We start from the raw sequence: 126,923 nt of genomic DNA, 5'->3' as shown, positions 1-126,923 counted from the left end.
CTGTGCTTCTGTGTTTATGTATTTATGCTTTTATGCCTGCATATGGGGATTAGCACGTACAGTTAATCCTTTTTCTGAGCCTGTTGAAATGTGGTGGGACCATTACTGCCATGAAAGGGAACTTTCATCTCCTTCATGCTATTCTCCACTAATGGGCTGTGCCTTGATAATTATAGCTCTAAAAGGAAAAAAATTGACCTCAGTTTGCCTATTGTAGAGCTACCATGGAGATAGGATACCAGCATTGCCCTGGAGATAAAAGCACAGGCAAGTTATATGGATTCTAGTAACTGTTGAAAAATATATGAGCTATTTAAAAAGCAAAATGCTAAAGGTGTCAGTTCTCCACTGCAGCAGGGAAAGTGCTAAGTTTGAATAGCAGAACTGCATAAAATGTTGTGACAATTCCACAGCTGTCAGAAAGCACAGGTTCAGATACAACAGACTCAGATTCTGCCACCATATTTTTCTCTTCCTTCTTACCTTGCTTTAATTTTACTATTCATGAGGTATCTGGTTCTTCAAGTGACAGAGAGAGCAATGTATCCTTATATATGGTTTTAGCTCCTTTTAATCTCCAGGAGAAAGACAGTGACCAACTCAATTTTAATTTTTTTTTCCTAGCAGAACATGGGCATCTAAAATATCTGACGTAAATATCAACCAGCACTGATTCTACAGCAGGTTCTCAGATTTACCTGTTTCAGGTTTGGCCTTAATTTCTGTGTAGAAATGAGATAATAGCACCCAAATGATTTGTAAGTGCTTGCAAGAGAGTGCTTAAAAACTGGAGGCTCTGTTCCTTTGCCAAATATTGCTTGTCAGGAATGTGTAGCAATCCACATAGAGAGTGAAGAAATGGGACTCAGTTCTCATTCTACTACTGAGAGAGCCAGCATCTAAATTTCTTTATTGATGAAATGCAGCTACTCACTCCACTTTTCAGTGTAATATTTTAATATAGTTTCATGATAATTTGAATGAGACATGCTAAGAAAGTTCTGTACATTATTATCCACTTGTACATTTTTTGACCTTTTTTAGCCTAGCAGTGTAGTCCCTAAACATGTGCTGTCCCTACAAATATTCAAAGAAACTGAACTTATTTGATTTCTGAAGTATCAGCCTGACAGATTTATGAAAGAAATGTTTGCTTTCTCCCAGGTGCTCAATGCTTACCTAGTATGAAATTTCATCTGAAAATAATCTCTTCTGTATGAAACTATTTTTCTTTCTTGCCCTGAAAGCTGCTCTGGAAATGCATGTACATGTGTATATGTTTCTGTGTTTTTATAAAGTCCAAATTTTGGTTGCAGAGAAAGATCTGAAAAATGCACACTTGTAATATGAGCTTTTAAAAATATTTCCAAAAAGCAAAAAAGTTAGACAAAAGGAGCAACTAAAGAAACAAAAACTTGAAAATGGCAAGAAAATATAATTATCTGAGATGGAAATAAGATGTGTACTAGACATTGTAAAAATGCAACAATCATGCTTGGACACAGGAAGCAGCATAAATAAGGAATGGAAGATCTGAATTGTGAAAATAAAGAGCAGTGTAAATTCTGACAAATGGCATCATATAACATGGGTTAAATGAGAATAAAAAAAAAACCAACAAAAATCAATCAAACTTGATGGAATCAGTAGATAAGCAAGTACTAAAGGAGAAGATAAGGTTACTGCAACAAAGCTATGCATCCCTTAGGTTGATGTGCTACAGAACAGGGATGTTCCTGGTAAAACATTCCTTACAGGAGTTGATCTGAAGAAATCTCACATTTTGGAAGAATGTCCCAGAGAAAATATCACTGCTGACAAGAAAGGGTTTTAGCACAAATCAGTGCAGTAAATATTAACAACTTACTAGGAGCAAATGATGCTCACCCAGGAGTTCAGAGGCAGCTTACAAATGAAACTGCTTGGCTGCTGAGTTAGCTCAGTAAGCTCTGCTTAAATCACCACAGGGTCAGAGCTACAGGAAAGTGCAATCAAACTTTTAAAAGCCTCCAGGATGAGCAATTGCATTTCCTCCATACTGTGTCTTTAGCCTAGTCTTGGTCTCTTTCCTGGACCTTGGATCTATGCTGTGTCCTTGTCTTTAGTCTTGTCTCTGCCTTTGGCTTCTGGATGCAATTCACATCAAACAGGCTGTGCTCCCCTTGGGAGCCCCCCTTAGAGAGTCACCCTTCTCAGGCAGTTCCCTTCTGGCCCATTTGTCTTGGTTCTCTTTCAAGGCAAATCAGGAAAGGGGTAATGACCTATGCTGTGTAGTTAAAGATGAGCTAGAACAGAGTAGGAGGATTATTTGGGTTCCACGGTAAAAGCTCCTGGGAGGACTCATCAATAAAACAAATCTTGAGATTTGAGAATCTTAGATAAAATGGTGCAGTTAAATGGCCCATTTTCCTAATGGGCCATCAAAGCACCTCAGAAGCACATTATGGTATTTGTATGTATAATCTGTGTCTGGAGGAGGTATGTACTGCAGCCACAAGCTGCAGAAGCTAAACCTAAGTTTTGAGGTGGTTCAGGCTAAAACTGATGCATCACTTCTCAGCACAGCTTACAGGACAGACTCTTCGTGCCTGTAAGCATTTTCTGCAGGAAGCAGTTAGTGATCCCTGCTGAGACAGGGATCAAAGGAGCAAACAGGCTGTGAGTGGTGATGGGGCATTCCTGGCTGTTTCTGGAAATGTGTCCCACTTGTGCAAATGGCAAACCACTAGAGAGCAGCATTAACTCAGGACTTCTGCTATGTGTCTGAACATAAAACCATGCTTTAGTGTGATGCTTGCAGTTGGACTCTGGTTTCAGACCAGATTTTACCAGAACCAGGGAAGCTATAGACCAGCCAATCCCATCAGTTAAGTCCTTGGGTACCTGATACTCAAACACTGAAAACAGCCTTTGTAGTCTCCAGGAACCCAACTTCCCCCTGCATCAAGTTCAAAAGCTATAGTAAATTCTCTTCAGCCTACAGCTACTGCAAATCAGAGAAAACCAACTGTCCTGGAAATGCTTCAGCTGATTCCTGTCTCTAGGCATCATCTGGGGCTGAGGCTCACTGACCCCTGGAGTTATCTCCAGTGCAAAGTCTTTGGACTTGTGCTTCTCCTTTCCAACATGATGGTATCATTCTGACACTGGAAAGGTAAAGGATAAGTGGTGGTAAAACAGCAGAGATCACACTGCTGCAGGAGGTCTGGGAGGAACAGAGTCTGCACATATGATGGTTTTAAACTGATTTCAACATAGTCCAGTATTGACACTGGTGATTTTTTTTCTTTTAAAGAATAAATATTTTTTTAAAATTGAAACATACCCAAAATGTGGAAATATGTCAATATATGCTGTAACATACACCTCAACTGATTGATTATAAAAAAAAACTAGCATTCAAAGGTTTTTTGTATCAAGTGTATGCTTTGCTCAAAACCTTTTCTATGGAAGGTTGGCTTTTGCTGCTGGGTAACTGGGACAAAGTAAGGACCAGGGACCAGATTTAAATCTTATTTTTGTGATTTTGACCTTTTCTGCAAAAGCCAAAACACTTTTGTACTTGATCAAGGTCAATGATTTAATTATTCTAAACTGATTAACTGACTGACAACTCAAAAGCAGGAAAGCTCATTTTCTTCTCTCAATCAGTTAATGAGGCATGAATTGCATGCTTTCACTAATCCTAGCATCCTGAAAGACAAAATATCTGCAAACATTTAACCCTTAAATATCATCCTTTTAAACACAAAGGAATTTTTGTGTATGTTTTTATTGTTTAACTCTTTTCAGCCTGTTATAGTGTAGTATAGTAGCTTCATTTAATGGCTACATTTTAAAATGCTCTTCCACAGAACCTGATTTCTCCCTAAGTGCAGAGTTGTTCAAAACAGCCTTGAAAAGAATTGTCATGTAGGAAGTGCAATGCCTTCTATAACTGTTACTTTAAAAATTGGGATTTTTAATGTAGTAAGGATAGTTGGCCTCTTTAAACATGTAGAGATATCTGTGATTCCTCCTCAAAGGCAATAAGCTTCTAAAGGAAAACCCACAGTTGAGTTATGCCAACTGTTTGTTCACTAGAAATTGCCTGCATAACCTTTGAGTGAATAGCTGAGGAACTGAGCTTTAATGTGATATTCCACTGGCTGCTTAGACAATTACATGGCCATTCACCCTCCTAAATTTTGCTTCCCTTCACAGGAAGGGAACCCTTCATAGGTTCATTCACTCTAATGCTTTAGCCAGGGAAAATGTCTCTGTACTTTCTCATTATGGAAAAAACATGGGACATACTATACTTAATGCTTGTGATGATACCTGTTACTGATACAGAACCAGGAAAAAACCTTCTACTTAAACACCTTCAGGTGTTTGTTTTTTCTGACTTTGTCATTTAATGTTTTGCCAAGAGTGGATTTGGATTACATGGTGAATGAAGTGCCCATTCCCTGTCATGGAATAAAGGTGAAACTGAATAAGCATCCCCAAAAATGTGATAAACATAATATTAAAATTTCTAACAAATAGCAGTGATAAAATATGTAGCAGATCAAGGACAGTGTGGCTAAGAATGAAAACTGTCAAATGCACTGTAAGAAAAGGCATATGGGAGAAGTAAAGCAAGTTAGAGCTGTGTAGTCAAATTATTTGGATAGATAATGAAACCAAGACCTGAAGAGTACTCTGGTAGAATATCAAAGCAGATAAGGTAGACAAGCAGCATCAGAAAGGAAATTTGCATCTATGAGACAACTCCCGATAATGTGTTATCAGGTGATACAAGACTTTGGTCTATAAATTAGCCTTGAAAAATACCCAGTTGTTTCTGGCAGTCAGGAAGACTAATTAAACCATGGGATAAATCTCCTTATTTGAGGGTTTGGGTTTTTTTCCCCATGGAATGAATATGCAAAACTGTATGGCAGAACTTCAAAGGGCCCTCCCATCCCTGCTTACTGCACACCTGGAGTGACCCAGCTGCAGGCTCTCCACAGTGATCTGGACTTGTTCTCTTGCTTTTATTGCCTAATAACTTCTGCTCTCTCCTCTGTCATTTTGTGATGTGTAGCAGCAGAAATATGCTCCTGTGACTCCTTCTGCCTCTCTTTTGAGCCTGATCTTGAATAGACACAGAGGTTGCTTGGAACTGTACTGGAGGACCTCTGGTTGATATAACAAACTAATGAGGACTTCTATACTTCATCCTCTGATCAGCCAAAGTAAAAAAGGGCCCTTTTTATCTGCATCTCATTCTTTTTCTACATGGAAATGATAAATGCAGATAAATTGTGGAAGTCACAGAAATGCGGACTGTTTTAGAAAGTTGAGGAGAAAACTACTAGAAGAGTAAAATTAAAATATATAGAAGCAAAGCTGTACATAATATCAGCTAAAATTTTCCTAGCAAAGTACTCTTTAAAAACAAAGGACCAGCCCATATATCTCTCTGGAAAGGCACTTGCCAGGCCATCTTTATTTGCTGTCAACCACATAGGTTCCTCAAAATACTGTCTTTGCAGAAAATGTCAAAGGTTTTCTTGCTTGTTTCTTAAAGATCTGATACAGTAAATCTTTATGATTTTCTACAGTTCCCCAGTATTTGTGCAGGGACTGAAGCTTGGAGAAGAAAACAGGATCTGCCTGCCCATAGTGATGTTCATGTGGCTTTAGCATGAATATTCTAATTCTTTGCCGCACTCTTACAGTGTGAGTTTTCTAGGATTGAGCCTGCTTTTCTAGTCTTGTTTCTATTCATGGACATCAAAGGAAGGAGGGCTTCCCAGAATCTGGGAAGCCAAAACTCTGTGACCTGGTGGTTTTATGCATTTGCAGACTCCAGAAAGACACACAATTTCTGTCAGCAATTATTACATTGCAAGATACCATGTTGAAAAAACAATTTCTGTCAACAATCAGATTAATCTCTGACTCCAACAGATTTTCAGTGCTCCTGGCCAGAAATACTGGGCTGGGAGCTGTGCACAGAGGGGACAGGCAGATAGATGGGCCCTGCAGAGCAGGGTGTCTCCTGGCAGCAAGCTAAGGAGTTACTATTACAGGTAGCCAGTGTGGATGGATCAAAGCGTTCCTTGAGATGGAGTTTGGCTGTACACAGACTGCTGCCGGATATCCTGTCCCTTGGTCAGCAGTGAGGGGACCTGCAGCAGCTCATGGATTCTTCTTAGAATTAAAGATGAGTCACTTAAAGGTTACTGAATTTTCTTTCCTATTGCTCCACTTCCTCTGTTTTCTAAAGATAAATAAGAAATGAGAGCCTGGAAATTCTCTTGAGAGGTCCTGCAGCTTGTTTGTTTTGTGAAAATACTTCTTGTTATCTAATTTTGTTACGCTTGTTAACAACAGCAGCAGCTTTCCCATAAAACTTGCCCCAAGTAAACTAACCACAATTTTGAGAACTGAGCTGCAGAGCAGAGAAGTTCATCTTGGAAATGTGAAGATGAAGTACTTTCTTCTGCCAACTCGTTTAGCATTTCTCTGTAGCTTTGCACTAAGTAGACCCGTCCAGGTGTGTCCCTGCTCTGAGATGTTGAGAATTTACATTGCTGCTGCTGAGTTGCTCTATCTTACAATTAATTAGAAACTCTAACTCTGTGAATCTACTTGACAGAAGTTTTCTGCTAAGGAGATGAGCATGTACTAAAATATATGTACTCTTTTTTTTTTTCCAGATAACTACTAGAAAGAATGACTTAGGTGAGTTTGATTGTAATTATTATATCAATAACTACAGGCTTTGGTGGACCTACATCTGTATACTTCAATGTCATGATTTGGTATATTTTTCTCTTTGAAAAGGTTTTCGGTATTTTTTCCACCATCACTGGAAGGCAATTCACAGAACTCAAATGTGTTTTAAAGTCACATTCATTGTGATTTTTTATGCTGTTGTGATAAAGAAATTATGAAGAATTATTGAACAATTGCTACATGAAATGTTCTTTTCCATATGTAGCTCTAGCAAATCAGACTATTTTTCACTTTGTTTTCTATCTTATCTGATATATGGTACTTTCCTGTCTGCTATATCCAAGACTTCTGTAATTTTTTTGCTTAATAACAGATAGCTTTTGTCTGTGAGAAATGTATTCCCAGTATTTTAGAGTCAGAACTGAGGAGCACATCACAATGTTTTATATCAAATACACAATTAACCTGGACATTAATAGCTTGCATACACTCAATATGCATGATAAAAATAGTAATTCATTTAATAGTAATGTATTATTAATCCTATTTTTACAGAGGTCAGTTATGATTTTTCTTTTCCACAAGCTCAAATGAAGAGGACAATGACTTACAACACTTAGCATTCCCCTCTGAAAGCTCCCAAAGCTTCTTAAGCTAAAGTTTATTTAGTCACAACTTTGATCACAGCTGCACTATGACACTTATATTAACACTAAACTTTTATATCCAGGAAGCAAGGCAGACCTAACCAGTCTTAGCATACTAATCCTTCCTCACATTATTAGGAAATAAACTTCAGTGAAAGAAATTTCCAAAGCTGCAAATCTTGGTTAGTATGTATCTCTTGTCTCCCTTTCTGCACATGTATTTGCTTTCTCAGTGCCTTGCATATTCTTTATTTTCTGCACCTGCTAGGTAGTGAAATAGCTGTGTATGAAGGAGACATCCTCTTGAGAAGAGGGCGACGCAGTGCAATTAACTGTGAGAGCTGTCTGTGGCCCAAGTCACAAGATGGACTGGTCAAGGTTCCAGTTAACATCTCTTCTGATTTCTGTGAGTGTATGCAAATGGATGCTCTAAAGTTAGCCTTGATTTTCCAGTCCCTAACTCCCTGTTACTTTATGTTTCTCTGATAAGCACCAGAAGCAACCTTTGCACAAGTGAGAATTTATTGGTATGTCTCTTTTTCTATCCTGTTAGCCCCATGGAAGTTTGGCTAAGACTCACACTAAAATATGTGGTTACTTGGGCCAATAGTAATTAATTGTAATTTTCAAATATTAGCTTGCTTCTGTTAGCTATGATGTACTTTGATATTTAACAAGTACATTTAGAAGAGGCATAATTTGTTTACATTATGAATGTATTTTTGTCAAAATTATCACTAGGAACATGTTTTTAAAAGCTATAATTTTATTTTAAATCTCTCATAGAAATATTCCCACACTAGAACCCCTGTAGAGGCAAAAATGGAGGAAAAATCCTTGGAGATATTTTTCTGTTGTTGATTCCCTCTAGTCAGTCAATAGCTCTGTCCTATGCAAAAAGCTGCCGGAGTGAATTCCATACAGACCCTTCTTCAAAGAGCTTCCCTTGAGAGAAAATGGCATGGAAATAAAATACAGCCTGAGCCTGATTCCTGTTCCTCAGGGAAAGGAACTGAGAAAAGCTCAATCTCTCTGTTATCTAGGCTGCTTCTCTGCCCATGTGCCTCCAGAACTGCAGTATATACTTTTGTGGTTAGGTGAGGGTTATTTCCACTGTCGGCCTCTCTCCAAAGTTTAAATGTTAGGAAATTGAGATACACATCAGTTGCAGATGATTCATAACTGAGGAAGCCAAATTAAGCCAAAATGTTCCAAAGTAGATAAACACTCTGATCTTTATTTGGTACCTGAGCCTTGGCTGTCTCAAGTGATTCCAAGGGGGCTGTGGCAGGCATTTGCTCTTTCTGATAAACAAATTGGGGTTTTGGTGCTTAGCTACAATCAACTGGCTTATTTGGGATACAAGATTCCAACTATTTGTATCTGAAACTGCCTCATTTCTTCTGTTCTTCCTAATGGAAGGAACAATGCCAATCTTTTGCTTTCCATCAGCTGTCTCCTAAATAATATGTATATGAGATAGCTGTAATTGTTATACTTCCTCATAAAAGTCCAATCAGTTTGAATATCTCTGAATGTTTGGTGCCCTTTTTTTACTATACTTGTATGATAAAGAGCTAATGAGTGCTGTGAAGTTTTTAAGGAATGCAGCCCATCAAAGCACCTTGCTTTTTGATTAACCAAGAAAGATTTCTCCTGGTCCCCTTCTCTTTCTAGCAATAACAGAGAGATCTTGGATTGCTGATGCTTTGCAAGAGATCTCCACGCTGACCTGTGTGCAATTTGTAAATCGCACTACAGAAACAGACTATGTTTATGTTGAACGAGGGCAGAGGTAAGCTCCCTGTCTCCTGAGAGTGGCAGCACTCAAAGGGTCTTTCTGATTTTTTCCTGATTTGTTTTGGATTTAAGTAGTAGTTTTATTTTTTTCTCACTAGCAATAAAGATTTAGAGAGAAGGTGCAATTTTTCAGTTTTCTTTAGATATACTGGTAGTTACATCAGCTAATAGGCTGCAGGAATAAATGTGTATGTGGATTTAAAGATAATGGGGTATAATTCAAAATAAAAAATTTTCCTTAATTGTAAAAATTTAAATAAGTATAATTGTTTCGGGTTTTGCTTAACACTTTATACTGCTTCACCTTAGTTTGATATAGCAAATTTACTGGTTTGAAATTTGCCATCCTCATCACAAAGGCTTTATTTCCCTCCCACCGTGTCATTTGGCAGCTTTCAGAAGTCTAGATACCTCATGCCAGTGACTATTTGCATGTCCCCTGCTGTGGCTGCATATCTTGGTGACAAAATCAATACATCTATATGTTTGTATTTGCTAAATATGATCCTTTTGGTTATTGATTGCTTCTTCTTAGCTGCTGGTCTTACTTTGGAAAGATTGGAGGACGCCAAGCAGTAGGCCTGATGAAAAATGGTTGCATGGATAAAGGAGCAATTCAGCATGAAATGAACCACGCACTGGGTTTCATCCATGAACAAGCACGGAGTGATCGGGACAGGTTTGTCAAGATTATGTGGGAACACATAGTGGCAGGTACGTCCACTAAATCTTAAGAGAAAATATATACTTACAGTTAAAGGAGAACGTTTCTCCTGTGAACAACAATGCAAATAAGAACTATGATTAATGCTGGCTGAATTGCAGCGGCAGCAGCACATTCAGTATATGATGGAATTCCTTGTCCAGTGTTTGTATTAAGGGAATTTCTGTGGCTACACCTATGGCACTGTGAAAGAGGCAGCCTGAAAGTAGCTCTATATTCTTATTTTGATTGCCATCTTGAGCCCAGACCCCAAAATAACAGGATCATCAGGATAACAAAATGGTGCAAAGACTTGGCCAGGAGGCAAGACTATGGGACCCTTAACTGAGGGGGGTGAAGTGTGACATTCAAGATTATGGTGGGGAATCACACAACAGTTCTATCCCAGAAAAGCTATGGAAATAGGGGAAGGCAGCCAGCAGGCATCTTGGCAGTGAGGGAAATGCACATATCCTAAAACATATATGAACCAGGGGCTCAATGTGGAGGCACTGGAAACGTATGCAACCATTAGAATTTCCAAAATTCTGGGACCTGGCTTGATGTGAGAGGAAAGACTGCAATTATTTCCTCCTCGTGGACAGGATCATAGACACATGAAAAGAAGGAGCCATGGGAAGCAATCAGGAGTGGTAATTCTGTAGAGGAAAAACAAGTGGATACTATTTATGGAAAAGAACGCAGAATGAATCATTTGGGCACGTGCCCATGATCTGTGTGCTGGGAACATGGGCTCATCATACACAAGAACTCCAGGCTCTGGGGAGGAAAGGGTAGGGAGAATGGCAAGAGATCCAAGGGAAAGTGAGAAAGTGGTACACAGAAGGAAAATACCAGAAGAAAGTATGCAGGGTGTCACTTGTCTGACAGCTGTTTAGAGAGCTGAGTAATCCATAACAATTGTAGAAATACAATAGTCTGTTTAGTTCATTATGGAAAATAATAGTAAATTAGGACAGACAATTGAATACCAAATTCTATTAAGTCTCTTCAAGAAATAAGATACTCAACTACACAATATCATGCACAGCTAAAAATATATCCATCTTTTTCTCCAGATGGAACTTGATTGTTTTTATTGCAAATTCCTAACACACTGCTCTTCAAACTTGCTTCAGCTATTCCCATGATATCCTAAGTAAATTCCATTTGTGTTGCTCTTTATTGAGGTTTCGGCTCCAGCGTTAAGGTGTAATTTTGCTGTGAGTTGTTTGCCATTGTACAACAAGGGTGTGCCATGTTTGAAATGTCAGCAAAGGATGTGCTAGGAAAGAGAAGTTGAAATCATGAAGTTATATACACTAAACACACATAGTCTTACAGTAGTTTTGCAAAGGGAACTCCACAGGTTCAGATGTCATAATTCCTGAAGGATACAGATGTAACTAAGCTGTGATTCAGGCACAGTATCATGAAATGATAAATGAGGGGGAAGAGGTAAAGAAGACAAGGCTATGCCAAAGGAGATGAGGTGTATCATCAGTGTTCACCATAGGTGAAGAATGAGATGATTGGTGTGGCAAGGGAGTTGGAATGCAGAGTGTGCACTGTAGGGAAAAAATGCAAAGATATGCAGGGAAAAGGAAATTAAGAAAGAGTTCTGTTCATGAGGATTGTAATGTTACAACTTGCTGCTATTAACACTGCTGATGGCAGAGCTGCTGCTGACCTTGGTGGTGTAGAACTAGACCTCAAGACCTTTTCCAGCGTCTCAGCTCTCTCACACAAGCTGTTTTTCTCCTGCCAGGACTTTCATATTGTGAATGTTTTCTGGGTTTTGTTTTTATCCAGCAATTTACCTTGGAAGCCATCCTACTTCTTTGTTTTGACAAAATGCAGCCTGATCAGTTGCTGTCCACTTAGCTACTTGAAACTCAGCTTGTTTTTCTTACATTTTTGGGAAAAAAAAATATTCAGAGTCTTAAGCCATAGTTTCCTTTTCAGTTCTTCTGAGTCATGGCACTTAACATTCTGGCAGAGGTAGATTTTTTGTTTTTTGTTTTTTGAGAGTGGAAAAGATGGGGTAAGTCCCCAGATATGTGCAGGTCTAGACAGCCAGATCTCTTTGGCATGTGATGAGGTAGGTAGTAGTTTGCTGGCAGCACCTCAGTCCAGATAGGATGCTGTCACTTTTTCTTTATTTAGCAAAGTAATTCAGCAAAGCAATTCTGTGCCAAACAGTAGCCAAATGCTTCAGTGTTTCACCACGTTTGAACTGTGTTCTCTGTTCATCACCTCAAAAAAAGCTGCATACTTGCTGATAATGCTTTCTGAAGTTAGTATAGCAGATAAGAAGGACTCAGATTAAAACAGAGTCAGGAAGGCCAATGCTGTTGAGAAACAGTTTAAGCCTTAACTGAGGTTTAGAGCTATGAAAAGCTCTAAATTCCTGTTTATCCCCAAATTTTCTATTAGTTGGGATTTCAAATCTTTTTGCATCTCTTAGCCCTCAGCCCAGGACCAATGCTGAAGGACATTACTGGCTGAGATTTGCTCTGCTTGAAAGCCTGCCAGCTGAGTTGTGTAGATCTCAAGGATATCCAGCTCTGAACTCTTGTCCAGATGGTCTGTGGTTTACAAACCACACATGTAGTTACAATAATGAAGGTACAGAACTGGAAAGAAGTGCTCAGTGGCAAGGGCTTTAGTCTTAATGCCAGGCTGGCTGCATTCAGCTCCCTGCTCTGACAGTGCTTGTTTGCCTGTCTCACCATGGAGAAGAGACCCAGCACATAATTCATTCTCATGATCTTCAGTCAGTGAGAAAAATAAGTACCTTCTTCACATGAAACACCCTCCAACTGTGTCTCATGTTCTTTCCCTCTCTTCTGACTATCCTGGAAGCCTTGAGGAATAGCTTTAGTGCCTAACTTGAAGAAATAAAGCTAGGTGACATGAAATCCAGTCTCTGTCCCTGGGCCCCAGCCCTGTATCAGTGTAACACCTTATCTCATATTGGCTTTTTAAGGCTGATGAGAAGTGATGAGATGCTCAGCAACTGTTCTGACAGAATTTGTTTTTCTGCTTCATGTGAGTCATATCACTTCACTCTAGTCACTGCTGATGGGTTTGACCAGAGACAAAGGCAGAACATGTCTGGTAGCATAGGCTCTGGGCCAAGTGACAGGGAAAATATTTTCCTTTCTTTTGTGGCATTAGGACTCAGCATGACATCACCCATGCATAGCTCCTAATTTTTCATCTAGGTGGTCAGCCAGACTTCCCCCTCAAGGTATGGATGCAGCTTTGGGAACATAGGTTGGATGCTTATACTATTCAAGATAATGCACTGAAATATATTTGGAGACACCCAAATGAAGATGGACAGAGGAATACCTTTGCTTAAAGAGTAGAATTATTCATTCATTATATCAAAACTTATTTGATTAACTTTATATTCTGAAACCTACTAGACTGTAAAAATGGGTTCCCATGGATTTCAAAAATCTCTGGTGGTTTTGATAGGTCCAAGATCTCATTAGAACACATATTAGTATCCTGTGTTACTCTCTGGATTATGACAGCAGGCAGTGTACTGCTGTATTAGAGCAGTAATAATTGTTCTGACTGAAATGCTGCTTTCTTACCTTACAGGAGAACAAGGGAACTTTGGAAAAATGAATTCCAAAAATCTGGGCCTTCCCTATGACTACTCTTCAGTGATGCACTATGGCGCGTAAGTTGGTGGTGGAAATATCCTTTCAAAGGAGCAAACAGCTTTCAGATATTCTGCTCACATATAGGAAGAAGAAGTTGCTCTGTGCAGGGAGTGACTTCTGCTGTTCATTTGAGCGCATGGACATAATTAAGGGTGAGCATACTTCCTTTGTCAGCAGGATTCCTGGAAAACAAGAGTTGATATGGATAGCAACAAAACATAGGACAACATTTTTCTTCCAATGTACTCTTGCCTCTTGCTAAAGGTCTTTAACAGAGCTCTGGTCCAAAGCCTAATTCTACTGAACCACTGATCTAAACCAGTCCTGAAGTTTAAATTATTTTATAAACGTAGTAACAGCTGATCATAGACAACAGCATTCAAGTGTAGAGGCAAGAAAGATGGAAATTTTTTATATTATTGAGATGTTGTATGCTGCCTTCTGTTAATCTGGGAACACTGTCTAAGGCTGCATTATAGTCCATAATGTTCAAGCTTGTATCATGTACCTTCTTTATTTCCACAAGCAAATAATAATTTCTGAACAAAACCATGAAACAAAAATGGACTAGCAGAAGGCAGGAAATTGCAGATAGCAAACAGGCAATTAGAAACTGAGACAGAACTATTTCTGCTCCTCTGCCTCAGGAACCAAGAAAGTGGGATTCAGTTCATTTTGCTGGGCATTACTGAAAGGCCTTTTCACTCAGGACAGAGCAGCTTTTTCTGCTTCCTTGCTTTCACCTGCTGAACATCAAGTATCTGCCATGCTAGTCCTCCTAAGGGAAGGCTACCAGGTCTCTGAGAAACTTCTTGTCCATTTCCATTAAAATTCTGTTTACATGGTGCATGAAAAATGATAATGCAGTTAGAGAACTTTCCTATCAATGAAAATCAATCTAGAAATGTGATTTCCTTGTTTCTACAGGTATGACTTCTCCAGCACTCCAGGAAAACCAACTATTGTACCAGTTCCTGATCCCTCTGTACCTATTGGGCAGAGAGATGGGCTGAGTAACTTGGATGTAGCTAAAATCAATAAGCTCTACAAGTGCAGTAAGTGCTGTAGATAAAAGGCATATGAATGCAGCTGATGTCTGTAGGTACTGACAGATATCCCCCAAAGGAATGTGGACCACAGTCCCTTCACTACATCTCTCTCACCCTACACCAGGAAACAGAACTGCCCCTGTGCCAAACTGCTGCCTTCTTGGAAAGGACACTTTACTTTCGATAATTCACTCTCATTTTGAGTTATCCTCACCTAATCCCTGCTCTTTGAGATAAGCAAAATCCATCAGAGAACTCATGGTTGCTACCTCAGTCAAATTCTCATTTCAGGAAAGCTGTGAAGGTTGCAAAGCATGTAAGCTCTCCTCAGCCATGAGTATAGCTTAGAGTCATGTGCGTCAGTAGTGCCAGCAGATTTGTGATTTCTCTTAATTACAAAATGTCTGCAGGGCTGTAAGCATGGGTGCCATTCAGCCTGATCAGAACCCCCTGGAGGAGAAAACCATAGGCATTTTGTACAGATATCTACTTTCCTGCCACATCTATTTCTTAACTCATCCCTGTGGTTTCTTAAGGTCTAGAAATACCTAACATTTCTCTGTAAACAGGAACTTTCAGCCAAGATGCACAAAACAGGTATAACATCATGTTCCTCCACTGCATGGGTATTGCTTTAACTCCCAGGACAAAGGCTAATTGATTTATATGGTATTTGACTTTTCTGAGATGTTATTCAATTAGTTTCCACCAAAACAGCAAGAAGCATTAGCAAGACCTAAATATTAGTGTACTAAATTCTACTGTTGTGTTAGAACATAGGTAAATAATTAGAATTTAGAAGGAATTAACATTCCTTCAGTTGGATTAGGTAGAGAAATCATTGCTGAGAGTGGTTCCTCCAAATTCACAACAGCAGATGAGACAACTTTACAATTTATATGCCTCAAAGATAGTGATAACAAGTATTTTGTGATATTTATTCTTGACAGTGGGGCTGGGAATTAATCACATTTCAGTACCCTTACTATGCAATTTCATAATTAGATCTGTATGTTTTGGAAGAAAAGCACTAAATGTAAAAAAGAGAGAAAAACTTGGGGACTGAAAAAAAACCCATAAAAAGTCTGGTTGTCTCAGGGAAAGTAGGAAAAAAGAGAAAAATGTCAAAAATTCCTATGAGCAGATGTCATATATTCATATTTTGTAATTTGGGGAGTTACATTAAAAGCAGAAAATGAAGATGTGGAAAAACAAAAGACAGATGAGATCAGACTTTGTATACCAGTCACTAGGTCTGTAGGTTGACTTCGGTGCTCTCTGTTACCATTTTCCCTCAGTGACTACCTCTCTTTGCTTTGACAAAATCTTGTTTTCAAACTTGATTTTTGCACACACTTATGAATACACACAGTTGCTAACAGAAATTTATGTAGTGCTGTCATTGAAAGTACTTCTGTGACTGAAGTTAAGGAAGTTCATGAAAGATCCAAGCCTTTTTTCAGTAAACTAATATATGTGAACAAAGCCCTATTTTCTTTAAAAAAAAACATTAGTAGCTGAAACAGGCAAGTACTTCAACTGCCTTTATTTCATTTCCAGGTTTTCAATAATTTTTACACCAGGAACAGCAATACAGTTGTAAGCAGTATAATTAATTTATACAAGCTTGACAGCTGCAAATGGTTGGAGAGACTTGTCAGGCATTATGGGAATATTTTTGTGCAGTTTTCATTCTCTTCAGCGCTGTTTGGTTCTTCCCTTCAGATTGCTGTAGCTCTGTGTTGCCTAAACCCAAAGGCTCGTTCTCTTCTGTCAATTACCCATCCCCATACCCGAACAACAGCAACTGTCTGTGGCTGATCCGCATCCGTCGAAGTAAGGTAATTTTTATTAGGAAGAAAAAGGTTTAAAGCACAGTAGCCAGGCTACACAGCATTATTTCATTACCATGAGTCAGTTCATGCATCAAGACATTTATTTTGTTATGCAGTAAATGAAAGTCTCGACAATTTTCATAAGAACTAAGATTATTAGAGAGATTATTTCAATCAATTTTTATCCAGTTCAGATAGGATGGCTTTTCAAAGACAAGCAGTAGTGAAACATCAGTCTCTGGGATCTCAGTAATAGGACAGCTAGATGAAATTCTGTGCTCTTTTTACATAGAAAGTAAGGTTTCAGTAATACATGGATAGTAAAATGAATATGAAGGTTTGAGACTTTCCCTGTGTATAACATTATACCCAACTTTTGCTTTTTTGTTTCTCCAGATCTTCCTGCAGTTTGAAGCTTTTGATCTCCAACGCTCCTCAGACTGTTCTTCTGACTATATAAAAATTTACAATGGCAACAGCAAGAGCTCCCCTGTCTTGCTGGACAAGTACTGTGGGAAGGGTCCACTGCCCTCCTTAGTGGCATCTGGACCCACAATGCTGGTGGAGTTTGCAAGCGATGAGAGCATTACAGCCACAGGATTCAGAGCCTCCTACAACAGGGGTATGAACACTCCTTTACAAAGCTTGGAGAACAGCATTAGCAGTATTTGTACAGAAGAACTAAAAACTTTTACTATACACTACAGAGTAGATCTTTTCACTGTCATTCTTCATGCTTTCACAGCAATTGGAAATGTAGAAGGCCAGGCAATAATGTGTCTAAAGGTTCACAGGAAACAGAAAATGGGATGTCACATGGGTCTCATGTTAGTTATCCTGAGATCTCACTCACATTCTTCTGAGAGCCTCTGTTAGGCTTCTTCATATCTCCAGAACAACGTCTTTAAATAAAAACAATGCAAAGACTGAGATTAATAGGAGCAGTGCAGCCAAAGAGCACAGAGACTGTAGAATCAACAAGAGACCTCAACCAATGAGATACAAAGCCAGTATCTGGGCAAGACATTATTCAAGGTTTTGTGGGATTTTATGCAGCAGCAGAGGTACTGACCTTGAGTACCTTACACTTTCTGAATTGAAAACTTTATTAAAAGTTATATACACAAAACACTGTGCTTCCTGTAATCATGTGAGGGGTGTCTTTTTTGCAAACACACAAATTCTGTTGTGCTGTGTCCTGCTTTCAGCAAGAAGGCAGTAACCCAAAGTTGCCTTATTTCCACTGAAAATCTAAGTTTCTTTGGAGCATAAATTGAAAAAGTCTTAGAAAAGTGTTATTTTTACTCTTTTTGCTTTATTCACTGGAGTAATTTCTAGAAAGCACTAGATCTAGCTTGATAATGCAATCTTGAATACATAAGCTGATTCTTTTCTGAAGGGCAGTCAGTGCCATCAGAATGCTCTGCTAATATGGTAACAGTTGATTGGAAGGTCAGATAGAGCTTTAGATGCAGCTTTTCCCTGTCCTCCAAAGATTATTTATCAGACATGTTTCTAGTTCCTTCAGTACAGCTGCTGATACAAATACTAAGTGAAGAAATAAAGTACTTCAGCAGCGGGCTTTCATGGTAGCACATTTTTTTCTTGGTTTGAAGGAATAATACAACAGGCTATACGCAAGCTCATTTCTACTGACAAAACGCTCTTGTTAATATATCTGCTTTTCTCCCTTTTCTCCTCAGTGAATTGTGGAGCCACTTTCAGAGATTCAAAGGGCGTCATCACCTCTCCAAACTACCCCAATAAATACCCCAAAAACCGAGCATGTTTCTGGGTCATCGCTTCTCCAGTAGGATACAAGGTAAGGCTCAGATGAATTCATTTGTGGGTTTCATCACTGTTCTCTGATGAAACCTCTGTTTCCCTTGAAGAATAAGAGCTGTTATGTCACCTTTTCAGCAGATATCCTCTGAGTAAAAATCTGAAAGCAAAAATCCATTTTAAGAATTTATGCTGAATCTTGGTATCTGAGGTGCTCTGCAAGAGAAAAACCTTTACACATGCAAGTGAACTCATGAATCTAGCCAGTACCACAAGGCTTTGTTCAAAATAATCCCTAGGCAAGAGCTCCCACTAGAAAACTGAAACATCATGCAGGTGCTGTTTTTATATTTCTCTAGAGGAAAGAATGTGAAGCGTAGAAGATCAATCTTGTCCCTTGCTAATCCTTCCAATCCAAATACTGATGAACTAAGCAAATAATTTGCTACTAATTTGCATTGCCATATGGGATCAGGATGTGGTGCACACACAGAATAAAAAAATGGTGTCTGCACACAAGGAGTTTAGAGTATTTTTTTTTGTTAAAAAATGGGTAAGAGAAAAGGCTGCAATCTGGAAACAAAGTGCTTTGGTTGTATTTTCTCCAGATATCTCTCAAAATGTTATCCTTTGAGCTGGAATATAGTGACAGATGCATTTATGACTACTTGCTCATACATGATGGAAGCCGCCCTATGTCTCCTGCAGTTGGCCCTTATTGTGGGACAGAGAAGGTTGCAGACTTTACTTCCACTGGGAACTTTGTGCTGGTTGAATTCCACAGTGATTTAGTGTGGGAGTTGCCTGGATTTGTGATAAGTTATACATTTGCTAGGTAAGTATAATACAGATGGGGTTTGAAAACCAGAATGAGAATAAGAGTACAGCTAGCCACAAGTAAAAGTGAAGATGCCACCAATTTCAGATTAAAAAAAAAAAATACATAGCCTGATACCTTTAACAAGCATGAAGTTTGACCTCTTAGTCTTACATCTATAGTGGTGTCATTTCCATGGTGAATCAAGGGTAGAAATGTTCCTGCCCATGGGACGCTTCTGTCTGAGACTGTGTGCTTTTTGCTATAGTATTCTCATTGCTGGTGTTGCATGACCAAACACAATAGAAGAGCTGAAAGCATGTAAGCAGATTTTCAAGAACTTTTAGTGGTTAAAACTGTGCCAAAAAAAAAATTCAGAACATGGCTGTGTAGCAACTTTAACCTGTATTCTGGCAAATGCTGTTACCCAACCTATATGTGCATTCCAGCATACATACAGAAAAATCTTCACACACATTTATTTACATTTTGAAGCTAAGATCACCATTCATATAGGCATATAGGTACCAGAGCTTAGCCTGGAAATCACCACGTGACACCAAACAAGTGGTGTCATAGTACAGTACGACATACAGTACCTCAACTCAAAGATTTGCACTACTCCTCTGTGAGATGGACCAGGTCAGGGAACAGATTTAACTAAAGTAATTAAAGTTAAGAGTAGCAGGAACAAGCACTGAGGGAGAGGGAATGGAATGAAGCACCTGCTGTTGTCACTTAACTGTGGCCTGAGTTAGGTATTGAAATTGTCCATAAGACGTTACCAAAATACTTTTTTAAAATGAGGCTTCAAAACCTAATGCAAAGACCATTGAATGTTCTCTTTGGAGAGCACTTTAGGTGTGAAGTACCTTGTCTGTAGAGAGAAATCCTCCTCCTCTAAAGAGATGGCTGGAGTGGAGAAAGAAATCACCACTGTAAACACCTAACAGTTTGCCTTGACTTGATGTATTCAGAATTAAATGCTAGTGCCAAACTGGGAGATGCCAAAACATAATGAATAATAAAAGAGCTTGCTGAAATTATGTCTTTGTGAAGAAGAGCATGTAGAAATTGCCAATCTGAGTTCCTGGGGCAACCAAAACAATTTGGAATTATGATGACTTTGTAGGAGCGTGGGGGAGGGGTTTAAGGTCTGTAATGCTTTACTTTTTAAGCACTGGTTAATTTTCACCCACAGAAGAATGATAACTGATAAGTTGTGAACATCAAGGTTTAGAGCTTTCTTGCATCATGGTGGGAAAATGCATGCACAGCAGGCAACAAATATTTGTATTTCTTACAAGCTCCAATCTTCTGGTTATAAAAAGCATTCCTTCATTTAATTTGACTCACTATTTAGATTGGCATATTTTTGGAGAATGTAACCATTTCATCAGCATGTCAGAAAATTAAACTCTATTTCTATTTTTAAGCTCAGCTTCAGACTATAAAAATGCTAATTCTTCTCCTTGAGTCTGAGGACTTTGATGGAGGTGCAAAAGTAACAACCCCATGACAACTCTGATTATATAATGAAGTTGAACAGGTCCCTGTTTTAAACAGACAGTGCTGAACAGCTTTGTAACTTGATTATTACTATGGATTTCCTTCCCTTGGTCTGATGTGGAGCTCTACAGATGTGCAATGTTTTAGATGTTTACCCATACTTGGTAAAAGAGCAACAGCATATTCCTAAAGCAATATACCACATACAAGAATACTGATCTTGCAATTTGCCCCTAGAAATATGGTTTTAAGTAGGACATTGCCCATGTATAAATACACTCACATTCTGAACTATATGAAGAGTAACCAGCTAGTAGACACAAGGGACAGTGCAGTCAAAAGTTTAGGATTGAAATACCACAATAGGAGGATTTTCAGAAGTTCTAGCTGAAGTTCAGCACTCACTTAACACACTTTTGAAATCCAAAATGTAAAGATTTAACCTTAAAACACAGAGGTATCTAGCAGTGAGGAATATATGCATTCCCATAGATGTACATAACTCATGACACAAACAGGTATTACCTTAACTGTGTACAAAACCAGCTGTTTTTAAAGAGACCCACTTCCAGAAGCCTGTGTGTGTGGAAGAAAGAAGAGTGTTTGTGCCCACGTATTCCTTTTTTACCTGCTTTGAGACTGTCCTGGTTCCTGCCTGGGAGGCAAATCAGAGCCTTTGAGTGCTATGCTTTTGTAGTCTGTAAGAACCAGAACAGAGATCTGTCAATTACTGCTGCAGGAGAAAAACTGCCTGGAATAAAGCATTACAGAAGCACATTAAAATGTACTACTCATAGGTCTATTTCTGTGTTTAATTTAACATACATTTTCCTTACATAAACAAATAACTGTGGTTGAGATGACACTTGCATGACTACAACCCCGGTTATTGAATCATAGAATAGTTTGGGTTGAAAGGGACACGTAGAGGTCACCTAGTCCAAAACCCTGCAATAAGCAGTCATCTTCAACTAGACCAAGTTGCTCAGAGCCCCATCCAACCTGACTTTGAATGTTTCCAGAGGTGGGGCATCCACCATCTCTGTGGGCAACCTGTTACAGTGTCTCACCACCCGCACACAAAAACTTTTTTCCTTATATTAGTGTAAAACCATTGTCCCTTGTCCTATCACAACAGGCCCTGCTAAAATTCTTGTTCCCATCTCATATAAGCCCCCTATAAGTATGAAAGGTTGCAATAAGGTCTCCCCAGAGCCTTCTCATCTCTTGACTCAACTCGACCCAACTCCCTCAGCATGTCCTCATAGGAAAGGTGCTCCAGCTCCCTAATCGTCTTTGTGGCCCTCTTCTGGATGTGCTCCAACAGTTCCTTGTCTTTTCTGTGCTGAGGACTCCAGACCAGGATGCAGCACTCCAGGTGGGAGCTGCCCAGAGCAGACTGGCTATAACTTTATAGGACACAGAATGTACAACTTACTGAGCAACAACTGAGTTTGGCAAGAAGACACACAAACCAAAGCCCATTTAATCTCTCCTGCATTTCAAATAGAAATTGAAAACCTTATAGGCTAAGTCGTCACATTATAAAATCGAGTTCGCTTTACCATGGGAAACAGCAGCGGGCAAAAAAGAGAAAGGAAAGCTGCGGCTGCTCGGCTGCCAAATGGCTCAGGAGCGGGAGAGCCGCGGGGGCCGGGCCCCCTCTGGCGGACACCTGCAGGGAACGGGAACGGGAGCGTGGGTGGGAAGGATTCCTTGGGCTGCCGCTTGTATTTTCTCTCCGGGAGCTGCACTCCACATTCCCCCTGTCAGTCGGTAGGTTGCACTGTAACATCAAGATTGAAGTCTCCTGTTCCTGTTTTCCCACTGAGCAGCTCCCCAGCAAAGACAATGACGCCTTTTATTTGGGTTTGTCCCGATTCCCTGCTTTATGCCTACAATACCTTGAATGTCCGAATGGTCTCTAACACAATTGCTGGACAAGTATGAAGTTTAGCTTCCAGTTGTCTTTCTAATGGTTTTTACCATTAAGAAACCTAACCAAACAAAAACCCCAGCAAGCAAGCAAATGCCAAAAAATGAAAGATTGAGAGAGAACGCCCCCCCCCCCCAATTTTCCCCCCTTAAGTTTAGCTTTATTCAGATATTAATAAGTTTTACTTCCTTGAATAAATCAGTGAGTTTCCTGATTTAATTGTGTGAGTCTTTACAATTTGGGGTTATATATTAAACTGGAAAGAATGCACAAGGCACCTGCAAACCCACGCAGTTACCAGGATGACTCATGTGCACTCCGTGACTCTTTTCTCTTTTTGCAAACACTGCAGGACACTTACTCCTGAGGGCAGGCGGATCAACACTGCCAGAAGGATGGGCTGTGGATAACTGGAGTTTTGCAATTCAGCTGATTCTTGCTATTCTGAGCCAGGATCTCACCACAGGTTTAGGACAAAAAAACCCCACCCAGAGTAGCTTGAGTGCAACGCTGTCAGCCTTAGAGAATTCGCTTTCTTGTCTTATTAACACCCAAGAACAGCTAATGCCCTCTGGGCCAGGGCGCCTCCGGCGGGGGCGAGCAGGGGCACCGGACTGCATGTACCACAATGCACCGCGCGGCTATGGTAGCCGAGAGGGCCGGCCACTGGGACCGTGGGGAGTACTGGGCAGTGTAGTTTACTTGCGGAGAGACGCTCGGCGTCTGAAGGCGGAGAGGGAAGCGCAACGGACTACAACTCCCATAGGGCCGTGCGTCGCCACCTCTGTGTTGAGGGGACGGGAGGGTGGTGTCCGCGGCACCCGGCTTGTGACAGCCCCGCTCGCCGCCGATCCTTGGGCCTGAGGCAGCCGCAGCACCGGGCAGACCATGGAGCTTGGGATAGCGGGGGTGCAGCGCCGTGCCTGAGGGCGGGCTGGGGCGGTAGCGCCATGGATGGCCGGTGCTATGGGTGCGCTTCCAAGTTCTCCGTCTTCAAGAAAGAGGCAAGTCCGGCTGCGGGGGTCAGGAACGGGCCGGTCCCGCGGGTGCCTCCCCCGCCGTGCGAGGCTCTGAGAAGGGAACCGGGAGCTGCTTCTCCCGGCGCCGAGACACGCTGCCCGGCCAGCATCCTGGCGTTGTTGTCCTTGCTTACTGAGCTCTCGTGGTGCCTAATTCCGATATGTCTTCAGATATGAGAAATTACTGACCAAAACTCTAAAAAGTCATTGAATGCCATCCCTCTAATCCAGGATTCTGTCATGGTCTCAGACAGTTCACACACACACTTCGCTATACTACGGGCTGAAGTGGTGACTCTGCTCCCAGCAGGAGTTATCCGCTGGTGCTCCAAGGTTCTTGAGTCTCCCTATCTTCAGCAGCAGGTGGTGAAACAGTTCTGTCACCAAAAAATCAGCATAACCCCAGTATTATTTCGTGTGTGCCTCGGCACGGGCACTGTGCCCGCAAGCGGCACCAGTGTGGTGGCCATGTGGTGAAGCCCTGTCCCGCCCCTCTCTCCTGTCTCTGCAGTGTGGCTGCAAGAGCTGCGGACGGTCCTTCTGCTCGGGCTGCCGGAGCTTCAGCGCTGTTGTTCCCCGCTGTGGCAACACTCAGCAGAAGGTGTGCAAGCAGTGCCATGAAAAATTAACTGGGTAAGACGGGAGTGTTTCTTCACCCAAAGACAGTTTGCTGCTTTTTTCCTTCAGTTTACATTCCATGTGGTGTTGCAGATTTCTGCAGGAGAGCTCTGCCTTCCATGCTGCCTGTACCCCAGAATTTCAAGACGGGACATCTCTGAACTTGCTGTTATATGAGCTGTGCAGTCCTAAAATAGGAATCAGGATTTGTTCCTGTTCTCTCTGGTTGACAAAGTAGTTTAAAAGCATCAGGTTTAAATCTTCATGGATGGACACTGAATTCCTGTGGACAGCTTAACTAGATGGGCTGAGGTTAAGCCACGCTGTGTTTTTGCCCAGAAATCTATACCACTTTTAACAGTTCTGGCAGTCTTCTCAGATGTGAATAGTTGAGTAGCCTGACAATAAGATGTTCAAAGTGTTATTAATTCTGTGGGCAAACAGTGACATAAATCCCCCTTGTTGAGTGATCTCTGCCATGTGTGGCCTGAAGACATAAAGTTTTGTAGCCTAAAATCTATAAAATTTTTGCTTTTAAAAGAAAACTTCAAAAATTATTTGCAAACATAGCCAGTAGACTTCCTGTTGAAAACAAAACATATAATTCAGTAGCAGCAGGATTATACACTTGAACAAGCAACACAAGAACACAGGTGTACACCAGAATTTCTCTGTAAACCAATTCTTCTGTGTTCTCCTTTTTCTCTTGCATTTCTCTTGTTCCTTTTCCTAACTTTTGCCCTATAGCATGGAATTTTCACCAGCAAGGGGAGGATTTTCTGGCTCTGCAGGTGTCTAAAGGAGAAGAGCCTCATTAGTGAAGGTCTTCATCTTCACAGGCTGCTGAAAACAGTGAAGGACAGTATTTAGTCTTTTCAGTTTTGAAATTATCTGATTTCCCTTCACAACTTCAAAGCCATTGAGAAAACAGGGCCACCTGTCTTGACGTTTCCTCTGGCTGTTTTTTTTTTCTCATAATTTTAGTATCACTAGAGAGCTACAGCAGAAAAACAATCTTCCCTGGCTGGATAGCAGGTAGATTATAGAATCATAGAATGGTATGGGTTGGAAGGGACCTTAAAAATCATCTATTTCCAGCCCCTGTGCTGTGAGCAGGGACACCTTCCTCTAGACCAGGTTGCTAAGAGCTCCATCCCGCCTGAGCTTGAACATTTCCAGGGATGGGGCATCCACAGCTTCTCTGGGCAACCTGTTCCAGTGTTTCACCACTCTCCAAGTGAAGAATTTTTTTCTAGTATCTAATCTAAACCTGTGCTCTTTCAGTTTAAAACTATTCCTCCTTGTCCCGCCACTACATCCTCTTCTAAAAAAGTCCTTCTCCATCTTTCCTGGAAGTTTCTGGGAAGACCCCAGAGCTGAATGCAGCGCTGCTGGTGTGGTCCCACGAGAGAGGAAGAGATGGATAGAATCCCCTTCCTTGCCCTGCTGGCCATGCTGCTTTGGATACAGCCCAGGACACAGCTGGCTTTCTGGGCTGTGAGCACACATTGCTGAGCCATGTCCAGCCTCCTATTCACCAGCACTCCCAGCTCCTTCTCAGCAGGGCTGCTCTTGATCTATTCATCCCCCAACTTGGGTTGTTAGTGGGGGCTGCCCTGACCCAAGTGCAGCATCTTGCACTTTGTCTTGTTTCACCTCATGAGATTCCCAAGGGCCCACTTCTTGAGCTTGTCCAGGTCCCTCTGGATGGCATCCTGTCCTGCAGGTAACACACATAGGCTGCAGTTCTGTAAGCTGCATATGTTGTTGTTCTTCATGCAAATAGCTTTCAGAATTGAAGCCTTAGAACTTTGGAAAGTGTTCCAACATGTTGCATTCAGTCATTACTATATGGGCCTTAGCTGTGATTTCTAAGAACAAATAAAATATGCTGACTAACTTACATAAGTGTCTACTTCAGTCCCTCAGCCTGAACACAGCAAAGTAGATGAGTTAGATGTGTTTTGGTGTGTAGTGTTCAAGTGTTTTGTAAGATGTTATATAATAACTTTTGTAACGCTTTGTTTTACTTGTATGTTATATAATTCTGTGTTTGTTGTATGCCCAGCTCCTTCCAGAGAGTCCTGCTGCATGGAAGCTAATTACACTGGGAGTCTTACCTAAGTGCTCCCTACCTGCCCTCTGAACTAGGAGGTGCAGGCTGTGGGAGGCAAGGGTATTTCAGCCCCACCTCCTTGGATCACTGGTGACCGTATTAAGTCACATTCTGTCCAGATGTAAAACAACTGGACCGAAGGACAGAGATAAAGACTCCCTCTGTCCTGGGCAGCTATATTGTCTTAATCTCTTGCATAAGCTGATTCCTCTCAGTATTAGTGAGGTTAAGAAAGGGGCTGTACCAAGAGGTCAAGAAACACCTACTGATTCCTCTTGAGATAAGAGACTAGATGATTGTCAGTATTGTCAAGTATTGTCAGTATCTTCAGTTCAGAGAAATAATTTTTGTCTTTCAGAGAAGGATCTCAAAGCAGTTCAGCAAAATGGTCACCACCAGAAAACTACAAAAAGTGAGTTGCACTTGCCAAACAGTTCTTTCTACTGCAGATGAGTCTTTTAGGGCCTCCTCTTCCCCTATGGATACCAGCAAAAGTGGGGCTTGTGGTGTGGGTGTTTGCTTGTTCAGAGTTAGATTAAGGATGGACTTTTTGTTTTGCTGTTTAGGCTGTTAGTTTGTTTGTAGGGGTGGGAGACATGCTCTTTTGAATAGACTCCTGAACAGCCACCTGCCTGCAATTATCTGTGGCTGATCAGAGTTGGCTTGGAAACAGGAACCTGGTGGTGAAATGTTCCGTGTGTCTTGGGAAGTGCTGCCAGATGTGTTCTTCTTGTGAGCCAAGGTTTTCCTTACTCTTAGGAGTATTTTATTGTGCTGATATTGGAGTGTTTTCATTTCTGTTCTGCACTGGCATATTTCAGATAGCCTATTGGGTTCACAGAGGTTTTCTTATCTCCAGGTTAAAATCCCTGATCTCATTGACATGTGTTTTTTTCCATCCATGTCACAGGCGTGTAGCAGCTTTTGAGGCTAAACAAAACCAGCTGAAAGATCAACAGAAGACAGCTGCAAAACCCCCAGGTCGAGCAGGCTGCAGATACCAGGGGCTCTCAAAAGAAGATAGAGCTATTGCAGAGAGACTGGAGAGGCTCAGGGAGGAAAGGAAACCAAGTGAGTTTTAGAGAACACCATAAACACCTTGGGTGGGAACACCACTATTTGGGAAACAAGGAACCTGGAGGGGGAGGAAAGCTGAGCTTTAAGTGGCTGTGATATTCAGGGGATGGAGGCTTAAAATAGAGCATTCAAGGTCTGTTGCCACTATGGCCAACTTCTACAATGATTTTAGATCAATGTCCCAGTTTCATTTTGCTTCTTGGGGTTTCTCTTGAAACTACTCAGTTTTGGAACAGTGTCTTACCTGTAAAATCACTTCCTCATTTTCCATTTTTTGGGGAAAAACCTGTGTCAGACCCACTTGGAGTAGAATGAAATTAAAGTCTTTGGCTAAACTATTTTGAAGAAGGTTTCCAGTGAGTCACTATCTTGGGCAACAGCAGTTCCAGTTTCTGTGTTGTCTCACAGAGAAGGAAAAGGATTTTCATCCCAGTCCACAGCTGTCAGGTTCTGGGACTGCTTTGAGGTGCTTGCATGAAAATAAACTATTTTAAATGTTGTGCATGGTCTCTAAAAGGAAAAGAACACTCTCCAGAGTGGTTACCTGGTTATCATAGAATCATCGAGTCCAACCATTAACCCAGCACTGCTAAGTCCACCACTAAACCATATCCCAAAGTGCCAGATCTACACATCTTTTGAGTACCTCCAAGGATGGTAACTCAGCCACTTCCCTGGGCAGCCTTTTCCAGGGCTTGACAACCCTTTCTGTGAAGCAGTTTTTTCCTAATATTCAATCTAAACTTCCCCCGAAATAACTTACAGCCATTGCCTCTCATCCGTTATGTGGCAGGGGAGAGTTTCAGTCTGATAAGGCTGGGATTGCATTAGGAGATGTGGGACCAATGGACTGAACTGGCTAAATTATACTCATTTCTCTGCCTGTCCCTAGAATCTCAAGTCAGCTGATTTTCAGATGACATCACCCTAATGCTTGTGTTATGGCTAGGAGGTAAACTGTGAAGGCAAGGACTTGGAAGAAAGGGGTAGCAGTTGGCATCAGGGTAGTCTCTGAGTCACTGCAGTATGACCCTTCATTCACGTCAGGGCTGGGCGAGGTTTTTGCTCAGGTGTTCAGAGTCTGATTGAGAAAGAAATGCAATTTTAAGGAAAAACACATGTAGCTTTTCATTTTCAATAACAGAATAATCTCCTCCCTTGGGTGATTGTGAATTGCAGAGTCCATCCCTACTCAGGCTGAGATCGAAGCTAGGCTGGCAGCCCTGAAGGAGGATGGCCGAGGACCTGTTCCATCCACACAGGAAATGGAGGACCGGTTGGCTGTCCTGCAGGGTAGAGATCCTCCTTCCCAAGCTCCCAGACCTGTAAGCTCCCTCAGCTCTTTGGTCAGCAATTTATTCTGAGCTGACACACTAACTGGTGTCACAGCATGCTAACCATTCTTCCTCCTTGAGCTTTTTTGTGTCCAGGTAGCTTTCTTCAGAAATCCTGATTGTGTCATTGCTCCAGAAGCAAATCACCAGCCTTTACTCGTTCAAAGCTTCAGTTTGAATGCAGCATGCTCCTTTATGCCAGATGTAGTTTGTGTGTATATTTTTAACAATAGATGCTACTGCTCCCATCTAGGGTGATCTTGCTTGCCAAAATTCTCTTTTGATTGAGTATGCGACTTTCCTCTCATTTGCCTTTTCCCACACTCATCTGGTTTCTTAGGTGCACCAAGCCCCGGATACCCGAAGTCTGGTCCAGCAGACAGATGACCTATTAACTCAACTGTCCGAGGAGGTTGCCATTGATGAGCATTACAGACCAAGAGTTCAGCCTCAAGGTATCTGTTTTGGCTTCTAAAGACAAATCTGTGTATGTCTAATAGTATATGTGCTATACTGAGAAGGAAGTTTGTGCCTCTCTGTGTAACTTAACAGCTGAGCTGAGTGTCCAGTTTGTCCATATCTTCCTCTTATAATCCCTTGCACTGACCAAGAGCAGCCATCTGGCTCCATGCTGGGTCTTGGTGTCTTTGCTTGGAGATAGTTCCTTCTTGTCAGGGATGTATTATTCAGATTCTCAGATTCTCAGGGTTGTATTATTACTGTTTCTCTAAAGTGACTCCTCCCTGAGCTGTTGCTACTCCTAATGCACCTGTGCACTGTTACGAAACATCAGAATCCAGCATACCATTATCTTCCTGGCTGCATTGCCTTCTCTGTAATCTCACTGTAAACCACAGATTAGCTCATTTTCTTCTCTTCATGTATGGTAAAGATCCTACTGGCATGCCTTTTCCTTTTGTTATCCTGTTTTATGGAGAGCAGCAAGCTGCTCTCATAGCACTATTTGTCATGTTTTCTGTGCCCAAGGAACATGGCTGCTGAGTCACCAGTGTGTTCTGTGTGTCTGTCTGCAGCTGCTAGTAGCCAGAGTTTGAATGATCTCAATCGGGCAAGTGAAGATTGTGTTTGCCCTGCAAATCTGGACCCAAAACAGCTAGAGGAAGAGAAGAATAAACTGCTGGCAGAAGCTGCTGCTGAGCTGCAGGAAGAGAACACTAGGCAGGAAAAGATCCTAGAGGTCGCCAAGAGACTGGCAGCACTCAAAGGCGAGGACCCAGAGAAAGGTGGGTAGCAGATGAGAATACAGTGCCAGGAGAGGAATCAAGTTGCTGTGACAGAGTAAATTCTTTATTAGTGTTTATCCATTTCATTCTTCTGTTCTGCAAGAACCAGAGTGAGATTTGGTTCAGTCTGCAAAGTTGTACAGGTTGGTTTGTCATGAAATCATTATGAAAGATCTAAGTTGAGGGTAGAAACTGGGACTGTCAGATCAGACTGCTTTGTTTTGCACCCTTCCTTGGGATAATTCTAGCATGCTCTGGTGAGGTTAACAAAACTTCTAAAAGCAAAACTGCTTTTGGTGGGGATCTTTTCCAACTCTCTTCCAAGTACTAAAAATAAACAGTAACGTCCTTTATGAGGAACCTGCAACTTAAAAGGTCAGAGCCAGAATGCCACAGCCAGCTCACACCACAAAGAATTGTCTCTGGTACATTAGTGCGCACAAGGCTTGAGGCAGGTGTGAGTTACAGTCTCACATTTCTTACTCCTACAGTTACACTGGAAACCTATAAGCTCCCTGACAGTGATGAGGAAGTGGCTGAGGAGGAGGCCATTCGCCGAGTGCTGAAACAGGTCAGAAGTGGCAGCTGTGGCCTTGTTTTTCTTCCTCTTGATTATGCCTTGTGTGCGTGTTACCTGGTGAGCGTACAAAGGTTGTGTTTCTGTTCCTGAGAAGAGTTTCCTTCCTTACTTTCCTAGTGCTTTTCCAACACTAGCTCCCACGGGCCATTCAACTATTTGACAGGCAATTGAAAACAATACTTCTAGTCTGTCACACTGTCTTTCTCATTCGTGCTTAGTGTCTCCTGTGGTCTGCATGTGTCTCTTGTATAACCACACTTTGCTGGTACTTCCTCTCTTCTTGTTCTGTTTTCCTCCAGCCAGTTAGAACATGGATGATGAGATATGTGCTATGTAGCTCAGCTTGTGCCTACATTTCTCCTCAAAATGTCTCTGAATTGTCTTGCAGGCCGACCTGAGCTTGTCTGATATGTCACATGTGTGTGATTAGCATGATGCTGAGGGCCTGCTAGCTGCTCTGCAAAGCAGTGTGTGTGAGCTTCAGGCCCCTGCTGCTGCAGACTGTCCACAATGGACACAGTGTTGTGAGTGCAGAGCGAGCTTACATCTGTCTGGGTAACACCAGCTGCATTCAGACTTGTCATCTCCTGTTACTGCACGAGAGCCACGAGCACAGGAGGTTTAGGGCCTAGAATGAGGCTCGCAGCTGTGTTTGAAACAAGAGGCTTCTTGCTTTGTGTTGTTACCAGCTCACAGAGGAAGCAGCCCTGGATGAAGCAAGTGGATTCAACATTCCCCCAGATCAGACCACCCAACCAGGACCCTCACAGCAGAATCTGTATAAGCAAGCAAAGCAAAAGGTCAGTGAGCGGGTCAGGATCTCTTGAACTGATGTCGGGAATGTTCCAGGGTGTCAGGAGAGTACAGTTCTGCAGCAGAAGTTTTTTGTATCCTAGGCTTGATGCAGGGAAAAAAATATTAAATAACCAGTTTCTCCAGAGCTAACAAGCCAAGCAGCTTCTGCAAGGCTGACCAGCTCTGATCTCAGCTGTGAATCATCCTTGTACTTAAAAGAGGACTTGTTCCCTGGAATACAATTCCTTTCAGGCTGGCTTTGTTAAATATTACAGAGTTGTGTAAACCAAGAGAAGGTGGGAAACACCTCACAATATGGATATTAGAGAATTATATATATATAAGATGAACAAGGCCATGGTCTAGTACTATACAATCTGAACAAGAGTAAATGGGAGGTTTACCAGTGCTTTTAGCATGTGCAGAATAGAACCTCTAGATAGTATCCTACTCTTCATGTTTTCATGTAATGTCAGAGGAGGGAATTAGTAGCAGGATACCCTATGCTCAGAGCGGATTCTGGCCTACTGTGGAAATATATACATAATCTCTAATGTATATTACAAGAATTAAATGCCCCTGTGACTCACAAGCACCTGTCAGGCCTGCTCCCAGTAGAAGAAATTATATAATTGTAAACATTATCAAAAACATCCATCTCAAGTATGACACCTTGCATTTCTGGGATTACTGATGCAAAAGATAGTGTTAGGAAAAGATTGTGTCAGGAAGCTGTCTTTGCCAGTGTTCAGGCACAATGCCTCAGTGTGTTTTCAGCTCCACAAGAGCTCTCTAAGGGAGAAGGAGGCCACAATTGGCTGTATGGATATATTTAGATTATGATTTCAGAAGATCTTCTTGTCCCAGCCTCAGGTATGAATGAATAGTAGGGGCCTTTTGGCAAAGCACTTCCTTTGTTCCACAGTTTCTTCCTACAACAGGGAGAAAACAATGCCCCCACCTCCACATTCCTTTCCCTTCCCATATAGCCCCTTTCAGCAAAACTGTTTGATCTCTTGCTTTTGCAGCAGGAATTGTCACATGGTATTGTTGTGGTGCCTGCCAGAATATCTGAGCTTTATGCCCTTAGCACGCACACACAATGTGGGTGTAGATCACTGTAGACAATAAACAAGGCTGAATACCTGTTTACATTCCAAGCAACATAGATTTAAACCCAAATTCTAGAAAGTACTCTTGGGTTTTTATTTGACAAGTAGATGCATGTGGAGCCTGTCCCTGCACTCTGGGCAAGTTCATCTCACAGACTGAGGATCAACAGAGAGGAAACTGTGGACTATGGGACAGGTCACTGTGGCCATCATGTGTTACAGTTAAGGTCCTTTATTGCAAGTGCTGGGCTTTGAACTCTCTGTCTCTTGTTTTCTATGTGAATTAGAGCCACACTCCAGCCACCACAGCTCTTGCAAGGGCAGAGGATAGTGATGAGGATGAGTTACCCTGGTGCTGCATCTGCAACGAAGATGCCACTTTGCGCTGCCATGGCTGTGACGGGGACCTCTACTGTCAGCGCTGTTTTTGGTGAGTCTTGCAATTCCTCTGGGTCTGAGAGGTGGTCAGAGGTAAGCTTGTCTCCCTTTGTGTGTTTTTGTCATTAGGCAGAAAAACAGGCAGTAGGAGGCAAGATTTGAGGAATCCAGATTTGAGCTGAATGCTCGTTGTTAGAAAAATACATTGTGAGATCAGTAGTTGTCTCAGGCTTCCGGGACTAAACTGGTCCTAGGCAGAAATGCTTCAGTGCATGTTTGGGCACATTGTCTGAGTGTTCTCTGGAGCAGCTGATAATGCTGCATTACGTGGGATGGGATAAATGAGACCATTGTTCAGTGACTCCTATGGCTTGTTAATGCCATTGATGGATGACCTAGGCTGGATTCCCTTAAAGGGGGAGATCAGATAGTATGAATTCCTGAGGGTTTTCTTAGGTTGAGACTTTGCAATCCTAAACCATATTAAAAAATTCTCTGTTGAAATATGTATGTGTGAGCCTTTTTTCACCAGTCAGGCTGGTGAAAGACTTGCAGCAGCTGTAATCTTTGTTCTTAAACACGCATAGCTTGCTTTTTGACAAAATTTTCATGTCTCAGATTTGGAGGGTTAATTCATTTGAATACCAAGTTTTCCTGACAGGTTGTATGACTTCTTTTTTTTCATGCCTCAGAAGTATTGGGTAGTTGGCTGGGTTCTCAGATTAGTGCTGGATGACATTAAGACAGCAGGTTGCTAAAAATGCGGTTGGGATAATAAGAGATGCTTTTTGTGCATATTTTCTCATTTCCTGCAAATGTATTTGTAGGGAAATGCAAATGCAGTGGGGAAATCCATACGAAAATGTTCAGAAAACATATGACTGGCAGTGTTAGATTGTTAAAAACAAAGCATATGAACAAAAGTATCTGACAACAAACATCAGTAAAAGCAGATTTAACAGTCTGGCAGGTGAGTATATCATCCACACACTGCAGATGCAGGCTTGTATCTTACTCAACATTGCCTGCTCCTGAGCATGCTTAAGACAGCTGCCAATACACTGCATTATTTTCAGTTATTTTCCAGGGTTTTCTGGAGGAGACTTTCATTTTGTCTGTTGTCACAGTTGCTAATGTCCCTGGAATCACAGACACAGTGCTGAAAATGAGCCATAAGTTACATGAATCTCTTCAAGAGGAAAAGAAACAGAAGGACCTGTTGTCATTTTCAAATCCAGCTGACAAGGATGAGCAGACCTTCCCATAAAGCACCTCAGAAATTTCTGTTGCAAGCAAATATGTTAAGTAGTTAGTCCACATGGCTGCCAGTCAGGTCCTCACAGCCAGCCCTTGGGATAAGTTTCTGGTTAAAGGGTGCTGGGAGATATCTTGTGCAGTGGCTAAGGGTGAGTTCCTGGCCTGGATATTTACTTCTGACTGCACTTTGTATTTGCTTCTTAGGGAAGGCCATGAGGAGTTTGACCTGAAGGACCACCACACCTCACGCTATCATCTTCCTTGCAAACAGAAGTGACCACACTTATGGGCAGAAGAGGAGCTGGAGAATGGGAAAACAGAGGAGCCAGCCAGATGGGAAGAATCTAAGTGGATTTGCAGCCAAAACGGGTGATGTTTTGGACAGTTAAAGGATGTGCTGTAACTTGAGAGAGGCTTGGAGGGAATTTGACTTGGTCTTCACAAATACACCTGAGAAGTGCAGGGTTTGCTGTGCATGCTTGGGGATAAATGAGGACTTGATATGAGGAGGTGGATACAAGTCCATAAATACAGATAGTAAAACAATGTGGGTAGCAGGAAAGATGCGTATTTAAAGCAGTACTGACCGGCTGATAAATAACTTCCTGCTTTTACTAACAGCTTATACACTGGTTCAACAGGCAGCAAAACACTTTGCACTGAGAAAAATGTTTGCATTGTGATCACGTGTGTGATGGGAACTTGCAAAGCATAATAAAAATTATTTACAGAGGCCTGTGGTTAAAGTCTCTCCTGAAAGTGCCTGATAGCCCTTAACAAAGTGTTGGTTTCTCATAATGGTATGTTAGTCCTAGTGTCAAGCAGCTTAGGGAAAGAAATGAAGAATAGTGAAGTCATCAAAAATGTTTTTGTGGCATGTCTGGAAAAGATGCAGGGCAGTGTTGCTCACTGACATGAAAGGAAGGATCCTTTGAAAAGGTAATCTGCTACTGATAGTGTTGTGGCCTGCAGTGGCTGTGCCAAGGTCATATCATCTGTAAGAGCATCATGTTAGTCTGAAAGAGTTGTGTATAAGCCTGAAAGCTTTGTTTATTATTTGGTCCCCTTGTAGGATAAAAATGTTACCTGTATGATGCTCTTCATCTGGTTGGGAGAGAAGCTCAGTTGCATATGTCCATATTTCTCCTGGGAGACAATCCAGATGCAAGTGCACTTGCCAGTGCCCAGAACACCCAGAACTGCTTTAAATATCCAAGTAAATTGGCTGTAAACATGCTCTGTTATTCCATCAGGATGAGCTCTTTCCAAATAATGTGACTTGTGAGAGAGCTCTCTAAGGCTGACAAATTCCGATTGCAACAAAATAAAGGATTTGCCTTTGACAGGGAATTTCCAATGAATCTTGCCTGTCTGGTTTGACACTGCCACTCCCAGCTGTCTGCCTTGACCTGGAGGAGGTCAGTGCCCCCGAGGTGAAGTGATGAAACAGTGTTTACCTGCACCTCTGGTCAGAGGAGAGCAAATGAATTTAACCACTGTTGAAGGTGGGTTTCTGCTAATGTGTTGCTCTGGATCAGACTCTTCAACAAAAACCTGATTCAAACAATGTAGACTAGAAATACTTTAGGTTAACACTAAAAATGGCAAGCATATCCAGCAGTGCCATCAAAACCTTTTCTTAGGAAGGGGTGGCAAAACCTGACTTCTGTGGAGGATCTTTCTCCTGGCAGCCCTTGCTTCACCAGTGCCTGTCTCCTTGGGACAGGTAGATGGGAAAACTACTTGAGTTATTCTGATGCAAGAGCTCACAATTAACCCTGTGACACACAAAATTTAAGTAAGTTATTTAAGTAAGCCCTGAGGAACTTGCAGTCTTAAAAATCAAAACAAAATGCTGTCTTTTATTTATGTTATCATAGGAGTGACACTTCTTCATTGCTATTTGACATGGATAATTAGTCAGATAGTAAGACAGCCCTGTTCTATCTGAGGTTAAAGCCTTCATGTTTTACATACAGAGGGGAAGGTGCAACTTTCTGTTCTTATTTCCCTCCTCAATTGATCCACTGCTTTGGGCTTCAGCCTGTGTCTTCCCCAATAAGTTAATAGTAATTTTGTTTCTTGATTTACAGCTGCTGGTTTTTTCAATATCTTAATATGAGCTGGTAGGACACTTGCAACATTTTGAATGCTTCATCAGCCACAACAAAACTTTGAGCTCCCTTGCACTTAGGCAGCCTCTGTCTTGTAAGCCCTGCCCTGCTCATGTCCATAGTAATGGAGCAGGTTGCAGCCGGAAGCAGTTTATTTAGATTCCCAAATTGGTTTCTGTGGGGCCATCCCAAGAAATGCACCCAACCCATTAACTGAAATAGAACTTAGTCACACATGGAAGACTCTCTTCAAGTCGTACAGACACAAGCTGCTGCTTTCCCTGCACCACTAATGGACGTTTTTGTGGCTGCTGCACTTTCTGCATGTAATGGGGCATTTTAGTAGTAGCCCAATCACTTTCCCCTGAAAAGCCATTCACACTCCATGTAGGAGGGGCAGAGGGATATCCAGAAGGGCTGTCTGCAGGAAGCACACCTAGCTGAATCTGTGTTGTGAAAGAGGAATGCTGCATATCCTTTAAGTGGGCAGTGCACTGTTAGCTGTGTTATTCTCTATCCTTGTCTTTGAAAAGGTGGTGGTAAACAAAGATACTGGTAATCAGTCAATTCCTGACAGGCCAGATCAACTTCAGTCAGCTATTCAAGGACAGAAGACAGCTTGGCATCTTCCAGAAAGAGATTCAACTTGTTTGCTCTTGTCTTTGTTGCAAGTCATGAGGGATTTTCTTTTCCCCTCAAAATGTTTTATATGCGAATTATCAAATGTAGGCTCCACTCTAACAAGAATTCAAATTAGAAAAGCTCATGAACTTTCATACATTGGGTTATCTTGGTATAATCAAGAGGGCAAAGTTCATTTCAAGCAACATTCTTAGATAGTACCTACATACTTAAGCTAGTGGTGGTGCTGAGAAACAGCAAAGCTAACTGGAAGATGTTTGTAACAAAAATTTTTCAAACATTGATTTTAATCTATCCTTGTGGTCTGGTGTGAGAACAGCCAAAATGTAAATCAAACCAAGTGTGATTTACTACTGTTTAAGAATGAAACAAAAAAGAAGTTACTCTGATTGAATTACATTGCTTTTTCTTTTGCACCAGTGAGCTGAGAACCATCTACCACTGGCCACATGTTGCCTTGCTCCCCTGATCTCAGAGTGCTCAGTTGAAGTGCTCTCAAGTACCATTATGTATCAGAACCAACTGCACATGATAGGGTCTGCAGCTTACTCTTTTCCTGCTATTTGCAGTATAAGCATCAAATCAACTTCGGTCAAGCAGAGTTTTCAGAACCTGCTTTGTCTTTGATTCTAACAATGTCTAACGTAAAGCACAGACAAAAATTCTTTTTGCATCATTCCATATTGAAGAAATACAGAACAGTTCCTAGGGGGAAGAAACTATTTCTCTTGGGCCAGAGGAGCGGCATGTCATGTCTTTGTGCTGTTGCAGCTCAGCAGAATTAAACAAAGCCTGTTAGTGGGGTATGTAAGTAATCTGAACTCCTATACTGCTGTCCTGTAGCTAGTTGCATCTCTAGTTTAGGACACTCTCCTCATGTCCCATCCACCTAGCTCTTCTACCTGATCTTCTGTTTGAATATACTCTTTTTTTACCAGTGCTCCGAGCTTTTTGTCAATATGCTGCTCTCCTTTCTCTAGGGGTATGTTATATAAGTCTTAGTAGACTCATCTAAGTGTCATCTATAAGCCAGATCTGCAAGTCTGGATTTAAGTTTTTGTTGTTATTTTACTGATTAAGTTGAGATTTCATGAGTAGGCGTGTCCCACTAGCCACTTATTAAGGCAAAATTGGCGTGTTCCCAGGGCTACCAAAAACATATACTGGACCTGATAAAGAAAGACCATTTCTCCAGCCTAGTGGGTGAGGCTTAGAACATCTTGGAACAAGACATGAGGTCCATGGCTTGCCAACTTGCAGTCAGATACAAGAAAAGCATGTGAAAGGAAGCAGGCCCTTACATCACAGTTGTTACTGCAGCTCAGATTTTGTATTCTTGGAGGACACAACCTACAGTTTGTTCACTGACAGCTGGAAAATAGGAGGGAAGAACAAGATAATAGTCATAACTCTGCTACTGATAAAGATGGAAAGACTAATGCATTTAAGATATTACTGGTCCAGCCCAAGAATCCTTTGTTTGTCTTTGTTAGCTAACCTGCATGCCGCTCTGGTTCCACAGTTGGTCCCTTCTGCCTGGCTCTCCAAACAGACAAAAGATTACTCAAAAGCAGGCCTTGAATGTTCTGCTCTGTTCTGCATCCAGGAGCTCCTCTGGATGTGACTCAGACTCATTTCTTGTGTTTGCGTGGCAGGAATCAACGTAGGGACAGAGCATAATGTGAGAGCTCTCTGCCTAAGCAATCAGCCTCCATTTGCTGTCTTATTTCCTAGTCACATGTGTCAAGTTACTGACTTGCTGAGAGGCTGGATGTAGTTTCCTCTGTGTTTTTCCAGGCAAATACTAGTTGTAGCCAGAAGAGTTTGTGCAGCGAGGTACTGTGTCCTACTTCAGTGCTCATTTGTGAGACCTACCTGTATGCAAAAACTCACTCCAAGATGCTCCCTGAAGGGAGCAGGTATTTTTTACTTCAGTTTTTCTTTAGAATCTAAAGAGAGAGCAAAATCAAGCAGTGCATGGCTGGTTTTCTCTGTTTTAATATAAAATAAGTCTTTTTCCAACATCTTTTTGAACTAGGAGAAAAATCATTCCCAGACCTTGTTCCTTTAGAAAAGGCTTGTACGTTTTAAGTCTTAAATTCCACAAAATGGGAAAAAAAATAGCCATTAGCTGTAGCAGCTGTTTCACAAACTACCCCTGTGGGGTGCACCCAAACTACCATATATTTTCTGTCCAACCTTCATAAATAGCAGAGGCTTAGTAAGAGCTACAAAGTATGTGCAATGCTGTAGAGTCAGATACAGCAGTAACAGGCAGGAGATCACAGTTGGGTTTAAGCCAGACTGAAATGAGGTGCAGATTAGCAGTGGCTGATTTTCCATGTTGATGAATGAGTGATAACCAATGCCTTGTTTTCCTTGCAGTGGACGAAAAAAAGAAGTCTTGATGAGCTCCTGAGAATTGTATTCAGTGCTCCTTGGCCAGCATGGAAATTCCTAGAAGAATCTAAAGGAGGGACATCTTGTCCTGTTCCTCAGGTTAACACACTCTTTAAGAATCAGGAAAATGTACAATCTAACTCCCTGCTGTGTGTGTAGATCTGGAAGGAGTGGAGACTTCAAACCACGGGTACAAAGTTCATAAACTTGGTGAAGTTTCTCAATAATAATAAGTCCTAAACATACTCAGAAGTTCTGTTGCTGATCCTGGTTTTTGTCAGGAAGATACATGTTTCCTTGTAACCAAAGCTGGGTTTTCCATGTGAGCAAGGTCATTTCTTCTGAGGATTGGTGACTCTTCGGAGACCTCTCAATCGACTAAGCAATTCCGTGATGAAGTCCTACAAGAAGAGTTGGTTGAAGAAGGATATTGTATTCATTCCAGTGCTCACCAGCCCAAAGCGTACTGTGGCATTTCCATCATTCCCACATTCACCCTCGCATTGAGCAGAAACCAGAATTTTGACATATATTGAGCAAACCTATCTTTTAGCTTAGGAAAGGAGACCTTGTGATGGATGAGAAGGGTCTAAAAGCTCCTCCTCTTTCCCTGTCTCCCTTTGGAACAGCCATGTTTACTTTCTCCTCAGGAGCTAGCCTGACCCTCTTTATCCCAGATACCTGCTTTTCCCACCGTGAGATGACCTCAGGATGCTGTTGTTCTCTTTTAGGTTCCACTGTTTCCTGTTGCCACCATAACCTCCTGCCCACTTCTGCTGCCCTCCCAATCTAGGACAAAGCAAGCTGTTCCTCTTGTTGAACCAGTAGAGCTCCATGTTGTGAATTGCAAACCATCCTGGAGCTGCGCCAGTTCTACAAGGAAGTGGCTGGCAGAGAAGAGGTGGAGCAAAACATGTAGGACTAATGATAATGTTGAGCAGGGGTTGAGGACAGGCAGAGCAGATAGATGGGCAGTTAATGGAGACAAACTCTGACTACTTTGCTGACACAGCCAAGGACTATGAACTAAACTGGCCTATCTGGTTATTCCAAGCAGAGGGTGATGTGACTAGTGCAAACTTTACCCTCTGTATGGCAAGTAACATCACCATAAAGAGGTGTGCAGCCTTTCTTACCCAAAGACATCGCTACATGTTCTTGTGGTTAGGCAGGGTCACCGGAAGTATTGCAGCTTGTTACCATTTGTGCTGTGTGAAAGCCCAGTGTCCTCACTTGGGTGATCAGAGGTTGCTTCAGCATGCTCTGGAAGTAAATGCCTAGGATCATACCTTTCTTTTCAGTCAGTCCTTTCAGTTTCTTGTCTGCTCTCTGCAGTTAAACTGCTGTGATCTTTCAAGGGGACTGGATTCAAGATCCCCAGGGTGAAAGTATGTGTTTTTGCCATGGGGCAGCAGTATCTGTAGTCAGCAGGCACTGTGCTGCCCACAAGACACTTTCATGGCTTCTGACTTAGCAGAGCAAACTCTCTTCAGTGACTGCTCTGGGAATGTGAGATTCTTGCCTCAGATCTGACATTCAGACACTGTGGAAACTATTTCATATTGCCGTCTTTGCTGAAACCCCTGCTAGGAGAGTATCTGTGATGATTGCTAACGCCCAGTTTAATTTCAGTGATACTAATATTGATTCAGTGATTGATTTTCAGTCATGCATTCATCTCATTTCCTGTACGTTCAGCACTGCACAGCCACATTGGCTCAACAACACGTGGAGTCTGATGGATAGTGTGCAAGCAGAATTTTCACATGCAGTGCATGTGGCTGAAGCAGTTATGGGGACCACATTTTGCACAGGTGTGCAGTGCAGCAAAGGCAATTCCTGCGTGGTGCATGCACACAGTATTGCCTCCAATTGTCTGGACATTGTGGGATTCAACTGTCTAATTCAAAGTAAAAACTTGCAAAGTTACATGGGGAAAAAAAATCCTTGTGTAAAACTAATCTGCATGGCCACTGCTCAGCAGTTATCTGCCCACTCCAGCTTAAGGGCCATTCTACATCCTTGTCAATCATAACCCTAGAGTATTTTAAGCTAAGAATGCATTCAGTAACAGTGTAAAAAAGGTTATGTGAGCTATGTCACTGTCTATGGCTTTTCTACACTGAGGATCAAATAGCAGCTCAGACTGATCTGCTTAGGGTGTCTGAAACATGGAAAGAACTTCCTCTGATTGTAAAACATAAGTTCTTATTTGCTATAGTGCTCTGCCTTCAGCTCATTCATGTGCATTTATATGTAATTTTACAATCACAGAATAAAGTGGCAAATACCTCCCATTATGATTAAACAAATCTGCAGCGTGGTAGTATCTACTCAGCCAAGCAGCAGCAAAGACACTGTAACAGAATAGTATAACATGTATATGTAAATTTATATGGTGCTTCACTCACCTCTGTGGGGCTGGAGCACTCATGGAGGATTTCCTATAAAAACAAGCAATTGTCATTTTAGTATTTTATGAGTTGATCTAGTTCTCCCCTCCCTACAAAAAGGAAAGCACAAGAAAGCATCATGCAACACTACAAACACCTATTCTCTACCCCACATGCCACTAGTCTTTATGAAGAGAACTTCACTAACTTAAAATCAACAAGTCCCTCTATCTGACCTGTAGTTTTATTTTCTGTTCTTCATTAGGGACCTCCAGGAGATCTTCAAGATCAATTTGTGGTTCAGGAGCTGCTGCCTCTGTTTCCTCCCTTAGCTAAAAGGCAAAAAAACCACCAGAGTTAATTAACCTTCAAACTTCTAAGAACACTAGAGGCCATCTTTATAGAACTAAGCAGATGAGTTACAATAAAACTATGCTGCAAAGTTGACGTCAAGATATAAATCATCTCAAAAAAGGGAGGTTCTTGTAATGAGGGCATGGATTCCAGCCCCTTTGTAGTGTCTGCTACAGCCACACATCCTGATGTACACATTCTTCATCTTTTCCAACCACTACACTGCTCTGGGATCATCACCCATCATTGGAAGACCATTTCAAGGATATCAAACTGCAGTGCCATATATACCAGCCTGTGACACCCTTCCCCTATGAAGAATTCACCAAACAGGACTACAACAGGCCTAATCTTAGAGAGGCATAAATAATAGAAGGAGATTTTAGGGTTTTAATACTAATTACACTCACCTACTTTGTATTTATACTAAGGCTTTTGGCAGTAATGGAGAGAAAATTATGCTGTTGAAAGACCTAACAATATTTTGCCAGCTTTCTCTAATAGATATGAGAGGGATATAAGTCTCCTTTAATGTAAGAGGGACTCCAAGTTTTGGTGACTGGAGTGATAATCTTGTACTGCATGGGAGTGTAAGTTGGAAATATTTGTTCACTTGATCACAGACACATTTTAGCTTCACAAATCTCTGCATGGAAAGCAGCCTGTGTTTTTCCAGTGTATTTGCAAAATTAATCTTTCACAACACAACACTAGTGATATTTTGGCATAGTAATCAGTAGAATAAGGATACTGGGTGAACAGCACAGTTCCTGATTGCCAGGTTGTTGTGGCATTTATGGATGTGTATGTAAAACATTAAACATTAAAGGCAATACTTACAGGAAAAAAAGAAACTTTTCCTTAGCAGTCACTGATACTAAGCCAGAGAGAAAGTAGAAAGCCCTTGTTTCACTTTGATACACAGCTGACTTAAGAATAAATAATAAACCAGAGTTAAATATATTGCACTGTGACCCACACAGTATTTCTTCTTAAAAGCAACAGTTTTCATGTGACTTTTTAGAAGACAGGTGTTGATCCAGTCTAACTTTGCCTCTGGTTAAGAAGCTAAGTAGGCTGGGAAGGTGAGATAGGGTAGGAAATCCCTGTGGTTTTTAGTCCTAGTGTGGATGCTCTTCTGGGTTCCATATGTAAGGAATCATCTTAAAAATCAGTCTTAGTTTTGTTGCTAAAAAGCCTTGTGACAGTAAACATCATAGCATTCCCTGCATCAGGAGGTGATGTTTGAGCTAACCTGTCAATTGAATTGCTGTCATTTGAATCTGGAAGACACCCAGGAACTGTGCACTGCCAAGGGCAGGTGGAGCAAAGAAGTAACAAAGAGGCAATTGTAATGGAAGTTGATGGATACAAGGAAGCCCAAAGAAGCAGGGCAACTAAACAGTCTTGTCACAATGCATGGAGGAGAGCAGTATGACCTGCTGGGCATCTTTGTGATTACAAGTAATTTACTGTGGCACATGTATGTATTTGAAGAGATCCTGTTAACAGTCTCTGACCTGGCACAGCATTATATTATGTAGTTCCTTGTAGCAAATCTCTTATGCTGGCCTGAATACATCAGGAAGCAGGGAAATCTATTGTGCTGAAGAAATACTAGCAAGGGCAATCCACTGGCAACCTGTTCCTGTAAGGGCATGGCCGGGTTTCTCACTTGTGCCTGCTGGGATTTTGCAGTAGGGAAAAGAATCTCCTTTGGGCATCTGCTCTGATGACAGTAAACAGCTATAATTCTCTGGAAAACAGAACTGAACATAAACTGACTTTGAAGTGTAAAGGTCTACCTCTGTACACTTCAGCAAGTAAGAGTAGCACACGGACGACCCCATCTTGGGTCATGTTGCTGGTCATACCAAGTGCTTCTTGTCTGTCTCAGAAAAAAAAGTGACAAAAATGTAACTCCTTAAAACTGCAGTAATTCTCCAAAGGGCAAGATGTTCTATTACTCAAAGCAGCAGCCATTCTCCTTGCTTATCTCAACAGTCAGGAAAAGGGCTGTCCCTTGGAACTACCTACTCCAGGGGATGGTCCCTTAAATGCCAGTGCAGGCATGGTTGGAAAGCAATATTGTCACTGACACTCTTCTAAACAGCCTTCACTCACTAGAACTACCATTCTAGCACTTTGCAGACACACTGAATTTTGCCTGACTGGGTCTGCTGATAATTCTGCTCCCATGTGCACTGTATAATGCTTTAAAATGCATTATCAAGAGGCCTAAGATACAGCTGAGAACTTCTTACTATCATTTTAATAAGCTATTGAAAACAATTGGAAATTCACAACTAACTTGAAGAGGTTAGTCATTTTTACTGAGCAAGCTATGTTTGGGAAATCTAAAACAGTTAGTTAACAGAACAGAAGCAGTAATGTACTCATTTTCAGAGGAGCCATGCAGTTGCAGCAGAAGACAGGACCTTTTTCTCCATATTTGTTTTCTGCCTGTTCTTTGCATAAGGCATAAATTAAAACAGAAATGAACTATTCTTATCTCCCAACATGGCATGAGAATCTAGCACATTCCCACACAAATATCAAATACACAGTCACACAGAAAGTCTCACAGGGAATTGTTATAATAATGATTATAATAATAAAAACAACAGCAACAAGAATAATGCCAGACTTAGGAGCAGTTCCTGAAGTCTGGGTCCTCAGCTGTGAAGGTGAGACATCATTCTGTAGCACTCAGGCCCAGAAAATCAGCCTGAGCAGGGAAAAAAATTCTCTGTACCATCATAGCAAGTAGCACGAAACCCACCATTCGTGGCCTGTTCTAACATGTCCACTTCATTGTTGATTGCAATTTGAAACTGCTGATGCTCAGAGCAGAAGACTCTAAAAAATCATCAGCTCTTATTTCCGTGCATCTCAAAACTGTGCTTAACACTGCACTGGGGTGCAAATACAGAATACAGGGCAGCAAGGGCCTGGCAGTTCATTTAGTCCATCCCCATCCAGAACATAAATAAGTGGTTTTACAGAATTTGTTAAACCCATCTGTGTCATCTGTTGAAGATGGAGATTCTCTGTGAGTCAAGAAATATGTGTTCTCTTACTGTGTCAGCCCCTGCCCTAGAGAGAAAAGCAAAATCCTTAATCAAGCTATTTAAATGTGTTTAAGATCATGATGTACAATGGGGGAAAGCCTTTCATCTTTTACTGTACCACACTCCAAAGGATTATCTCAAACACAGAGGAACACTATTGCTTCTGAAAGCACCCAGCATAACTTTCATGCATGTAAGGACAGTATATGAATAGAAGCAATAGTACAGGGTTAAAATTTCAATATACCCAGGTAGTGCTGGAACTTGAATGTCACTAACCCAGCCAAAAAATGCAACAGCTGAAGTAAAGACCTGTACTATTCAGGTGCTGTAGGCATTCCTGGATCTTTCCTACTGGGACAGCTGTCAGGCAGGCAGGAAGAATTTGGAAGGGACTGTTCCTGGTGCAAAGGGAAGCTCAGGCAAGGCAGACAGCTCTGGGGATTGGTGAAGATGGAGGTATAAGATCTCTACATTTGAGCAAAGAGGTTTTTTCCCAATCTTTCCTGTTGGCAGTAGTGTGTCCCAATTCTGCAGTTACAGATACAGCACATTCCGAAATGTCTCATTCAAACAGCAGGTAGAACCTCACTGTTGCATGAAAAGGGAACAGGGATACACTGACCACTCTAACCCAGCTAGCCTGGATACTGCTCACCACAAAGCCACTCATCACATGGAGTTCAGCAACAGGAATCATCCCGGGTTTATACATCTCTCTAGGCTGTGCTACTCATGCTGAGCAATAGCTACACCCCCTCAGTGGGTGCAACTCCAGGCAGTTCAAAGCCAGTTGGATTGCACCAGCACAAGCTTCCCTGCCTGCCAACACACCAGTCAGAATGCTGCAAAGGGGGCATGAAGATACCTGCTGGAAGTTGAAGACAAGGAACTATTTCCAGTGAAGTGGAGCAAGCAAACCTCTGTGCCAGCACACAAGGCCTCTAGATCCATTCACCTGACAAGCAAGTGGTTCATGTACCCCAGCTACTCACCCGGCATTGGTACAGCTCCTGCAGCTGGGCGTTGATCCATTCCTCCAGGTCTAGCCAGCGCTGTAGGTCTTTGCGGTTGTACTTTATGGTCAGCTTGCCCAGTTTCCTGTGTGATGATTCCTCCCCAGGTTTCTCTGGCGTCTGGAAAGTCACTCGGGGCAGTGCACTGGAGTTGCTGGCCATCCTCACTGCCTCCTCCTCTGACAGCAGGAACTCACCTTCCTCCTGGCTCCCTCACACCTTTTCTCTGTCTCCTTTAACCGAAGCCTCTCTGCAACCAGTGCTTCCCTTCCCAGCACAAGCTAGTTACAGGCACCAAGGGTGGGAGGCATTGGTGATCCTAGGGAGAGGGTTAGGGGTGGCCACAGGGCTGGGGCAGCAGCCAGGCTCTGCAGGCTGAGTTACAGTTACAGACTCTTGGGTTTCACCATCAGATGTGCTGACAGGAGCAGGGAGGTAGGCAGAGTTGTTGTAATAACATCTGTTGTTAAAAGAAGCCAAGTGAACCAGGGAACTGAGGAACCATGTTTGTTAATATTTAACACAAGTGAGGTCCAAGAGGTGGGGAAGAAGGAGGTTTAAAATTACTGTTTTCCTACAGGCATAACTTACATGCATGTGCAATTCCAGAGGGCTGATCCATTGAATAATGCATTGAATCCTGCTGCAGTTCATACTCAGTAAACTGCCTGCAGCTACAGGGTTTAGCTCCCTTTGAGATGGTATATTTGGGATTTTCCAGCTAAAATACTGGACCCAGCACAGATAAGAAGTGGTCTAGAATCAGGCAGCTCATTCATTATTTTACAGCAATAGGTCAGGAATGACACTGCAACCCAAAGATGGGCTCAGCAGTTTCATTTTTTGTTCTATATTCTCTTAAATTAACTCCAGCTCTCTCAGAAATTTCTGTAGAAATCCCAGTGACATGAATTTGAAATTATTTGAGCAAGGAAATTCTGGGATAAAAGAACATATCTGTGCTCAAAAAAGTACAGTATTTGATGTGATGGTACTGCAGAGGAAGACATCACTTGGGACATAGCACCATCTCCTTCCCACGGAAGAGTATTCAAGGTAAACAGGTTCACCTGCTGAGGCATCATAAGTGGCTATCACTCTCTATATTATCAATGCTTGGTTTACAATTCCTCCCCACCTGGGTAAAGGTCTGCAGCATTATTGCCCTATAACATTTAGAAGAATCTGTGTGAGAAGTGCACACTGCTGTTCTGTTCAGAGGAACAGAAATCAGGCTGGCTGTGATTACAGGGTGCCAGAACATCTCTTTATCCAGCTGTTCCCAGAGCCCTCCAGCAGCCTGCCTAGGGAGCTGCCCCACCACATGGACAAACCAACTGAGACCCTCCATCCTGAAGCAGATCAAGCACCTCCAGTCTCATGATTCATGTGGAAAAAGCAAGTAAGCCTCTGCTGTCAGGAGCCAAGGTATTTCCAGTTTGGAGGCCAAGAGCTAGATAAGCCAAAGGAAAAGCAACCAACCTTTCTTCCACTGCAAGGTGCTGCCAGGCAGCATGAGGCAGTCTGCAGAGGGGCTGGTCTCTCAAAAGCTTGCCCAGTATCCCTGGCACAGTTCTGTCCCCAGAGGGATGGTGGTACAGCCAGCAAGCAAAATCTTGCACACAGGGTAGTAGAAAAAAGAGCAGGCCCATTACAGCCCTTTTCATCCTTAATGTGAGTGAAATTTTTTTTTTTTTTTTAATCCTTTTCAGTCGAGAAATTCTGCAATTTGCTTTCACATGCATGAAGAATAAAGTGTTGAAGTATGCCTGAAAGTGATATTATCTCCTATGTTTCTCTGACAGCTTAAAACTTCTATTCAGAAGACAACTGTTAGCTTTAATTTTAGAGCTTTACCCATTTTTCCTCACTGCTTGGCTGTATCCCTGCTCTAATTCTGCTCCTAAAACTTCCTTATTTGGATCAAAGTTACACAGAAAAATCTGTGTTGAGAGGCTTGTAGCATATTTAGTGAGTGCAAATTCTTCAGAGATTCTTAACTAGTGGAAACCTTGTAAAACCCATTGAACAACTTATAATGCCTTTACAACTATTGACTTTTCAAAGGTTAATATGGCCTAAAGTGGGCAGATATTCACAAGGTAAGTCTGGACCAAAGGACACACATTCAGGTGATAAATTCCTGTTTCCAAATAGAAGTGCTCTATTTTGGTATCCAAGGATTGACATATTTGAAGGGGGAAAAGAGGGGGGAAGCTCCTCTTCTTTGGTCCCAAGAATCTCCAGAGAGGCTGGCATTAAGAGCAGAGAAAGAGGACCAGACTTAAAGGAGAAGCTACTTGTTATCTCTGAGTCACTCCAAATGTCTGTAGCAGCTGAAGGGCTGGCAGGGAAGCCCCTTTCTTCCATCCCCTGTGCTAACTCCGGTGCTCTTGAGCAGTTTAGGTAATCTCTACATGAAGGGTAGGGTTTGCCCTGTTACTAATCTGCCAGTATGGTTGAATTTATGAAGCAGAGGATCCAGAAGTCACAGGAGAGCTGTGAAAATGAGGGAAAAGGGAACATAACCTCCTCTAGTGGCGCTTCAAATAGCTTGAATTTCTGTTAAGTTGTAACCTCACTTAAGCTGAGACGCCACATCTGAAAAGGTCCACAGGCCTGTTCTCTGAGTAACAGACTCACCCACAGCCTGTACTCCATCAGCAAAGTAACAAAGAAGGGGCACAAGCCCTCCTGCTGGTCCATCAGTGCCACCCTACAGCTAAACAAGACATTCAGAGGATGATGTCAGAGGCCCTCTCAGGAAAGCTGCAAGCCAAAATGAGCCAGATTACAGGATGTTCATCATACTCCTTTGGCTTATTTCAGCTTAGTCATGAATTTGTTGTAATAAGAAGGTGGCAATATAGAAACAAATCTTTACTGATAAAGTAGACTTCCTCCAGTAACAAAATGTTTTAATCTATGATTAAAGCAAGAAGAAGAAAAACCAGTGCAAGATCAGTGGGTGTGGCAGAAGTTCCTGCAGGAACAGGACTGGGTGCCTCATTCAAGGTAGGGGATATTGTCCCCTTGAATGAGGCAGCATCTCCTACGGGTGCACCAGCCACCTGCCAGTGCTGGTAAATGCCAGCTGCCACCAAAACAAACGCAGCTCCAGGACTTCCTTCACAGCGCCGCACCCCATCCTGTCCTTGCTTGCATCACAGCAGATTCACATGGCCAAAGGGACAAAAAGACATTCACCATTTTGTTTGGATAGAATCTCAGAGATCTCAGGCATGGCTAGGAGATGGAATCTTATTTTCAGCCTAGTTATCTCTCCCTATAGCCTCAGACATACAACCTGGAGCCAAATTTCTGGAGTGAACACACATACTTGGGCAACTAAGTAATCTAATCAGACAATCTGTTTTTTCACAAGAGCTGTGCACACATAAGCTCCAATGGACCTCCTGCTGCAGCTGCTTGTGATCATCTTCTCTGCAAATCTACATATCATTTATGTTGGTGAATAAAGGGAGTTTAAACATGGCCAACATATTTGAACTGTTAGACTGAAAGAAGCACTATGCCTCAGTTTCCATGTGTGTGACCTGGGGTTGCTGATCCTCCAGGCCTACCCTAAAAGTGAGGTGCCTCTGAAAGGAGGGGAGGATTCAGTATTGTGGAGTTTGACTTTTATGGCTGTCTGTGGTGCCAGAGAGGGCCACCAAACCAAGCTGAGCATAGGCATCATAGTACCAAACAGCTGTGATATTGATCCAGGCAGCAGAGCATCCAAGGGCATGAGTCAGATCCAGTTACACTCCTCTGTTCTTGAAGCTAGTAATCTCCATCCCACACCTGTGACCTAAGCTGGTGCTTCTCTTTCTTCCTGAGCTGATGACTCTGGTGTGTGCTTAATAATTCAGCAGGGCCCCAGCTCATCTTTCCACAGAACCAGGTTGGCCTCTTTCCCTTGAGTCCCAGCCTAGTGAGGAACGTTTCCCTTCAAGACAGCAGAAGCCACTCTCCACCTGCTTTAGAAAATAATCACTTTCCCTGTGGTTACAAGTGTGATAGTTAACACAAATTAAACCAGAGAAGACAGCAGAGGTGACTGTATCAATACTACAGTGACACCACAAGGTAAAGAGGTTCTGTTCCTTCCTGGGAACAGGAATTGGCACAGTAAAAATGTTGTGCAATAAGACAGTGTAACCAGGACTGGATATTTAAAAAATCCAGAGTCCTAGGTGAGTAACCCCAGCACACCCAGCACCTTGATGTCCATCATCCACTTTATTTTTCAGTATCTCCACGGGAGCATGGAAACCAAAAAGCTTGCATCATTGCCCCAGAGTTCTAGTGAGTAGGGGGAGAATGCACCATCTCTCACCCTCAACTTCTGGAGATGCAGGGAAGCAGAAAGGCATATCCAGCTCATATAGTCCCCAACTTCACCTGAGAAGTACTACCACCTTCCCATCAGCACAGGCTGAGAAGACCCCACATTCTTCAGCCAGGTGTCAGAAATCAGACTTATTCCTTTCTCCTGACAGGCTCACCTTTCATAAGGCACTGAAAGAGCACTGGGAAGGAATAATGACAAGTGCCAGAGGAAAACATTCCCCAATTTGACTGATTGACCCAAATTGCACATTTGACACTGTGTCAGAGAACAGAGAGGTCTCAGCAATAAAGAGGTCAGGTGAGCCGGCCTGCCCACCGGTCCTTCCTCTGGCCTCAGTTACTGGCAGCCAAGTGAAGCATAAAGGCTGATGTCTCATCAGCAGCTCAGAAGGGTAAATGAGAAATAGCTGTACCTACTCCTTTGGCACACCAATTTTCCTTGTCTGTGTCCATCAACAGACTGGCTGGAGGCAGCAGGCTGAGTAAGCATCTCCACTGAGGAAGAAGACCCCCTTCCCCTTGAGTATTTAGGTGAAACATGAATTAGATGTCAAAATAATTGTTTGGAGATCTTTGAAAACCTGCCCATGTTGTTTTTTTCTTCTTTCCCTCTTGTTTGTTCCTCTTCCTCATTACACTGCTGTTTCCCTAGAGGAAGAGGTCTGAGACACTCATAGCATGATCAACGTTTTCATGTAACACAGAAGTTTCAGCAAGTCTTGAAGACAAAAAAGTACTATTCAAACTGAATAGTTGAAGGGGATCTTCCTTTTTTTCCAGCCTGCTTTCAACATTTTAGGCTTGCAGAGGTTGTAGAGCTCTTGCACCAATAAGTTTATTATGACCCAGTCCCCTTGAAAGGGTACCATTGCATTTGCAGGGACTGTACTGTTCACACCTGCAGGGAAATTGCCATCTACAAGCAGAGGGGAGAGCAGACTTTCCCAGGAGGCACTGGCAACTAGCCTGAAGGAGTTGGAAGAAGATTTCTGGGTAAGCAGTTGCTGTAGGTAGTAGTGGAAAAGAGTCTATAGGGAACCCTATGGCAAATCCTGTTCCACCCACAGGTGCAATGAAGAAAAGATCAAGTTGTTGTGAGAACTTCAGTGGGAAATGTAAGCTTCTTCTAGTTCCTGCAAATTGAAGGTTCTTTGCTTCATTTCCATACCTATCTCCCTGTAAAAGCCTAGCACAGACAAGGCAAAAATGCAAATACTTTCTTTGTGTAACCAGTCTAGATACTGTTTCCATGTCTTCTTTTCCCATTGCTCCTGCCTTTAAGGATTTACCTTGACCAGCAACATTAAAATAAAAACCAGTGCCATGAAACCTAGACAAGAACATCCCAAAAGAAACAATATACTCTCATTGTAACTCCTTTCCCCAAAGCTACCTCGATGAAATGGGAATGGCTCTCAGAAGGACTCAGCAGGCTGTCATCCTTTCTCCTGCTTTGTTCCACAGGACCAGTGGTTAGTCATAGCCTGCTGAGATCCCTTCCTGTCTCCTTCCTTTGCCACATCTTTGTGCCATCCCTTGCATCCGGGTCTCACCCCTAAACCACACCAGGAGGTTTAACCTGAGGCAAATACAACAAAACAAGCAAGCAAACCTGTCTCCCAAGTGTTAATTACACATGGAGCGGTTCCCAGGTAAAACACAGCAGAATGGATTCATCTGCAGCAGCCGGTGGGACAAGCTGCTGTGAGGAAGTCATTGCAGATGATGATGCCGTGGAGCTGGGCTGCACAGCGGGGCAAAGGGGAACCTGAATCAAGCCTTCCTTATTTTTCTGCCTCTTGGAGTCACTTCCTCCTGGAAGGTGAGCATCCAGCTGCCAAAGGTGCTGTGGTCTCAAGAACAATCACACAGAATCCTGCACTGCATTTGTTACAAGGCATGCATGTCTAAGACCTCTTTTAATCTTAGTCAAATATTAAACTATATGTGATTTACCCCCCTGAGTCATCGTCGGAATAGCTCTTTCCAGACTGAGCAGACACTTCAGAGACAGACAAAAGTTAACAATGACTCACTGCATCAGGACCCCTTAAAAACACTCCCAAGTTATAAAATCCCACACCCTACTTTCCCTTCACACTAACATGAATAATACGTGTCTCAGCTGAAGCTGTGGGAATTTATTAATTTTGCAGAAGATGAGGTCTGTAATGGGATTTTGAGGTTAGGACAGCAAAATTTGAGTTACTGAGTTGGAAGAAGAGCTGCTGCTGCAGAGAGGGGCTCCTAGTAGAAGTCCTTGATCTTGGGCCCCATCTCAATTAAAATTTTAATTACTGATTTCCTCCAGAATAAACTGGGCATATTTAGAAACTGTGCTACTGTTACTGAATATACTGAATAAAGCTAACTATGAAGTGACTATAAAGACAGGGTGAACAGCAGAAAACCTTGCAGCAGAACTTAGCACAGCCCTCTGCTAAGAGTAAAAGCCAATAAAAACCCCTATTCTAAAGACTAAGCTTCACCCTCTTATGAAGGGGCTCATCCTTTCATAAATATTTTTTAAAAGTGGGGGGAGACACTAAAGATGCTAATCAATGAATCCTCACAGTTCTGTGTTTGTAGGAATTACATTACTCCTATATTGTTTGGCACAAGCAGAAGAGACATCATGTCCTTCTAACACGTAACACAACACTACTGCTGAGGAAGATTAAATTACTGCCAGTGAGACAAAAATACCAAACTGCAGTGTTTAGGCACTATTCTACCAGTGGGGATATCCAAACACAGTCATTGGTTTGCCATGGGGCCAACTGCTGCCTGCTCCTGTGTCAGAGAACTGCACTGAGCCTTACCTGGTTGCACTCTGAAGGCTTTGAATATTTATCCAGGAAAAATCTATTCCAGGTTAAACACAAGAGAGAGTTCCCAATAGAGCATCTCAGGCAGTGCAGAACAGAAGAAGGGGACAACCTTGTTGCCATTTTTATTTTTCCTGCATATATTTAGATGTCCAAATACAACAAAACAAGCAAGGTCAGCTCCCCCTTTACTGCTTGCATGGTCTGCGGGCAAGTCCAAAAGATCTGGTTTCTAAATGGGGTGTGAGACACCCATGCTTCTTCTGACAAAGACTCAAAGCCAATGAGGAAAGCAAACATCTCTTTGCTCTGCAGATATTCATGTTTTCTCCAACAATTTTCAAAGCTTATTCTATACTATACCACTGCTAGATTGAAGCAATTCCTTTTTCCTAACAGATGTCAGTACTATAGAAATGTCAACATCAGGCCATAGAAAGTCATTAGAGGTAAGGAAAAATTATATTCCCACAATACTATTCTCCTGTCATGGTTGTTACAGCCAGAAGCAGAAAACATGTCTCTAAGGACTCTCAAGAAACCCTGTGAGGATTCCTGAAATCCTGGATCAGTGTTACAGAAAGAAACAGCAAGAATTGAAATCCTGGACCCCAGAGTGGTCTCCCAAACCACACAACCAACTGCTGTTTGATACATAGCTGCTGCTCACCACCTCTTTCCAAAGACATACCATGGAATGCCATCTCAGATTTGCTGTTGTTATTTTAACTGATGAAATATTTCATTATAAATAATGTCCAAGCAAATTACCAACCCTCCCAACCTTCCTAAGGACAATGACAGAGGGATAAGAGCAGTTTGCCCAGGGGTTTTAGGACTGTTTACAGACAGAGGGAGTGGATGACACAGGTGTATGTGTTGAACAGAGGAATTTGATCATGGATCTGCAAGTAAAAGCACAAAGGGGGAAAATATATGGACAGGCAGCCTTTGCATTCCCATGGCCCCAAACAGCACTGTCCTCCAAGGCAAGGGCACTACAGATGGACCACAGCTAACCTATGAGAGACTGGGGAGAACAGTGAAGTACTGCTCATGAGCTGGGGGTGATTACTTCAAATTATCACTGCTGGGGTAGCAGGGGTCTGGCCACTCAGGCACCCTCCAGGTATGATCACAAGGGCTTTAGCTGTTAAAAAAAACCAAAACCAAAACCAAACAAAAACAAAAACAAACAAGCAAACAAACAAAAAAACTGTGTCCCAAGAGCAGTGAATTCATGATTTCGGGATGCCTGCACTGAGCACAAAACCTCTTGCAGCAGCAACGGCGGTGAGCGCTGCAGATGGGGCTGCAAGGCTGACTCATTTGGGTTAGCGAGACACAGGCTAATGGTGCCAGTGACCACACCGGAGCACAAGGGCGACTGCCACAGGACACAGATCGCCTGCTTCTCGGCTTTCGGTTCCTCTGGAGCATCCTTAGCACGGGGATGCAGCTAGCACCCAGCAGGTGGGATGCTCCTCTGGAGTGCCTGCCCTCGCACCTGCGGGAGCGAGAGAATCCGTCTCGGCTCTGCTCCAAGGGGAGTAGAAGATCGTATCAGCTTGCCTCTCCTCCCCTTCCTCTTACGCAATTCAGCATGCAAGGGAGTGACTGGATTTTTTTTTTCCACTCTCTCAGGGAGTTGGTTTTCACTTCCTGTGCTCGCCGAGCCTTTGTCTCCGCTGGACGCAGCTGAAGGCGCACCTGAGGGGTGAAGGCACAACGGGGCGGCGGGGACACCCCGCTCCCACAGCAGCTTCAGCGGAGAGCGCCCAGGTGGGGGCTGAGAGCGCCCAGGTGGGGGCTGAGAGCGCCCAGGTGGGGGCTGAGAGCGCCCAGGTGGGGGCTGAGAGCACATGCCTGGGGCTGAGGTGCAGGGTTAGGGGACACGCCGGCTACCTCGGGGCGAGCCGGAATCCAGAGCGCAGCCTCGGCCATGCTCCGGCTCCCTCTGGCCCCGGGTTGTCATGCACCTCAACACTGTCCCTCTTAGCTTCATATGTCTTCTCCCTTCCTTTAGGAAAGGACTGAAGTGTTAAGACAGTGAGAATCGGGGCGCCAAGATGGCCAGAAGGAGTCCGGGTCCGTGGTTTGTACCCTGGGTCTGCTTGGTGCTGGTGCTGGACTTGGGCGAAGGGCAGAAGGAAAAACCCTTCGGTGAAATGTGCCTGGAGGACTTTACGGCAGGGCTGCCGGATTGGGTGCTGGACACAGACGCCTCCGTCCAGAATGGAGCCACCTTCTTGTCGTCCCCAATGGTGCATCGGAGCAGGGACTGCATGAGAGCCTGCTGTAAGGACCCCGCTTGTAACCTGGCTCTCGTGGAGCAGGGCCCGCACTCGGAGGACGACCGCATCCAGGGCTGCTTTCTCCTCAATTGCCTCTATGAGAAGGCTTTCGTTTGCAGGTTTGCCAGGAAGATCGGCTTTCTCAACTTCTTGAAGAAGGACGTGTACGATTCCTACCTGGCAATGCAGAATCACAGACCTAGTGGTAAGGTGCCCCTAATGGATCCCTGCAAGCAGGCTCTGGAAGAGCATTAATGGTTACTTGGTGCCAGCTCCTCCGGCCATCCTATGAGCAGCAGTGCTGCCAAACACTCGGGGTAGGGTGATGCTAGGAAACACAGAGGCTCTGTGTTTTCTTCTGCCACAAAGGTTTTTCCCAAACCCCAGTGCTCATTTTTAAGATCTGTGCCTCAGTTTACTTGTTAGTGAATGAATAGGGAATCTCTCTTTAACCTGTTTGAAGCAGGTGGAGTGTGTGATTAACCAAAGTCGGAGCTTTTGCTACTTGACAATGTAGAGAAAAAGGTGTTATTTTTCTTCTCCCTTTCCCTGGGCCTTTGAGGTTGGAAAGTGAAATCCTCTAAAAATCTATACATCACCATGTTTTAAAGGGCTGCATTAATCTCTTAATTGCTCAGGGGCTGGAGGCAGGATGCAATCCACTTACCTTTATTTAACAGCAGCCTTGATGGTGAGGTGTGTCTGTACTTCTCTGCTTGTTGGGGCTGTTTCTGCTTGTTGCTGCTGGGAGAGGAGCAGCTGGGGGAGGCTGGTCATAAAACTTCCCCTTTGGAGGTGGGTTTCTCTTCCGCAATCCCTGTTTCCCTGCTCTGAAAGATTGCACGTGGACACAGAGAGCCAGGTGAACTAATGAACTAATCTGAAGCTGGCCACCTGCCATCTCCAAAGAATTGCAGTGTGCTCAGAAACACTAAAAACACAGCAGCTTCTCCTTTTGCCCCCTCCTTCTGTGTTTTGATTGAAGCCTAAGAAGGCTGGCATGTTTCTAGCCTGACTGGGTCTTTGGCAACCATAACCAGTTTATCATTTGTTGGTCCCTGGGCAGGGCTGTCAGGGATATCTCAATGGGTAATCCTCCTCACACCCCCTCCCAGCCCACCTGTGGAAAGGAAAGGATCTGTGAGGATGGCAAGGGGAGCATCCAGGTGGGTGCATGGGCTTGATGATGTGAGCTGAATAGATCTTTGATCTTCTGCTGGGATGTGCCAGTCTGAGGCCTTGTGGGTGCTGGGGGTGGGAAATGGCCCCAAATTCCACAATGACCACTTCTCCATCCTGAGCAGCAGTGTGACAGATTTGGATCAGGGCACGACTTCTCTGAAGCGGCCCTTGGGTGTTGCTGGTTTGAACAGCAGTGTGGCAGAAGTGGTCCTCCTGGTCCTCTGTCCCTACTTGTGGCTTCCTACTAGATTTTAGGGCCTTTTGGTAAAGATGTCTAACTGTTTCAGCAGTTCTCCCGCATCTCCATTCCAGGCTCAAAATCCTTTTCACAGGAGCTGCAGTTAGGGAGGAGCTGAAAGCACATCACCAAGACTGGAGGTGGCATGCTGGCAGCTGTCTAAACTCTTATATGCTTTGCTGTAGGAGGAAAAGGGAATGCATCATCTCTAGTACATCCGATTTCACAAGATTAGATTAAAATACAATGTACTGTTGAGCAATTCAGCCTCTTTGCCTCTGTGGAGCAGTACCTCATACAAGAAGATTGCAAGCCCCTTGTCCCTTGGCTGGTCCCAGGATCTGGCATGCCATGTGTGCAGATCTTTAGAAAGTGTCCCAGGGTCACTGGCCTCTCTGTGTAGCCAGCAGTGACATGTTTGCTAAAATATGGCACCGAGCTGCAGCACCCCAGACACCCATACAAAGTTGCTGTCTTCAATCCACCCCTAGGGCTCCTTACCCCGACCCTGGCATGGCTGCGGTGGAGCAGGAAGACCCAGGAGGGCTTATCAGTGAGAGGTGAAAAGCACTCCAGAAATGCAGTTTGGGTGCCTCTCCTTACTCACATGGGCCTTGTGCCTCGGGCTGCTGTGGGTGTAGGAAGGGCTTGGTCACTTCTACAGCTCTCTTTGGCTTTGAGGGTGTTGGGTGCCAGGCAGGTCTCCAGCTGTAGTGACAGACACTGGGCAGCTCACTGCTGTTATTTGGGTCAGACTGCGATGTTCGTGCTGTGCTCTTATTGGAAATGTGTTTCCCTCCTCTCTGAATTTTTTGGGCATTGTCTTTGATACCAAAAGCTTTCTGAATAACCTTGAATGACACTGAAGGGCTAGCAGGGGAAAGAGATGAAGGGAGTTATCCTACTGGAGAAATAACTGAGTCCTCCTCCCTACAGCAGAGACGCTTAAAAATGTGGATGTCTATTTTGATTCAGATATAAACCAAAAAAATCCAGACCAAAACCCCAAGCCCTTCCAGCCATGATGCTGGAATTAGGTCCACACAGGACCTGTCTGGACAGGAAGGTGGATGCCTGGCTGCCAGTGAGGGGGAAAAGGGGAAGGGCACAATGGGGCAGGTGCAGGAGGCCAGGTGAAGGAGCCTCTGGGCACTGAGCCTGTCCGCCTGGCAGCATAAGGAAGCTCTACAGCATTTTTGCTTCTGGACCTTTTAGGGATGCCTGAAGAGGCTGGGTGAAACAAGTGTTAAAGGAAGCTGGTTTTGGCATGTCAGGTGTTCCTCCCAAAATCTTGGCCCAGGTTTTGGACTGGAGACAAAACTGTGTAGTTTTCCTGCCGTTGTGCTGTATCACTGCTATACCTGAAGTTTTGTGACTACTCTGGATCCCAGATTACTGTCAGCCTCCTGATTCTGGCCCTAGGGGTCTGCAGGAAGCTTATCTGCTGCTTTATCATGCATTCCTTTCTTGTATTCACTGCTGTCAGGTGTCCTATGAGCCTTTACCTGTATCACTCTTCTAACACTTTCTGCAATGATAAGAATTAAATGCATGTTTTTTCTAGTGAATAATGAAATACCCAGTTAGTGATTCCAGTGGGTGACATTAAACAAAAAAGTCACAGGTTATAAGACCTACACTACTACTACTACTACAGGGAGCAGACCTGTTGAATTAAGAAGTGTATATATGTTTAGGAGGAGACTAGGTAATACTTGAAAGAGAGCACACAGCTGGGGGCTGCTGAATTGACAAATTTAATCTTGGAGTGTTTCTGGAGCCTGATGGAAGTAGCGGAAAGCTGGAAAAGCATATCCTTGCAGTGCTCCTGCCCTTGTTCAAGCATCCACAGTGATAGATGGCAAGTGAACACAGGGACAGGGGTACCTGCTCTAACCCACTGTGGCCACTCCTACATTGTTATGACTTCAGAAAAACCTGTGGGTACAGTCAACAACGAATACAGCTGAAATCTGGGTTCTGCACATTTTCTGAATATATTTTCAGTGTTCTGCAGAACAAGAGCTTCTGAGTTCTTTGTAAACTGGTGACGACAGCTTGGCACTGTCTCTTGCCTGCTTCAGCTAACGTACAGCCTGAAGTCTCTAATGTTATTGTTAAAAGGCACAATCTTCTTAAATGATTCCTGAGCCTGAACTTTGGTGCGAGTTTTCTGCCTGGCTCATCCGGGAGGGGCAGGCTCACCATGCACTTTATTGGTTATAATGGAGCCCAGTGTTTAAGTAACTAGCCCAGCTTATTCTGGTCTAGGCAAACCAGTTTTGGGTGTGAAACTGGAAAATAACCTTCCTGAACCTTTGTCCATTTCTTGAACTGAACCTTTTGTGGTTGTTTTGAAATTCTCAGTGACACTCTCCTACTCCTGTTGATTCCAGAGCTCTTGAGTGGGATACAGGAAGTGCTTGGGAACCACAGGGTTCTGGTCAGATCTGTCTGCTCCTGCCTCATCATGGAGGGAGATTTGCAGCCTAAAACTTTGGTAATGCTTTCCAAAAGAAGAGCTCCCCAAGAATAAAGCTCATCCCTCCTCAAATGTTTGGTCCAGTGCTGGTTTCCATTCTGTAGACATGAGCAGCAGTGGTATTACAGCTGGGGCTGGGACAGGTCCCCTTTGGGTGATGCTGTTGAGCCCTGAAACAGCTGCTCATCCTTAAGCTCAGGCCAGGAGATGGGAAGTTGCACAGTCAGTACCCACAGCACAGATTCAGAAGCGAATGTGTACTGGAAGGGTCCTGGAAGACCAGCTGGAAGGTCCAGCTCCCTTCTCGAAGTGGGTGATGAGGGCCTTCCACTCTGCTTGTTGTGAAGTGAGTATTTGTTGTGCAGCATCATGTCCATTTGTGGCTCCATCATGTCCTGTCTCCAGAGCTCCAGTCTCCTTAAAGAGTCTTCACTAAAATAGCATAAATACCTGTGGGAGAGTCTTTCCCTCTGCCTGCCAAAGCAAATAGAACTGGTTTCCCACACTCTGAGGAAGGATGAAGGGAACCTAGGGACAGTAGCATCTTATGTTATTCAGAAAATATAATTCATTCAGTCATACTGTATTGTTTTAGAGAGGTTAAGTTGACCTGCTGTGTGCACCACTTACAAACCACTACAAAAACCTCTAGAAACTAATGCTGAGAGCTGCTTGGCTGTGCATGGATAGTTAGAAAACCTTATGGCTTTATCATGACTGTATTTGCTGCCCAGCCAGGATGAAGCCCTAAAGAAAGAGCCCCTATTTCTCTTTCTCCAGGCACTGCATTGCATTGCCCTGTTCCCTTTTCTCTCTTTCCACCTCAGGCAAATTAATACTGTGGCAGCAGTGTCATTACCTCTGCCCATGGAAATGGAGAGTTTTCTAGTGTGGATGGGTGAGGAAGCTGTTCACTTTTGAATGACTTCCCTGGAAGCAATGCAGGAGCATAAGTTAAGCATTTGTGGGAAGAGCCACACTGCTGCCCACATGCTTTTGCAGCAGACAGGTTCTCCTGGCTTCTGACGCTTGAAATCTCCAAGGTCCTTTGTCTCGTGGATGCTGGAATTTGGGTGGCCTCATTTTTGCTCCAGTCTCTGTTCCTGGCCTGGTCAGTGGCTTTTGTCCCCTCTGAGGTCTTTCCCTTGCCTGGTCCCCAGTGCAAACCACACTTGTCTCATTTGCAAGTTGCTCCTGCAAAGGCAGTCAGCAGAGGGCTGTAAGGGCCCCTCAGTCACCATGAGAAAGCTTTCCAGCTCTTTCCAGTGACAACCTCAAATCATTCTGAGTATTTTTAAGCATTGCTTTGTAGTCTCAGCTACTCAGGGTGTATCTGCATGAGCTCTGGAATGGAGGAAATCTGGTTTTCTATAGATCTCAATGGAAAAAGCTAATATCTGAATTCCAGAAGAGAAATACCTCCAAACTGGGAGCTTTGCAACTACATTCTGCCATGGGATTTCAATGGTGCCAGAATAGCAAGGTCCCTAGTGGGGTCTCTCCCCCACTTAGATGCTTATATTTTAAGCCCTTGTAGAAATGAATATCTTTTAAATTCCAGTTCCCCCATCAGTTTTGGTTAAAGTTAACTCATTAGAGGTGAAGCCAGACAAGCCACTGACTGCATGAGCTTTTAAACAAGAAGAAATTTTTTAAAAAGCAAAAATCAGTGTCTCAGGCGTGAATACAGCATGAGTAATAAAACTTTTTTAAGCAATTTGGATTCCCTCTATCATCCTTTCCTCTGGAATCAAAAAGAAAAGCTACGTCCCCTACTGATGTGTTATGTAAGTGGGAGAGGAAATCGTTGCTTATGATGTGACTCCAGGAGTATGTTTCACAGTAAAAAGCATGCCACAGACAGCATCATAAAGCTTTAACCTCCCTGTTAATTACAGAGTTTTACAGCAGAAACTTTCCATGGTCGAAAGAGCATTATAGCAAAGGTTACTTTCATTTTTCCTACAGACTTTCAGAGCAAAACAGAGTGGAGTTTCCATTGTATGAGCAGTTTGCTGATACTCACTGGGTCAGTCAGCACTTGGTTCTGAAGCTCAGGTGGAAAACAGCCACGTTGCCAGGGAAGGCTTCCTACAGTCAGTGTGGCAGAAATACTCCAAAGTCACTGAACTTTCAGGCATCCTAAGGAGAAAAGGGATAGACTTGAAAAACAGGTCCTTAAATTCTACTGAGCATTACTCCTTGGCACTCACCACAAATAAAGAAATACACTTGACTCTTCTTCTGGATGTGAAAAGAGTCAGTAAATTTGGCTAATCAGTGATGGGAACTGGAGAAGTTGCTGACCCATTGAATAGAACTGAACTTTTACTTGATCATTCAACCCACAACCCAAAGTAGCTGGATGTTTGGCCTGCAATTTTTTGTTTAAAGTGTACATACTTATGTATATCAAGGAAAAACATGATTTGGAGTCACAAGTTAAGGATCAGCCTCAGTGTTGTTGAAAAACTGGTCTTTTCCTTGTGCAATTGCACCCACCTACTGGGCTCACCCTGGCAGGACGGGTGGCAGGGAGTAGGCTGCCTTCCTCCCTGCTGGGCTCCTGGTGTTTGCCTAGCAGGAATGGCAGGAATGTGTCCCCTTTCCAGAGCTTGCAGTGGTGTGTACAAGGTGACAAAAGAACTAAGTGGCCTGTTTAAATGTCAGGTCTGTTTGTACATGTGCCTTGTATTAAATGTCCCTTCAGTAGACTGCAGCAAGAGTCAGCAGCTGGGATCTGAATCCAGATACACAGGATTCGTACAGGAAATTAGGAGCAAGTCTGCAACAGTGAAAATAATCAGCTAATGGAGTAATTTTCTAAGGGGTTTGGACACTAATCCTCTCCTTCAGTCACAGGTGATAGAGCAGTGTAATGGCAGAGTGATTTCTATCTAGCTTATAAATGATGGTTGGTGTCTTTACAAACGACTCAGGCTGAGCTGGAACACTGAGTCTTGGACTTGGTACAGGTGCTACCAGGTGGAGTTTTATGGGCTGAGCTATGCACAAAGCCTGCAATCAGAGACGTTCAGGCCAGAAGGAATTATGAGTCAGGCTCAGTGGTGTCATTGTATAGGCTGTTCGCTGGCATGGGCAGGGATCAGTTTGCACCTCTTGTACTTACAGTCTGGAAAAACATTTAATAGATTGTGGAAGTTGCTGGTAAGCTAATGCAAGGAACAGTACAAAAATAACAATCTCATGAATGGTTCTTGGTGCTGTTTTAAAGGCATATATGTCAGAGAGTGGTGTGGAAGATGAGCTGGAAGAGAAACATTTCCCATCCAAGTCCCACATTGTGTAGCTCTGGCTAAATACACTAATGTAGTGCTTAGAGACTGTGGAACTGGCTCTCATCATTCCTCCCACTTTCTTCAACACCCACATCAGGCCATCTCACCAAGTGAAGGGCAGACATTGCTCTGTGCTCTTCTACAAGGATGTGGCCCCACTCAGAGGCAATGGCTGTAGCCACAGGACCACCCTCTCTTGGTGGTTCCTGTGGACAGAAGTGCCCAGGGAGCCAGCTGGCTCAAAGAGACTGCCATAGTGGGCTGTGGACTTATTAAATTAGTGAGGGTGGTAATAACAGTACTGAACGCCTGTTGCTTGCTCAGGCTGCAAGGAGCACAGCTGTATAAAAGTGTTTTCCTTTCAGCAGTTGAAGTCTGGATTGATTTAGCCTGGAAGAATCCCTTTTCCTTGTCTTCCTACAGTGGAGACAAGAACTGGACCCTTCAGCCTTTTACCCAAGCCTTGTTCTACATTTCTTCTGCAGATGACCACCCTCCAATAGCCCGTGCTGTCAAGGACATGAGGGTACAGCCAGGGGAGCCAGTGATGCTGAGAGGCACAGAGAGCACGGATGACCATGGGATAGTCAGCTATGACTGGAAGCAGATCCTTGGCGACCCCTCTGCAGAGATGAAGGTAGGGAGCTGCAGGGAATAAGCAGCTTGCTCAGTGGCACCTGTGTTCTGCACTAGGTTGGTCAGTCAGAGCCCTGATCCTGTCCTTCCCTCTTCAAGCCAGTCTGCGCAGGAGCCTATTCCCAAAAACTATGCAGCGGTCCTTGCGGATGCCCTCCCTGTCTCACACACTATTTAGAAGTGTCATTTTTGGCCTCATTAGGTCTCAGTCTCCCTGCACAGGATATTGTCACAAACCTTCCTGAGCAACACCTGACCTGCCTGGGTGGGAGCAGCTGAGAGGGCAGAGCTTCCATGCAAGAGCTGCCTCTGGTCCCAAGATCCTATAGTTCAGTGAAGGGCCTTCTCTGAGTTTTACTCTGTCCACTTCAGTGCATTTCCTCTTCTGTCTCTGAACAATCCAGTGTCAGGTTCTGCTTCTGTTCTCCTGGGGCTTTTCCTGGACTTTGTCTCTTTTAAAGCATTTCTTCCTCTTGTTTTATCTGAGCTGGAGCAGAGATCCAAGATCTCTGGGGTGTGAACACTGCCTATTTGCTAGATATTAGAAGTGAATTGCGGCTTTAGAAGGGCAAATTATTTCTTTTAAACTTCTGCAAAATGCTTTGGAAAGCCATGGAGTTGATATGCAGTTCTTGAGGCACCTTTTGGAAGAATTAGCAAATGAGTACATCAGGCCCACAACTGATTTTGAACATCAGCAGTGACAAACTCTAAAATGCCAAGGGGTCTGTGTAATTCAGCAAGTGCTCCTTTCCTTTTCCCTTTACACTAGCCCAACCAAAGCAACTTCTGTGGAGGGGGGGAAGATCTGCTAATATTACGCTGTATTAACTACATAAAAATGATATATGGCAAGGCTGTGTTCTTTCGAAACCTAATCAAAACCAGAGATAGCATGGAAATGAATGTCCAATTCTATTGTAAATATGGAAGAAAAATTTGTGTCAATACTATTGTAGCTTTCTCTTCTGACAGAATAATTAAGTACAGCTACCTTATTCCCTATGTACTAAGTAAATGATTCATAATAGGTTTCAAGTTTTAAAAAGGTAAATAAAAATTACAGGTATTTCTGTTCTCTCCAAAGAATTTTATTTTTCCTTGTGCTTTCACAATACTCCAAACCATGAAATATCTAATTATGCTTGTGGTACTTGTTCTCTATCTATTCCAGTTTAAGTACCAGTCTATAGGTTTGGGGGGATTGTCTAGTACTGAGACATTTTTCATGCCAGACATCTGCTTGACGGTTTCCATCCAAGTTCCCTTCTCCCTAATACAGGAACACAGACCTTGCATAGCTTCAGTGACTTCTTCCTTAGAAGTACTTTTCTCCTACATAAGCCTTTCTTTTGCATTCTCAGAAGCACGAAGAAGATCAGGTAGAAATCTCCAACCTCCAGGTGGGGACTTACGTCTTCCAGCTCACTGTCACAGACACTGCACAGCAGCAAGACTTCACCAACATCACCATCGTGGTGTTGAGCTCTGAGCAGACAGAAGGTGAGCCTGAGCCCACGCCTATCTACCTGCAGTCCTCCAGCCTGGGTGCTGCTCTGGCATTATTGGTGCTCTTCTCAGAGGGGTGGATAGGAGAAGAGCACAGCCAAGAGCCTGGACTTGCATGTCATCTTTTCCCAGTAATAGTCTGCACCAGTAGTGCAAGGTCTCTGGATTCTTAGTGATCTATTTTGGAGTTTTCATGGACCCTTGCAGGAGATGGGCCTGCAATAACCCCATCTGCTCTGCATGTCATTGCTCTCTGCTGGGTGACACCAGAGTGGATGAAGCTTGGAGTGCAACTGAGGTTGCCAAACAGGAGAATGTGAAAGGTCTTGTTGACTCTGTGGTTTTGCTATGAAGGCCCTTAGCTTGCAGGGTAGGTGGAGTCATCTGCAGGAAATTCAATGTATCCTTGGATTTATTTTTTTTTTAATAGCTTTATTTAATGATGAAAATGTTTACATTACAAGTGTATTAGGAGTAAGGAGCTCTTGGACAAATGGTTGACTAGTAGTGAAGCAGGGGATGTCTCCTACCTCAGGTACCGTAAAAATATAAGTGCAGCCATGTCAACTGACGCTAAAGTCCAATACAACAATGTGCAGAGGTTGGTACTTTGGAAAAAGTGCAATAACATGACATGCTATCAGTAAATCTCTACTGGGCTTGAAAAACCCCCAAGGATTTTGCAGCTGGGAGATGATTTTAAGCAGAAGATGGTGTCTTTGTGTTTAATAACCATGTACGAATCCATTTTTTGCCTCACGTAATCTTTGAAAAGCAGCAGCTTCCTGAAGCAAGGAGTTTCACAGCTTAACTATGAGCTGTGTGGAGATGCAGTTCCTTTTGTTTTAAGCATGTGGCACCTTCTAATTCAGTTTTGTGACCCTCCCTTTCATATAAAAAAATTAATTCCATGATTCCCTACTCTCCTTCTCCATGTTGGTCAAGATTTTATAAACCTTTCAGACATGTCCTTTGGAAGATTTTGTTTGCCTTGACATATACAAAACAAAAAGTCTTCCAAAGGACTTATCTAACCCAGACCCTTTTGTGTTAACTTTCTTGATAGAGCATTGTTTGACTCCAAAGAAGGTGGGTTGGTGTCGGGGATCTTTTCCACGCTGGTTTTACAACCCAAGCCTTCAGCAGTGTGAGGAGTTCATTTTTGGTGGCTGCAAGCCCAACAAGAATAACTACTTACGGGAAGAGGAGTGTGAACTCGCCTGCAAGAATGTCAGAGGTGAGTCCTTCAAAAATCCAGCCCCCTCTTTCTCATAGGATTGGGACTACCCTATGGACAAACACTGCAGCCTCTAGGCTGACACCTAGTTTTAGAGCCCCGTAAGCTGAGGAGACTGGGCTAATTATGGATGGGCAGTCATTGTCTTAAGCTACCAACGTATCTGACCCAGCTCCTAAAGCACTGGACAGTGTTCCTGGTATTCCTCTGGCTGCAGAAGCCCTCATCAAATCTTTGTGTTGCATCTGAAGCCTAAATTCAGAGAGCAGCATCATGCAGTTGGGGGCCACAAGTGCTTCACTCCCAAAATGAAATTAATCTCCCTCATTGCCACCCTCAAGCTACTGAGAACAATTTAGTGCTGCTCAGATAAATGGGTTGAGCCTCTGCCAGGCCCATTGCAGTGCACAGATTAAGAAGGAGGTTAAAGCCTTGGAAAAGAAAGGCAATTTGGAAATTATCTACCTTGTGGTAGGAAGTTCCCCTGTACTCCTCCAGGCGTGCTTCACGTAGGTACAGCTCATGTGGATCTCTGAGAGCTGGGCATCCATATTTCACCTCTGTAATCCAGGGCCTCCTTACAGAAAATATGCTCTTCTCTTGTGATACATGAAGGCAATATAAAGCTGATCTTAAGCTAACAAAATGCTGTGGTGGTAAAATTATTTTATTTTATTTCTCCCCTTGTCTCTTCAGGTTCTATTGGTGGGCGACAACAGCCAGGTGAGTCTCCCATAGGACAGTGTAATCCTACTGCAAGCTTGGGCTGAGTGTCTCATGTCCATTCCTGTGGCTTTTGATTTGGACTCAATGTGGAAAGTGAGGCACTGGAGAGTAATTTCTTTAGTAAGCCTTTCACTTTCATGTCATAGGATAATTTAGGTTGGGGATTACCTCTAGAGGTCATCTGATCCAACCCACTATTGAAAGCAGGCCCAGCTTTGAGTCACACTAGGTTGCTCAGTTCTTTATCCAGTTCAGTTCTGGGTATCTCTGAAAAAGGAGATTGTACACTTTGTCAGGTCAAACCATGCCAGTGTTTGATAACCCTCATCATAATGTTTTCCCCTAATATTGAATTGCTTTCCCTTGTTGCAGCTCCTGTCTGCTGCTGCGCATCCTACTACTGTGCTCCAAAATGAATGTCTTTTCTATAATTTGTCTTCTCCTTATGCAAGGTCTTGTGCTCCAGGCTCTTGCTGAGACTTACTCTAGTATGCCAATGTTTTTTGTTACTGGGGAGCTGAGAACTGGGCACAGTACTCAGCACTTGGGACCACCTCTAGAGCAAAGAGCCTTGAAGCTTTTGAAGCCCAGAGTGCAGGTCTCAGTTTGGCTTTCCTAATTTAATCCCCCATCATTAGGCAAGGTCTCTGTATTCTTCCTGAGTAGCTCATTTTTGCTTCCACCTGCTATGTACTTCTTTCTGAGAGGAAACATGGCTGTTTCCAGAGTAATGTTTCCTTTATAAACAGGATTTTTTTTTTTTTATTTTATTTTTGGGTTTAGGATGTCATTGAGGAGAGACCTTTAGCAGTCTGCCAGTCCTATCATAGCAGCTTTTAAGTCCTTTGTAAAGCATCTGGCAGGGAGAAACAATGAATTTTAATGAGCTATCTGAACTGTTTCTGATGCAGTATGCAATGGGAACTGTCAGGCCCCCTTCTTCAGATGCAAGGATGGTTGCTGTATTGATGCCTATCTGGAGTGTGATGAAACTCCCGACTGTGCTGATGAATCGGATGAGATGTACTGTGAACAATGTAAGTACTTTAAATTCTGGCTCAGACAACTTTAGTCTGCCCAGGAATGGGTCCAATGTAAGTTACAGGTGCTGAGTCAGTACTGTTTGGTGTCTTCTGTTCTTGACTCCTGACCCTGCACTATCTCTTTCCAGAGTATTACTGCTTGCAGGTTCTGCCATGTCCTGTATTTCTGCTGACTGCAAGAGATGACTTTCCTTGTGTGACGTTTCCTGCCTCTTAAACGGGCTTTGACTTTCTTCTCTGCACCTATCTGTAAGACTTCAGGCCTGTCTTTCTGTTCCCTTTCAATATTTTTCTCACTGAATGACCTTACCTGCTCTCTTAGAGTGGGAAAATGGGGAAGGAAACCACTATTTCTCCAAGTCTGTCCAGTGGCACAGTCCCCTTAATATGCTAATGTAAATGCACAGTGGTGAGATGCCCAAATCCACCCTATCGCCTCTCTTCTTCCATCCCTCCTTACCTCTTCTGAATTCCCATAATCTCTTTCCTCTGTGTGGGTGTTTTGTTGCCTTTTTAGATTTGCTAGCCGATGATTCATCTCTCTTGCCCTCTCATATATTCTGCACTAGTGCTCTTTTATATTTTTTTAAAACCTGGACTGACTTTTCCCATGCTTCTTGATGGAAAACAAAAATACGAAAGCAGCCTTTATTTTTCTTAGTTTTGTCTCTGTGTCTGTGGATTGGAAACTGGGTAGAGTTTGTGTTACTACATTTTATTTTTCCCATGTGCCTCTCATAGCTTTGAGATATGTAAGAACATCAAAGGATATCTCCCTTCCCCTGGCTCGTGATAGCAAAGAAAGGTGCAGGAAAGCCCTATCTGCCCATGTTTGCATGGACAGAGGCATTTCTTTTCAACTAGTGAGAGAAGTAACATGAAATGTTTCCCTTGCAGATGCTCGTGAGTTCAATAGACTGCAGAAAATCAATGTCACACATAAGCAAGGTACGTACCATCCAGAGCACCTACGCTGACCTCTGCCAGCTTTTGGTTTTTTCTTCATTTTGTTGTTCCATGGTAAAACTGCTTCCCTCTATAAATCCAAAACCAGGTGTAGCATCTGGATAGTCCCTGTACTGAAAGTGAGCAAGGGCCTGTTCTCTCACCTTGAGGGCAGCTGTTGACAGCAGGCATTCACTCTCCTGCCTAAACTTTTTACATCCAGGTAGGTCTCATGCATGTTGCTTGCTGGGCACAGTACCTGGCCTGTACACAACCCTGCAGCACGTTTTTTTTTTTTTTTTAAATAGTGCAAACCCAAGCAATGTAGGGGACACAGCAATGTCTGTGTTCAATCCCGTATCTTTGCCTTGTTTGTTAAACTGTAGACAGTAGACCTATCACAGGGCTAAAAGAATATATTCCAAGTCACTTAAATGCAACTTGGTTGTAGAGGAGACCTGAGCTGATCTGTGGTTTCTGTGTGTCCAGGCTCTTCATGTTCCCTTCTGCCTCCCAGGGAGGACAGGTCATTTCCACAGGGGACTGAATCCAGGGTTTACCATGATTCCACACTCTGAAGTTCCTTTTTCTGCTTGCTGGTTGGATTTATGGCAGGTGCCAGCTCAGCTGGGCACTGCCAATTTGACCAGCTGGCAACTGAGCAGTGGGGACCTGAGAGCCACTGCTCTGGCTATGGATTTCCTCTGCCATGGTGCTTGTGCTCTTTTGTAGTGAGCAGAAAATTTTGCTGCTCAGGGAAGACACTGCTTGGACTAAAGCACCTCTGCCTTGCTTTGCCAGGCCACTGTGTGGACTTGCCTGATACTGGACACTGCACCGAGAGCATCTCCCGCTGGTACTACAACCCGTTCCTGGAGAAATGTGACCCCTTCACCTACGGGGGCTGTGGTGGCAACAGCAACAACTTTGAACAAGAGGAAGAGTGCATGAAATCATGTTCAGGCATCACAAGTAAGCATACATAGTGAGGGCTGGAGTTTTACTGATCAAACTGGGAAACCCACTTCAGATTAAGTTCTGTGGTCCCAAAGAGGCAGTGTCTTGGGAGCTTTCAGTCAAAGCTGTTCTGCTGTCAGACCCTGGCCATGACCCACAGCATGGGGGATCTACAGCATCTTTCTGCAATGCAGCCTGTCATTTCACAGAGCTGGAAAGCATTTTGGGTGCTGATGTTGAAGAGGAGACAAAAGAGGATAACAAAACTAACCAGAGATATATCTGCTTTGAAGAGAATCTAGCCTCCTATCTTGGCTCCAGGTTTCCCCAAGTGAGAGGGGAGAAATTGAGAAAATCCTCAATGATGCATACTAGTCTGAAGCTTTAAACAAAATAGGGAAAGGGTTACACTGTACACTTGGTACATATTGCTTTGGAGGCCAAGGGAGGAATAGTGCCAAACTGTATCTGTTAAGGGGCAAACTACCTCCCTCAGCTACACAGGGCCTCACAGCCTACCCTGAGAGCTCAGTACCATGGCTGTCGAGGAGAGATGCTGTGTGCCTCCAGTCACTTCAGAGCACTGGAAATATGCTCCTCAGAAACCCGTCTAATCCCTTGTTCCCAACCTTTGTAAAACTTTTTTTCTCCCCTCTGTGTTCCCCATTCAGAAGCAGATGTCATTGGCCGAAGATGGGAATCATTTGAGTCCCAAACTGCTATGTTAAGTGAGTAAAAATTTTCCCAACCAATCTTTCTTACTGCTTTTCCTTGTCCTGAAAAATACTTAGTCTTTCCTTGCAAAGAGTAGCCTTCTCTCCCCCACCCCTTTTGAAGCTGGGGGAGCAGTGTGGGATTCGTGGGATGCTGGCAGTGGCAAGAGTAGCTTCTGTGCACTGTGGTCCATTTTTTCCTGTGTCTGTGACTCAGTAGCTCTTACAGAGACTCCTGTTTTTCTTTCCATCAACTTGCATGAATGTTCCACAGTTCAACATCAAAAGATGGGAAGTAAAACTTCCTAAGGATCAGTTTCACATAAGGACCTACTAACTTCTACAAGAAAAAAGCTCAAGTGGATATGTGACTATCAAGTGCTAGACTGTGGGGAAATGTGATGACCCTATACAACCTCTCTACAGCACTAAAAAAGGCCAATCCTACTGAAATACAAATTCTTTTAAAAATGTCACATGAAGGTTATTGTTCTTAAATCCTAGAGATTGATTTAATCTTTAAATTCACACTGTCCCTCAAAAGCATTATGTATGACTGTCTCCACTGATGAGACAGTGGTTTGCTTGGTTGGAGAAGAAGTGCTCACACCACTGCCAAGCATACTTTCCCACAAACTCAGCCTATCCTCCATAGCTCACTCCCTCAGTGTTGTCCCAGCCAGGAGGTGCCTTCTGTGACCACCCTTTGATGGCCTCCCTGTTGAGGTATGACACAAGGCTGCTGTTGCAGAACGGTTTGATATTCCTAGGGTTGTTAAATGGCCAACCCTGCCAAAGTCACAGAACAGCCTTTAGAGGGCGTGGTGCATCTGGGAAACGATGGGAAACATCATTAGGGAGCGGCAGGCTGGCTGTGCCATGCAGTTGCCATCTTTCTTCTTTGCCGGTTGTGCAGTGACCACCGTGCTGCCATGTCAGCTGTTGCCTCTTTGCCAGCACAATTTCTGCAGTGGCTTTTGTGCTTGCTTCATCCTGGCCATTCCTGCTGCATCAGAGTTTGTGGAGCATCCCTTCTAACATGTTCATGTATTCCTGCAGGTGCCTTTGAGGTAGTGATTGCTGTGCTCCTCGGAATCTGCATCATGGTGGTCCTGGTGTTCATTGGCTACTTCTTCCTGAAGAAAAGGAAGAAGAGCAGCCACCGCCGTCAGCCTCCCACTGCTACCAACTCAACCCTCTCCACCACAGAGGACACTGAGCATCTGTTCTACAGCAGTGGCATCAAACCAGTCTGACCTACAGCCTCTCCAGCTCAGCACTGGGGCACTTCCCAAAACTTTTGGAGTTCTGTTTTTAGACACAGGTCTGTGCCTGAAGGACTCGTTCTCTGTGAAGACATTTGGAGCATCAGGCCAAGATCTAACTGTGATTTGGCAGTACTAGTATTTGTGATTGTCTAGGCTAAATGGCTGCTCTGGAAAGTGAGGAACTGGGAGCATTCTGTTGCTCTCTGACATCCATCAGTTCCTGACCTCAAACAATCCAGTGAAACTCTGAATTACATCTTTCTTCCTGCTCAAACCTGGGGCACAACTTTGCTCAACTTCCTGAAGGAGTCTGGAACTGGATCTATGTAGCATTCATGTTGGTGAATGGTGCAAGCTCACCAGAGCCAGCAATTTGTTTTCAGTGTCACTTTCTGCCACTCAGCCTTGTATTTTCCTCCCCTTCTGCAAGGTGCCCTGCCTTTCAGCAGTGTACCTGGTCGTGGTGCATCCCTTGAGGTCTATGGGATTCACATAATCATTCAGACCTGAACCAAGAGCCCTCTGACACTCTCTGGCGGTTCCTGTTTTCAACATGGACAGAAACAGAAATACCTGCTTAAGTCACTAGGCTTTCTTTTTTAACAGAAAAGCATACCTAGTCTTTTTGCTGGCTGGCTGTGTTTCAGTCTCCTGTGTACAGTATGTGTTCACCATTTTTCTCCCTGTGAGTTGCCCTGGTTGCTTTCCCGGTGTTCAGTCTGAACCCAAACACATTGAGAAAATATCTATTTATTCTCACATGAAGTAAACATCCATACTTTTCCCGCTGATTGTGCAGGAAAGCTGCAGCTCTGATTTTACTGCATGTTCCTCTGAGCACAGTGCCTGACCTGAGTCCCTGGCATCTCTCAGAGCACAGGAGTGGGCTGGATACCACCAGCTAATATCTACAGGCTTCCTTGCTCCTGCTGGCTTGTCCCTTCTGATGCAAGATGAGCCCAGCCCAGCTCTGGGAGGTCCAAATCTCATCTCTTGCCCCAAGGCAGCATGTGAAATCCCCACTTTGCCAATGTCCTGTTCCCAGTCCTGGTCCTACATGTTCCCCTGTAGTGCCTGTGCAATGAGATGCTTCTGAGCTCTGTCCTGCATCTGCTGGTCCAGGCTTGTAGCTCAGTGAGCTGAGGATTTCTGCTGAGGCAGAAGAAGCTATTTGTGAAGGGCCTGATGTGCTGTCAGCTGTGGGGCTGGCATCAATCCCTAAACTTCCAGTGCCTGCTGCTTTTGGAAAACTGCTGTGAAGAGAGAGGAAACCAGTGTGTGTGTGTGTGTGTGTGTAAGAAGCATAAATCTATGTACGGACTTCAGTTTAAATTCTTGAGATGCTTTCAGGGCCAAGGGCAGAATGGTTCTGGAACGCTCTGGTGTAGCCATTCCCAGCTCAGGACATGGCTCATGTCCTGTCCTCTCAAGTGCAGTGACAGGAGAGCTGCCTACTTGGGCTGATGGCTAGGCTGAAAGGAAAGAAACTGCTGCCCAGAGTTTGCTGGCATTCTGACTGCATGCCTCCCCATCATAGGCAACTGCCTCAGTGTTCCTGGGTCAGATTCCTCCTTTTTGAGACCTGTCTCATATAAGTTCTTCCATCTCTTTGTTTTTCCCACAGCCTATCATGGCCTATGCAATAAACCTAATGTCTTGATTTATTTTTTTGTGTGCTTACTCTGATAATAAAGAGATGTTTGTCTTACCTGGCGTGGGAGTGGTGTCTGAGGATCAATGACCCGCAGAGGGTGCAGGTACCGTTCTCATGCCTGCTATCTCACACCCTTTCATCTGCCCCAGCTGTGGTATCTCGGGAGAGCTGCTGCAGCAGCGTCCCATGGCGTGGGGAGGGCTGGAAGCGGGGGTGCACCATATGTGGATACCTGAAGAGGAAACTACTGCATGGGGTGTTCTGGGAGAAAGATTATTACCCACTAAGTCAGCCAGAGAGCAAGGCAGGGTGTAACCTGAAACTGAGTTCCAGCTGGTCAGACTGGTTTGGGCTTTGGGTCTGAAACCAAAAGCAGACACTATTCTTTAAACAGCAGTTGCTCTAACTGTGTCTTCAGGCTGGTGATCACTCAAGAACTGCGATGTAAAGTCAGCTAAATGTAACTGGCTAATTGGCAGTGGGTTTGTACAGCAACCAGGTGGCCCTGCCCTGCGCCACTGACCTGGCCACCCTGGCTGGGCTCCGAGTGCTGCTTGAAGCAGGAACGCTTTCTCCCCGCACTGCTCTGGGCTGTGGCCTTTGCTCTGTCATGACCAGGCACTCTACACCAGCCCTCCCATCGCGCCATCTCCAGCCGCTTACCGGTGTGAGTGCAGACATTATCCCTCCTGTGGCCTGAAGCGCTCCTCCGGGAGCAGCTCTGCTGAGCCCGGCTCAGCTCGGCCGATGGGGTCACTGCTCCCCTCCCGGCGGTGACCCCTGGCCTGGGGCGCCCCCTGAAACCACCACTGCTTCTCGTGACAGCCTCCAGAGGGAGGTGGGTACGTGCTTTGCAGTCTCTTTCGCTTACACCACACCTCTGTGTCCCCGGGTGTTGGACACAGCCCTGACTGAGGCCGCAGGTCCGGCCTGGGCCCTCCCCCGTGAGGGCTCCGGGCCCGCCCTCCCCAAATCCCACCGGCTTTCAGCCCCTGCGCCCCCACCTGACACAAGGGCTCCTGCTTCCCAGGAAATCTCAGCTCTTGGATTTCAGACGGGAACAAGAGCCCAGAGTCTGAAACTGCAAAATGGGAATCCCACTCCTCAGGGGCCAGCAGTGAGGGGAGGCTGCCTCGCTGCCTCACTGCTCAAGCAAGAGCAGTGTGCAGTGGCAGCCGAGCTGCCCCATTGCACTGGCTGTGTCGGACAGGGAGCACATCCTCCATGTTCCCCCGCTGCCAGGAACATGCAGCTGTGTGAGGCTGCTGGCTGGTTCGGGGCAGGAGGCTCTGAGGTCTGGCTGTGCCCCTTGTCCTTGCAGTGTATGCAGACAATGCCCTGGTCAGTGTTTTCTAAAGGGTTGTTTGCAAGCCTTGAGGAGCCAGGCGCCAGGCAGGCCCCAGGAGCTGCTGCCTCACTGACGGGAAACTACTGCTCCTTCACATTGTCCAGTCGGCCTGTTGGAGGTGTCCCCCTCTGCAGAAGGAAAACTGTGGAACTCCTCGGCCCTTCCTGACCAGCAGAGCTGTTTAGCTGTTTTTGCTTCGACTGTAAGGTAGGAGCCTTTGGCTGAGATTATCCCAGCAGGCTGGAAGGGAGCTCACAGGGTTTGTGTGGCTTACTGGCCCGGATACAGGAAGCATTAGTTTGCAGCTAAACATTGTGTGTGTGTGTCTGGCTTCTCCAGGGCACCATGGCTCTGCAAACCAATGCAGCAGCTGCCCTGGTACAACAAGGGATGGCTCCACAGTGGCAGGCCAGAATACTGTTCCACGCACAAAAGCTGCAGTGGGGTGAAACTTTCTGATAAGTTGCTTTAGCCCTCAGGCCTAATTTATTGACTAAGGAAGAAATTATTTTGGTTTTGAGAGCAAACTGTTCATTCTGGTTAAAAGGAAGAGCTCTAAAGCTGGGGCAAAGAAGGAACAGTTAGGTATAAGCACTGCATAATGTAAAGACAGATCTTGAATCTCATTTTTGCCCACCTTACTTCAAGTATTAGGAATGACCAGACTTGCTCCTACTGCAGGGTGCTTTGAGCTCCTAAATGGTGCACATGCAGAGTTGAAGTCTGGTTCACTATGTGGTAAGCAAACCTTGCTCACTAAAATAGTGCCTGCATGAGAAACAGCCTGTGAAAACTTCCCAGTCTTTTTTTTTTTCTTTTCCTCCTTGGAATCATGGAGAGAGAAATTGTAAATACTTGGTTATCCCTTGGTTATCAAGCATAGAACTGCATGTTATTACTATAGCTTGTAGTCACAGAGAACTACAGTCGCCTCTAGAAATTCTAGCAGCTCTGATCTCTTCTGCAGCACCTAACAGGGCATGGAGGAACCTTTCTGCAAGGAAACCTGGCTGACCAGTCAGTGTTTCCTGGGCAAGGTGCCACATGAGGTGTGACAGAGTTTGTGTGGCCCTTATTCAATAGTTGCCTCTCCAAGATGTCCTCATCTCCAGCTGTGTCAGGAGTTTTGAAACTAACCATCAGTTCCTGTAACAGCTTTAGAAGATTTTGCAGAGGCCACCCAATGTTTAATTACCATCTTCTCCAGGTTGCCCAGAGCCAGCCTACATGAGAGAATACACAAAATGACAGCGAGCAGCTGATGAGAGATGCAGAGGAAGAGGAGCCCTGCTGGAGCCAGCCAGGCGCTCCAATAGGAAGGGAATTTTTCCACAAGTCTCAGTGCATACAAAGAGCCTGTGTCTTTGTTCTCTGCCCTGACACACCTGACCCACATGACGGCTGCTTCAGGATTGTTAAAAAATATTTGTGAGCAGGTGAAGCAAAACATTGGTCCAGAAATTTGAGCTGCTGGGACTCCCCCAGCCAGAAACTCTTCTTTAAATGAAACTATAATGTCCCTCTCATGTAGGCATTGTGGGAGCCCTTCCCTTCCTCAGCTGCATCCCCAGGGGCCCCAAGACTTCTGCCTCTGCCATGGACTGCAGGCTGCACTGCTGCATTTTTTATTCAGTATGGAGTGTTGTTCAGCCAGAGCAGCTGCCCAGGGTGTTTTGCCAGCTCCTTTTGAGACGTCCACAAGAGGGGGCAGCAATATCTTAATATCCCTCGTGGTGTTGCCTTGGACACTACTGTCAAAGCAGCAGGGAGGTGGTGCACTCCTGGTGGGAGATGTGGGCCTCTGTGAGCTCCATGAGATGTGAGGTGCTGTTCCCTTTATCCCCATCTATATCATGGTCTAATGTTATGGTCCGTGTTTTACTCCCCCAGGTCTCAAAGCATCCTACACACCTGCAAGATAGGGAGAGGTGGTAAAACCTTCAGAAGAGCAGAGGATTGACTTAGGGTCTCCCACACCTCTTGTGGGTGTTCTGTGCCCAGGTTTACTTCCCTTTGGTTTTGTATGGGTTACCTAGACGAAGCCCCAGATACTGGGGTCATCAGTTTAACCCTAAAAACTTATCAGTGTGACTTAAAAAAATAAAAAAAACAAACCCACGTTGGTGCTTCTCTTTCTCTTTCTATTTGGATCAGTTTCCGAGATTTCTTTTGCTGACTTTGACTGCTGTCCCCCTGTATGCACTACATTTTGAAAGAAATAAGAGACTTTTTCCCAGTAATCAGAGGACTTCAGGCAGTAGAACCTTCATTAAAACAAAAACAAGCCAAAACAGTTCTTTTAATAGACTGTCATCAAATTTAGAAGCTGCTAGCTCTGTCTCCCAAGCTTTGCCATACAACCCTTCCCTGCAAATCTCCATTAGAGGATGATGGGGCATTTGTGACACACTTGAGGTGGCTCAGCAGCTCTAGGGAGCTGTGGGGTCATTGCATGGACCATGCAGCTCTGCAGGTGAGCAGACAGGAGCTGCCGGCAAGGATGCAACGCTCTTATTCTAATGTCCTCGCTAGAGGTTTTTGGTGCATGGAGTTTCTGTTAAACCAGTTTGAACTGGTTCTCTCTCATATTTAGAAACTATCCCTGCTTATGCTGTAGAATTACACCCTGTCAACAAATTTTTATTTCCCTCTCCTCTTAGTATTTTGGGATGGGGGAGCTCTTCTCCCTTTTACCCCAAAGCCTGGGCTAATATGACTTCAATGGAAAATTAATTTCCCCAGGAATCACCTCTTGCTTGCCATGTCTTCGGCTAGCTGATCCATCCACCACTCCTCTGCTGCTCAGCCATGCAATTTCCATCCTACTTCCATTTATCCTCCCATTCAGCAAGTAAGGGACTGGCTAGAGACAGAATCTGTGCAAAGCAGGGAAGGGAAGAGCTTTCCTCAGGGAAGGGAAGAGCTGGCACAGTGTGTAGGTGCCCAATGCCATTCTTCCCATCCCCTTGTATATGCACATTCTCAGCCAGGGAGGCTTTATCTTCTCTCTTATCTTCTCTCTTTTCTCTTGCATTCCCAGCACATTATCTTAAATATTCAAGGCTGTAAAACCCATGCAAATACCTGGCCATCACAAAATGAGTAAGCATCTGGAGGGCTCTGCTTGGAAATAGTCAATGTACCAGACACTGCAATTTAAATATTAAAGCATTGTGTACTGGGGGAACTTCCACTGTTGGCAAACCCTGGGGCAAGTGGGTGAGGTACAGAAGGAAGTCCAAGTACCAAGAAAATAGCTATTTGTTTTCCTCTGTATTTTTTCACCACTAGGCCCCTCTTTTTCCACAAGGCCCTGGATTCAAAGAACTGATCTAAGATCTGACATGCTGTACCTCACAACTGGTGTTTCACAATCCACTGCAGCTTCTTCCAGAGCATGTTTGTCTCTGTGCACTGGAGGTGAGCTGTGCTCCTTCAGATGGGCAATGGTCTTCATATTGCCATGTGCCAGGCAGGTCCATTTGGTGGGACAGGCTGGAGGGACATTCTGTTTCTCTGCTGGGTGAGCTTTCTGCTGGGCTGTCCTGGCCCTCTGTGTGGTGGGAGCCTCCAGCCAAGGGTGCAGGTCAGGGTAGGACCCCTGCGTGAGCAGCGGCCTGCGGAGCTGATGGTGAAAATTGAGCCCAAAGGAGCAGCTCAGCATTACAACTCAGTCTGTCCTAGGCCAGCCCCTGCTGAAGGAGTAGCTCTACACTCATTTAGCTTTCCTCACATTAGTGCTGCTGGCCCTGGAACATCCTGGAAAAAAGCAATTCACTTTTCAGGGACCTGTTTTCTGCTAGTGCAGTTCCTTGAACCAACACCCCAGGGCACCAGCTGAGCACCAGTGCTGGCAGAAGAGAACCTACAGGAGCATGGCCTGGAGAGCATCTCTGAGGGAAGCTACCCATAAACATCAAACTGTACCAGTCAGTCCTGACATATCCCCTAGCCCCATATGCTCTGGCTGGGCTGGACTGAGGCTCTAGGAAATTGCATCCAGGTTCTGTCTGTTGTCCTGCAAGTCATTTTGCTCTTGGCCCTCCCCATGGTTCAGAGAGCTTTCCCCTACACCATTTGTAGCAAGGCTGGTGTTTGGGCAGGCTGTTTCCCTGCTGTCCTGCTTTGGCCCACAGTGCTGAAGCTGAGGGAGCCCAAGTGCTGCCCTAAACTGCCCTCATCTGCCCTTTCACACAAGGGCCCGCAACAGCCTCATGAAAGGCTCCAGCTTCCCCCATGCCTCCGGGCTCTCTGCAAATTGCCTCATCCAGCTGCTGAGAAAAGGGGGCTTTCCCAGCTTTCTTTTATCCCCCACTACATTCAGGTTTATGTTAATTGTGAGTGATTAGTTTGCTGTGGACTGGAAACTCTTCTGACTGTCTTTTCCAAGGAAAACATGAGGAAAGAGCCAGGAAACAGTGGTGGTGAACCCACATATGAAACTGCAAAAGCTTCTCCCTTGAGCCTGGATTTCTGCAGCAGGAGGAGCAGGCTACAAATGCCCAGGAGTGCAGTGTCAAGTAGAACCTGTCTTTGGGAGAAAAGTGACCAGTTATTTTGCATAAGTCACCTGAGACAGCAGGCCAAATATTTCCTGGCAGGGTTTTGTGTGTGACCATCAGCAGGTCAGGAGAAAAGCCTTTTTGGTTTTTTTTCAGTAGTGCTGAAGAGTTGGGTAGGTTTCTAGGCTGGAGGGAACCAAGCCCTTTGTCCCTGATCCCCTTCCTGTACTCAAGAAAGTTCCTCCTGAGGTTTTTGTGGCTGAGTTGATCCCAGGTCTCAGAAAACCTGCAAACTGGGCACTTGAGCCTCCCTTTACTCGCTGTGTTGAGCAGAAGCAAAGCAGAAATACATAGTGGTTGTCTCCAAACCTTGAGAGGAAACTGAGGAAATGAGCATGGCAGAGAGCACAGCTTGTCCTTCCCTGGGAGATAACTGTCTTTCCTGACTCTGTCCTCCTAATGTTCTTTCCACTTCATAGCTCCTAATGAGCTTTACTTCTGAGATGGGCTAATTGGTATGTAATGAATGAAATCCAGGACAGTTAATCTCATTTTTTAATTGACTTTGGAGTATGCTGTTTCTGTTTCAAAATGGAGAAGAGCTTGTGTGCCCATCCGTTTGCTTTGAGTGCTGCCTCTTATCAAGCTCAGAGCTTGGTCAGACCATACAAAGATCGTACTTTGTAGGACAGGAGAAAGGCAGATGTTCTGGAGAGGGAGGGTCATTCCTCTTCTGTAGAGAGAGGATCATGTTAAACTGCAATGACTTGTGAATCTACTTGGTCCTGTAGCCAGGGCCTTCTCTGCCATCCCTTCCAGCAAGCAGATGCACCTTGAGGTGTGCTGCAGAGATCACTGAAACCTCCTCTGTCACCATCCGCTTGCTTCCCAAGTCCTGCAGTGGAGATGCCACATGTGGATCAGTGTTTCCTCTCCAGAGCCATTTCTGTTTCCTGCACATGAACCTGTGGCAAGGGCTGCCATCTGACTGGCACACTCATTGCAGGGTGTTTTGGCAGCCTCTCCTCCACAGGAACACGACCAGCAAACAAGCCCCATGTTCAGTGCTGCTCAGCACTCCAGCTCCCACTGCAGTCACTGGGCAGACTGGGCTGTGGTCAGGCAGCAGACAGGTAGAACCAGTACCTGGGGCATGACTGGGCTTGTTCAAAGCCTTAACTTCCTATTGCTCCTTTGCCCCTCTCCCATTCACTTTCCCATAAACTCTACCTTTGTTTTACTCTCAGCACACCCTCCTTTCCTGGCTTTCTGTTTTTTTCCCCAGAGATTCTGATATGCATTGCAAGATGTCTGGAACTGCCAGATTGTGTGGCACAATCTAAATATCACAGCATCAGGTAGAGATAACATCTTTCTGCAGTTGCAGAAGCCCCATGTCTCTCTGTATGTTCCTGGACACGGTAAACTTTCTGCATCAGACGTAAGAGTGTCAAAAAAGGAAGTGGGAATAATTTTTCGCAGTTTGAACCAGTAAGGGGATTTTTGGCACTGTGCAAAGCCCTGCAATAGCTGTCTGGGTGGGACACTCGCAAACTTTGCAGAAAGCTCCATGGGATCCCTAATGATTGAAAATACACCTGTCCATAAAAAAAAAATAATAGAGTGCCTCTGATTTGAAGAAAGCCAACTTCAGTTGAGTAAACAGCGAAATTCAAGATAAGGAAACGTTCACCCCAGTATATCCACGTTGGACCCACACTCCAGCTCCTATCTGTGGGCAACGTCCAGCAATCGTGTGAAGATAAAAACAACCTGGCTGTTCTCTCATCCAGCTTAATGGTGTTTTTCAGCAAATATGAACCAAACTGTCCTCTCCAGAGTGCCTTTCATCTTCTTAGAGCAGAAGACAAAACAACTCCTCTTAAAATGTTCAGTGCTTGACTAGCCACTTCCTTGTGACCAGACTCCTGCTTACGTGACACGGGTTTGGGGCTGTCTGCTGAAATGTGCTCCTGGTGTCTTGGGTAGATTTTTGTGAGTCCAAACCTGTGGGGGGGCAGATCCTTGTCCCAGCTGAAGCAGTAATGAAATCAGCTCTCTGCCCAGTTTTCCCTGGAAAAAAAGTGGGGATCAGGAGCCCAGGCTCCTTACTAAGGACACTGTTACAAGAGAAAAGATGATGCATGGTGCATCTTTAAAGTGGCCGCTGAAAGCACCGAGACAAAACATGCTTGGTTCCTAACCAAGTCAATGCTTGCTCATGCTGCTTTTAGAGTGGAATAATACATGTTGCCTATGGTACAGTCCAAATTTCTCATAGACATGAGTGTTGTGGAGCTGGGCAAAGCTCAGGAGCCAGCCCCAGCCTGATTGTAATTGTGAGGCACGGCAGTCCTTTGAAACTGCTTTTGAGTGCAGGGCTGGAAAGGGCCTCCTGACTCATGTCTACTTACCTTCTATTTTAGACAACTTTGTCATCTAGTAGTTTTCACAAACAAGACATGTTTGATATCCAGGGGAAGGGGTTGTCCTTACAGTATTCCATCTGCTAAACTCTCCAGAACCTCCAGGCTCTGTGATGAAAAAAATCTGCTGTCTAACCTATCTTGAATTTTGTCCAGCTCACACCTTCTTAATTTTTGTCCAAAATTGCTATTTTGTTTAAAAAGCTTCTTTTCTATTCCTAGCATGAGCAGGCTGAGAATCTCATGACTAGGCTATCCAGTGTCTATGTCTGAACTTCTCCTTGCAGTTTGTCCCAAACTGCAGCATGTAATTGTTAGAGCATTGGACCTCCTGGTTCCATAGGATTAGCAATGAATCTCACAAAATAAGAGAGATTTCAGAAATTCTTGGGGTGTCTAAACAATCTACGACTGCTGATCACCTCTAGGACAGATTAGAGAGACTACCCTGCTGTCCCAGCACCGCTGTTCCTCTCAGGCAAGGATTAGTATCCAAGAGGATTCTGCCATGGCCAGTGACTCTTTCTAAGTCACTTGTTTGCCAGCTATACTTGGCCAAAGTTCAGACAGGGTGAGAGGAAAGCAAACGTCCATGTTTTTATGACAAAATATATTTTAACATAGCAAGACCTGTTCACTCATTTAGTTTAAAAGCCCATCTGTTTTCAACCTCCCCAAACTCTCAGGAGGCACCCCTCCCCTTTGCAATGCCTCTCCAGACCCCAAGCCTAAAGCCATCTAAACCTCCAGGAAGCAAGTCAGATTGATGCTCTGCTGATAAACATATCAGCAGCTGAGGAGCTGAGCACGGTGCGGCTCCCATAATTACTGACTCTGGTTCAAAGGCTTTTATGCAAAGGAACAATGGGCACCAAAACAGTTTTGTAGCCTGTTTAGGCACTGCAGTGTTTTGCTGTGAAGGAAAGGTTTGCCCTGTCAGAGAAGCCTGCTTTTCATGTCGCTGTCCTCTTCACAGCACAGAGGTAATTCCTGCTGGTAAGGAAGCCATTGTCCACCTTTTAAGAACAGAAGCCAGGGATGTACCTGCTGGCTAAGGAGATGAAAAAAGGTCTTAGTAAAAAGGGAAGTGCCAAGCAAAAAAATGTTCTTCTCATTGCAACTCTGTACCTATTATCAAAGGATTTCACCAGCAGTGCCTGGGATGGAATTGACAGTTCATTTGTTTTGTCATCGCTGCCAGCAGCGGAGCACATCTGTGCATATCATTAAGTAGCATGCAGAAGACCTTACATTTTTTCCTCATGTCCATTTTTCCTCTTTGCTCACTGAGTTGAGGTTCTGCCTTTGAAATTAAGTCTGTGTTCAGCATCATCTGGGAAACTGTGGGTTGTGAGCTGCTGTCCAGCCAGACCCTGCCATTCTGAGGTGCTCTCAGAGCTGCTCTCACCCACGTCAGAACCAGCTTCTTCTTGTGCAACTCTGCAATCAGCCATGCATATTATGACTGGGCAGTTTTCTTATACCCAGAGCAGTATTTACTTTTCAGGGGAATGCTTTGTGTAAAGCGTTCATGCCCTGCTCACTCAGCAGTGCTGAGGCAGGACTCTCTGTGCAGCACCTCACATATGGAGTGAGTCCCTCCAAGGTGTTTTCCAGCCTCTATGAAAGGCAGGCCTTTTTCCAGTTCCCTGGGTTTCTTGGAACTCTGACACTTGTACAAAAAAACAGATTATCCCTTACAGTCTTTCATCTCTTTACTGGGATGTGGTTTATTTTCAGTCAGTTGCTTTTCTTCCGCCTCATTTTTCCTTCTAGACCCCAGAACAGCAAAGCAGTGTATTTGCACAGCAGCCAGAGCTACAGAAAATGCATCCATGTTATTGCAGGAGAGCAGAATTCTGTCCTAGAAGATGGACTGATTGGAGGGCAAGAGAAGAAATAAAAGGGCAGTGATCCTCATGGAGTTCTCCTAGCAGGCTCCTAACACTTGTACTTTTCCAGCCTCATTTCATAGTGTGACAGGTGTGATGTGAAATGCTCTCTCTCCTGACCAGCCAGAGAAATTGTGCTGGACGTCATGATGGAAGCTCAATTTTAAACCACCAGGCTTCTTTTGCTCTCCTGCAAATGCTTGCTTGGATGTCTGGAGGTGCAGGCAGGCTAGTAGGCCAGGGTCACCTGAGTGTTTATTCAGTCAGGGTCTCTGTGAGGTTGACACAGATTTCAGCGGTAAGGATGCCTACAGCCAGCGTCTAGGAGTGTGTGTTGGCAGGCTGAGCTGAATAACAAAAACATGAATTAGTTACTAATAGTAACATAGTACCTAATTCATATTGTGCATAATACTCATTTTCACTTTTCTTCCAAGTGCTGTGGCTTGCTGGAACTTGATTTCTTCTCTGGGGCATATATTCATACTGCTTTGGAATATTTCTGGCAAATATTCCGATGCAGATTTTTGTTATGAGCTGCACTGAACCCCAGGATTTCTGTAGGACAGAAAACTTCTCCTCTGGGAAACCATGAGTTCTTTCTTTCATAAATGAAAGAAGCAGCATGGTGTGCTCACCTCAGAGAGATCTCTTTTCCCACAGACACAAGGGATCTTGAAAGAGATATCCTTCTAGCCAGGGCTCTGATGGTATCAGAGCTGCAAGGGCTGAAGGTGCGACTTGTTTCTTTTCAGCAGGAAGGCAAGAATCCATGAGATGACCAAATCAGGAATGGTCAGTGTGGTTGGGTTTTTTCCAGGGTTCATAAAGACTCACTGCTGAGAACAGGCCTGTGATCCAGCAGCCCTGGTTGCATTGCAATGGGTTGTCACCAAAACTGCAATGCAACTGTTTCACACACAAATCTATTGGAAAAATAATACTCGATCAAAATGTGAAAATGTTGGTTAGATAATTCCTGGCCAGTACCAGCCTGTAACCTTTTATCAGTTATGCTGTGTGAGATTAAAAACAGGTATGCAGACTACATGAGGCTGCATGGTAGTTGGCACTTGCTCCCTGCCAGGAGAGTTTCCCAAGAATAGAATGACCAAAGGGAACAGCTGAGGACTCCAGTCAAAGGAGATGTCTGGAAGAACCTTGCAGGGGGAAGCGATCTTGCAGTGAGTCACCCTAGGCTCAGGTCTGATATCCCTGCCCAAAGAAGCAAAGGTAATTGCCTCTGATTAATGCTGGCAAACTTCTGTGAACTCCAATGAGGATATGAAAGGACTGACATGCCTCTTTGAGATGGGGGTAAGATAGAGTACAGCCAAGTGTGGGAAGAAAATTAAGCTGAGATGTAGTTTTTAATTACCAATAAAGCCATGCACTAGAATAGAGGGTTGAGAACAGGACTCAGTCTCTTCCTACTCTTTTGTGATCCTTGATGTGTAGAAAGAAGTTTAGGGAAGAGCAACCCAGGATTGCTGTGGAGTCCCATTTGTAGCATTTAAATGCTTGTCTGCCCCCTAACCCTTTCTTGCTCAGAGGCTGTAATTATTTAGACAACAGATGTAGCCAGAGATTTCCAATGGATGCCAATAAAACATGGAAGGGCAGCATCATTGAAGTCAGCACTGATATTTAGCAGAAGGAAAACTACATCTTTACTGGCTATTTATGTGGATGAGGCAGGAAGAAGGCTGTGCCCCAGTGTGCTGTTTCCTCCTGATGAACATCCCAGGTGCTCAGCAGCCCCGCTCTGGTCTAACCTCTGGAAGAAGGAGAGAGGAATAGTCCAAGCCATGCATGACAGCAAGAGGCAGCAAAGACTCTCATGCCCCTTGGGTGGATCTGTTTGCACCTCAGTCAGGAGGCATGGTGAGAGCCTGGGGGTGGTGGGCTCACTTCGTCCAGCCACGTTGAGTATCGTGACAGCAGCATGGACTTCAGTGTGGGTTCAGACATGACTGCCCAGGCCACCAGCTGCTTACCCAGAGACCTTGGCCTTCTTGGAAGCCTGTGCTGTTCATCAGCTGCCCTTGTCTACTGAAGTCTGCAGAGGTGTCTCAGTACTCAGAATGCCTCTTCTTCCTCTGCCCTTCCTAAAAATTATAGACTCAGAATGGGATGCTGTTTCTACACCCATAATTAAAGCTAGTTCAAACTCCTGTTCTGGAAGAGGAACAGGACTCCTGGACTTCCTATGTGGTATCCTCTCATCCACATGGGCTACAGGCATCACATGAAAGAAGCAGAACAGACATGACTGTCCCACATTCTGCTCTTGGGCCCATCTCTTTATTTTATCTGGTGACTTGATAGCTGTGTGAGGACACCACATTTCAGTTTTCCTCTTCTCCCACCCCATCACCAAGGTGGCATATGCCCTATTAAGTACCAATAGGCATAGAGCTTCCTTTTAATAATCTCCTAACTTTGCAGACCATACGATTCATGTTTCCTTCAGCAGCACTAAAGTTCGGATATATTTGCTCTCAGAGCTGGAGGTATAACCAAGAGGGTTTGATTTTCCAGTTCTCTCTGGAAACTCACAGAGGGCAATAATGGACACATTTCAGGACATTTATCCCATTTTAAGGACCGTGAAAATAAGCATTGTCATGTTCCTTGCAATAACCCTTCCCCTCCCATGGCACCCTGTGTGTATCAGTTCATAAATGTTTATTATACCCCATGGAGGGGAAGGAACTCCATTTTGCAAATGGAAAAGGGAAGTCATTCACCCAAAACTGCACAGGGAAATGATGTTAAAGCCTGGGATAGCATTTCCAGGTTTCTGATGACCTAAATTATATTTAGACTTACCTTTTCCCTCAATACCTAATGCAGTATCCTTATTATCCAAAATGAGATGTTTGGAGATAGTGAATAAGTGCACTGCATGTAAAGCTAGGATATTGCCATTACTGGTACTCACAAGGCAGGCAGGAACTGCAGGAAGTCCTCTTCCTCCCAAAGTATGGTTGTATTTTAGTTATTAGCACAGAGTCCCTGTATTTCAGGTTCAGCATCCTTTGACAGGAGTTTTATACATGTAAGACTTTACTGTTAGATGCTAATAAATGATTACTCTGCAAATCTATTTGGCTTATGAGAAAAAAACCAAATGATGCTGCAGAAGATATCACATTAGATATCCTTTCCTACCCTCCCTTCAAATGATACACTGCTGCCTAGATAATATTCCAGGATGGCTGACATCTTTCATCTGCTCTATGTTATTAAAACCCCTTAGCAAGTAGAAAGAAAATTCCTCTGTGCTATGTATAGCACCATGTGTACAACTTTTCACAGCTGGGAGTACAGCCTGGGTACCCACACTTGGATCTTTATGGTTTGAGTTTTGCAAGCCTTTTTTGCTCCATGCCTGCCAAGCCTCTGGCTGGCTGGTGGCATTGGCACTCCGCAAGAAGCCTGCTGCTCTCCTTTCCTGGCAGAGGTTTCGCAGGGTTTCAAAGTCTCCCTCCACTGCGGTTATTAAAGGCTTTTGTTTATCTTGTGAAATCTGCCCTGTGAATGCTGACACTGACTGAAGTGCTTGAGAGAGTTTCCCTGACTCTTCCTCTCTCAGTCTCTCACGGGTCTATTCCCATGAAAATGATCTCAGGTGTGCTGTGCGTCATCAGTCTGCCCCGGGCGCTCCCTGCCTTACTGGCAGGGAGGATGAATGCGCTCTTTCTGAAGCTCTGCCCGTAGCTGGGTGCTCCTGCTGCCTCCACACTGCGGAGAGCCATCCCAGCGGCTCCGGCCACGCAGACACCCGCTGTCCCCGGGCACAGCCGCTCCCCAGGCGTGCAGCCCGGCAAAGGGCTCCCTGCAGGAGAGCAGCAAGGGCTCTGCAATACCATCTGAAACCCATGGGCACTGCTTGGGCAGCATTTTCCCAGCCTCTCTCCCATCCAGCCTGCAGGGATGCAGCCTCTGATGGGAAAACCAAATCCTCCCACGATGAGCTCTCCTTCAGCACGTGATGCTGACTTTCCCTTTTGGATGAGAAAGGATCTCGAGTCTGTAGGGCTGGGGTGTTGACCCACCTTCCAAGGGAGATCCCAGCTAGGGCCTTGGCAGATTCCAGCTACATCCCTGTGTCCCTGCTGCAGGGACTGAACAATGTAACCAGGTGTTTACCTGGAAAAGCAGAGACTTAAGCTTGGTGGCATGGTGAGATGCTTATGAGGATGGTGGAGGAAGGGACAAGCCCACGGCTCAAGCACCCTGAGCTCCCCGCAGAGTTTAACATTTGTGATGGCACCACCAGAACCACCGTTCACTGCCTGGGAATCAGCAGCGCTGTGCTCACCAGGAAATTCCACCATGCTACCAGCACAGTGATTGGCAGCACAGCCACAGGAAGGGGGCTTTGCCATCTGTGATTGACTCACTCACTAAACTGTGCTCTCTTCCACAGGAGGTCGAGCTCTTCCACCTTCACCACCGGCAGAGCCAGGTCCCATGGGTGGGCTCCTGCTGCCAGCTGGGAGAGCAGCAGGCACCAGGCCTGGCTCTGAGGCTGCCACTGCAGTGCTTCCTTCTGCGCTGAAAGCCTGGGGAAGGTTTCAGCAGTGCCTGGCTCACTTTCTGAGAAAACAAGGAAAGAGAGCTTCACCCTAGACCCTGGGAAGCCCGTGTATTTTCATTGTATTTTAATTTTAAGAGATTGTCTGCCCCGCCCAAGATTATCTCATGGGAAAGAAAAGCCTGGCTCAGTGACTCGTGGTGAAACTTGTCCCACAGCCAAATTTCTTTGCACCTGATGTTCCTCCATAGCAGCAGAAACCAGAGTATTTCAGTTCACAACACTGCCCTAGGGGTAGTGCTGGGGATACGGGGTTGGAGGGGGAGGATGGGACCCACATCTCCTCCTGCTCCTCTAGAACAAGTCCTGCAAGTTTGGATGCCGAGCAGCTTAGTCTGGGAGCTGGAAAGGGCATGGTGTCACCCTGGGAACCAGGATCACGTGGGACTGCAGCAGAGGGAACCTGTCTCAGGGATAAGTTGAGACATACCCTGCCCTCTTGTGCAATAGGTCTTTGCAAGTACAATGCTGTATTTATACGGTGGGAATGGGGAGCCCAGGGCTGGACTCTGCAGAGGCATGAGTAAGCAGCTTCCAGGAGGCCCAGGTGCCAGCTGGGCCAGCTCTTTGATTCCTTCTCTGGGAGTAGATGCAGACCAAGTGCTGGGTCTCAACCAGCATTCTGCACTACAGGAGGGACAGTCTTAGAGCCATGTTGTAAAGTTCAAGTGGTTGTTTTGGAAAAATGCTTTATCTCCAAGGCTCACTACAGAGTGATTTAGCATGGTCAAAGAGAGGCAATGATGTAAAGCAGACCACACGGCCAAGGGCAGCATTCTGGGCAAAAACGACTCTCAGCAGAATGGAAGAGCAGCAGTTCAGTTAGCACACAGGCTGTGAGAGGACAAACATGCCTTGTGGTGACAACATCTGTTTGAGCAGCACCCCTGCTCCCTTCTGCTCTTGTGGTGTTCCCAGGCTGCTCTTTGAGAAACTGCAGAAAGGACCATGGGAAAGGACCAATCTAGCCCAAATTAGGGGCAGGAATGCATTAAGAGCAAAGTTGAAGCAGGTTACCTATCTGCCAGTACAGCTGAGAAAAGTCAAATCAAACCCTGCTTCCAAGCTGGGCCTAATTGATAAATAATGTTAAACTTGGAGCAATCTGAAGAAAAAGCCAGTTAGCACCTGAGGATTAAATTGGGGAGTGTTAAGAAAGTGATAAGGTTGTAAATGTAATCACACCCTCTCAGGAAATGGGGGGAGGATGCCATTCCAAGGTAATTGTGTTTCAGCAGGGTTCCTCCTGCTGGGCTCATGTCAGCTTCTGACCTGGTAATAGTTCAGCCTGTCCCTTTAAAATAAATAGGATGTAACCTACAGGGCATAAAGATCTCCAGGACTTTCAGACTTGCCCTTTTGGTGCTGGAAGCAGGATGTGCTGAGTCAGATGAAATGTGGTATTATTTTGGGGTTTAATTCCCAGTCAGGGTTTCAGTGGAAGCTGAGGAAAGTGTTATTTGCTGGAAGCCTTTTTGGCACAGCTAAGCCCATTTAGGGTGCGATACCTACAGAAAAAGGAAACTAAAGGGTCCTTTCCATACTGTGCCCCCACTGTTGCTGACATCTAAGCTCAGGTGCTTTGGCAATGGCAGCTGAGAGTAGCAGCAAGCACACTGGCTTCTTGTGGATTTACAAAACACGGTGTGTACCTGTACTGTAGTACTTGTACTGTTACCTATGCTGGGTCTCAGCAGCATTCTCCACTACAGGAAGGAGAGTTTTCCTAATCAGTTACTCGCTGGATGCAAGGATATGCAGGAGTCTGCTACCCAGGATCCAAGTCACAGCCCTGAGCAAGAAAGAAGGCACTGGAGAGTTTCCACCCTGTAGGAATGTCAGTGCTTTTAGCATTTGATGCTGAGCTTTGTGCTATGGAACAAGTCAGATCAACTAATCGTAAGGATCCTTTTGGGAAGAAAGTAAGCAGCAGTTGTGAGGAATTGTCCTGGTCTAGCAATGGACTGGGCTAGCTTCACCCAACCTAGTGGGGTGGTTTGTGTTAGCAACAGTCTCCGAGGAACTCCTCTGTGCTCTCAGCAGCATCTGAAAATACAGGTTGGTCAAGCAGCACTGCAAGGCAGGAACAAGCCCAGACTCTACCAAAGCCAGGTAGTAGCACAGATCCAGTACTGCACTGTAAGAGGATGAGAGCAAGGCTTTACAGACACCTCAGGTGGCTTTGGTAGGAAACTCCATTTAATGAGATAGATTCACCTCCCCACACCCAGGAGTTCAGCTTTGTTCATGGATTTCAGGGAGTTTTAGAGTGCTTATTGTGCATATGACAGGATATGGCTCAGTAGAATGACTCACTCCCTGTAAAGTTAATTCACACTTTGCTGCTATTTCCATTCACAGGTGCTTCTGTAAGATTTAGTGCCAGGATGTTACAAAGCTGGGAGCCAGCTCCAAATACTCCCATAGGTTACTTTACACCTAGTAAACAGTGGGTCTGTAGAAGGAGAGTGTGATTGCATACTTGGTAAACAACCATGCCCCCTCCCCCCCAAAAAAACCCAAACAAATCCTAAAAACCTCAACAATCCCCTCACCCAAAACACAAGTTCCCAAATAATTTATTGGTATTGGTAGTGATTTCCTATTCCCTTCTAATTTCTGAATTTGCCCATTACCTCTGCTACTCTGGTTTTTTGTCCATTTTCTTTTCTAGCTCTCTGCTGAGCCACCACACTCCTCCCTCCGCAACCTCACTTTCCAGTCCTCTGACTATGGAATAGCTATGGGGCCCCACATCTGGACAGGCAGGAGCCCTGGCCTATCTGTAATACTGAAGATAGGGCTGAAAGGGTTAGTCCTGTGAGCTGTCTTTGATGGAGCCTTTGCATTCTATGTGGCACAGGCAAAATTTTTCATCACTTGAGCAGTAACTGCCAAGTTAAGGTAAGTGAAGCTGCTCCTAAATTACCCATCAGCCTAATGACAGAGCAGCATGCTGTCATTAAGGCTCCAAATGCAAGTCCTGCATGGGCTTGGCTCAGTGGGTGCTCCAAATGCAAGTTCTGCATGGGCTTGGCTCAGTGGGTGCTCCAAATGCAAGTTCTGCATGGGCTTGGCTCAGTGGGTGCTGGGAGGCTTCCTGACTGGTCCCTGGAGAGTGGTTTCTGGGGAGAGGCATTGAGAGCCCTGCATGTTTGCTCCTCTATCCCCCTCAGCAGCATCCATACTGAGTGGCTCCTGAGGTAAAGAAAGATTAACTGAGGTGACAGAAGGAACCTGGAAAATTTTATCTATGATGGGATTTTTACCATTGCTAGTGGGGGCTAGGACATGGAGTGAGAGGTGGGGACACTTCCCTGTTATGCTTTTTGTCAGTAAAATGGAGTAACTCCCTTTCCATATTAACGCCCAACTTAATTTGCACTGATGAAATTACAAACACAAATTGTGGACATTAAAAAAATTTATTTGAACAAATTTTAGGCACAATCACATAGAACAAAAGTAGCTCTCAGTACAGTTTCTTTTCCAGAATGAAATAACCCCTGTTTCATACCAAGCTACTGCAGGACAACCCTTGCTGTCCTTGGCAGGAAGGAGGCTGGTGTTCTTTCCACCTGTGGATTTGCTCCATAGGGATGTGGCATGTTCTTTGGCAGGTCACACCACAGCCCTTGGTCTCATAGGCTAAAGAAATGTGTAAAGACCCAACAGACAAACTGAACTAGTGATACAGCAAAGGTGTCTGTACAGGTAGGATATGCACACAGGGATGCATTGCTGAGCGAGAGCTTTGTCAGGTGTCCTACCTAGACTTGTGTCAGACATGTCCCTTCTAGCTACAGTCTCTGTGCTCGCCATCTCTTGGGACTCCTCACTGGACTCAAATGGCATTTCAGTTGGAGGAGTCCTTTCAACGTTCAACTCATTTTGCTGCACCATCCTTTTCAGGTCTCTGAGCCTTACCCTAGAAGCAGCTCCAAGGCTGTGGGCCACTTCCCTTCCCAGGAACACTTCACCTCTTTCATCCTGCAATACTGCCCAGGGAGACAGCAGTATTGTCTCACATCCTGGGAACTACATAAGCTGCAGTACACAAAACCAGCCGGCTGTGAGAGCTGTTGGGAGGCATTTGTTTGGAGCCAGACTGCATTAGTCACATTTGCCTTGCTACAGGCTCACTAGCTCACCTATGCTTGCTTTTGGTCTAGGGCAAACCATCCACAGCTATTTCTCTTTCTGTCACATTACTGTCACATTACTCCAGAGCATCCTCAAAGCGATGGGCTGTGGCCAGATGCAGAGAACCCCCTGAGTATCAAAAGCATCTCTTGACAGACCTGTCATGCTCTTTGCTACATAAACCAAAATGAAATGTCTCTGCAAAAGAAGATTTAGAAATTGCTGCAAGTTCTGTAATAAAATATAATAAATTGTGAATAGACTCTCTGAGGTATTAATCCCCTGAGAAACAGGTGAGAGGGGAAGGGAGTGAAACTTAAGGAATTATTTTCTCCAGCAAAAACTTCATGGATGTCCTTTGCTTTTGATTTCAGCAGATCAAGCAGTGACTTTTTAAGAAGGGAAGCATAACAGAAAAAAGCCCTGACTCCTCTGTTCCTGTTCTGCAGCCTCAGGAAGAACAGTACAAGGTAAATTCCATTCTTCTGTGTCGATCTGAAATGGAGGATTCTCCTAATAAAGAGAAACTCTCTCTCAGTACATCCCCCTCCTTTTGATTCAGAACTGAATGTATTGACAATATTACTTTGAAATTCATATCACTAGCAAGATTTTCAGGTCCCTAAAGGTTACCCTGCATATTAGCATCTCAACTAAGTAGAATCACAACTTTCACTTAACTACATTCATTCTCCTTTCCTTCTCCATCTACCTTTCTTCATTCCATCTTTCTCCTTTCTATTTACTTCTTTTTCTTCCTTCTCCCTCCATCTACATTTGACCCCTTGGTAGTGTTATAAACCTTTCGCTGACACAGTTTTCTCTCTGCTAGATAGAGCCACACCTCAGTCTTCCTCACCTCTTCTTTCTTTCGAAACACCACACACACAAAAGGCCTTTCAAAGTTGGTCTCCAAGTCCACAACTATCTCTTAGGATAGGACTGTAACACCTGCACCCAGAGGACCAGAGAGTCCTCTCAGAGAAGATTTTGCTCAAAGTATTACTGTAGTTCTCACTGCATTTTTTCTTCAGCCTGCTAATGGCCTTTATTTAGGAAATAACTTCTCAAGAGTACTCCTAGTAGAGGTCCTTTAAGAAAGAGAGCTGCTTTTTCACAGCCAAGTGAAGTCTACCTATTTCGGCAAATGGAATCAGAGGGGGAATCCAAGTCTCACGTTACAAACTCTGCACCCCATGCCTGACCACACTGCAGTTGCCTGTAACTGCCCCTGTCCTACTTTCTGCCACGCCTGTAAATCAGCCAAAACACAGGCTGATTTCAGAAGTCCCTCATGTTTATTATGCTGCATCAGAACTCTGAAAGTGTGTGAGCTTCAACCACAAAACTGGTCATTTTGAACAATGTAAGGAACCTGCCTGTTCTGGGGTACTGAGTCTTCATGTACTAAAGGCTCCCATTAGTCTGGGACACTACAGACATGTCCAGCAGGTATTACAGCTGCCTGGACCATTCCACATCTCAGCACAATGGAAATCTAGTTCATGTCTCCTTGGCATCTGATACTGTACCCAGCAAGAGACAGGTTTCCAAGCCCAGCAGCTTATCATACCCTCCTTGCTGGGGCCACAGGAGCAGTCACTCCAAGAAGGTGCAGAGCCAATACTGGCATTGGGTGTTTCTTTTCCCTTCCCTCAAAGCAGCTTCAGACAAAGCAAAAGAACTTCTTCCAGCGGCACTTAGAGAGAGTCTTGATGCCTTTGGCAGTCATCTTCTTTTCCTGACGTGCCTTGTGCTCAACACCACTGACAATGGCCATGTCAAAAACTTCTTTAAGGTTCTTCTGGGTCAGTGCTGAGCATTCCAGGTAGGCTTCAGCCCGGATTTTGTCAGCTAGACCTTCTGCCTGAGGCCGGGGCACAGGCTTCACGTGGTAGCGATCCAGGCTGATGAGGACATTGACATCGTCCCGCAAGTCTGCCTGTGTCCCCACGAGCAGCACTGGCGCCCGCGGGTTGTGAGTTCGTATCTCAGGGATCCATTTCTCTGTAATGTTCTGGAAGGAGCTTGGGTTTACCACACTGAAGCAGACAAGGAAGACGTCGGTGTCAGGGTAACAAAGTGAGCGCAAACAGTCAAAGTCCTCCTGTAGAAAAGGGAGGGGGAAAAAAAATCTTCACTGGACTGCTCTTCTGACAGCATGATGCTGCAGTAGCTTTTCTACAAGTTAACTAGGATAGCAGCAGAGGCAGGGCACTGTACTGACTTTGTGGCCATGCCACGTTTCAGACACAAGTTTCAGCGTTGAGGGCATCGCATTCCCTTGTCTGTGACTACCATACCAGCAAACAGCTGGTGCTGGACCACTGCATTTCCTTTCTTCCCCATTAAACACCTCCTTCCTCAAAGCCTGAAAACAATGCCTGTCCCACAGGACCAGAGTTGACAGCCGTTTTGATAGAGCTTACCTGTCCAGCAGTGTCCCACAGCTGAATTCGGACTGGGGCTCCATCCACGAGGACCTGCACTGTAGCAGAAGGAGAATAAGGATGAGTCTAAAGCAGCTGGCCAGCACAAACACGTACACTCATACAGGCTTTTCCTGAGCACTTTGCTTCACACCCTGCTGAACAGACTCACTGAAGTCACTCACATCTCCTCCTAGCTGACCATCCTCCCAAACCTTACTAAGACTGTTGAAGCTTGCACTGGAAACATTAAGAGAACTGCAGCAGACCTGTTTTAGTTAGCTCTCAGGTGTTTTGTGCTTGTCTCCAGAATTCTGAAAGAATAGTCCCATGTTACTGGACAGCTGCTCCTCTGGACAAGAAGAGCCCTTAGCCAAACTGTTCCCTGAGAACCACTTGTTCTTCTTCTACAACCCAAGAAAAAAGGTAAGGGTAAAACCAGAGAACTTTGGCAACTTGCTCCTATCTTCTTGGCCATGCAAATTCAAATCAGTCTCCATCAAACAAGCTATTGGAAAATTTCCCATCCAGACCAGAAATTTGGCCTTAAAGAAAATGCTACATGAGTGTCCTAGCTAAGGAAAAACCCACCTTTGTAATGAAGAAACTATTAAGGAAACAGTGATGAGTGAATTCCCTTTCAGAGACTATCCACGGACCAAAAAACTGCTGAGTTACACATGTAAGGTTTGCTCCCATTTCACTCCCTAATCACAGTAAGCCTTCATGTGGTATCAGCTGACTCAGACTGAGGGCTGGCAGGACCTCTGATGGCAATCAGGAAAGAAACTGTTAGATGTTTAAGTGCATAGACACCACAGAGATTAGGCTAGGAACCGAGGAGAGGGAAAAAGGGGTTGTAGAGCTGAAATCACTTGAAAGTCCTGACAAGGTGGATGAGGCTGTGCTTGGATGAATAGAGGCAGACATTATGGCTAGGGTGACAATGAATGACACTTGACATAAGTTAGCAAAACTCCACTGCTGTGGGCAGGGAGGAGGCTTTATTGTCCTTTCCATTAAAAAAACCCAAACAAAACAAAACCAGAAAGCCCCCCAAAACCCACAAACAAAAAGTCTCCCAACCAGAAGCAGGATCAATTGTTTGTGATTCTTGAAGTAATTTGTCTGGAGAGAAGTGACAGAAACAAGAGAGTTTCACACAAGCTTTTGAAGGAGAGCACTCCTCCCTGAAAGCAGTCTGGGGAAAAAAAGGGGAACACAGACAAGAAGATGAATAAAGTTTGGTGGGAGACCAAGACTGGAAGAAAAATGAAGGGGTGGGTGCGTCCACCACAGTGCCACTCCTCACGGCATACCTGAAAGTCATTGCTTCCGTGTGACTGGGAAACAGTTGGGTTGTTACCATATCTTTGCCCCAGAGGAGGAAGAGAAACCTGTTCCTGATCAAAGAACCTGCTAGATCCTGACTTGATCTTCAAGGCAGCAGACATTTGACTTTCTAGTATCTGGTTTTCTCTGTCTCTCAAGTGCATTGAGAGAAGGAATTAGCATCTCTGAAATGTCTCACCATCTTCAGAAGAAACTCACCACACATATTACCTACTGCTCCAGCATTTGCACAAAGTTTAATCCCATCTGCTGCTAGCTTGAGCTACGTTAGCAGCTCTGCAACAGCCCTCCGAATACCGCCCTCACAAGGTCCACACCCTCAGGATGAGGATGGATCACAGTACAATAGCAAAGGAGCTGGCAGAACAGGACAGCCTGGTGGAGAAAGGTCATCGGGTGCGCATTTCACTCAAGGCTGCTCTAGTTAGCAGCGACAGCCAGCAGGAGGTAGCAGCCAGACTACATCTGTATGTGGCTGGGTCCCTGCTCCAGAGACATCCCCCTGATAATGCAACACCTTCTATCTTGTTACTGGCATCACAGTCCCATGACCTGGATTAAGGTTAGAATTTAAACTGCTGAGTTCTGCAGGCTGTTTCAATGGCAGGTATTCCCCAAAAGTGGAAGGAATTGGGTTGAAATTTCTGAGCTAGATCCTGAAGCATAATATTTGACTCCAGTACGGGACTTTATCCAGGGTAAGAATTGGAGTGGGAAGTGAAACTTGTCTGTCCTTCCATTTCTCCCCAATAAGCAGAAAGTGAACTTCACAAGACACATTTTTAATGTTTTTGATTTATATCAGCTACAAATCCTATGAACCTCTGAAGGCAGAGTCAGTACTGGGACATCCAGACTGGAACTAAACCCATGTGAAGCTATCTTCAGAATACCTGCTGTTAATCAGGGAGTCTCTGCACTCATCTTGCCTTCACCTTTCTGGAGCATTTTATTATGGATTTGCGCTTCCAAAAATGTTCAATCTAATAACTACAGTAATGTTAAGCCTCTCCTAGTCTAATCCATACACATTAATGCAAAGAGAGCAGTAACCTTTCCCTTGGAGGACTCATGATTCCTTACATCTGTTCACAAAGTGCTTCTAGACCATGAACTGCAGTGTGTTCCTAGTTCAGTTCCTTCAAGTGACAGTGGAATAGCTTGGAGAAGGTCAAGGTAAATCAACAGCTCTCAGAGTGAGCAACTGAGGGGGGACATTCAAACAAAACACTCCCTCTAAAAGCACCCCTAAGACTATGACACATTAGATGTCTCATTCCTGGCCTGACTTGAGCACATCTCTAATCTACCAATCTACTTTGTCAAGTAGTGCTGTGTTTCTTCATATCAAATGAAGATAAGGAATCTTTCAAAGGGCTGTGTATTCTCCTGGGGTTTATATTAGAAATTGGAGCCCAAAGGAAGAGGAGTGTAGAACAAGAACAAAGATAGCATTTACAAAAGTGGAAACTAATGAGAGGTCATCAGCTTGTAATTCTAGCCAGACATAAAGCTCGTCAACTTTTTGACAACCTCTGTTCAATGCAAACTTCACCAGACAAGGAGAGAAAAGGATGGTTTTCCAGAGTATCTGTTGAAGCGTTACACTGTAGGCTATTTCTGAAGCTAAAACCACTAATAGTAAAAGAAAAAACTAAGCCCCCTTCTATTTAGTCCTAACGGCACCTCAAAACCAGGAAGATGCACAAGTTCATAGAACTTGCAAATCAACTCGACACAGTTGCAGAACGGAGGGCCTCCACCTGCTAAACCTCAAAAAACGTCGGAGGGACTCGGTCCGAGTCCCAGAAATCCCCTGGGGCTGTGTGCCCGCAGGCTGCGCTGCCCGCACGGGGCAGCCCGTGGCCCCGGGAGCGCTCGCCTCCATCCGCGCCGGGACCCCGCTCCTCCCCACGCCACGTCCCGAGGTCTCGCTGCTCCAGAATGGATCCTCCCGGCCGCCCCACGCCCGCACAGCCCGGGCGGGCACCTACCGGAGAAGGTGTCGAGGGCGGTGGGCTGGTACTCGTCGGGGTACCCGTTGGTGGTGTAGCTGACAACCAGGCTAGTCTTGCCCACGGCGCCATCGCCCACCAGCACGCACTTTATTCCCAGCTCCGGGCCGCTGCCCCGGGACGGGCTGTGTCTCCGTAGCGCGGGCGCGTAATCCAGGAGCTCCTGGGGAGGCATGGCAATGGCACTGACGGTGGCACCGCGGACTCGACAGGGCTCAGCGTGGGGAGCGACGCGGCGGGGCCGCTGCCATGCTCCTGAGAGCGGGCTGCTGTCGGAGCTGCCGTGCCGGGCCACCCTCTCCAGCCCGCCGAGCTTCGCTCCTCATCACTACACCTGCCACCCTGCGCACAAAACCAGCCCCTATTTCCCTAGTCCCGCCCTGTCCCGCCCCTCCGGGAGGTGGCCGGGCCCAGCCCTGCTCTGCCCGGCCCGGCCGCCTCCTCCCGTCGCCGTACCGCGGGCGAGGGTCCCGCTGCTGCACCCCCATCCCCCGCCATGCCCCCGAGCGGCCCCTGCCCCTGGAATTTCGGAAGGTGCCACGCCGTGCTCTGAGCCGCGCACACACGGGAAAGCCGCGCTCCATCCAAGTCGTTCCTGCTTCCTTTTTGAAAGAAGCAGCTCCACTGTGCCAACTGGGGCATCTGTGATTTCTGCCATGAAATCGGGACAAAAGTAAAACCAACAGTGCTGGTCAATATTGTGAAGGACAATATTAAACAAATGGCCAAAAGTCATCCCATCTGTTAACTACATGCTTGGCATTACTGGGTTGCTGGGGCCCAGCCAAGCTGTTCCTACCTGCTGGCAAAAGCCACAAACTATATTTTCCCAGGTGCATGGACAAGTGCAGGAGTTCCCAGTCTGCTGCCTGTTTTTCATATTCACCTCTGGTAGCTCCCACACCACACTGTGCCCTTGGCAGCTAAGAAGACAGCTCCATCCCTGCCCTGAGGAGCTCACTGTCTGATGAAGTATGACTAAACAGAGGAGTGGGAACACACCACTTAAAAGGAGAGATACAGCCACACTATCTCAGCCATCACTGTGCACCAGTGTAGCACCTCCAAGTGATTGGAAACACTGGAAGGAAGGTATTAATGCCTGCAATACCCAATATTGCAACATTAGCTTTGAATGTGGAGCCGCTTCCTAATGGAGGAGCTAAACTCAGGCTATCAATGAACAACACTCATTTAGTTACCAGGATGTCCTTCAGGGTCCTCTCAGCAAGGCAGACCTGTCTGCACTAGGCAGGTTTGTGCTGCAAGCAGCTGCTGATTAGCAGTTTGTGAGTTTTTCTTGCTGTAGTTTGCATCCCTGCTGAGAAAGATACAAAGGTGTTCCACCTACACTAATGTTGAACTTGAGAAGAAATCTTTAAGTAAGGCACAGTCTAGAGTGTTTTTCCCTGTGGGTGACAGAAAGTCATAAGCACTGCAACCTTTCAGGTTCAGTGGACAAAGCACGTCTACTCTCTGGAGACAGTCAACAAGCTTCCTGGAAACTGCAAGAAGGCTTTTCCTCTGCAGTTTTCTCTAGCAGTTTGTTTTAATCAACCCCCTATATGTTTTTACACATAGCACAGCCTTAAATTTCTACAGCTACAAAAATGGGGATGGTATTAGAAACTAGGCTGCTGCTAAAACATGTGCCAGGTAGTCTTGCTACAGCAAGTGGCTGCTATCTCAAGGGACTGGCTTGCCTTAGACTGGCTTTTTCCAGTGCCATGCTCTTCAATGCTGGTTCAGATCCAGGTGACAGCTGAACTGCTCCAGAAAAGGCAGAATGCACTGGGGCAGGCCATACTCTGCAGTGTGTGAGGTGTGGCAGTGCCTCCAATGGGACCAGCAAGGACAGGCTACACTGCAGCTGGGACAGGCAGCACAGCAATCAAGGATCTTACAAAGCTTTCCCAGTGCGTTTCAGACTCTGGCTGACTTTCTGTGAACTATGACATTTCCATTTAATAGGAATAAATGAATGTCAATGAGGGATTATTCACCAAATTGTTCACTGTTGGCAGGGACAAGAGATGAAGAGAAGTTGACAGTTCAAGTTCCCTACTTGCTGTTTGCTTAGGAATGTATGATCCTTAAGAAGATACACTGTTGCCCCACTCCACAGATCCAGCCCTTTTTCTCTTATTCCTTACCTAAAATATCTTCCTTCTAGGACTATGCTCCTTTTTTCTTGCAGTTTCTGACAACCGTTGGTTGACACACACTTAATTTGTCAATGAGCTTAAGTGATTTTTAATCTATATTTAAACAAAGTGATTAAGCAAACAAACAGGGCCGCTCCCATGGATTTGTTTCGTTTCTCAGGTCTTTCCTTGGTCCTGACAGATAACAGTGAATGCAGGTTTAGTTTCACAATGCAGAGAGCAGTCAGATATTTTGGGTTTGCTAGATTTTTTTGCACAGTTCTGGCTTTTTTGCAGTGAAAGTCTGTCCCATTCCCAGAGCTGCTGAATCAACAGCTCTGGGGACTGGCTCTGCCTATGTAGGCAGCAGGTACATTAGGAGAGCCCCATTGTGTGCTGCTTGCCTGACATGCTCCTCTGCCAAAATCAGTTCTGTCTGAGTGGGAAATACACAGTTTCCAAGGCTGTATTTGGCCTCAGTCCCAGGAATTATAATTAGTACAAATTATGATGGTATTTCTCATTATGTGAATTCCTATCCACCAGGAACTAAGTATAGAAGATCAAACTCTTTCCAGGCAGATCAAATACAGATTTCAGGTCCTGTTAGTTTTGAGCCATTACTCAGCTGGGCTGCTCTATCTGGGCTGCACAGCAAAGCTGCTCCATTAAAGTGATTTACAGTGGAAATAGATTTCTATATTCAGGTATTCAGGCAGTGTGTGACTGTCACCATCAAACAAACTTTATACATCTGTACAAAGTCCTGTTATTAAAAAACCCAGTTATTTAGAGGAAGACACTTCCTGTTCTGCCCATTTCTATTAATTATAATAACTTTTCTCACCACTGCTGTGGCAGGAGAAGTCCACCTATGGAGCAAATCAAGAACAGTACATGAGCCAATTTGGATGAGGAGGACACATGGGGATGTGTAGTTTCATCCTTTGTGGGGATGAAACTACAGATCAGCTCAAACTATTCCATATAATTTCCATTCTGAAGTGCAGTATTATAATATGGGGAAATGGTGACACTGGACTTTTTAGCAGATAGTGGCCCTGACTTTCAGTGGCTCCTGAGCAATACTTGATCTCCAACAACTTTCTATTCTGTTCCTCTGACAACATCATGTTCTGCCTCCTTGGCTGATATTCTGCTTCCCAGTCTTGTCCGAAACTCAGAGTGGAAGCCATTCTCATTTTTGCAAAGCTTAGCAAATAACTCATGTTGCCTCAGAAGAAGCATTGTATGTTATGCGAGGTGGCAGTTTTAAAAATACTATGGCTCCCTTCTCACCAAGGGAAAGGAAAAAAAAATATCAGCCCCTCCTAACATGGTAGTGAGCAAACCCAGCCTTCAGCATTACCTGCATTTGTCAATATGGCTCCTTAGGAAATGGTGCCCTGGGATCCCATTTCTGGGTCTGTTCACAGTGCTGCACAAGAGAAACCTAAACAGTGAGAAAGGGGGGCACAGTGAGAACAGGCGGCAATGCCATCAGGCACAGGGCAGGTGAGTGGGGCTCTTCATTGAGAGGGGGGCTAAACTGGAGGGCAGGTACCAGAGCGAACTGGAACCCGTGATGTCAAGAGACACTGAAGAAATCGAGGTACAGCTGCTGCCCAGCTGGTCGAATTCGTAATTGCAAGCAATGACACAACCAGTTCTGAGTCACCCAGTGTTTGTCATGCACCTGAGTGTGCTTCCTCCCTGGGAAAAATCAAGCTAACTATAATTACCACTTAAAAGGAGTGACAGACAAAAGGGTGAAGGCAAGAGCCCGAGCCTGGTTTTCCCTTGCGGTGTGCTTTGTCTAGTTACTGTAACCTTCAGGAAGTGATGTCAAATGCTTCTTTGTATCATTTTCTATCAACTTCTCAGAGGCAGAAACAGACACAACACAAAGTCAGTGAAACATCAGGCTGTACCCATTCATTGAAAATTATGACCAGAGAAATCCAAGGAAGAATTATTCTAGTACTTACTTTCATTTATAAATATTTTGATTTATAGGAACTCCATAGTTCCTGAGTCTCCAGCAATTAAAATAATCTACAATTCTGTAGCAGCAAATGGCTACTTCTGGTGTGAAGTGGATGAAGTGGAGATGTGTGCTTTCAAAATGCCTTTGGGGAAAAAAAAAAAAAAGAAAAAGGGAGAGAGAAACAATGTTCGAATACAGCTTCAACTATCCTGGCTTCTGAACTACTTCATTGTTCTTTGGGAATAAAGGCAATGCCTGAGAGATGCGCAGAGGTTCTGGTTCACCTGTTCACTGACACTCTTGTTAAATGTGGAGGCAAAGAGCCACAAGAACAATACTATACTACATTTTCAGTTAAAGCATAATAAGTTTAAATGAAATAACAATGCCACCAGCTTTAAATTTTTTTTCTTGAACGTTCCAAAGGGAGACAAGCACCATATTGCACCAAGTCCCTTTCTCAAACTCTACTTCATCTCCTGACTTGCTTAGGAACTAGTCCTACCTCTCAGACATTCTGTGAATAATTTAGAAGTGTGTTGCCATCTGCTGGAGAAAGTACATATTTTAATACATCAACTGATGAATGTGAAAGAACAGGCAAAGTTTAAGGAGTTCAAAGACTTTTTTAAAATCTGAAAGAGAAACAGCAAATTTCAGACTAAAGACAGGTTGGAAGACAATGGTCTGAGCTTAATTTAATTATGTCAATCGGACGTTTTACACCAAAAAGAGGCTCTAACGTTTAACAGGAATGGGTGAAGGAATTAGCAAGAGAAAGGTGATAAATTTCACATCCCCCCTGTGAAACAAGGAAAGGCAGGCAGTTAACACTAAACAGTGAAGGGCTGGGTTTAAGAGGGATTGGAAAACCATAAAATGCTCTAAGATCACTGTCTCTGCCAAGTTATCAGTTTCAGTTCTCAGGCTTATCATTTATGGATCTCCCCTGAGGATCAAAACTGAGGGATTAGCCACAGGGTGCTGGTGATGGGAAAAAGGTTTTCTCTCTGCAAAAGCATGTTCCCATCCTGCTTTTTTCACACTCTATGACAGATGGGTTACGCCCTAGGGTTTCCATGGGGGCAGTCGGTGGGTTTGCAAAGGGCAGCCTGCTCTGGAATGCACATGTAGCAGGAACAGACATTGGTAGTTCACCTGTGGGAAAACAAAGTGTCAGGGGAACCGCGGTCTGCAGCTCTGCAATTGCTTCTCGGGCACGATACAGTTCCACCCAGTGTTTACTGGTCTGCAGGAGTCTGTTTCTGACAATGGTTGGAAGAGCTTGGGAGGTTGGTTAATGGTTAGGAGGCGGGCTGTGGCAAGATTTTCAGCTTTGATCTCTTCCAGGGTAAATTCTAATTGTTGTACGGCTCCCCGTGTAGGCTCCAGTTCAGGTTCTCATGGGTAACTGTGATACCCAGGGTACACAGCCACTGTAATTCTGTTTACTGCATTAAATTTGTATTCAAAGCATTCAAAAGGTCACTCAGAAACACTGCCCCTTCTCTTGGGACAAGGTCTCTTGATTGAATGGGGGACACAGGTATCTGCAGCACTCTCCTCAAAGCAGTTACAGCAGTTACTTCTCATAGCCTGGAAGTATGTTACACCTTTGTGGGTATCTTATGGAGGCTGGTCCATTTAGAGAGTTACACCTATTTGCCTATGGCTTTTAAGAATACAGGGTATTTTTTATGCTGATTACTGTGAAGGAATATTCTATATAGTGATGATCAGTACCGTCTGTAGCGGCAATCTGTGAGGAAGTCCAGGGTTTAATTCAAATTTCAATTGTGTCACTAGATTCTGCCCTTACTTCTTTCCACAGCCACATCTTCCTGCCCTCTTCTCTGCACCAGCATTCATGTTTAGATCATGGATCACAGAGTCATCTGCTGCAGGGCAATGAACTGTCTCACTCTGCACTCATATACACGCTGTTGTGCACCAAGAGGGGGTGGGATGGGCAGCCAGAAATGACACAGACAGCATTGAGGAAGCCCAGATTTAGACAGGGTTTATCTGCTGGGAATCTGAACCTTGGACACATTGTATGTTTGTCAGTGTAGTTATCTAGAATTACCTGTTTCTCTAGGCATTTGAGGAGCATAACATGCCATGCAACACCTAGATGTTGATAGCTGTGCCCACAGCTTGGAGAAAATGTTAACTGTTTAAGTCAAAATTACTGCAAATTGCTGCTGTGACCACAGCTGTACCAAAGCAAGACAAGGATTTAGGTTTCAAATCCAAACACATCACCAAAATCTCCTAAATTTTCTCGCACAAGTCCCTCTTACAGACTTACACCACTGCAACACACAAAATGTAATCATCGATTCTCCACACATTCCTGGTGAATCAAAGAGCTGGAACCCTTGCTCTTCCCTTCTTTCCAGAACACCAAATCTGTGAATGTAGCACTGGGATATAATTATTGCACATGTTTGTAAATTAAATAATCACAGGAGATGATACTGCAGATGGATGGAGCAGGCTTGTGGGCTGGGGTTAGCTTTAGGCTGATGTTTTATTTCCAAATAAAGTGAAAATCTGGCTTCCAATTTAACCACATTAAAATCAGACACAGGTTTCTCATGAGGTATTAGCCCTAACAGGCAATAATATCTGCCAGAGTGAGAACAAAAAATCTCTTCCATTTCTAGACCTGACCAAGAAAAAAACAACTTACAAAACATGACCTGATCTAGGCTTTGAGTTGAAACAGCCCACAGAGCTGCACGCTGAGAAGTTGGTGCACAAATGTCAATTTACCCTAATATCCAGGTATATTTCAAGGCAGTTTATTTCCCCCTTACCAAATAACCCTTCAGTTTTCTGCTGCTAAAAATATGACTACAAAGAGGAAAAGCAGAAGCATAATTGCTGAAGACAACAGGGGGAAACCTCATCTCAAATGAGGGGTCAACTATGCTCACCCCTGTGACATAAACATGCGCTGAAGCTGCAACCAATGTAGAGAATTATAGGATGCTCCAAGGAACTAATCATCTCCTCTTTTTAAGAGAAGTCAAGACTTTCTTGGTTTGATAAATCCTGGATTTGATGCATCCAAATGAAGGCTATGATTGAATGATGAATTTTGCAGAGGAAATAAAAAGCTTGATAATGTTCTGTATACTAAAGATCAGTGTTTGAAAAAGAACAAAAGGATTCAGACTAGCCACAGCTTATGTTAGACTGGAAATCACAGCTCAAAATCATGGGAGTGTTTGGAACAGGTATGAGCTAGAGCAGCCAGGGGAAAAAATACCCACTATCAGACAGAGCTTGACAGGAAGAGAGAAAGGACTATATGATGTGGTATCTACAAGAGTGGGAGAATGGATCTGATAGTCCAAGAAGTCCCTTCCTACCTCATTACCCTAAACCTAAGGTAATTTGTTTGTGCCTTTTGAGATGCTGAAAGAGAACAGTTGCTGCTTATGAAGATCAGGATGATTAGACAGCAAAAGAATGTGGTTTTACTATTTTGGCTCAGAGCTGCCACATAAAGAGGGTAAACAGCAGAGACTGGGACTGGTGCTTGCAGGCAGGCTAGGTCAGCAAAAGCCATGTTCTGTTTTTAGCAAAGCAGGCAGAGGTGACCCTGTGGAGGCATGCCATGGGAGCCTCCAGGAACCCAGCTAGCGTGGGACCTGCGTGTCTGGCTCAGCACTGGGGAGAAGGCCTGAGGCTGAGTGATGCAGACCACAGCCCTAGTTTATGAGGGTGGGGTGTCCAGTAAGAGCAGAGAAAGAGGAGGTGTAACTTCGTTTGTGAGAAGCCAACCACATGGAACTGCTGCTTGTGGTGCCTCACTGCCACCTGATGTGCAAACTAAGTTTGGGAAGACCTCTTGTGTCTTGTAATGGATTCCTCTGTGTTGCAAGCTGTCCTGTATCCTGAGAGACATTTCTCCATTGCTTCCAGAAAGTGAAGCTTGTATCTAATATGCAGTATATAGAATCCTCACAGTATGGTGTATGGCACACATACAGTGTACACATATACATCTCTGTTCATTTTATATAGGATGAAACCCAAAGGGTTGTGTAAGAGACTAGTCTTTTTGGTTAATGCCATTGTTATAAATTCTGCTACTTTAAGCTAGAGGGTAAAATTGCACACAACAGTTGTTGGGACACCACAACATAAGAAAGCTCCAAGTTATAAATACTATTTAGCGACACAGAAACTGGATCCAACACAGAAACCCGGGATAAACTTGGAGAGCAAGTCTAGTATAGTTCAAGGCCTGCCTTACGCTGGATCCCCTTATGCTGTGCCTCAATGATCAATCTAGTGATAAAGCCAAGATTTTGCCACAACACAGTAGTTTTTACAGAGTGTTTTAAACCAGGTAATTCCTAGTAGCAGTCAGTAGAATTGTTCTGGCAATCAGGACTGATTCTTGCAGGGCACACTGCTACATTAATGAGGTAATTTCTTGCACATGTAGCTGCACACAATAGGACAGTGTCACTGAAAACTGGGCAAGAAAACCTTCAGACCAGAGTTACAGGTTGGAAAGCTGCCACTGCTTTGTTACAGTGCCAGGTTAATGGGGGTAGGGGATTGGCTCTCTGCCTGTTATGCACACTAAGATCCACATCTCCGTTACCTATATACATTTTTTAATATGAATATGTATTTACATTTCAAGAAGTCTACAGCTATTCCCAAGCAGCCTTGTACATCTGCTAATTAATTGTGTGGGTCTTACTACACCCTTATTACATCTTAGTTGTGTGGGTCTTATTACCCATGCTCATGTATTAGGGAAGGGGTCTCTAGTGGTCATTTGAGGGATCTCCAGTGGTCGTGTGGAATGGCAGCCTACCTCTTTTTAGCCCTCTTTGGTGGCAAATTCAAGTTTTGATGTTTGGCATGGTTCTACTTGTTAGAGTCGACAACAAACCCACAGCGTACATCCCACCTAGAGGAACTTCTGGTTATTACTGGCGTATAAAAATGCTGACTTTGTTTATTCGAGTGGGCCCTTTCTTAATTCGACATAAACCTTTCAGAATCCGCGGCAGTGAGCAGACGCGGCGGGCACCGCGCGGAGCCCAAGGCCCGGCAGCAAGGCCACAAGCCGACCGGCCAGCTCCGGGAACACCGGGGACAGGAATGTCGGGGACAGGAGTAACCTGGGACTGGAGTGTCGCTGCGCACCCGTGCCGCCCCGACCCGCCGCCATTGCTGTGAGGCATCGGCCCCGCCCGCCGGCCCGCCCCGGCCGCGCATGCGCAGGCGCAGGTGCCGCGGGTCAGCTGAGCGCGCCGCGCTCGGGCCGCGCTGGGCCATGGCCTCCATCCTGGATGAGTACGAGGACTCCCTGCACCGCTCCGTGTCCGTGCCGCAGAGCCGCGCCAGCGTGGGCATCCCGCACTCCGGTACGTGTGCGCCGGGGCCTCCCGCGGGCGGCCTTCCTGCTGACAGGGGGAGGCGAGGCGGCGGCTCCGGGTGGGGAGCAGGGTACGCCAGGCTGTGCTGCCTGGAAGAGGTGTGTCACTGTGTGTGGGGGGCAAAGCGTTCGGCTGCGGCTTGTTTTTTCCGCGACTTGTTTTTTCCACGGCTTGCTGTGGGAGGTGTTTAGAGAAGGGTAGCACTCGATTCCTGGCTGGGCAGAGTGGTGATGCAGGCCAGCCCAGCGAACCCGCGGTGCCGCTTCTGTGCGGGAGGCTGTGGCCGGAGGCGCTGCGGGAGCGAACGCGGGTGCGTGAAGTCGCGTGTGCCTCTGTGTCACAAGTTACACCCAGCCGCACCTCAGCCCTGTGCAGCTCAGAGCTGTGCTAGCGGCTTGGGAACATCCCGTCACTCTGCTTCTCCTTTCTGCTCCTCTGTGAGGAAGCCACGCTTTAGCGTGTTATGGATGTGTGCGCAGCTCTTCTGCACGGAGTTCCTTTCCTAACCCGGGCGCAGTTTACCAAAGACTTCGTTTTTCTAGAGTGGTTCCTTTAGGCTAACTATATGATGGCAAGGTGACCAACAAAGCAGTCTGTATCACTACTACACTTTCCTGTCAAGGGATGTGGGGCTTTGGTATACTGTACTGCTCAGGGAGGTGTCCTATCAGTGTAAAGTAATGGTGTGATGACCAGTCCGTTTTTTCTTTCATGTCAGAGAAATTTATTTCATTATTATTCCATGATAAATTCAAGATTTATTAGGTTCAATGACCATTTTTTACTAGATGTCACCTCTCAATGTTTTTTCAGTGTGGCAGGGAAATGTAGGTTATGAGAGAATTCTGGTAGTACCAGCTGCTATGCAGAGCTGGTGGTTTTGGGTTACAAGTTTGGAAATACATGGACACATTCTTTCAAGTTTTTTTCCTTGTATAGTGTTGTCCCCACTGGTAACCTTTGGGGAAACCAGGTTGTGAGGTTCATCTATGTGCTAAGAATTGATAAATTCTGTCATGCTATGTATACTTTGAAGTATAACTACATTGACACAGTTACTCTGAGTCTAGATATTGAAGTAGGTATGTTCCCCTTGTTTGTTTTGATATGCATGGTAATTTCATTATGCAATGTTAGGTGCAGAATAAGTGGCCTAAATAGGTGTTTGCAGAGCAGAGTTGGGACAAGTTGTGTAATGGAAAATAAATTTTCCAGGACTCAGCTTTTCTTCGTGACAGCTGCAACACTGTCTTCAGTCATGGCTGTCTTACAGTTGAGAAATCTACCTGTTTGCTCACAGTTGATATTGGCAGAGGAAGTTTGGGAAACTGCTTAATTCTAAAGGCACAGCCTAATCAGGATTTCAGTTATTCTTAAATCAGGCCACACAAGCAATATTTAAAAAAAATTTGGGTTGGTAAAAGTTCTGGGCAATCTGAAGTTTAAGTAAATTTATTTTGTAAAAAGATACAATAGTTACCTTCCTGAAAGCAGTCCTTAAGATTAGGTTTGCAATTTTGGAAGATGTTGTAACTTACTCCTCAGTTTTAGGGAGTTGTTCCCCGTGCTTGTTAAACTGCAGGTACTGTTTCTCAAGGCTGTAGATAAACAAGCAGTGACTCTGTATCAGCCTAAAGTCCTGCTGCATTTTGAACTTCTAGTACTGTAGCTCCAGCTTTGAAAAGCCTGCTTTGACCCACAAGACCATACTGGTGATCTTAGATCTTTGGACAGATTAAAAGGTCTTAGGAAATAGGTAGCTTTGCCCAGAAATCAAGGTGTGAAATGCTGCAGTAGAATCTTGTTTAAACAGAAGAGGGACACTGGGGACAAGATGAGGGGGGAGGCTGTTTGAAAGGAATGAATGTTATAAAATAGGCATCTCCTTTGTATAGGGAACTTTATATTAAGGAAGCTCATCCTTCTCCTATTAGGGACAATAGCAAAAATCCTCATGTTAATGGTGATGATCTTATGGGTGTTATAAATGTAATGGATACAGGCCTTAAAAGCCCAGAATGCTGAAATCCAATACTTTGGCTTGAACTATGATGGAATTAAACCATAAACACCTTCTCCTTAATTCTAAACCCTCACCTCTGTACAGGTGCTATTTGTTCCCTTTCCTTCCTGTCTCTAAGTTTCCTTGCTGAGTCAGCCTTGCTTTGCCAGGTGACAGTCTGAAAAAAATTTGAGATTACCCTGGATGAATGTGACTTGATGATCTGGTAACATGTGGGTTTTCCAGAGTAATCCTTCCTTTTTATATATATATAAATAGGTATTTATTGGTTAGCTGGGATATCATGTGTAGCTGTACCTTGGGAGATTTTTGTACATGTTTTGAACTGCAGTTCACACCAGCAGATTTAAACTGGCATTGCAGCTCCCTAATCTGAAAAGAAGAACATCAGTTCTACCTAAATGGAAATAAAGGAATGCACACTTGGATAAATGGGTAGTGTTTAAGGTGTGGATCAATGCGTAAGAAAAAAGCGCATGCAAAAGGCTGCCTACTCAGGTTGTGCTTGCTTTGTCTCTTCCTGCGTGTGCATCTTTCATCTGGAAAAAATGTATTTTAAGGATTCTGTAGCTAGTCTAGAGGTGAGGCAGAGGCAAGGAGGAAGCATTGGTGGAATAGACAATTAAAGGATTTGCCTGCATGTAGCAGGCTACTTTCCACTACATTGTCTTTTTCAACACCAGCAGGGCTGGAATTAGAGGTTTTTTCCCTCTGTATTTCTGCTCCATGGAGCACACTTCCTTTTCAGTTAAACTTGGAGCAGGATGCAATCCTCTTAGTCTTTTAGGCTGGATTTTGATGCAGTTTGGGGTTGTTGTTGTGGGGTTTTGTCTTGTTCAGTTTCTAAGTGTTCACATTCTTTCTCCAGGATATGTCAATGCACGACTGGAGAAGGAAACACCAATATTTAACAAGCAAAGGATTGATTTTGCTCCTCCTGAGAAAATTAACAGCTTAGTGGTCTCCTCTAACCAGCTCTGTATGAGCCTTGGGAAGGACACCCTTCTCAGGTAATGTTGCCAGAATCCTGAAGTTATTGTTTGTTTTTTCCCCTGCCTGCTTTTTTTTTCCTTAAGTTGTTAGGGAACTTACATTTGCGGACTGGATAAAAACCCACGAGCCAAATATGGAAAATTGGTGAGGAGTTACAGGTATGTGAACTTTTATTGGCAGCATGCTTTCATGGTTTCTCTTTGCAGGATTGATCTTGGGAAGCCAGACGAACCTAATCAGGTAGAGCTGGGACGGAAAGATGAAGCCAAAGTCTACAAGATGTTTTTGGACCACACAGGTGAGGCAGTGGGTGGTGGATATTTACAGACAGTGAACAGAGCAGAGCAAGTGCTGGTGAAGGAGGTCTCTTTCTGCTTTGTTCATAAGGAGAACAGATCAATCTTCCATGAGCCAGACTCTTTCCCAGGGCCCCTGCCCATGGTTTGCCATTTTGCTATTAGTAAAGCACAGGCTTGTGCCTGTGTTGTGTTTTCAGACTCTGAAATGAACACATGCAACTAGGCTATTCTGAGCAAGGCTAAAACCAATCAAAGGAAGGTTTGCAGTATGGTTTATATAGGAACTTTTAAAAAGGGCCATAAAACATCTGCAGTTCACTGTAGCCTAGACTGATTTTAATAAAACTAAACAAAAATTTGGAAAGAGATGCTCATATCTCTCGCCAGCTGCCAGGGATAGGAGGGAGCTCTGGGAAGTGTTTATCCTTAGAACATTTCTTGAAACAGAATACCTTCTTGCTGAAGCATCTGGTACCAGTTGTTTAACATTGCAACATATGGACTACTGTTCTGATCTAGCATGGAAATCCCCCACATTTCCATGAATGCCTGGGAAAGTCTTGGATTTAGTATGTTGATATTGGAGTTTATCAAATGTTAGGATTAGAAGCTTCAGGAATTTGGCTTTCTTAGGCACAGTCTTGATTTGTTCTCTCCTTTTCCCTCCCATACCTCTCTGCTGTTGGCAGGCTCTCATCTCCTGATTGCTCTGAACACCAGCGAATGCCTTTACCTGAACAGAAGTGTTCAGAAAGTGCGGGCACTCTCCCGCTGGAAAGGACACTTGATTGAAAGTGTGGGCTGGAACAAATTTCTTGGCTCAGAAACCAACACAGGGCCTATCCTGGTGGGGACATCCCAGGGGCAGATCTATGAGGCTGAAATCTCTGTCAGTGAAGGAAGCCTCTTCAGCACTAACCCTGACCAGTACTTCCGCCAGGTCTACACTCTGGAGGAGGAATCTGGACCTGCCCCGGTCTGCTGCTTGGAAATTGAACGAGGGCTAGAAGGGAAATTTTTTATTATAGCCACCACTAGGAAGAGACTCTTTCAGTTTGTTGGCAAAGTACCTGAAGGGACAGAGCAGCAAGGCTTCAGCTCCATATTTGCTGTGCATGCTGACCATCTGCCCAGCTTTCGGGAGTTTCCAGCCAACTTGGGTTTCAGCGAGATAGCCTTTTACACTCCGAAACTGCGTTCCAACCCACGCTCCTTTGCCTGGATGATGGGAAATGGTGTTCTATATGGTACCTTGGATTATAGTCGTCCTGATTCAATTCTGAGTGATGAACGGGTCTGGGTTTATCCTCCTGATATTGACATAACTGTGAACAAGCCGATATCCATTGTGCTTACCCAGTTCCACTTTCTGTTGCTGCTGCCTGACCGGGTGAAGGCTGTCTGCACTCTGAATGGACAGGTTGTTTTTCAGGATCTGTTCCTGGAGAAGTTTGGCTTGCTGACACGCATGATTAAAGATCCCACAGTCCAGCAGATATGGATTCACACTGAAAAAGTAGTGTTCCGCTACCATGTCCAGCGGGAATCTAGAGATGTGTGGAAGATGTATATGAATATGAACAAATTTGATTTAGCAAAAGAGTATTGTAAGGACCGTCCAGAGTGTCTTGACATTGTGTTGGCTAAAGAGGCAGAGCACTGCTTTCAAAACAAGAGGTATCTGGACAGTGCCAAATGTTATGCACTGACTCAGAACTACTTTGAGGAAATTGCTCTGAAGTTCATTGAAGCCAAGCAAGAAGAGGCCCTGATGGAGTTTCTGATTAAGAAGCTAAGTAACCTAAAGCCTTCGGAGAAGACACAGACTACTCTGCTGACTACGTGGTTGACAGAGCTGTACCTGAACTGGCTGGGCATATTGCAAGGAGATCCCTCACAGCGAAATCTCTATTTGGATACACGGGAGAAGTTCCGCACTTTCCTGAGCAGTCCTAAAAACAAAGACTGTCTTTTTAATAATCGGGCATCTATTTATGAGCTGTTGGCAAGCCATGGCGACACAGAGCACATGGTCTACTTTGCAGTCATCATGCAGGATTACGAGCGTGTAGTAGCTCACCACTGCCAGCATGACGAGTACGATGAGGCTCTAAATGTGCTGTCCAGGCACAGAGACGAGAAACTCTTCTACAAGTTCTCTCCGGTTCTCATCCAACATATTCCCAAGAAGGTGGTTGACGCTTGGATTTCTATGGGCCCTAGACTGGATGCCAGGAACCTCATTCCAGCCCTTGTTAACTACAGCCAGAGTGCCAGCACCCAGCAGATCAATGAAGCCATCAGATATATGGAGTTCTGTGTCTATGAGTTGGAGGAAACCCAGCAAGCCATTCACAACTACTTGTTGTCTCTTTATGCTTTGTGTCGGCCGGACTCGCTGCTGTCATACCTGGAGCAAGCAGGAACTAACCCAAACAGGATCCACTATGACCTGAAGTATGCACTACGGCTGTGTGCAGAGCACGGGCACCACCGCGCGTGTGTCCACATTTACAAAGTGATGGAATTATATGAGGAGGCTGTGGATCTCGCCTTACAGGTATGTGTGTATCTGTGCATGCTGATACGCTGGAATGTAGCTTGTTCAAGTTACCTTGACCAGCAGAGCATTGAGAGGAGCTGGATCGACTCGCTGGTATCGAAGCGGTGCAGCTGATGCTTGGAAGAAAGACCTGGCTCTATTAATATTTTCTGTGCTTTCACAACTGTTTCAAGTAGGCAGCTGACTGACAAGCCATAACTGAGGGTGGAGGCATGAAAAATACAAGGAGGAGTACCGTCTGTCTCAAGCTCAGTCTCTGACATAAAATACCTTTAACATATCTATATTTATGCAAGATTTGTATAGCGATTGTTAAGGATTCTAATTACCTATTCATAGCTTTGTCAGCTTAGTCTGACCTTCAGGGAGATGCTGGATTTTTTTCTAATTGGAATTGCTGTGTCTTCGCTGAAATGTGTGGCCAGCAAAGATACTATAACGTGAATTTGCCCTTTCTATGCTGGCCTTTGTTCTCTGTTGGGTAGCAAGCTTATCTTCAGTGAGGAGTACTGGTGGAGAGGAGAGGTGTTTGCCATGGAAACAAGGAGCAGGCCAGGAGTGCAGTCCTAGGCAGTGAGATAGCAACAGAGGTTTTCCAAATGCCTCTTAAAATGGACAGCAGGCTTTGAAGTTGAATGGTGGATCAACAAAGAGGAAAGCTTAACTCTGTTTCCTTGTCTGTCCAACTTCTAGGTGGATGTTGATCTTGCCAAATCCTGTGCAGATCTTCCTGAAGATGATGAGGAGCTCCGGAAGAAGCTGTGGTTGAAGATCGCTCGCCATGTTGTTCAGGAAGAGAAAGATGTCAAGAAGGCAATGGCCTGCCTCTCCAGCTGTGCTCTGCTGAAGATTGAAGATGTGCTGCCATTCTTTCCAGACTTTGTCACTATTGACCATTTCAAGGAGGCAATCTGTAACTCCCTGGAGGATTACAACAAGCACATTGAGGAGCTGAAAAGGGAGATGGAGGAAGCCACACAGAGTGCCAAGAGGATCCGAGAGGACATCCAGGAAATGAGGAATAAATATGGCTCTGTGGAGCCTCAGGAAAAATGTGCTGCTTGTGACTTTCCACTTCTAAACCGCCCTTTTTACCTTTTCCTTTGTGGTCACATGTTTCACTATGACTGTCTCCTCCAAGCAGTTTTCCCTAACCTTCCTGCCTATAAGCAGGCAAAACTTGAAGATCTTCAGAAGAAGCTGGCAGCTACCAGCCAGCCATCCAAGAGCCACCATCGTCCCAAGGATGCAGACACCATTAGCTTGGGGAAGGGGCAGCAGAGCCGGGAACAGATCAAAGCTGACATTGATGATATTGTGGCAGCTGAATGTGTGTACTGTGGTGAGCTAATGATCCGGTCCATCGACAAGCCTTTTATTGATCCCCAGAAGTATGAAGAGGAGATGCAAAGCTGGCTGTAATTTTCCAAATCTTCAACTGTCAAACAAATTGCAGAGCTTCTGTGGTGGGGATATAACCTCCAGGAGCAGGAACACAGTGACTTCTGTGCAACTCTAAATGAAGGGGAGCGCAGTCTTTTTACCAGGGTTAGGGAGAACTAGTCTTGAGAAGTGGGGAGATATAGCTATGGCTGTCTAAGAACTTTAACGATACTTAGAGCTAACCTACTGGAATATATTTAGCAGATGTTTCTGCTTGCAGTTCTTCTGAGGTTCTCAGTGTGAAACTAAATGGAGTGCCTTGTTGTCCTGAAGGAATTGGGAACAGCCTGTGATTTATCTGCCCTGTTGTGTGGTATTTGTTTTGGTGAAGACAAGCTGAAAGAGAAAGGTAGTGAAGGCCACTAAGCAGTGTAGTCTTCATTCATCATTTTCAAAGCTAGAATTGCCCTCTGTTTCCTTTTTGTTGAGAATCTATAACCACATACATAGAAAGAACATGAAAGGACAGAAACTCTTACATATTTATATTTTGTACACATCATGCTACACAAATACATGTTTCTACACAAAGTGATACAAGAATAATTGTCAATTATTCAATTATAAAATCTTGCAGGAAAATAATGAAAGTAATTTGCCTGCAATTCAAGGTGTATAATTCTCTTTGTCACAAGCTTTATGCATGAGACCAGGCACATTTGGATTTTCTGTAGGTACTGTTTCTCAAAATGTCTGCTCACCACTCCTCTTTCCATCCTGTTTCTACTATAACTGCCGTTGTATAATGGGTCTTGGTTTTCTCTTCACCCCAAACCAAAACTGATAGATGCAGTAGTAAGGTTTCAACTGACACTCTGCAAGCAGGAGCACAATCTGTTTGTATATCTTGCTGTGGTTCTCTTCAAGCTGCACTTGAGCATTGGACTCAAGATCTATTCAGGGGTTTGCCCAAGGGTAGTCTACAGAAATGTTGGTGTGAAATTTGCTTTGCCCTTTGAAGCTAGTACCTTGTGCCTAAACAGTCTTTTGCCTTCCACTTTTTGGAGATGGCTGCAAGTCAATGCATCTATCTATTGCTCCAACTTGGAAAATTTTTCCCAGAAGGTAGCAATCACTACATTGTGAGTGAGAGAAGAAAAAATTGTCATTAACAGCAAGGGTTCCTTGTTTTGTTTTGGGAAAATGAGATTTTCATTTGGTTTTGCTGTTTGGGACTGAATCACAAAGGTAGTAATGACAGGAGAATCAAATGTTCTAAAAACAAAGTACAGTTCTTGTAATTATGGCAACAGAAAATACTGTCCTCTGAGAAACCACCTCGGTTCTTTCACATGCATATGTGTGCTTGTCTTGAATACCTCTCTCACTCTCCTAACCACTTACCCTGTTTGTAGGGTTGTAGAAATGGGTCTTCATGTTATTGTAGGAGAATATGTATGGGTTTCCTCAAGGATCTGACCTAAGAATTCTGAGTTCAGAACTTCACAAGAACATCTATGTTTTTGTTGGGAGCATCAGCCTCGAACGAATGAATTTTATCTGTGTAAGATGACACAAATAATAAAAAACAGATATGAAAGTAGGAAGACCTGAGGTTTCAAGATCCTCTTTTCTTTGATGGAGCTGTGGGATGGAGAGTCCCATTATCACCTGGTGGTGTGTGTTTGCTGGCTTGTCAGAAAGCACTTTTTCAGTGGTTCAGAAAACCCAAATGCTGTAGTTTTCTTTGGCTTTGCATAGCCTTTTGCTTTGAATAATTTGGTGGGTTTGGCAGAAGAATTTGTGATGAAAACTAAATGTGATGTCTTTTGAAGTTTACCATTAAACCTGTTATAACTGGCCACTCCTGTGATTCATCATCTGTTCCTGTAAGCAGTGTGGTATTTAAGGTTGTATATGTCATTGGAAACCAACAGTAGCCTCCCCCCCCCCCCCCCCCCCCCCCCAACAATTTCTGGTCAAAGGTAAGTGGTCTTTTTCTGCCCTTTAGCAGAACATGGGTATCAGCTCATTCTGGTGCAGGGGTAATTTCACATTATTTTGACGTGTTCTTCATACTTGTTCCATCTCTTCTGGGCTTTTACAGGATGCTTTCCTGGTATATTAAAATTACTATAGTTCTCCATTCTTTTCCTGTTTGTGCTAGAGAAGTTGCATAACTAAATAGAACATTGCAGGGTGATCTGCTTGTCCATAGTACTGGAAGAAGCTGTGGGAAATGAGGCATGGCAAGTAAATAAAAACCCTCTAGTCTTTACCTGAGATTGTGTGGTGGGGCAAGGCACCTCTGATTGCAGTCATGGGTATTAATAGATCTCAGTTAACCGAAGTAGAAGTAGATTTTTTTTTATGGCTAGTATGCAATATTCTCTGAGGGCTGTATGCACATGCACCAGATCCATGTACCACAAATCTCATTCTTCCTCACCATTGTTAACTGCAAAATCATTTGAGTGATTTGTTGTCAAGGTTACAGAGAGTGTTACTGCTGGCAAAGACTGCAGTAGTGATTAAATGACTAGTGCCAGTAATACAAAAAGGTACATAAAGGTATCTTCTGAACTTTCTTTACATTGTCACATGCTTCAAAACGTTTGAGTAACCACTTAACTGTGCTTCGTGGCAATTTTGCAACATCACTCAGTGGAAAAGGTAAGAGGGTTTATTTTTTCTTTGGAGGGGGTGAGGTGGGTTTGTTTGTGGTGGAGGGAAGTGGACTGCTTACTGTTTTCCCATAAATCTAATCTGCAAGATCTCTTTCTTTTTGCATTTAGAATAACATTTTTATCTTTTCTCCTTGTAACTTCAGCACAGTTACATTTTAGAACTTGCAGTCCTTTGTTTGTATTTTAAGCTATGAATGAACTGTACCAGCTGTTGAAAATTGTGGCCTTGGGTCTTGTCCTTGTCTGTGTGAGTAACTCCTACCACTTAGCCTAATGCAGCTGAAGAACAGCATAACCAAAAGGGTGTGTGGAAGCCCCAGCCCTGTGTACCCAGAACAAATATCTAGACTGAAGAAATTCAGTAGTACAAGCAAGGCTGAAGAAATTCAGTAGTACAAGCAAGGCCTAGAGCAAACTTGTGCCTACTACAAGGCTTCTCCTAGGCTTTGAGCAAGGGATGGGGGGAAATGCTCTGAGTTGGGGGAGACAGTGGTGTGTGTTTTGAAAGAGTTTGTGGAGAATTTCGGGTACACTTTTTACCAAAAAACTGTAGTTGGCAGCAGCTAAGTGAAATGCTGAAAGCAGTGGGTTCTGTCTCCTTTCTAAAAATGAATGCCCAGGCTGGGAATATAGAAAGGCAAATTCTTAACCAGCCACTAGATGTCATTGCTGTCCATTTAAATACTGGAGTTTGCTGCAGACCGCTGAAAGCGTTCTGTAGGAGAAGGAAGAATGGCACAAAAGTGAGGAACTGAAGCAGGATCTCAGTGCTTTTGGAGGGGTGTGCTGGGTGCTTGGAGACACAGCCTTTGGTCTAAGGTAGCTTGGATTTGGTGTAAGGATTGGAGGTAAAGATGCTAAAAAAATTGTCTTTAAATGGCAATTTCCGCTCACAGATCACTGATTTTAATGTTTTGAACATCAAAAGCTGGATTTACTATGTTAATCAATGAGTATCATAGAACCGTGGAATCATTTAGGTTGGAAAAGACCTTTAAGATCACCGAGTCCAACTGCTAACCCAGCACAGCCAAATCCACCACTAAAGCACATCTCCAGGTGCCACATCCGCATGCCTTTTAGATGCCTTCTGTGATGGTGATTCCAGTGCTTCCCCAGACAGCCTGTTCCAGTGCCACTCTTTCAGTGAAGAAATGTTTCATAACATCCAAACTTAATCTCCCCTGGCGCAACTTAAAGGCCATTTCCTCTCATCCCGTTGCTTGTGGCCTGGGAGAAGAGGCCAACTGGCCCCTTGCTGCAACCTTCTTTCAGGTGATTGTGAAGAACAGTAAGATTCCCCCTGAGCCTCCTTTTTTCCAGTCTAAACAACAACAGTTCCCTCAGCCACTCCTAAGACTTGTGCTCTGGCCCCTCATTGCTCTTTGGACACCTTTTGGCCCTCCAGCACCTTAGTATCTGTCTTGTAGTTAGAGGCCTGAGACTGAACATGGGGTTTGAGGTGAGGCCTCTTGTTGCATTCTAGTGTAAATTCCCTATAGACCTAGCTGATTTAATAAACTGCAGAGAGATCATCCCTGGACTTGGAGTTGCAAAATCTGGTGGCCTTGGGTCTGGTCATCTTTGCTTGCTTCTTCTTCATACTCTCGTGCCAGCAGAGTGTAAGCCAGCTCCTTAGTTGCCTGAGTTCACATTTAGTTTGTCTTGTTAAAAGCACCAGTAAAACTGGGTTCATAATGTGATGTTGGACACTGACTTGCATAAACAGATAAGCTAGAATGTTTGCTTTTTCCTTTTGAGTTGTGGCATCATAATCCCTGTAGAACAGCAAGTGGGAGTAGGTACATCTTGTACTCTATCAAAATAAGATGTAGTTTGACTCAGACTGTAGTCATGTATTAGCATGTATTTCTTGGAATGGGTAGTTCCCATTCACCCCTGCCCTGTCAATGCCAACATATAGATTGTCTATGTTTACAAGTGCAAATTCTTAGCTTCTAGTGGTATTTCATGGGAAGTCTGTAGTTCCTTGCCTCACTTCATTCAAAAGCTCTGTACTGACCTGTGGGAAGACAGAATAAAACTAGATTTCTTACAGTAAGTGTGTTGAACTGAAGTTTGAGCTTTGAAATGTACAAGACTTGTGGTATTTTTGAATTTTGTTACTGTTGAGGTGGATTAAGTATTTTTCTCCAGAATAGAGGGAGTAAGATGTGATTCACTGTGGTATGTGTAGTGTGTATGAGAGAATCTTATGGCATCTACAAAGCAGAGAGGGGCCGTCCAGGGTCTTCTGTTGGTTTTGTACATGAAGGAAGTGATGCACTAGAAGGGAAAGGGAATGGTGGTTTCTGTAAAATAATTTGACCAAACTTTATGTTTCTGACTTCAGGGAAGCTTCTGCAGTGAAACTGTGATATTGATGGATCTGTACTTCTCATGCTGAGCTGATAAAGAAGAAAAATAATTTCCTTTGAAATAAGGACTTTGTTAAAATTTAAGAGCTTAGGACTTGAAAGAGGGACATTACAGGCATTCCTTAAATTCATTGTGAATTAGGCATGCATTCAGCTCCTAAACTGTCTTCTATCTCTGATTATGCCCAGTCCTGACTTTACACCTTTGGAACCCTTTGGGATTTGCATTTTATGGTAATATTGTGATTTTGGAGACTTGTGATACTTCCCCCTCAACTCACTGTTTGAGTTTTTTGCTCCCACATCTCATGGAAAGGCATCAGGCTACTTATTTAGGGTATAAATTTCAAAGCAACCTGGCCTGCAGCTTCTTTCAGGTGAAAGGAGGGGGAAAAGGATTAGACAAGCTTGTTGGATCTGCTCGTTGAAACTTGTTGGGATGGAGAGAAAAAGGGGCTCAGGCATTTCCTTTCTGTCGTGGCCAGAGGTATTGGAGGCAGCTTGTTTGAGTAGGACTGGTTGCTTAGAAGCAGGGAAGCTACAGGAACACTCTAAGGTTATGAGTACATCTATAGCTAATCCTATACACTCTTTGCCATGGAGGGGCAGCTCAGTAGAGGAGGTTCCAACTTGCAGCACGTCTCTATTGGGTTCAGGCTTGCTACAGTGCTTGTAGATCCTGTGGTGATGGGAGAGCTGTTTTAATTCAACACTTGAGCTGCAGAGCTTGGTAGGTGTGGGAATAAGCACAAGTGATAAGTCTGTATGATATCAGGCTCTCCCACTGCACAGAGCTTTCCATCATATGCTTCCTAGCACCACAGAAATACCCTTGCTTTATATAGGGGCATACAGGCTGTACCTGATGAGTGACAGGTAGGAATTTCCCTACTTTGCAGGAGTTCATGTGTTCCTGCTGTGCTGCTGTGCTGGCTGTGGGCCGTGTTGTCTTCAGAAGAGGATTAGATACAGCCTTTTGTTTAACACCTGATTTGTTTGCTTCATCTGAACTAAGAATACTAGTTTTTGGTAGAGTTTTATTGCAGTGTAAGTGTTCCAGAGAAGCTGAACTATAGTCTACCCCTCATTTCATGATCCATCTTGAATGGTTCGTTGTAGGTGATGGCTAAGAGGAAAAGGATTGAACAACTGGTTGGGTATCCAAAACCAGATATTCCCTACTTCAAGCCATTTAAATCCATGTGCTGGTCACTTGGCATGGGCCATGATCTTCAGAACACGGCCTGAACTTGGAGGCTGCTGGACTCTGCTTAAGCAGACATCTGTGTTTTCAGTTTTCAGTTATTCAACAGTCTTTTTTCATCTCTTTGTGTGTACATGATGAACAGATTTTCTAGTAAACAAATTATTACTGTCAAACTGTGTTCGTAAGGAAGTTGTTCCTATCTACAGGTTCTCTTTTATTTTCACATGTTTATTAAAAGTGAAGTACACAGTGTGGTTTTGAGGAATGTCACAGGCAAAGAGGAGCACAAAGGCTGATGGATTAGTTTTTGAGGACTCTTTTCTACAGACTCTGCATGACAATTATTAGCAGCTGCTCTGGCTGTGTTTGATGGCTGCTGCATGTTTTTCACCATGTGAACAAGACACTCTCTGCTAAGAGCCTAGGAAGGCATGAGTAGTAAAAAGTTGGTCTTTGACTAATTACCACAGTTTTAGCAAAATATCTGTTGTCCAATTTTTCCCACAGTAGCTATCAAGATAACAGTATCATCAATCTAAATAAAAAATTCTGTATGAATCTGAACAATATGTTGCCATCCTCGATAACAGGACTGTAGACGAGCTCATATTGTTTGAGAGAATTGAACAGTGGTTGGGTGAGGAGGAAAGAGAGACTTGAGTTTCACTCTCCTGGATGCCTCAATTCTTTGTTGAGTACTTGCCTGTGTGTCACAGCGTGACTGTCTCAGAGTGTCACCAGCATTTGTGTCACAGTGGTACATTCTGCTGAGCAGCCTTTTTGGGAGAAACACATTTCCTTATGTTCTGCAGTCTGTTTCAAACACTTGCCTGCTTGCCCAGTGAACGAGATTGGAACAACTAGGACTATGTAATCTTTCTATGTTCTTCTGATAAGTTCCTTATGGTAATCCTTAATATATGCTTCAAACACTTGCAGTGGCAGGATTTCCAAAGCAAAAAGTATTTTAGTACAGGAAACATCGAATGGAAGGTGAACAGAAATGTCATCTTCTGCGAACTTGAGTGGGTGCAAATCAATTAATGTGGACTTTTCTGTTTATAAGTAGCATCTTCTTAAATTTGTTGTTGGCTGTTGATTGGGAAATGTCTTGTGATCCTGGATGCACCTAGTATGGGTACCTACAGCCAGTCCTAGGAGACAGTGCAGTGCAACAATGTGTAGCAGTGTTCAGAAGGCAGCAAGACTGGACTCTGGCAGTAGTTTCTTTGCTGGTGTAGAATCAGAGTTTTCTCCCTGAAGGCTGTTTTTCTCTGCAGTATGGTTACAGAAACAGAAGGGAGTTTTCAGAAGAATCTTGAACAGCCTTTGTACCCTTATGGAGAGGCGACCTGGAAAGTGGTAACTTATGGAATTGAGTGGTTCAGTACGGTGTTTTAGCAGCTGTGAGTTGCTTGCTTGATGCTGTGGCAGCTGAACCAAAGGTAAAGATGTGGATTATTTACCTGCCAGGCAACTTGTCCTGCCCTGGATTATGCTCTGAATGAAATCAACAATTTGAGAAATTCATGTTAAAATGAGGAAAGAGGAAGAATTTCTGCACACAACATAGATATTGCTGTGAGTCCTTCAGCACATCTGCATTGTTTAGGTTAGAGCAAGGTTAAATGCTCTCTGTAGGTCAACAAAAATCTGTAGGTAGGGCCTTGGGCAGAAGTTCAAAGTGCTCTCTTCTTATCCTGTTCTTCAGAAATTAGGACACTTGTGGAGCTGACTACCTTCATTTGAGACCCTGAGTCAAGAGTGATGCCTAAAAAATCATTTTTATTGATTCTTCTATCACTGGACAGGCACCATCTTAGCAGCCACCTTTGTCTCTCAATTCTTTCACCTCCTTTGCTCACTGATTTAGCAAAGAACTGATTGATTCTGACATAAATAGAGGAAGGGTTAATACGTGGGGAGTGGTGAAGCTCTCTGCCAGTAAGCTTGAAAACTAAGGCAGAAAGGAAGAGAATTATATGAAGAAGGTAACAAGAGGCCCTCTGGGTTTCAGATTTCAGAAGGATAAAACATGGGATACGGACCAAAGCTGTGCCAGGGTAGTGTGATGAATGTATTGCAATGCTTATTTCACTGTGAAAAATTTTGCTTCTGGCAAGCCTCTCTTTCCTGAAGAGTGTGCTACTTTTCTCTGAGTCATAGACAGGAGCATCACAGATTTGTGAAGGGAAAAGAGTTTCAGATTTTATAATTTGTAGCAGGCACAGAGGATGATCTACAAGCCTCCTTTATTAGTGAAATGAGGAGTTAGAGAGTAGGAGAGAGCATACCTTGGATTCAAGAGGGTCACTGATGTATAAACAGCTCTCCTAGAGGCTGCTATTGTATCTGGCTTTTAGGTGATTTTATTTCCTAACCAACACTGTGTATATATGGAAATACTCAGGATCTTTAAAATGCTCCTAGATGCTTGCACAGCTGAGTCACTCCTGAAGTGTCAGCAGGACAATTTGGTGTCATGTCTGAACTAAAGCCACCTCTGGCATGTCCAGCATAGCTGTGCTGAGATGTCTCAGTAGCAAAGCAATGGGATAGCAGTTTTAGCAAAGGTTTGTGATTTAAGTCTGCAGAGATTGCCCACAATAGCATAGTCCTATTGAAGAACTGAGTCTGGATTTTTTTGGTATTTTTTTCACTGCTTTTTCAGTGCCACAAATGACATGTGAAGAGGATTTGGCTTTTCACTGTGCTTCCATCTTTCTGACTTAGACTATTAGTGAGTAAGGGAGGCTCAAGATGGCTGGAGAAACTATTCCTCCCATTGACAAACAGGTATGTGATCTTGCAGAGATCATTCTGAATTGTGCTTCCCCATTTCAAGATGGGCCACACAATATCTCGTTCAAAAAAAAACCCCAAAAAAACCCCAAAAAAGCAGTGTGGCAAATCTCTCTCAACCAGCTTTATTTCTGCTCCCTTTCTGAAAGTTTTAAGTTAGCTAATTTGGGTTACAAGCTGTACAAAACCCTTGGGTTTTGGTAGCAGTCCAAGTTGGTAGCCCATGAGAAGTTATTGTGTTCAGATGCCTTCTGAGTGAGGATGTAAATGCAACGTGTTGCAGGCTGCAGCTGTTAAATGGAGATTGTAGTAATGTCCCTGAAACACTGAATTAAAAAAAAAAGCAAAGTTGTTGGATTTGAATAAATGGGGGTGTTGCTCTCTGCTCTTATGTAGTCCAGTACATATCAAAGGCCCCCTTCCTTTAATAGCAGGAAGGAAATAAGATCTATATCTCTTGGGAACATGCTTCTAAAACCAACTTTCACTTGAATTCCTATGTCTCCTTTTAGTCCCTCTGAACAGTAAAAATTCACATTGCCACATTTTAGTCACCCCAGCCTGGATATTAGATCACTTGAGGGTGTTGGAGGGTGTTGGTTTTTAGTCACAGTCTTACTAACATCTTAATTTGGGTGTTGGTGCTCCCCTCCCATGTTCAGGTACCTAATGTGGATTCTTATCACCCCAAAACAGTGAGCTTGGGTTCCAGCCCAGCATGCGTGGGCATTGGCAGCATTTGGATATTTATAGGGAGTTCTACTTCCTTCTTTTCTTTGGGCCACTTTCCTACTACAAGAATTCCTGATTTCGTCCATGCACCAATGAATGCAACCCTTCTAGGGTGGTGTCTGGGCAGGGGATGTTATGTATGTACCTTCCCAGCTGCCAGGGCCAGTGCAAACAGGCATAGCACAGCACTGGCCTGCAAGGCACTGAGGGGGAAAAAAAGTACTACCTTTTTCATACACTTAGATCTAGTTTTGGGAGATTACTTAGCCTTGTTGATTTATTGTGTCATTATTAAACTCAGGTATCTTGACATCTCAAGCACCATTACATTGTGGTCAGAGAGGGAGAGAGAGTCACATGCCCTGAACATTTTTCTGATTGATAATTTCCTCTGGATCTACAGAGTAGCAGAAGGGTGGAACTTTCAAACAGTACCATACAGGTTTTGTTTTGATCCATTCTTTGAAAGGTGAATCAATAGAATCTGACTCTTATAGAAATCTTTACAATTACCACTTGAAGTTTCATTTTACTTCCTAGGTGCTCATGGTAGAGAAGGACCTCAGCAGAGGTAGCTGCTTGACAGATCCTCATGTGCAGAATAGCTCAAAGCATTTGCTGCCAGACCAGCCAGCTGACAGTGGGAATGCAGAGCATCAAATTCCCTTTTCCTATCACTTGCTGGTGATTCTGTCTGGGTTTCTCTGTTCCACTCAGATATCATTTCCCTCAAAAAATTGTAGGAATCTGGTAACTCTGCATCATTCTGAAATTTCAGTTAAAATCTGTCAGTATGTCTCTGTTGGGAGCTCAGCGCTAGAAATATGATTTTAGCTTTGTTTCCTTTGGAAGCCAGAGGAATAATGTGAATATTAGTTCTGAGCTGCTGTAATCAAGATGTGGGACTATGTGGAATGGAGCAGAACCCTGAATGCATGGGTGGAGAAGGAAAACCTGCAGCAGACATATTTTGAGCATTTCCTATCAGAAGGCACTAAGAGACTGGATTAGGAGCCCTTACTTGAATGAGTCCATAGCATCCTCTGTGTGTCATTAACAGATGGTTCTAAAAGGCAACAGTGGAAATGCAAACTCATGCATGTTTGTGCTTGCTCTGCTTGTGCCTCTCCTGGCAGCACTTGCTGGCATAATCTGTCAGAAATTAACCTTTTGCTTGAGGTATTGTTACACAGGCTGGTATAATTCATCCCAATGCCTGTGACAAATATCTGTCTAACCTCTTCACACGCTTCCCACCTAGGAGGAATTATGTCAGAATGGTAGAGAAATGCTGGGTGTAGGATCTCACCTTTGTAAGGGGCAAACTTTCTTCTCCTACTCTAAGTTTTTCTGTGCTTTCATTGCCAGGATTGTCCACACAATCCTCTACCCCAATTACCCATTGATTAGGGCTCCTCTGGTAATCTGCCAGATGCAGGTTTGTTACCAACAGATGGCAGAAAGCATTTGAGGTAATGAGAGAAAGGATAATGATTGCTGATCTGCATAATAATCAGCTTGTGAACAGGTTTCATGGGTTTTTTTCCATTTCCACTGGCTCAAAGATTGCACTGTCAGACAACCAGGCATCTTCTCTTGAGTTAAAGAAAGAGTAAGGGAGGAACCAATTTCTTCCAGCTACTGTTGAGATTTCTGGAGGCACACACACACTCCACCGCACAGATTAAGATTTTAGCCAGAATCAGGGACTGCACCCAGAGTGCTAGGAATGAACATTCAGTCCTCTTGTAATCAAGACCTGTAACTGACCAATCTGGTGTCAGAAATACTTCATTTTTACTGTTTTCTGAGACAATTTACCCAACTTATACCACAAGGCAAGAAGATCCTTATTTCCCTTGGACCAGCATCACCTTTGCACTGTCTAATACCTAGTCTGAAAAAAATGACTTCCCACTTCCCTGTGTTTTGGAGGTCTTCAAACAAATTCTGCGTCTTTGCACATGGACACAGCTTCATACAAGCCTACATCTAAGCTACTCCAGAGTCCTTGCAGGAAGAAGTCTTCTCTGTCTTCTCTCTCACTCTAGAGCAGTGTTTCTGGAGTTATGTATCTTGTAACACCAGTTTCCTATGCTGCACAAGATCTGTAGTACAGATTTTCACTGTTTGAAATCTATAGGGTGCTTGGACTCTAACTGTCCCTATCTGAAGTGAGCCATATAACACTCACTCAAAAGTCATTTTGGTGCCATTTACTGTGACTTTTGGCAAAGGAATTGG

General features: G+C 44.3%; 6 protein-coding genes across 8 annotated transcripts; 4 read left to right on the top strand and 2 right to left on the bottom strand.

Moving 5' to 3' along the window:
• Positions 1–6,380: 6,380 nt before the first annotated feature.
• Positions 6,381–21,301, top strand: LOC311154570 (embryonic protein UVS.2-like). The gene is made up of 11 exons (XM_084207194.1): positions 6,381–6,529; positions 6,693–6,717; positions 7,627–7,764; positions 9,036–9,153; positions 9,694–9,872; positions 13,477–13,558; positions 14,469–14,596; positions 16,316–16,431; positions 16,822–17,047; positions 18,129–18,247; positions 18,816–21,301. The coding sequence occupies exons 1-11, from the start codon at positions 6,461–6,463 to the stop codon at positions 19,044–19,046; spliced, it is 1,431 nt and encodes a 476-aa protein (XP_084063320.1). The 5' UTR covers positions 6,381–6,460; the 3' UTR covers positions 19,047–21,301.
• A 2,024-nt stretch (positions 21,302–23,325) lies between these two features.
• ZFYVE19 (zinc finger FYVE-type containing 19) lies at positions 23,326–39,411 on the top strand. 3 transcript variants are annotated; one of them, XR_014616281.1, is made up of 12 exons: positions 23,326–23,473; positions 24,000–24,121; positions 26,581–26,634; positions 27,133–27,293; positions 28,479–28,624; positions 28,974–29,088; positions 29,668–29,877; positions 30,369–30,448; positions 31,147–31,257; positions 32,652–32,794; positions 34,204–34,368; positions 39,141–39,411. XR_014616281.1 is itself a non-coding variant. In XM_084208625.1 (11 exons), the coding sequence occupies exons 1-11, from the start codon at positions 23,420–23,422 to the stop codon at positions 34,274–34,276; spliced, it is 1,269 nt and encodes a 422-aa protein (XP_084064751.1). In that variant the 5' UTR covers positions 23,326–23,419; the 3' UTR covers positions 34,277–35,824. The 3 variants fall into 3 exon arrangements, 1 of the variants encoding a protein (XP_084064751.1); XR_014616282.1 differs by having other exon boundaries at positions 34,204–35,504; XM_084208625.1 differs by lacking the exon at positions 39,141–39,411 and having other exon boundaries at positions 34,204–35,824.
• A 54-nt stretch (positions 39,412–39,465) lies between these two features.
• Positions 39,466–46,151, bottom strand: PPP1R14D (protein phosphatase 1 regulatory inhibitor subunit 14D; the record flags this gene model as incomplete). Its single annotated transcript, XM_084208626.1, has 4 exons — positions 39,466–39,556; positions 41,567–41,599; positions 41,785–41,880; positions 45,969–46,151. 4 exons carry the CDS (start codon positions 46,149–46,151, stop codon positions 39,488–39,490), a joined length of 381 nt encoding a protein of 126 aa, XP_084064752.1. The 3' UTR covers positions 39,466–39,487.
• A 9,091-nt stretch (positions 46,152–55,242) lies between these two features.
• SPINT1 (serine peptidase inhibitor, Kunitz type 1) lies at positions 55,243–73,416 on the top strand (the record flags this gene model as incomplete). The annotated part of the gene is made up of 10 exons (XM_084207498.1): positions 55,243–55,672; positions 63,154–63,305; positions 64,669–64,807; positions 65,880–66,050; positions 66,747–66,773; positions 67,688–67,813; positions 68,717–68,767; positions 69,566–69,736; positions 70,393–70,449; positions 71,494–73,416. The coding sequence occupies 10 exons, from the start codon at positions 55,243–55,245 to the stop codon at positions 71,688–71,690; spliced, it is 1,521 nt and encodes a 506-aa protein (XP_084063624.1). The 3' UTR covers positions 71,691–73,416.
• A 20,520-nt stretch (positions 73,417–93,936) lies between these two features.
• On the bottom strand, positions 93,937–98,242 carry RHOV (ras homolog family member V; the record flags this gene model as incomplete). Its single annotated transcript, XM_084207442.1, has 3 exons — positions 93,937–94,377; positions 94,700–94,758; positions 98,047–98,242. 3 exons carry the CDS (start codon positions 98,240–98,242, stop codon positions 93,937–93,939), a joined length of 696 nt encoding a protein of 231 aa, XP_084063568.1.
• Positions 98,243–107,466: 9,224 nt separating this feature from the next.
• VPS18 (VPS18 core subunit of CORVET and HOPS complexes) lies at positions 107,467–116,729 on the top strand. The gene is made up of 5 exons (XM_084207608.1): positions 107,467–107,600; positions 110,504–110,645; positions 110,835–110,926; positions 111,617–113,487; positions 114,184–116,729. The coding sequence occupies exons 1-5, from the start codon at positions 107,510–107,512 to the stop codon at positions 114,910–114,912; spliced, it is 2,925 nt and encodes a 974-aa protein (XP_084063734.1). The 5' UTR covers positions 107,467–107,509; the 3' UTR covers positions 114,913–116,729.
• The last annotated feature ends 10,194 nt before the right edge of the window (positions 116,730–126,923 follow it).

The sequence above is a fragment of the Fringilla coelebs genome, assembly GCF_963513975.1.
Source record: "Fringilla coelebs genome assembly, chromosome: 6".
In the NCBI taxonomy this organism is placed as follows: domain Eukaryota; kingdom Metazoa; phylum Chordata; class Aves; order Passeriformes; family Fringillidae; genus Fringilla; species Fringilla coelebs.
This window is presented reverse-complemented; position numbering and strand designations above follow the sequence as displayed.

Coding starts and splice junctions, on each gene's coding strand:
- LOC311154570 (XM_084207194.1), top strand. CDS start 6,461: ATGAAGTACTTTCTTCTGCCAACTCGTTTAGCATTTCTCTGTAGCTTT. Junction 6,530..6,692: donor CACTAAGTAGACCCGTCCAG/GTGTGTCCCTGC, acceptor TTTTTTTTCCAG/ATAACTACTAGAAAGAATGA. Junction 17,048..18,128: donor CAGAGCCTCCTACAACAGGG/GTATGAACACTC, acceptor TTTTCTCCTCAG/TGAATTGTGGAGCCACTTTC.
- ZFYVE19 (XM_084208625.1), top strand. CDS start 23,420: ATGGATGGCCGGTGCTATGGGTGCGCTTCCAAGTTCTCCGTCTTCAAG. Junction 23,474..23,999: donor TCTCCGTCTTCAAGAAAGAG/GCAAGTCCGGCT, acceptor CTGTCTCTGCAG/TGTGGCTGCAAGAGCTGCGG. Junction 30,449..31,146: donor TTCGCCGAGTGCTGAAACAG/GTCAGAAGTGGC, acceptor TGTTGTTACCAG/CTCACAGAGGAAGCAGCCCT.
- VPS18 (XM_084207608.1), top strand. CDS start 107,510: ATGGCCTCCATCCTGGATGAGTACGAGGACTCCCTGCACCGCTCCGTG. Junction 110,927..111,616: donor GATGTTTTTGGACCACACAG/GTGAGGCAGTGG, acceptor TGCTGTTGGCAG/GCTCTCATCTCCTGATTGCT. Junction 113,488..114,183: donor CTGTGGATCTCGCCTTACAG/GTATGTGTGTAT, acceptor TCCAACTTCTAG/GTGGATGTTGATCTTGCCAA.